Consider the following 144,179-nt stretch of genomic DNA (forward strand, 5'->3'; position numbering starts at 1 on the left):
GCACTATCCTTGTTTCCTCCCTTTTTTTTTTAATCCCTTGCCTTCAGACTGTCACCAAAGCCTGCTAGCTTTTCCTCCAGGTCATTTCCAGGATCTACTCCTTCTTCTCCATCCAAAACGACCACCTCATGGGTCCCAGGCACCTACCATAGCTCAGCCTGACTACTGCATCAGATGCTTCCAATCTCTTACCTCATCAGTCCATATTTTACCCTGATGCTTGGATTATTTTTCTTGAAATGTCATTCTACATACTTCTCCACCCCTCAAAAACCTCCAACGCTTACCTATTCCTCTCTTCATAAGCAGAAACTCCTGACCACTGGCTTTAAGGCATTCAATCAGTGCTCTCCCTCCTAGCTTGGAGAAACAGTGTGGCTCAGTGGAAAGAGCAAGGGCTTTGGAGTCAGAGGTCATGGGTTCAAATCCTGACTCCACCAATTGTCAGCTGTGTGACTTTGGGCAAGTCACTTAACTTCTCTGGGCCTCAGTTACCTCATCTGTAAAATGGAGATTAAGACTGTGAGCCCCCCCGTGGGACAAACTGATCACCTTGTAACTTCCCCAGCACTTAGAACAGTGCTTTGCATATAGTAAGCGCTTAATAAATGCCATCATTATTATTAGCCATTCATCTCCCACGGCACCCCGGCTCTCAATCTTCATTCCTCTCATACTACCCTACACAGTTCTACTAACTTTGTTGTAGTTTACCCTCCCAAGGGCTTAGTACAGTGTTCTATGTAAGTAAAGGGTTAAATATCATTGATTGATTCTCTCTCCTGCCACCATCTAATAACAACAATAATAATAATGGAATTTATCACAAGCTGTAGGCCAAGTACAGGGGTAGATACAAGACATGATACAGTAATCCCAGTCTTACACAGCGCTCACAGCCTTAAGAGGGAGGGAGAAAAGGTATTTTATCCCCATTTTGCAGCAATCTGAAGCACAGAGAAGTTAAGCAGGCAAGCCCTGGGTCAGATAGCAAGGCAAGAGATGGAGCTGCTATTTGAACCCAGGATTCCGTCAGTCAGTCAGTCAATCATATTTATTGAGCACTTACTGCATGCAGAGCACTGTACTAAGTGCTTGGGAGAGCACTCCCTGCCCACAACAACCTTACAGACAAACGAGGGAAGCAAACATTAATATAAATACATAAATTATAGATTTGTACCTAAGTGCTGAAGGGTGGGAACGGGGATAAATAAAGGCAGCAAGTCAGGGCGACTCAGAAGGGAGCTGAAGAAAAGGAAAAGAGGGTTTAGTCGGGGAAGGCCTCTTGGAGGAGATCTGCCTTCGATAAGGCTTTAAAGGCAGGGAAGTGTAATTGTCTGTCGGATATGAGGAGTGAGGGCATTCCAGACCAGAGGCAGAACGTAGGCGAGAGGTCGGCAACGAAAGAGATGAGATTCCTGACTCCTAAGCTTGTGCTCTTTCCACTAGGCCACATTCCCTCCCCATTCCCTCTTGCTCACACCCTTCCCCCTCCGGGGAACCCAGTCCTTTCAATCCTCAACAGGTTACAGCTTTCTCCATCTTCAAAGCTGTCCTGAAATCATATCTTCTCTCTTTCCCAATTAATTTCTAATTGCCCCAGATAAGGAAAAATCGATCAACGGTGTTTACTGGGCACTTATTGTGTGCCGAGCACTGTACTAAACACTTGGAAGAGTACAATACTACAGAGCCGGTAGACATTTCCCTGACCACAACAAGCTCATACTCTAGAGGACTGCATGAATCCCCTACCAACTGCCATCTCACCACTACTGAGCCACCTACACACATATGTACTAATCTCCCATGACACTTATGTACTTATATACTCATTCATTCAACCGTATTTGAGTGCTTATTGTGTGCAAAGTACTGTACAATGCACTTGGGAGAGTACACTATAACAAGAAACCAACACATTCCTGTCCACAATGAGCTCCCAGCCCAAAGGGGGAGACAGACATTAATATAGATAGATAAATAAATATACCACAGGAACCCTATAATTTAAGCATTCACCCGCTTACGCATCCCCTTTGTCTAGCATGGCATAGTGGAAAGAGGCTGGGGCTGGTAGTTAGATGATCACGCATTCTAATCCTGGCTCCACCACTTGTCTGCTATGTGACCTTAGGCAAGTCATTTCACTTCTCTGGGCCTCAGTTTCCTCGTCTGTAAAATGGGGATTGAGACTGTGAGCCTCACATGAGGAGTGTGATCCCATTGTTGGGTAGGGACCGTCTCCATATGTTGCCAATTTGTACTTCCCAAGCACTTAGTAGAGTGCGCTGTACATAGTAAGTGCTCAATAAATACGATTGAATGAAAGAATGAAGGGATTGTGTCCAACTCAATTTGCTTGTATTCACCCCAGCACTTAGAACAGTGCCTGGCATATAGCAAGCACTTAACAAATACCATAATTATTATTCCACTATTTTAATGCCCATCTCCCTCTCTCCCACTGGATTATAAACTCCTTGAGAGCAGGGATCGCTTCTCCTAACTCTGCTGTCCTCTCTCAAGCACTTAGTACAGAGGTCTGCCCACACCGAGTGCTCCTTTAATACTATTGATTGAGCTGTGGCTAGAATCTTTGCACTGGGAATAGTGGGACGGAGAAAAATGCCAAAGGATTTAGCCTTTTTCTGGGCTGCTGTTCCTCCATTCAGTCAGTCTGTGGTGTCAAGAATGTTTTATTATTTCTGGGTCTTTATTATGGAAAAAGCTCTCACACCAATTGCCTTTTATTGAAAAGCACTTCCTCACTCACAGCTTTGAGGTTACAAACCACTGTCTGGTTTTCATTTCTGTAACCATGAATACACTGAGAACTGGGCATCTAGGAAGCAAACCAGAGCATTGATTCCTACCTTACCATGAAGATGACCTGCAAATAATCCTGCACAAGTTAGGAGATCAAGTTCAGTGAGATGTCAGGAAAACGTTTTCTTCCCTTTATCCCCTTAACTTCCTCCTTCCACTAATTCCACTCTTTAATCCATTCGGAGACTTTGATTTTGAAAATACCTGACCTGACGATACTGAGTTGACATCTGGGAATCAAACCACTATGTTACTTCTGCTGAATTCCTAAATTTTCCAGACTGGTCAGAAGACAGCAGTGAAGAAAATGGCAGGGACACCTACCCACCCTGCCACCCCCAATTTCCCCCATCCCTCCCCCGACACACACCTAAGTGAAAAACAGAAGTTCCTTTCCAAAGCTTTCTCTCTCTCTTCCTGTCCTGCTCTGGAGTGTTGAGGGTTGGCCAACACAAAGGAAGCAGCCCCACAGGTTAGTGTTTTTCAACCTACTTATTTTCTCCTTCCCCACTTCAAAGGAGTTCTACTTTCTAGGACTACTTTTTGGACTTTCTACGACTACTTTTTGGAGTGTCTAATAGTCAAGGCAGGGATAATCATGGAAGAGAAATTCTGGAGAGGGGAGGTGGGGACTTCCCTTTCCATGATCTGTGGAGACCGGCAGCACAAAGATCAGAAAAGCAGAACAAATCTTTGCTGGACTGTCTTCTCGCCCCCTTATCCCCTGACTTCTTAAAATCTTTAGCTGCTCCTTCTTAGGGAGAGCGATGGAGTGAATGAGGGGCTACTGCATTTCCTTCTCTCACTCAGCCAGAAGAGCTGGCTGTTGGCAATGGGGTCGGCCCTGGCCATGCCAGCTAGCATATGGGGAGGTACCACAGTGTATGCTAGATGCCAGTGGAAGAGCAATCAACCAATCCATAGTATTTACTGAACACTTACTGTGTGCAGGGCGCTGTACAACACAACAATATAACCAACATGATCCCTGCCCACAACGAGCTTATTCTGGGGGGGAGGAGGGACCCATTCTACGATATTCCAAATGATTGACCTTAGTGTCACATAGGAAAATGCTCTCAGTTCTTAACTGGGCATGTGTCAAGGCAGCTACACACACAAGTACCAGATCAATAGTATTTTTGAGTTCATACCACGTGTACAAGCACTTGGGGCCAGATAGTGAGTTTAGCAGACAAGATCCCTGTCCTCAAGAGCCCTGCAATCTAGCAGCAGGGAGCTGGACACTAAATTACATTCCAGATAGGGAGAAGCAACAGAGTTTAGATACAGACTCATAAGTACTACCAAAGTGGGTCAGCAGGTACTTGAGGGCAGAGGTAGAGTTGACTGTACCTAATGCTGAATATCAAATCAATCAGTATTTGGTAAATGCTTATTACTGTGTCAAGCCCTGTACTAAGCGCTGGGGTTGATACAAGATAACTATAGTTGGGCAGTCTCTGTCCCACTGGGGGTTCACAGCCTAAGTAGAAAGGAGTATAACTTAATCCCCATTTTATAGATGAGGAAATTGAGGGCCCAAAGATATTAAGTGACTTGCCCAAGGTCACACAGCAGCCAAGTGGAAGAGCCGGGATTAGAACCCAGGCCCTCTGACTTCCAGTCCCAAGCAGCAAGGCCTAGTGAAAAGCACATGGGCTTGGGAGGCAGAGGTCATTCATTCATCATCATCATCATCATCAATCGTATTTACTGAGCGCTTACTGTGTGCAGAGCACTGTACTAAGCGCTTGGGAAGTACAAGTCGGCAACATATAGCGACGGTCCCTACCCAACAACGGGCTCACAGTCTAGAAGGGGGACACAGACAACAATGGTTGGGATAGGTGTGGGTGGGAGACAGGGAAGGAGTCGGGGAAGCGGGGAAGCAGTGTAGCCTGGTGGATAGAAGACGGTGAGCCCCATGTGGGACATGGCCTGTATCCAAACTGATACACTTGCAACCGCCCCAGAGCTTAGTACAGTGCCCGGCACCTACCAAGCCCTTAACAAAGACCATTAACCATAAGAACAAGGACTAATAATAATAATTGTGGTTGTGGGTTTTAATCCCAGCACTGCCACTGATCAGCTGTGTGACTTCGGGCAAGTCACTTAACTTCTCTGTACCCCAGTTATCTCATCTGTACAATGGGGATTAAGACTGTGAACCTCACGTGGGACAACCTGATTACCTTGTATCTACCCCGGTTCTTAGAACAGCGCTTGGCTCATAGTAAGTGCTTAACAAATACCATTATCATTATTATTATTATTATTATTATTATTATTATGGATGGAGGGCCATGAGCTGGAGTATTACCTGTAAAGTCAAGATACCCATAACCATTCAGGATGTTAGGAGTCCAGCTCCATCACAGGGGCAGATAAAATAGCCTTTTGGGCCAGGAACATGTCTGCTAACTCTGTTATACTGTACTCTCCCAAGTGCTTAGTACAGTGCTCTGCACAGAGTAAGCACTCAAATACAATTGATTAATTTTATTCCCTCTGTTGTAGTTCCAACTGCACAGTTACAGCCATGTTGTGGTTCTCCAAAACTAAAGGAGTTCCTGTGTTCTGAAACTGTCATCTCTATTGAGAATATTCCCCTTAACTGTTTTATTTTACTTGGCTTCTTTACCCAGGTGTGTATGTGGAATCATGTTAGTGAATCTAGTCTTCTTTTGGTTGGGTGGAATGAAAAACAAAGAGCTAGTCACTGCCAGCCAAGGAAAGAGCGCAGTCCCCTAGGAACAGGGCAGCCTACCTTCTCAAAGTGGGCAGGGAAATCCTTAGAGCTGGACAACTGGGTTCTGAAGTATTGAGGGGGACACCAGACAGGTAGGTTGCACCTACTTAAGTGCTGCCCTTTTGGGTAAAGAGTTAGTAATAATAATATAATAATGATGGAGCGGCAGTTGGTCAGCCAGCAAAAGTCAGTAAGCACCCTCTTCTAGGAGGAGTTACAAAGTATGCACAAGCTTCGGTGTAAACTCCCTGAGGAGTTTACAGTGCAGTGAGGGGGCCAGGGATAAACATGCAAGCAAACACAATACACAAGTAGCAAGAAGCCCAGAGCCATGAGCACAAACAACAGAAAAAATCTCCAAGTATGGTTTCCAGAGTTGCTGGAGTGACTAAAGTTTGGTGGCATCAATGTGGACAGAATACAAATCAGGAGAATCTGGGTTCAGTGTTCCACCAATAGGAACGGCAGTCAGGGCACAGGGATTGGGCCCCAGAGTGGGGACCCCTGAGCTTGGCCCCCACAGCCCCTCTCTCTGCAGCCCAATCACCCAAAACAGGTGAGGAAGACGATTGTAAACAAGGAAATTGGTCTAAAAATGGTTCTAGGAAATAAGAGTGAACCTCCTACACCTTCCCATTTCTTAAAAGAAGCAGAAGTGCCTTTCTAGGAGAAAGATCTTGCTAGATTTCATGAATCCACACCTCGCTTCTACAAGCTTTTAGAAAAGGGCCGGCTACTTGGAGTGGGCTGGACCCTGACTAATTTTCCATTCTTCCTTCTCCACCTGCAGCAGACTAGCTCAAATATGAACACTGAGCTCACACAAAGGAACAGAAAGGAAAGACAGAGTTTCTTCCATATCCTTAAAACCCTTGCCTAACTTCTCCCAAACCACTCAAGGTGGAGTTCTTTCAAGGGTATTTATCTTTCCATTTGTTAAATCATGAGACAGAACTCACAACAAGCCTCTGGCAGGAGCATTCGATAAGATAGGCAGATGTTGTTCAAACAACCTGCTGGCAGCTAACTTCTGTGCTTAATAATAATAATAATGGTATTTGTTAAGCGCTATGTGCCAAGCACAGTTCTAAGCGCTGGGGTAGATACAAGGTAATCAGGTTGTCCCACGTGGGGTTCACAGTCTTAATCCCCATTTTACAGATGAGGTAACTGAGGCACAGAGAAGTTAAGTGCTTGCCCAAGGTCACATAGCTGACAAGCAGCCAAGCCGGAATTAGAACCCATGACCTCTGACTCCCAAATCCGGGCTCCTTCCACTAAGCCACACTGCTTCTCAGCCTCCTCTCGTGGCTAATGTGGGGGAATGGCCCGGGCATAGAAGCAACGTGGCCTAGTGGCTAGAGTACAGGCCTCAGAGTCAGAAAGATCTGGATTCTAATCTTGGCTCCTCCACTTGTCTGCTGTGTGACCTTGGGCAAGTCACTTCACTACTCTGTGCCTTGGTTACCTCATCTGTAAAATGGGGATTGAAACTGTGAGTCCAATGTGGGACAGGTACTGTGTCCAACCTGATTTGCTTGTATCCACCCCAGTGCTTAGTATGGTGCCTGGCACAGAGTAAGCGCTTAACAAATACCACAATTATTACTATTATTACTACTGTACTATTCCAAACGCTAAGTATGATACTCTGCACAGAGTAAGAGCTCAATAAATACCCGTGGTGACTGCTTGCCAATGTGCCAGGCTCTTCCATGCTGCTTGGAGAAGCAGCGTGGCTCAGTGGAAAGAGCCCGGGCTTTGGAGTCAGAGGTCATGGGTTCGAATCCCAGCTCTGCCAATTGTCAGCTGTGTGACTTTCGGCGAATCACAACTTCTCTGTGCCTCAGTTCCCTCACCTGTAAAATGGGGATTAAGACTGTGAGCCCCCCATGGGACAACCTGATCACGTTGTAACCTCCGCAGCGCTTAGAACAGTGCTTTGTTCTAACACAAGCCACCGGCGACTTGGTGGCCATCCGGAACAACCGCCGCCATCATTTTGGTGGCCCGTACGGGGAGATCCAGTAGATGTGACTGCCGCCGTCCTGGCTGACCACAGCACAGCATGAAGCCATCGGAGTGGAGTGCTGTGCTGGTTTTCCAGTGTATGTACCATCATGTCATTTGCCTGGACTGTTTCCATTTGTACTGCGTGACAAGACTGAATGATCGTCAGTTTCTCCATGACCCGGTGCTCGGCTATTCTCTTCCCTGCGTGGGCTCGCATCTCCTCCTGCCTTCAGGACATCTCCATCTGGATGTCTGCCTGCCACCTAAAGCTCAACATGTCGAAGACTGAACTCCTTGTCTTCCCTCCCAAACCTTGCCCTCTCCCTGACTTTCCCATCTCTGTTGACGGCACTACCATCCTTCCCGTCTCACAAGCCTGCAACCTTGGTATCATCCTCGACTCCGCTCTCTCGTTCACCCCTCACATCCAAGCCGTCACCAAAACCTGCCGGTCTCAGCTCCGCAACTTTGCCAAGATCCGCCCTTTCCTCTCCATCCATACCGCTACCCTGCTCATTCAAGCTCTCATCCTATCCCGTCTGGACTACTGCATCAGCCTTCTCTCTGATCTCCCATCCTCGTGTCTCTCCCCACTTCAATCCATACTTCATGCTGCTGCCCGGATTATCTTTGTCCAGAAACGCTCTGGGCATATTACTCCCCTCCTCAAAAATCTCCAGTGGCTACCAATCAATCTGCGCATCAGGCAGAAACTCCTCACCCTGGGCTTCAAGGCTGTCCATCCCCTCGCCCCCTCCAACCTCACCTCCCTTCTCTCCTTCTACAGCCCACCCCGCACCCTCCGCTCTTCCGCCGCTAATCTCCTCACCATGCCTCGATCTCGCCTGTCCCGCCATCGACCCCCGGCCCACGTCATCCTCCGGACCTGGAATGCCCTCCCTCTGCCCATCCGCCAAGCTAGCTCTCTTCCTCCCTTCAAGGCCCTACTGAGAGCTCACCTCCTCCAGGAGGCCTTCCCAGACTGAGCCCCTTCCTTCCTCTCCCCCCCGCCCCCCCCATCCCCCCATCTTAGCTCCTTCCCTTGCCCACAGAACCTGTATATATGTATATATGTTTGTACATATTTATTACTCTATTTATTCATTTATTTATTTATTTTACTTGTAAATATCTAGTCTATTTATTTTATTTTGTTAGTATGTTTGGTTTTGTCTCCCCCTTTTAGACTGTCAGCCCACTGTTGGGTAGGGACTGTCTCTATATGTTGCCAATTTGTACTTCCCAAGCGCTTAGTACAGTGCTCTGCACACAGTAAGCGCTCAATAAATACGATTGATGATGATGATGATGATGCTTTGCACATAGTAAGCACTCTACGAATGCCATTATTATTATTATTATTATTATTTTATTATTATTATTCCAAATCCAAGAGAAAATCTCAGTGAAATCACTGGCAAATCCAACCCCGCAATCACAGCCCATTTCCCTTAACCCCAACCTTTAAATGTCCGGTAGAGTCTATTAGTCTTTAGAGTGCTTATTTAGAACTCTTTAAAAATCCTCAAATGAAACATGATAGATGTAATTTGCTATTAGTCACCCAGCTCTAAATTAATAATTAAAAGTGTTTAATTGGCAAATATGAAAATCTACAGCAGTTTCTCAGGCATCATTGCATTTTAACTGGCCACAGCCCCATAATGGATTTCATAAGTCGGCTCATGGAGCTAATTCACATTTGAAGTTAATTAGCCTAACGAAGTAAGTGTGACTTACTGAATTCCAGACAGACTTCCTGATGACTCACCCTCCGGGAGAGGAGAGGCCCAAGCAGAATGGGTGAGCCAAGACTGTATCCAGGGAATCTGCCTCCCCTTCACATCATCAGAGGAGACCTTTCAGGGGTCCTTTCTGGGAATGACATTTTGGCTCCGTAGGGGGCCTTTCGGCTGGGCTCCTGCTGACATCTCGGCCTAACCCCTTGTTGTTCTCCGTGGGGCGCGATTCCGAGAGGAATTGTGTACAGAACACTGTGGTGTACACACTCTGTACAGAGAACACTGCCACTGACACACGCCCTTCCTTGAGGGCTCAGTGGGAGTGGCAAAAGTGCCACTTCACAGCAAACTGCTTAGTCCCCATTGCACCAGACACAACCTGCTGCTGAGAATTGCTCCCTGGCCCCTCCACCTCTCTGACTGCCACATAATTTCACACAAGGTACCTCTCAAACAATTAAAGGTCTTTATTGAGCACATACTGTGTGTGGCCCACTGTACTAAGTGCTTGGAAGAGTACAGTGCTCTGCACACAGTAAGTGCTCAGTAAATACGACTGAATGAATACAGCAAAATTAGTAGACCAGATCCCTATCTTTAGGGATCTCACAATACAGGTTGGGGAGAAGAGACAGACAATTAAGTAAATTACAGGTAGGAGGAAGCAACAGAGTGCAAAGACAGGCCTATCAGTCGACCGAATTTATTGAGCGCTCGCTTTGTGCAGAACACTGCGCTAAGTGCCTGGGAGAGTGCAATAAAACAGATTTGGTAGATATGTTTCCTGCCCACAAGGAGAATATAGTCTAGAGGGGGAGAGAGATGTGAAAATAAATTACTGATACGTACACCAGAGAAGCTCAGTGGACAGAGCCCGGGCTTGGAAGTCAGAGGTCGTGAGTTCTAATCCTGGCTCCACCACTTGTCTGCTGTGTGATTTTGGGCAAGTCACTTCACTTCTCTGTGCCTCAGTTACCTCATCTGTAAAATGAGTATGAAGACTGTGAGCCCCACGTGGGACAACCTGATTACCTTGTATCTACCCCAGCGCTTAGAACAGTGCTTGGCACATAGTAAGTACTTAACAGATACCATCAGTATTATTATTATTACATAAGTGTTGTGGGGCTGAGGGTGGGGTGAATAAAGGGAACAAATCCAAGGGCAGTGCAGAAGGGAGAAGGAGTAGGGGAAATGAGGGCTTTGTCAGGGGAGGCCTCTTGGAGGAGATGTGCTTTTAACAAAGCTTGGAAGGTGGAGAGAGTGATCGACTGTCAGATATGATGGGGGAGGGAGTTACACGCCAGAGCCAGGATGTGGGCAAGAGGTCAGCAGCAAGATAGACGATATCAAGGTACAGTGAGACGGCTGGAATTAAAGAAGCGAAGTGTGTGGGTTAGGTTGTAGCTGGAAATCAGCAAGGTAAGATGGCAAGGTGATTAAGTGCTTTAAACCTGATGATAAAGAGTTTGATGCAGAGGTGGATGGGAAACGCCTTGTGAGATGGGAGGATGGCGGTGCTGTCTATAGTGATGGGAAAATCATGGGGAAGATAGGGTTTGGGTGGGAAGATGAGAAGTTGTATTTTGGTCATGTTAAGTTTGAGATGTCAGTGGGACATCCAAGTAGAGAGGTCCTGAAGGCAGGAGGAAATACAAGACTGCAGAGGAAGAGAGAGATCAGGGCTGGAGATGTAGATTTGGAAATCATCTGCAGAGGTGAGAGTTGAAACCAAAAGATAATAGTTATGAGCAAATGAGTTCTCCAAGGTAGTGAATGAGTTCTCCGAGATAGCACGTGTAGATGAAAAATAGAAGGGGATCCAAAACTGAGCCTTGAGGGACTTCCACAGTTAGGGGGTGGGAGGGAGAGGAACTGAGGAAAAACACTGAAAAAGGGGCAGCCAGAGCATTAGGAGGAGAACCAAGAGAGGACAGTGTCAGTGAAGCCAAGGTTATATCATGTTTCCAGGAGAAGAGGTTGGTCAAAAGTGTCAAAGGCAGCTTGAGAGGTTGAGGAGGATTAAGATGGACTACAGGCCACTGGATTTGGCAACAAGGAGGGCAGTTTCAACCAAGTGAAGGGGGTGGAAGTCAGATTGGAGGCGGTCAAGGAGAGAAATGGAGTATATAAATCCAAGTGGTGAGGCTGGCACTTTCAACCAATCAATTTTGCCTTCAGCATCACCATCATAAGGATACTAACTAGGTGGTCACTGTGTGCATGGCATTGTACTATGCACTTGGGAGAGCACAGTACGACTCAGTTGGTAGGCAGGTTCGCTGCCCACAGCGAGCTCACAGTCTAGAGGCTGCCCTTCTGGGATGGGGTTTTGATGTTGCTTTTTCCCCCCAGGAGTTTGGAAGTCCTTGTCTGTTCTTGGTTTTATCTAACACCTTTTTCAGTCTGCCTTGAGCTCAGTTTTAGGCACCAGGCACACAACTGACATTAAGACCTGGAAATTTAGACCCAAAAAAATGGCTTCAAAGCTACATGAGCAACAGCTCTCATCGGCCTTTCCCATCACTGCAGACAGCACTACCATCCTTCCCGTCTCACAAGCCCGCAACCTTGGTGTGATCCTCGACTCCGCTCTCTCGTTCACCCCACACATCCAATTCGTCACCAAAACCTGCCGGTCTCACCTCCGCAATATCACCAAGATCCGCCCTTTCCTCTCCATCCAAACCGCTACCCTGCTCGTTCAATCTCTCCTCCTATCCCAACTGGATTACTGTATCAGCATCCTCTCTGATCTCCCATCCTCCTGTCTCTCCTGACTTCAGTCTACACTTCACTCTGCTGCCCGGATCATCTTTGTGCAAAAACGCTCTGGGCATGTTACTCCCCTTCTCAAAAGTCTCCAGTGGCTACCAGTCAACCTACGCATCAAGCAAAGACTCCTCACTCTCGGCTGCAAGGCTCTCCATTACCTCACCTCCCTTCTCTCCTTCTACAGCCCAGCCCACACCCTCCGCTCCTCTGCCGCCAACCTCCTCACTGTACCTCGTTCTCGCCTGTCCTGCCATTGACCCCCAGCCCACATCCTTCCCCTGGCCTGGAATGCCCTCCCTCCACACATCCGCCAAGCTAGCTCTCTACCGTCCTTCTGAGCCCTACTGAGAGCTCACGTCCTCCAAGAGGCCTTCCCAGAATGAGCCCCCTTTTTCCTCTCCTCCTCCCCATCTCCCCTGCTCTACTTCCTTCCCCTCCCCACAGCACTTGTATATACATTTGTACAGATTTTTACTCTATTTATTTTACTTGTACGTATTTACTATTCTATTTATTTTGTTAATGATGTGCATCTAGCTTTAATTCTATTTGTTCTGACGACTTGACACCTGTCTACATGTTTTGTTTAGTTGTCTGTCTCCCCTTTCTAGACTGTGAGCCCGTAGTTGGGTAGGGACCAGCTCTATATGTTGCCAACTTGTACTTCCCAAGCACTTAGTACAGTGCTCTGCACACAGTAAGCGCTCAATAAATACGACTGAATGAATGAATCGGCCCACGCATAGCCATCTAGGACTCTGCTGTGCTGGATTTTCCTGCATGTGGGTACTCCTGAGTGTGTCTGCACATACCAAATATATGTGTGCCCTGATTATGAGTCCAGAAGGACCTGACATGGGCAAATGATGGCTTCCCCGCCCATGCCCCACTCCACAGCATCAAACGTGTGAAACCAACAGTTATGCTCCCTGGCAGTTTATGAGTTCAATGTGCTCCAGAATGGAAAAGCTTGGGAACTTCTGACTTTGGTCTCCTTGGAAAAATAAACATAACACTACAGGCGACATAGGCACATTAGCCATGAGACTAAAACTTAAATGGCAGGGCCTCCAAACTGGCACTGCAAATTCAACTTTTAATCAAGGTACTAATAATCATAGACATTAACTTTCCCTTAGGTTGGGAGAACTGAAAATATTACAAAAGCTGCCAGTTCCTGAATCTCCAAAATCATGGGCCGAGATATTTGAAAACTGTTAAGTACAGTACACTTCTTTGGTATTTATAGTTGTGGTCTTGTACAATTATAAAGTCTAATTATAGCAGGAAGGAAGGTAGGAAAGTGAAATTTTTTAGCAAAAACACCCATTTGGGAAATATTTGTGAAAAATTTTAAAAATCCCTTTTTTATCAAAATCCACAAATCTTCCAAAATTCTCATTTGTGGTGTTGCATTATTACGAAGTCTATTACAACAGGAAAGAAGGTCAGAAAGGGGAAATTTTCAGATGGAGAAATAAAAACACCCACTTCAAAATCCACAGATCTCCCAAAACCCTCATTTTAAACCAACAGGTTCAATCTCCACCCAGACCAAATTATCAGAATTGCCAATGAAGAGTAAAATAGACTTAAGTTTCATGTCCTTTCATTTCCCCACCCACCCTCTGGTGGAGATGTTAATGAACAGGGAAATGGCAAAAGGCAAACAGCAAGAGGAGAGCCGAGGAGAAGCCAGTCTGGGTCTGAACAACCTACACACAGAACAAGCAGCCCGTGAAAAATGGAGACGACTAGATGACTGATGATTTTTCCCCTTTCTATTTCCTCTCCCAACCCCTTTCCTGCATAACCAATTCACTGTTTACGTTATTTATTTTCTTCTTACATTCAAGTTTCAAGAGGACAACTAAACTAATTAGTTTCACTTTGCGACACAACCATTTTCTGTTTTCCTCCTTGGGATTTTCACATCTATCAGAGACCCTTTAAAGAAAGAATGTGATCTATAAATCTTCTAAGTAAAATTTTTACACAAACTAAGAAAATCCCACATTCTCCTTCTGACATATAGAGTATTACCAATGCCATGTAACTGTAAGGTTAATGAAATCTGTCATTTACTGACCGACAACCTTTCTCCTCCCCAACACCCCCTTCCCCAACACACACACATACACAGATATGTATGTACCAGGCTAGATGGGAGGCTTAATCAGATAGAATCAAAACTTGGCCTAATACCCATGTAACAATAATAATAATGGCATTTATTAAGCACTTACTATGTGCAAAGCACTGTTCTAAGCACTGGGGAGGTTACAAAATGATCAGGTTGTCCCACGGGGGGCTCACAGTCTTCATCCCCATTTTACAGATGAGGGAACTGAGACACAGAGAAGTTAAGTGACTTGCCCAAAGTCACACAGCTGACACTCGGCGGAGCCGGGATTTGAACCCATGACCTCTGACTCCAAAGCCCAGGCTCTTTCCCACTGAGCCACGCTGCTTCTCTAACAATAACAATGATCACAAGGAATTAAGTCTTTTCTCATAGAGTTACCTAGGCTGAGTACCTCTTCCAACATCTGTAAGACACCTTAAAGATACTGACATTTTCCCCCTTCCCCTGAAAAAACAAAAACGGAAAAACGACTTTCCACTGTTCTTGAACTGACTTTCCGAAACCTTAAAATCACTGAAAATAGTAAAGGATCAAAGGAAGGCAATAAAGCCACATGTGTACATAGACATTGGAGAGGTGGTTACTACAAGAGACAGGGTGCGGTGATAAGATGGTCAAAAAGGGGGGAGATTGTCGAAGCTTTTGTGTATCGATGGCAGAACGGACTGTACTGGTTTTCTAAAATATAACTAAGCAGTAATTACCATGAAGTCATGACAATACGATGAGTCATCTAGGGTTCTGGACCAAAATAGCAGCTAACCCTTTTTACTACAGTCTGGAACGTTTAAGCTCAGCAGCACACCAAACCTAGCAATTTGTCGAATATAACCCGCTACTCTAACAAAATGCATACGCACTGTCACAATAAAATATAAATTAGTGAGATCACTTATGTGCTGGGTTAATAAAAATCGTGTTCTGGACCAGTTAAATAAGCTATTTAAAAAACTGTGGTACAGGGAAATGTCACATAAAAAATACCAAGTCTTGGAAAGGCTGTGCACATCAAATTGACAGCTAAACAAGTTCGAACGCTTTCACAGTTTTTGAGATTTCTATTGTTAATGGTGTTTTAGTATTCTGTTCTACGACACATAAGACAGATCGCCTTTCAAATGGTAGTTACTAAGGCAAGAAACTCTGAAGGACTCCCACCAACCAGATGGTTAAACCATAAGAAATGTTTGGACTGTTAGCTGTACAACACTGATGAACCAAGTAAAATATGCTGCAAGCAGGAAACCCAAAATAAACGTAAAGTAATTGTTTCAAAACAGGGCGACCAAGGCCTTGTTCCAAGTCCCGCCACCTCATCCCAAAACATCTCTCTCCCCCACTTCCTCCATACTTCCTTTGCCCGGGCTCACATCTGCGCGGTTCCTAGTTGGAGTATATCTATTTTTAATTATCCAAAAGGAAAAATTCCCAAGCTGAAAAATTTAAGAATAATGAAAATCAACAGTTACAGAAAATAACTGCCAATAATAGGACGGTCATTAAGAGGGTAGAGGAGACAAATGAAACCAGCACTTTTAATTAAATGGACAAGACCCGTTCCCCAGCCATCGGTTAGACTTCCTGAAAACTGTGGACGTATGGAAAAATTTATCAGGGCATTTATTTCCACTCCCTGAAGTACATTCATTTGCTTCCACTTCCTTTGCAGGGAGACCGAACACAGAGCAGCATTCCTGGAAGAAAGCAGCCACTCGGTCTTGAGAAGAAGAGGTCTTTTCCCACTTCTGACACAGGTCATCACACGCACGACTTTAACGGCAAAGCAACAGCCAAGTCTCCAAATTAGTCAGCTATAAAGTAACCAGAATGACTTTATTTAACACACAGCTAGGGTCTATTACAGCAGCAGGGGATGCCAACACAATACTTGAATCACAGAAAAGCATACCACAGTCAGGATTCAGAGAAACACCACTAGAAACCCATTATGGGAAAAGACTGGAAGCTAAAACTCTACAAAGACTCAGCTATTAAAAGTCACCATGATTCTACTTGACCCTCAAAAACAAAGTAGGTCAGAGAAGGAAAATATAACCAATGAAGAAAAAGAAAAGTTTACCACCAGGGATGTAACTAATGAAAAAATGGTGGGGCAGGGGGGAGGGGGCAGGAGGAGAGAAAAATCTGCAGTATTAACTTGAGGTTTAGAAGAACCGTTCCCAGATTAATTTGCAAAAAAGAACTTCTAGCACAAATGAATCACTGAATTAATCATTTTTATTGAATGCTTATTGTGTGCAGAGCACTGTACTAAGCACTTGGAAGAATATAATACAGTTGGTAGACACGTGCTCTGTCCACACTGAGCTTACAGTCTAGAGAGACCTAGAAAAGAGATCTAATGGCAACAAAGATCAGGATTGGATTAGCCCATGTAGCAAGGAGGCCAGAACCAAGAGGGGCCTTCTTATAGCTCGGTGACCTGCTCCAGAGTGAAACTGACGCTAGAGTGAGGGGACTCCATTCACCTAAGTTTATCCAACATCACATCTCCATCCAAAAGCTCTCCCTGAAGGGCCTGTTTTAAAAGCAGAGACATTGTACTCCACACCATCCCTTCCTTCTCAGACTACGATCTTTCCCAGAAACATGCTCTGCACACAGTAAGCGCTCAATAAATACGATTGAATGAATAATAAGAATCATGAAGTCATGGAGGAGTTAAAGCTATTTGTAGGGATTGTGAAGAAACTGGAGTTCTAAGTAGCCAGCACACTGCTTTGGAAAACAGCAAGGACCCAAATATTAAAACCTAGGAATGCTAACACTAGTATTATTAATATTTAGTTATAAGAAAACAGTGTCTCACATTCTCAAGACAATCAATAGTGACTCTTAAAATGAAGCCCGTTAAAATTATAGTTATCAGCTCTTCCACAGGAAAAGGGTCTTTCTAACAGATGGCCTTTGAATACAGATTCTTGATGATGTAAAGTCTACACTTCACACTAAAAAATTCAGCCTTTTCAGCAGGGACTCTTCCACCAGAAAAGGTTTTATAGGCAGGTTTCACTAAGGAAACAGAGAGAAGTGTTTCAGTGAGCTAACATAGAAAATTGAGGACTGCAAGCTCTAATATCGAGCCTGTGAAAAATCTACTCTATGAACCCCAAACTCCTTACCTCCCTGTTTGTTCTCTCTCTATCTCTCTCTCTCTCAAAAACTGTTTTTGTGCACCTAGACCAAGTCTTCATAGCCAAGGAGGAGAGGCAATCCCTCTCCTCTCCCCTCCCCTCCCCTCCTCTCCTCTCCTCTCTCTCTCCTTTTGTGCACCTAGACCAAGTCTTCATAGCCAAGGAGGAGAGGCAATTCACAATCCAGGTAAAACGCATCTCATGCTCAGCAAAATTATCCTGTTTGTTCCCCTTCAATACATTACGGTGCCCTCTAAAGCCAAAGGAGATGGTCTCTACCTAATTACACATGAAGAGACAGACAGAATTGTAATCCTCTCCCCATTTACAACCTTAGAGCTCTCAACTCCCGGAAAAGGAGGAAACAGGGCAGGGGTTAGTTAGGGCTGGGAGTGGGGAGGAAGAGGGACAAAGAAGAATTGGAGCAAGCAAGTCCATCAGTGGGACTTGAGTGACTTAGCAGGAATCCAGTGCAGGCTCCCAGGGTGCTTGGTTTCTATTTTTTTTATGGAATTTGTAAGCGCTTACTATGTGTCAGACACCGTACTAAACCCTGGGGTAGGAACGAACGCCCACTCATGATGACAGTATGGACTGTGATAATGCCAAACCTGTCCTCATCTTTCCAGGCAGAAAAAGGCCTCCACAGAATTGATGAAAATGACACATTTATTGTGGGATTGATTGAGAGACATGGGCCGGGGATGGAGGACGGGGGAGAGAAATACCAACCAGAGACGCTAGTGTGTGTTGGGGGCCGTTAGCTGGTTCAGGAGAGTGAAAATAGTACAGAAGGACAGTGGGGAGGGTACAGAGCATCATCATTGTGGTATTTAAGAGTTTACTATATGCCAAGCACTAAGGTAGATACAACAAAGTCAGATCGGACACAGTCTGCTCCGCATGGAGCTGCAGGGAAAAAATAAGCTTGGGGGAGAAAAGTTGGATGAGTTTTTGAGGGGGGAGGAAAAAAAAAACAGTCACTGGTATCCTAAACGATCTTTCCTCAGTCTGACTTCTGGCAACTACTCTCAGGATTTTGATTGGTGGCAGCAGCTACACCACTACCAGCAAAAACCCACCTGGGGAGGAATTCAGAAAGTAAACCCAGAAGACGACCACGCCCCCAAACACAAAACAGAGGGGGTGTAAATAAAAGGTGTTAGACCTGTCAATCTGACACCTTAGGCTGGCAATACATTCCACACACACACACACACACACACACACACACACACACACACCCAAATAAAAAAGCCAGAGTGGGAGACAGACAGACAGGGATGGAGACAGGCAGTAAAGAGATGGGCAGAGACAAACTGTAAGCATTCCAGGAAAAGAAGTATTTGCCTGCTCTTATCAGGTCTGTGCAACACCCCATCGTCATTCCGGGAGAGTACATTGGGGTTGGAGGTCATCTACAAATCAACAAGAATCTTTTGACTAAACTGTTTCACAAGTTTTCACCACAACTGGAACCACACTGGCTGGAATTGGCATGACAGACACAGAACAGGGCAGTGACTCACCGGCACCACAGACTAATGAACTCAATTTTCATATTTTCCATATATAAGCGCATTTTTTGGTGTAGATCCCTTTTGTTTATATATGCTACCTCATATTACACTCTACTCAAGTAATGATGAGATGAAGGGAAGTAAAGCGAGGGACGGAAATAGGAATGCGCCATATACCCAGTACACAGAACTGTAAAATCCACTCAATGTGGGGGGAACCTAAGGAAATCATTTTTCATTCGTTCATTCAATCGTATTTATTGAGCGCTTACTGTGTGCACAGCACTGTACTAAGCGCTTGGGAAGTACAAGTTGGCAACATATAGAGACGGTCCCTACCCCCAACAACGGGCTCACAGTCAAGAAGGGAGAGACAGACAACAAAACAAAACATGTGGACAGGTGTCAAGTCATCAGAATAAATGGAAAAAAGCTAGATGCACATCATTTACAAAATAAATACAATTTCTGATTCAAGATTTCTCTCTCTCTCTCTCACACACACACACACACACACACAAACATATATATTCTGGGACAAAGAATGGAGAATTTTACCCTACTGGCTCTGCCTAGGATACAGGGCATGGCCCATATTCTTACCAGTGGGGATTTTTTTTTACAATAAAACATGTTTATGCAGACCGGGTAAGAACCAGAGCTCCCACCACTCAAAGCTGAACAACCACAAGTGATTTGTACTCACACAGCCTGTTCTTCACTGGTGGCATTCAACACCCCAGTCTGTTAAGACTCGGGCCTAGAACATATCATTGGCGGGGAAGGTCTGTCGCTGCAAGCGTTAAGATGGGGACTCCCCCCTACTCCCCTCGATGAGTAGGAGAAGGTGGTTGGAAGGCATGGGACACAAAGGGAAACGTTCCTATAGCTGGAATTCCCAAATGGGGATCCTGGATCTGATCGGGCTCCCGCGGCGGGTGGCTACGGATCTTCCAGCCCCCTGCCTGAAGCATCCCAGGCTCTCAGGAAGGCGACTGTTCCTTCCCAGCTCGGCTGGGAGGGGAAGACAAGGAGGGAGATGAGAAGATGGAGAGGGAATCCCGCCCTCCTGAGTCTCCCTGAAAACCATCCTCCTCCCTGCGGGGTGCCTCAGCTAACAGGGGGAGCAAGGGCTGGGGGGACTCAGGGAGGAAGAGGAGGGTAGGGGTGGGCAGCAGGTTAAGAATGGGAGAGGCAAGAGGGCTTGGGAAAAAAGAAAGGTGGAATCTTGTGGTGGGGGGGGCAAGAGCTAAAATGAGGGGCATGGTTTGGAGATCTGTCTAGCTGCTCTGTTTTGTTGTCTGTCTTCCCCTTCTATTCATTCATTCATTCAATCGTATTCATTGAGCACTTACTGTGTGCAGAGCACTGTACTAAGCGCTTGGGAAGTACAAGTTGCCAACATATAGAGACGGTCCCTACCCAACAGTGGGCTCACAGTCTAGAAGGGGGAGACAGGCAACAAAACATAGTAACAAAATAAAATAAATAGAATAAATATGTACAAGTAAAATAGAGTAACAAATCTGTACAAACATATATACAGGTGCTGTGGGGAGGGGAAGGAGCTAAGGCAGGGGATGGGGAGGGGGAGGAGGGGGAGACTTCTAGACTGTAAGCCCGTTGTTGGGTAGGGACCGTCTCTAGATGTTGCCAACTTGGACTTCCAAAGCGCTTAGTCCAGTGCTCTGCACAGAGTAACAGCTCAATAAATACGATTGAATGAATAAATGAGCTGTTTTTTCAGGGTGTTGGGGGGGGGGGGCGTCCAAAAGGCAGCCCACCCCTTGTAACCTCAGAGGGTGGATGAAGCTGCCCTTCCACAAGGCCCCCCAGGGCTGGCAGGACTGTCAGGGCCGTCGGGGGGGTCCCTCATTCATTCATTCATTCAATCAATCATATTTATTGAGCACTTACTGTGTGCAGAGCACTGTACCAAGCGCTTGGGAAATACAAGTTGGCAACATATAGAGATGGTCCCTACCCAACAGCGGGCTCACAGTCTAGAAGGGGGAGACAGACAACAAAACATATTAATGAAATAAAATAAATGGGATAAATATGTATAAGTAAAACAGAGTAATAAATATGTACAAACATATATACAAGTGCTGTGGGTGGGGGGAGAGATTTCTAGACTGTGAGCCCGTTGCTGGGTAGGGGCCGTCTCTAGATGTTGCCGACTTGGACTTCCAAAGCGCTCAGTCCAGTGCTCTGCACACAGTAATAGCTCAATAAATACGACAATGAGTAAATGAGCTGTTTTTTCTGGGTGGCTGGGGCCCAACAGGCAGCCCGCCCCTTCTAACCTCAGAGGGTGGATGAAGCTGCCCTTCCACAAGGCCCCCCGGGGCTGGCAGGACTAGCAGGGCCGTCGGGGGGGGGGGGGGGGGGGGGGGGGGGGGTCCCTCATTCATTCATTCAATCGTGTTTATTGAGCACTTACTGTGTGCAGAGCACTGTACTAGGCGCTTGGGAAATACAAGTTGGCAACATATAGAGACGGTCCCTACCCAACAGCGGGCTCACAGTCTAGAAGGGGGAGACAACAAAACATATTAACAAAATAAAATAAACAGAGTAAATATGTACAAAAGTAAAATAGAGTAATCAATATGTACAAACATATATGCAGGTGCTGTGGGGAGAGGGAGGAAGGGGAGACTTCTAGACTGTGAGCCCGCTGTTGGGTAGGGACCGTTTCTAGATGTTGCCGACTTGGACTTCCAAAGCGCTTAGCCCAGCGCTCTGCACACGGCAATAGTTCAATAAATAACTGGACTTCCAAAGCGCTTAGTCCAGTGCTCTGCACACGGTAATAGCTCAATAAATACTCGGACTTCCAAAGGGCTTAGTCCAGTGTTCTGCACACGGTAATAGCTCAATAAATACTCGGACTTCCACAGCGCTTAGTCCAGTGCTCTGCACACAGTAAGCGCTCAATAAATACTCGGACTTCCAAAGCGCTTAGTCCAGTGTTCTGCACACGGTAATAGCTCAATAAATACTCGGACTTCCACAGCGCTTAGCCCAGTGCTCTGCACACAGTAAGCGCTCAATAAATACTCGGACTTCCAAAGCGCTTAGTCCAGTGTTCTGCACACGGTAATAGCTCAATAAATACTCGGACTTCCAAAGGGCTTAGTCCCGTGTTCTGCACACGGTAATAGCTCAATAAATACTCGGACTTCCACAGCGCTTAGTCCAGTGCTCTGCACACAGTAAGCGCTCAATAAATACTCGGACTTCCAAAGCGCTTAGTCCAGTGTTCTGCACACGGTAATAGCTCAATAAATACTCGGACTTCCAAAGGGCTTAGCCCAGTGTTCTGCACACGGTAATAGCTCAATAAATACTCGGACTTCCAAAGCGCTTAGCCCAGTGCTCTGCACACAGTAAGCGCTCAATAAATACTCGGACTTCCAAAGCGCTTAGTCCAGTGTTCTGCACACGGTAATAGCTCAATAAATACTCGGACTTCCAAAGGGCTTAGCCCAGCGCTCTGCACACGGCAATAGTTCAATAAATAACTGGACTTCCAAAGCGCTTAGTCCAGTGCTCTGCACACGGTAATAGCTCAATAAATACTCGGACTTCCAAAGCGCTCAGCCCAGCGCTCTGCACACAGTAATAGCTCAATAAATACTCGGACTTCCAAAGCGCTCAGCCCAGCGCTCCGCACACGGTAATAGCTCAATAAATACTCGGACTTCCAGAGCGCTCAGTCCGGTGTTTTGCACAGGGTAACAGCTCAATAAATACGACTGAATGAATAAATGAGGTGCTTTTTCAGGGTGGCAGGCCGCCCCTTCTAACCTCAACGGGTGGGATGAGGGTGCCCTTCCACGACAAGGCCCCCCCCCGGGCTGGCAGGACGGGCAGGGCCGTCGGGGGTCCCTGGCACGGCCGTCCCGGGTGGGGGGGGGGGGGTGTCGTGCGGCCCGGTCCCTCCCCGCCGCTCCGAGCGATCACTCACCTCCGCCCCCGCCGGGCCCAGCGCGCCCGAGCCTGCAGCTGCTGCAGCTCCTCCTGCAGCTCCTCCTGCAGCTCCTCCTGCAGCTCCTCCTGCAGCTCCCCCTGCAGCCTCCCAGGGTCGCGCTAGGCTCCCGGCCGCCCCATGCTCGGGGCTCGGGCGGCTGCAGCCGCGGCGCACGTGCAGCCCCCCGCTCCGGTTCCCGCTGCCGCCTCCGCCGCTCCCTGGGCGCGGGCCCGGGCGGACGGACGGGCGGACGGGCTCCGGGCGGGCCCGGGCGGACGGGCGGCTCGTTAGGCCCCGTCCGAGCCCGTCGCCGGCGGGAGGCTCCCTCCGCGTGCCCCGGGCGGCGGCGGCGCTGGGGGCAGCATTCCCGCGCCCGGGACGCCGGAGGCGGCGGCGGCGGCGGCAACGGCGGCCGACGAAAGGCGAGCTCGCGGCGCCCCCTTGTGGCCGCACGGGGACGCGGCGGCGGCGGCGGCGGCGGAAAGGCGAGCGCCGCGGCGCCCCCCTGTGGCCTGACGGGGACGCTGCAGCGGCGACCACGGCGGACTAAAGGCGAGCACCGCGGCGCCCCCTTGTGGCCGCACGGGGACGCTGCAGTCGCGGCAGAGGAGGAAAGGCGGGCCCGCGGCGCCCCCTTGTGGCCGCCCGGTGACGCTGCAGCCGCGGCGGCGGTGGAGGAGGAAAGGCGAGCGCCGCGGCGCCCCCTTGTGGCCTGACGGGGACGCTGCAGCCGCTGCGGCGGAGGAGGAAATACGAGCACCGCGGCGCCCCCTTGTGGCCGCCCGGCGACGCTGCAGTCGCGACGGAGGAAAGGCGGGCCCACGGCGCCCCCTTGTGGCCGGACGGGGACGCTGCAGTGGCGGCGACGGCGGATTAAAGGCGAGCACCGCGGCGCCCCCTTGTGGTCGGACGGGGACGCTGCGGCGGCGGCGGCGGAGGAAAGGCGAGCGCCGCGGCGCCCCCCTGTGGCCGCACGGGGACGCTGCAGTCGCGGCGGCGGCGGCTGGGGAGGAAAGGCGAGCACCGCGGCGCCCCCTTGTGGCCGCCCGGCTACACTGCAGTCGCGGCAAAGGAGGAAAGGCGGGTCCGCGGCGCCCCCTTGTGGCCGCACGGGGACGCTGCAGTCGCGGCGGCGGCGGCGGCTGGGGAGGAAAGGCGAGCGCCGCGGCGCCCCCTTGTGGCCGCACGGGGATGCTGCAGTCGCGGCGGAGGGAAAGCGGGCCCGCGGCGCCCCCTTGTGGCCGAACGGGGACGCTGCAGCCTCGACGGCGGCGGATGAAAGGCGAGCGCCGCGGCGCCCCCTTGTGGCCGGACGGGGACGCTGCAGCCGCGGCGGAGGAAAGGCGGGCCTGCGGCGCCCCCTTGTGGCCGGGTGGGGACGCTGCAGCCGCGACGGAGGAAAGGCGGGCCCGCGGCATCCCCTTGTGGCCGGACGGGGACGCTGCAGCCGCGGCGGCGTTCGGCGGAGGAAAGGCGAGCGCCGCGGCGCCCCCCTGTGGCCGCACGGGGACGCTGCAGTCGCGGCGGCGGCGGCGGCTGGGGAGGAAAGGCGAGCGCCGCGGCGCCCCCTTGTGGCCGCACGGGGATGCTGCAGTCGCGGCGGAAGGAAAGCGGGCCCGCGGCGCCCCCTTGTGGCCGGACGGGGGACGCTGCAGCCTCGACGGCGGCGGATGAAAGGCGAGCGCCGCGGCGCCCCCTTGTGGCCGGACGGGGACGCTGCAGCCGCGGCGGAGGAAAGGCGGGCCTGCGGCGCCCCCTTGTGGCCGGGTGGGGACGCTGCAGCCGCGACGGAGGAAAGGCGGGCCCGCGGCATCCCCTTGTGGCCGGACGGGGACGCTGCAGCCGCGGCGGCGTTCGGCGGAGGAAAGGCGAGCGCCGCGGCGCCCCCCTGTGGCCGCACGGGGACGCTGCAGTCGCGGCGGCGGCGGCGGCTGGGGAGGAAAGGCGAGCGCCGCGGCGCCCCCTTGTGGCCGCACGGGGATGCTGCAGTCGCGGCGGAAGGAAAGCGGGCCCGCGGCGCCCCCTTGTGGCCGAACGGGGACGCTGCAGCCTCGACGGCGGCGGATGAAAGGCGAGCGCCGCGGCGCCCCCTTGTGGCCGGACGGGGACGCTGCAGCCGCGGCGGAGGAAAGGCGGGCCTGCGGCGCCCCCTTGTGGCCGGGTGGGGACGCTGCAGCCGCGACGGAGGAAAGGCGGGCCCGCGGCATCCCCTTGTGGCCGGACGGGGACGCTGCAGCCGCGGCGGCGTTCGGCGGAGGAAAGGCGAGCGCCGCGGCGCCCCCCTGTGGCCGCACGGGGACGCTGCAGTCGCGGCGGCGGCGGCGGCTGGGGAGGAAAGGCGAGCGCCGCGGCGCCCCCTTGTGGCCGCACGGGGATGCTGCAGTCGCGGCGGAAGGAAAGCGGGCCCGCGGCGCCCCCTTGTGGCCGGACGGGGACGCTGCAGCCTCGACGGCGGCGGATGAAAGGCGAGCGCCGCGGCGCCCCCTTGTGGCCGGACGGGGACGCTGCAGCCGCGGCGGAGGAAAGGCGAGCGCCGCGGCGCCCCCCTGTGGCCGCACGGGGACGCTGCAGCCGCGGCGGAGGAAAGGCGGGCCCGCGGCGCCCCCTTGTGGCCGCACGAGGACGCTGCAGTCGCGGCAGAGGAGGAAAGGCGGGCCCGCGGCGCCTCCTTGTGGCCGGACGGGGACGCTGCAGCCGCGGCGGAGGAAAGGCGGGTCCGCGGCGCCGCCTTGTGGCCGGACGGGGACGCTGCAGTGGCGGCGACGGCGGTGGAGTAAAGGAGAGCACCTCGGCGCCCCCTTGTGGTCGGACGGGGACGCTGCAGTCGCGGCGGCGGCGGCGGCGGAGGAAAGGCGAGCCCGCGGCGCCCCCTTGTGGCCGGACGGGGACGCTGCAGCCACGGCGGCGGCGGAGGAAAGGCGAACACCGCGGCTACCCCTTGTGGCCGTACGGGGACGCTGCAGCGGCGGCGGCGGCGGCGGCGGAAAGGCGAGCACCGCGGCGCCCCCTTGTGGCCAGACGGGGACGCTGCAGTCGCGGCGGGTGCGGCGGCGGCCCCACTCGTTTTTTGTTCTTTTTTTAATGGCATTTATTAAGCGCTTTTCATTCATTCATTCAATCGTATTTATTGAGCGCTTACTGTGTGCAGAGCCCTGTACTAAGCGCTTGGGAAGTACAAGTTGGCAACATATAGAGACGGTCCCTACTCAACAGTGGGGTATGTAATAATAATAATAATAATTGCTTTTATTAAGCGCTTACTATGTGCCAAGCACTGTTCTAAGCGCCGGGGAGGTTACAAGGTGATCAGGTTGTCCCACGTGGGGCTCACAGTCTTCATCCCCATTTTCCGGATGAGGGAACTGAGGCCCAGAGAAGTTAAGTGACTTGCCCAAAGTCACACAGCTGAAAATTGGCGGAGCTGGGATTTGAGCCCGTGACCTCTGACTCCAAAGTCCGGGCTTCAATCGTATTTATTGAGCGCTTACTGTGTGCAGAGCACTGGACTGAGCGCTTGGGAAGTACAGCTGTGTGACTTTGGGCAAGTCACTTAACTTCTCTGTTCATTCATAAAAACATATTAACAAAATAAAATAAGTAGAATAATAAATATGTACAATGATGCCCTCTGAGCATAAATCGAGCAAAATCCAACAGCCTCTCGGAAGGAATTTTTAATCATTTCAAATCAGGTACTTAAAGACTCCAAGGAAAAAAGCCAAAGGCGGAACAGGACATTAAGCTCATTCAATCGTATTTATTGAGCGCTTACTGTGTGCAGAGCATTGTACTAAGCGCTTGGGAAGTACAGCTATGTGACTTTGGGCAAGTCACTTGACTGCTCTGTGCCTCAGTGACCTCATCTGTAAAATGGGGACTAAGACTGTGAGCACCCCCCCGTGGCACAACCTGATCACCTTGTAACCTTCCCAGCGCTTAATAAACACCATTATTATTACAAGTTGGCAACATATAGGGAAGTAACGTGGCTCAGTGGAAAGAGCATGGGCTTTTGGAGTCAGTGGTCATGGGTTCAAATTTCGGCTCTGCCAATTGTCAGCTGTGTGACTCTGGGCAAGTCACTTCACTTCTCTGGGCCTCAGTTACCGCATCTGTAAAATGGGGATGAAGAATGTGAGCCCCCCAGTGGGACAACTTGATCACCTTGTAACCTCCCCAGCGCTTAGAACAGTGCTTTGCACATAGTAAGCACTTAACAAATACCAACATTATTATTATTATTATTATATAGAGACGGTCCCTACCCAACAGCAGGCTCACAGTCTAGAAAGCACTGTTCTAAGCACTGGGGTGGTTACAAGGTGATCAGGTTGTCCCACGGGGGGCTGACAGCCTTAATCCCCATTTTACAGATGAGGTAACTGAGGCCCAGAGAAGTTAAGTAATAATAATAATAATAATGATGATGGCATTTATTAAGCACTTACTATGTGCAAAGCACTGTTCTAAGCACTGGGGAGGTTACAAGGTGATCAGGTTGGCCCACGGGGGGCTCACAGTCTTAGTCCACATTTTCCAGATGAGGTGACTGAGGCCCTGAGAAGTTAAGTAATAATAATAATAATAGTGGCATTTATTAAGTGCTTACTATGTGCCAAGCACTGTTCTAAGCGCTGGGGAGCTTACAAGGTGATCAGGTTGTCCCACGGGGGGCTGACAGTCTTAATCCCCATTTTACAGATGAGGGAACTGAGGCCCAGAGAAGTGAAGTGACTTGCCCAAAGTCACACAGCTGACAATTGGCGGAGGTGGGATTTGAACCCATGACCTCTGACTCCAAATCCCGGGCTCTTTCCACTAAGCCAATCTGCTTCACTCGTTGGCCGCCCGACCGCCCGACCCCCCCCCCCCCCGGCCCCACCGCTCAATTACCTGCCTGGGGTCCTTGGCCCAGCCCAGGTCCGGCCACCGGGAGAGAGAGAGGGAGAGAGAGAGAGAAGAGGAAAGGGGATGGAGAGAGGAGTGGGAGAAGAGAAGGGAGAGAGAGAAGAGAAGGGAGAGAAGAGAAGGGAGTGAGAGAGGAGAAGGGAGAGAGAAGAGAAGGGAGTAAGAGACAAGGGAGTGAATGAAGAGAGAAGAGAAGGGAGTGAGAGAAGGGGAGAGGGAGGAGAGAAAGGGAGTGAGAAAAGGGGGAGAGAGAAGAGAAGGGAGTGAGAGAAGGGAGAGAGAGAAGAGAAGGGAGTGAGAGAAGGGGGAGAGAGAAGAGAAGGGAGTGAGAGAAGGGGGAGAGAGAAGAGAAGGGAGTGAGAGAAGGGGGAGAGAGAAGAGAAGGGAGTGAGAGAAGGGGGAGAGAGAAGAGAAGGGAGTGACAGAAGAGAAGGGAGTGAGAGAAGGGGGAGAGAGAGAAGAGAAGGGAGTGGGAGAAGAGAAGGGAGTGGGAGAAGGGGGAGAGAGAGAAGAGAAGGGAGTGGGAGAAGAAAAGAGAGAGAAGATAAGGGAGAGAAGAGGAGAGAGGAGAAAGGAGTGAGGAGAGAAGGGAGAGAGAAAAGGGAGTGAGGGAAGGGAGAGAAGAGAAGGGAGTGAGAGAAGGGAAGGGAGAGAAGAGAAGGGAGTGAGAGAAGGAAGAGAGAGATGGGGATAAAAAGGGGAGGGGGAAGGAGGAGGAGGGAGATATGTGGGAGAGGGAGATCCCTGGGAAAGAGAGAGAGCGCTAGCTGTCGGGCTAGCCGCTCTCTCTCTCCTCCCCCCCCCCCCCCCCCCCCCCCGCTCCCCGTGGGCCCCAGCTCTGAACATCCCCAATTTTTCCCCGCGGAAGGGAGAAGTTGTCTTTTGGTGGGTTTGGTTTCCCTGGGCTTCACGGTTTTACCATGCGAATTCAAGGAGTCGCCGTCCTCAGATGTAGCACAAGACCTGTTTGCTGAAAAAAAACTGCACCTTAGGTCGAACTGGTGTAACCTGCCATCAGTTTTCTCATACTAGTATGTTGGAGATGGGGGCTTGATGCCTCAGGCCGGACTGAATACCCTATTTTTCACTCAGAACTGTGCACTTGAAAAGTGAGATAGCCACACTAATGCACATATATTAATTCATTCATTCATTCAATCGTATTTATTGAGGGCTTACTGTGTGCAGAGCACTGGACTAGGCACTTGTAAAGTACAATTCAGAGTAATATGTATATTTCCTCACACTGAGACTTTCAAAATTGTTTTCCAGTGGCTTCCATGCTCCTCCCTCACCCCCTTGAAGCTGGTAAAGATAAAACGTAGCTGCTGTTCTCTCCTGGTTATCTTCCTTCTCTGGCAGTTACTTCTCAGTGTCTCTCACCAACTCTTCCTGTACCTCCCACCCGCTAACTGCGGGTGACTCTTGCCCTTCTGCCTTACCTCGGGGATCCACAAACCGGCAACCTTGGTGTCATCCTCGACTCCGCTCTCTCATTCAACCCACGCTTCCAATCCGTCACCAAAACCTGCCGGTCTCACCTTCCTAACATTGCCAAAATCCGCCCTTTCCTCTCCATCCAAACCGCTACCTTGTTAGTACAATCACTCATCCTATCCGGACTGGATTACTGCCTCAGCCTCCTTTCTGATCTCCCATCCTCCTGTCTCTCCCCGCTTTAGTCCATACTTTACTCTGCTGCCCGAATCATCTTTGTGCAGAAACGCTCTGGGCATGTTACTCCCCTCCTCAAAAATCTCCAGTGGTTGCCTATCAACCTTCCTATCAAGCAAAAACTCCCTCACTCGTTAGTTTCAAAGCTCTCCATCCCCTTGCCCCCTCTTACCTCAACTCCCTTCTCTCCTTCTCCATCCTCCGCTCCTCTGCCGCCGCTAACCTCCTCACTGGGCCTCGTTCTCGCCTGTCCCGCCTTTGACCCCCAGCCCACGTCCTTCCCCTGGCCTGCAATGCCCCCCCTCCTCACATCCGCCAAACAAACTCTCTTCTCCCTTTCAAAGCCCTACTGAAAGCTCACTTCCTCCAGGAGCCCTTCCCAGACTGAGCCCCCCTTTTTCTCTGCTCCTCCTCCTCTCCCCTCCACCCCTACTCCCTCCCTCTGCTCTACCCCTTCCCTGCCCCACAGTACTTGTGTATATTTGTACATATTTATTTCCTCTCTGATCTCCCATCCTCCTGTCTCTCCCTGCTTCAGTCTATACTTCACTCTGCCTCTTTGGATTATCTTTGTACAGAAACGCTCTGGGCATCATCACTCCCCTCCTCAAAAATCTCCAGTGGTTGCCTATCAACCTTCCTATCAAGCAAAAACTCCTCACTCTCGGCTTCAAACCTCTCCATCACCTCGGCCCCTCCTACCTCACCTCCCTTCTCTCCTTCTCCAGCCCACCCGGCACCCTCCACTCCTCTGCCCCTGCTAACCTCCTCACTGGGCCTCGTTCTCGCCCGCCCACCATCGACCCCCGGCCCACATCCTTCCCCTGGCCTGGAATGCCCTCCCTCCACACATCTGCCAAACTAGCTCTCTTCTTCCCTTCAAAGCCCTACGGAGAGCTCACCTCCTCCAGGAGGCCTTTCCAGACTGAGCCCCCTTTTTTCCTCTCCTCCTCCCCATTCCCCCCACCCTGCCTCCTTCCCCTCCCGACAGCACTTGTGTATATTTGTACAGATTTATTACTCTATTTTACTTGTGCATATTTACTATTCTATTTATTTTGTTAATGTGCATATAGCTATAATTCTATTTATTCTGACAGTTTTGACACCTGTCTACGTTTTGCTTTGTTGTCTGTCTCACCCCTTCTAGACTGTGAGCCCGTTGTTGGGTAGTGATTGTCTCTATCTGTTGCTTAATTGTACTTTCCAAGTGCTTTAGTACAGTGCTCTGCATCATCATCATCATCATCAACACAGTAAGTGCTCAATAAATATGATTGACTGAATGGATACTACAGTCCAACCTGTCCACTTGGTTCCTCTAACTCCAACTCTCTGTTCCACGATTTTGTCTATCTCCACCACCAACTCCTTGCCTACATCCTCCCTCTGGCCTGGAACTCTTCCCTCCCCCACCCCCCAAAATATCCGACAGACCAACACTCTCCCCACCTTCAAAGCCCTCATAAAATCACATTTCCTCCAGGAGATGTGACTAACCCATTTCCTGACTTACCCATTTCCTTATTCTTATTCACCCTCCCTCTTGTGTCACCCATGCACTTGGGTCTGTACCCTTTAAGCACTTTTATATTCACCCCTCTGCTATTGTGTACATATCCATCTGTAATTTATATTAATGCCTGCCACTCCTTTAATCTACAAGCTCCTATGGTCAGGAATCATGTTTAACAACTCCATTGTACTGCACTCTCCTAATGGCTTAGTTCAGTGCTCTGTTCAGAGTAAGCCCTCAAGAAAATCAGTATGGCATAGGGCATGGGCTTACTATGTGCCAGGCACTGTACTAAATGCTGGGGTGGGTACAAGCAAATTGGGTTGGACTCAGTCCCCATGCCGCACGGGACTCACAGTCTTAATCCCCATTTTACAGATGAGGTAACTGAGGCACAGAGAAGTGAAATGACTTGCCCAAGGTAACCCAGCAGGCCAATGGCTAAGTGGGAATTAGAACCTGTGACCTTCTGAACTCGCAGGCCTGTGCTCTATCCACTATGCCATGCTGCTTCTATAAACTTCTGTCCTCTCCCAAATACTCTGCACACAGCAAGCACTCAATAAATACCATTAATTGATTGATTCCTGAACCCACCTTCCTCCTGGAAGCTCTCCCAACCATATGGTCAGAAACTCCTGATGCATATGCAGGAGTTTTCAATTACAACCAATAGCCACACTAGATCGCTGGATCCTCCATTTTCACCAGAGTATAAAAGTAATGCTTCCATTTATCTGTTTTTAAATGTGTGTAAACCAAAGCTTATACTTTTCACTTAAAGAAAAACTAGGTTAAGTACATTTAGTTGAGGTCTGTGACTTTGTTGGGATAATCCAATACGAAGTTAAATAAAACTGCAAAATTCTTATGCTTAAGTGGTAGGATTTAGGAGAAGAAAGGTGTGATCAAGCCCCTTCATAATGTTTCTTAGAGAATTGAATTATTTAAATACCTCATCCAAGAAAGCATTATAAGTCAGTGATATTAACAATAGATCCTAACCCTATGGTGTATTATATAAAGTACTGTTAAGTTTTTTTTCCTGTCTTTTGGATTTCATTTCTGAGAGAACCTAAAATATAATAAACCTTAACAATGATCCTTGGTTTCCACTTAGACAAGAATCAATTATTGTTCAATGAAATATAAATCCCATACAGCTGTATCTTTGCAGTTTCTATATTTAAGTATATAATTCCATATCTCTACCTCACCATCAATCACTGCCCTTGTTCCTGAGGGGAAAAAAATTGAAATAAAAGTAGGTCTGGTTCCTGCCATCAAAGAGTTTGCAATCTATGGTTCGGGGGAGTGAGGAAGACATATAAATGTAGCCGCCCCCTGCCCCACCCGAATCTTCCACAGAGGCAGCATGACCTCAACTTGTACTTCCCTAGCGTTTAGTACAGTGCTCTGCACACAGTAAGCGCTCAATAAACATGATTGAATGAATGAATAAGAGCACAGGGTTGAGAGGCAGGAGACCCGGTGTCTGGTCCCAGCTGTGTCAATAATAATAATAATGATAGCATTTATTAAGCGCTTACTATGTGCAAAGCACTATTCTAAGCACTGGGGAGGTTACAAGGTGAACAGGTTGTCCCACAGGGGGCTCACAGTCTTTATCCCCATTTTACAGAGGAGGTAACAGGCACAGAGAAGTGACTTGCCCAAGGTCACACAGCTGGCAATTGGCAGAGCCAGCATTTGAACCCATGACCTCTGACTCCAAAGCCCGTGCTCTTTCCACTGAGCCACGCTGATTCCCTATGTCTATGTCTATTCCCTATGTCTATGTGACCTCGGGCAAAGTCACGTAACTCCTCTGAGCTTCAGTTTTCTCATCTGTAAAATGGGGATAAAATACCTGTTCTCCTTCCCGGAGACTGTGAGCCCTGCGTGGGATGGGGACTCTGTCCAATCTGATCGTCTTGTACCTACCTCAGTGCTTGGCACATAGAAAGAGCTTAATAGTGATTATTCAGCAGGACAGAGGAAGGGAGTATTGACCCAAACAGCATCATTCCTTCCTCTCCACCGCTGAGCACATTCCTCCTTGCCCCTCCTTTGTCCTCCCACTGATTTTTGCTGCAACATCCTGCTGACCACAGGCGGGTCTGTGGTCAGACCCCGGGAAGCCAGAGCCAGGGCCTCCTAGAAGGTGAGGGCCCCTTGCAGCCAAACTGTCTTGCATCTGATGGGGTAGCTTGGGTTGGGCTTCCTTGTTTCTATATATTTATTGTAACTATAAAACTATAGTAAGGCCTAGTGGATTCAGCACAGGCTTGGCGTCAGAAGGACTTGGGTTCTAATCCCAGCTTCACCATTTTTTTTATGGTATTTGTTAAACGCCTACTATGTGCCAGACACAAGCGCCGGGGTAGATACAAGGTAATCAGGATGGACACAGTCCCTGTCCCCCATGGGGCTCACAGTCTTAATCTGCATTGTACAGATGAGGTAACTGAAGCCCAGAGCAGTGATTTGCCCAAGGTTACACAGCAGACAAGTGGTGGAGCCAAGACTAGAGGACCTTCTGATACCCAGGGCCGTGCTCTATCCACTAGGACATGCTGCTTCTCTGCTGTGTGAGTCACTTCACTGCTCTGTTCCTCAGTTACCTCATCTGTAAAATGGCAATTAAGACTGTGAGCCCCACATGGGGCATGGTCTGTGTCCAACCTAATTAATATGTATATACCCCAGTGCTTAGTACAGTGCCTGGCACATAGTAAGCACTTAAATACCCATAAAAAAATCTGAGTTACATGATCCGAGTAGTGCCAACTTTCATTTTGAAAGTATGGCATGTCTTGAAATTGTGTCATTTTTGAATCATAAATTTTGCCTTGGCCACACTGCACCGTTCGGACACCCCAGTCACACTCCGGTAGAAACCCAATGCTCCATGGTCACTCCTATTGCTTGTAGGATGCTATGCTGAAAGCAGAGCCCTGGTACTTTTGGCAGAGCAGAGAGAAGGATATCAGACCCTGAGGGCATGAATTTCACACCTGTTGGAAGTCAGAGAAAATGTGCCGCAAAGAGCAGAGCCTGACCTGCCACTCTGATGATCTTCCTAATGTACAAGAGGCAGACTTCTGTTCAGGATGGCAACATGCTCTGGATCGGTGGAAAGATGGAGCCAGCCACAGTGAGCGGGATCCTGGGCTGTCATTTGGGGAGAGAATTTCACAAAGTGCCCTGCTGACAAACACAGGGAGGACTCGGGGACAGTGCCAGCTCCCCGTCCAACTCTTTGTAGCAGACTCAGAAAAATCACCAGAAGAGAGCCAAAGTGCCTCTGGAGGGCACAGAAAGAGAAGGCTGGTTGAATTCAAGTTCCCTCCCCATTCCACCGGACTACTAATTGTACTTTCCAAGTGCTTAGTACAGTGCTCTGCACACAGTAAGTGCTCAATAAATACGATTTAATGAATAAATGAAAGACTTGGTCGGGTGGCAGGCTATCTTCATATTTCTCAAACAATGCTCTTGGGATCAAATAATGTAGGACTGTATTCTTTCTGTTACTCTCTCACCAAAGAAAACTTTGGAAACAAAAGAAATCAAAGGATTCATCCATTTCAGTTTATTTTCAAATCTACCATTTCAGTTTTCTAATGTGCCAATTATTGTATTTGAAACAGAAAAGGATCATAATTTTAAAAGCCTAATGAAGAAAACTAAAAAGACAGGATACTTTGTAAAAATAAAAATGTCTACATTAAATTAAATTTCATTATATTACAGTTCTACTATTAAGCTTTATGGTACCTAATCCTAATTATTAAAAAAAATAAATCAAGATTAATGTATATTATTTACAATACAATGTAAGTCTATAAAAAGGGTGTGCAAAGTGAACTGTAAAAGGATAATGTTATTTGTTTAGAAAACAAGCTGCCTTTGTTTATACTTCCTTATTCTTCCTATAAATTGGATACATATACTATTTAAAAATAACACTTTTTAAATAGTAAAATATACAGCTAACAGATTCCTGAGAATAACAAAAATATCTTTAAAATATATGTGGCTGTTTGAAGTACAAAATATTAAATTTAAAGAATAGCATGACTGCAAAATTACTCGAGGCTTTACAAAGAGTACAAAACAGTTTGCATTTTCAGAGTGCATAATCATCCATTAGTGCAAACAAAAACGTTTCAAATTTTCATAAATGCAAATCTCAAAGATTTGCAGAGGTACGCAAAACATGAAATTTCTTCAGCGTCATACGAATTGAGCCCAGTTCTCGATTAATCTTTTCCAAGCGATCTTCCAAGGCTTCCTTAATTAAAACATGGAAAAAATATTGAGTTAGAATGGACCATGAAGTTCTGAGGTTCTCCACTGAAACTTTTGTTTCTTGTTTGGTTTTAAGTGTAACTTTCCATTAGTTCCGAAACAATTAGAAGTGGGTTCAATTTTAATTTCTGCATAAGTATGCTCTGAGTTCATCTGCATTACTCCACGGGGACATAACTTAACCTGGGAGGTAAAATTATTTTTGCTTAAAACGAAGGACCGCTCATATTTTACAAACACACAAAATTGCTATTTCCAACCCAATTTCATGACTACATAAACTTGGGAGCAGCTCCTTTAATTTCACTGCAGTGAAATTTCACTGAAACAGAACAGCACAGAATGCAACTAAATAGAGCCCCGTCTATTTTGTTATAACTGATTTCATTATAAAGGATTTCACTATGCAATTGGCCTGGACTCCACTTAATGAAGAATAATACGGCACTTACTTTTAAAAAACATTCTTGTGAGATACAGCAAATAATCGATCCCTGAAAAGTTTGGTGGTGCTCCACGCCAAAAATAATTCTAGGTTACGTACCCAAAGAAAGTGATTTAACGGCAGATTTCCCGCTGAGCCCCCAATCTCTGGGCAGACTAGCCTCTCCGTGGCAAGCAGGCCAAAAGAAACATATGCGGCCATGGGTTCTCGAGCCGCCGCCACCAGGACTCGGGGGTAACAGAGGGCTGTTTGAGGACAGACACCGATATCTTCATCCCCACTCTCCATTGCCAAGGAGAAGAATCACCTTGCTAGAGAGAGGAGTGGGTAGAAACAGATCTACCCGATTTCTAGAACCGTAAACTTTCCCTCCTGTTGCAGCTTGGACCTAGGAGAGCCCTTTTAAATAATAATAATAATGGTATTTGTTAAGCGCTTACTACGTGCAAAGCACTGTTCTAAGCGCTGGGGAGGTTGCAAGGTAATCAGGTTGTCCCACGGGGGGCTCACAGTCTTTATCCCCATTTTACAGATGAGGGAACTGAGGCCCAGAGAAGTTAAGTGACTTGCCCAAAGTCACACAGCTGACGGCGGAGCCGGGATTTGAACCCATGATCTCTGACTCCAAAAGCCCGGGCTCTTTCCATTGAGCCACACTGCTTCTTTATGGAGTGGGAAGGGGCCTTGTGGCTGCTGCATTTACTTTTTCTGCATTTTGTCCCTTTATTCTTTTTCCCCCCCTTAGGAATCTCTTCTCTCTGCCCTCACACCTGCCTTTTAATTTGTGAGCTGCCCCCCTGCAGGTTGGGAACCATGGCTAACAATATTTTTGTACCTTTCACCAGCATTTGCCACACTTCTTTGCATGTGGTATGTGCTTGAAAAATTCTAAATAACGAGTTAAATTACCATTTGCCAATCATCTTCAATTTTCATGTATATTATCTGTATCATCTGATATTTTAAATTTAGCTCCAAATATCTAACACTTAAGAACTCCAGCATTTAGTAATGCAAGTCAGCATATTAAATACAACCAAATGTAAAATGTTTCATCAGGGTTGGTCTTTCTTCTCAAGAGAATAACTAGAATTTCTCTGACAGACCAAAGAAGGAGATATTGGGATAGAAACTGTATACTACAGCTTATAATATGCTAAGAGATGAAAGATGAGCCTGAGGCCACCCAGGACTTAAGCATGTTGCTTGGCTCCACGTAGGGTGCTGGGTCTCGGCTAATTCTGTTTGTAGTGTGCTCTCCCAAGCGCTCAGAACAGTGCTCTGCACATAACAAGAGCTCAATAAATACCACTGACTGATCAAACTCCAGGATCGCCCAGTTTCCATCTGAGGGTGAATTTCAAAAAAAGATTCAAATGAACTCTTTCCATAGCCAGAAGGAACTTAAAGTGGCCCAGCAATTTTTAATAGCAGAAGTGCCAACTTAAGAGGCTAATTTTCCTGTGCAACAATATTGCAAAGTAGAATATTGAAGAAAAAATGGAAAAAGGATTTGAATTTCAATATTGAGAAAATTCCAGGAGAAGTGCCATTCAATACCCACAAGTCCCTGTTCAATTAATGGAAGAGCATTATTGTTCATCACAGAGCTACCGTAATTGGAAAATGTGTAGTAATGTCAAGTGCCTATTGAATAAGGAGGGAATTAAAAGATATACTAAACACTACAGGGTGGAGTGGGGAGGAGGGAACCTAAAGACTGGTTTGAGGCATAATTGAGTGAGAAATATTGCAACTTCCAAAGGCAAGATCTCGATTTAGCCGGCACACTTTGCTCCTCTATTGCCAACTTACTCACTGAACCTTGATCTCGCCGCCGATCTCTCACCCACGTTCTGCCTCTGGCCTGAAATGTCCTCCCCATTCATATTGGACAGACGATCACTCTCCCCACATTCAAAGCCTTACTGAAGCACACCTCCCTCAAGAGGCCTTCCCCAACTGGGCCCTCATTTCTTCTTCTCCCACTCCTACTCCCTCCTGCGTCACCCTTTATTCACCCCTCCCCCAGACCCAATATTAATAATAATAATAATATTATTATTATGTAATAATAATAATAATGATGGCATTTACTAAGCACTTACTATGTGCAAAGCACTGTTCTAAGCACTGAGGAGGTTACAAGGTGATCAGGTTGTCCCACGGGGGGCTCACAGTTTTAATCCCCATTTTACAGATGAGGTAACAGGCACAGAGAAGTGAAGTGACTTGCCCAAAGTCACAAAGCTGACAATTGGTGGAGCCAGGGCTTGAACCCATGACCTCCGACTACAAAGCCCGGGCTCTTTCCACTGAGCCACGCTGCTTCTCTACTACTGAGTACTTATGTACTACTTATGTATTACTGCGAAGCAGCACAGTGTAGTGGATAGAGCACAGAGCTGGGACTCAGAAGGACATGGGTTCTAATCCCTGCTCGGCTACATGACTGCTGTGTGACCTTGGGCAAGTCACTTCACTTCTCTACGCCTCAGTTCCCTCATCTGGGGATTGAGACTGTGAGCCCCACATGGGACAAGGGACTGTGTCTAACCCGATTTGCTTGCATCCAGCCCAGCCGGGCTTTGGAGTCAGAGGTCACAGGTTCAAATCCTGGCTCCGCGAATTGTCAGCTGTGTGACTGTGGGCAAGTTACTTAACTTCTCTGTGCCTCAGTTCCCTCATCTGTAAAATGGGGATTAAGACTGTGAGCCCCCCCATGGGACGTGATCACCTTGTAACCTCCCCAGCGCTTAGAACAGTGCTTTGCACATAGTAAGCGCTGAATAAATGCCATTATTATTATTATTACAGTGGCTGGCACATAGTAAGAGCTTAATACCACAGTTATTATTATTATGTACATATCCATAATTTATTTATTTTTATATCTATCTATATGTATGTATGTATGTATATATGTATATAAAATGGTATTTGTTAAGTGCTTACTATGTGCCAAACATTGTACTAGTTACAGGGTGGATACAAGGTTGTGAGGTTGTACAGTCCCTGTCCCACATGGGGCTCAAGTTTTAATCCCCATTTTATAAATGAGGTAACCAAGGCTCAAAGAAGAAAAGTTCATTCATTCAGTCGTATTTATTGAGTGCTTACTGTGTGCGAAGCACTGTACTAAGCACTTGGGAAGTACAAATTGGCAACATATAGAGACGGCCCCTACCCAACAATGGGCTCACGGTGACTTGCCCAAGGTCACACAGAAGACAAGTGGCAGAGTCATGATTAGAACCCAGATCCTTCTGACTCTCAGGCCTGGGCATTCAAAACTAGGCCATGCTGCTTCGCTGTCTGTCTGTCTCCAACCCTTCGGGACCGTAAACCCACTGTCGGCAGCTCTACCAACTGTACCAACTACCAACTCTATTACAGTGTAATAGTGTCTACCAACTCTATTACATTGTACTCTCCGAAGTGCTTAGTAGAGTGCTCTCTGCACACAGTAAGTGCTCAATAAATACGACTGATAGAATCTCAAAAGCTAATTTAAACATCAAAAGAGCATCAACCATTCCTCAAAGTAAAGCAGAAAATAATTATAAAAGAAAAGCATTCTTGAGGCCACAGATACCTGCCATTCCTTGAAGTCACTTTCTTTGAAGGCTGAAATAATTGGTAAATTCAGTCGTAAGCATGTAGGAAGATGACAGAGTAAACTAAACCAAAAATGTTCATTATGAAAATGAACCATGAGCCTTTTATATTAAGCCTCTAGGCAGAGTCAAACGTGGAAATTTTACCTGGTTTAATCTTGTTTGCAAAGTCATTCTTCCTCCAGTACAAGGCATTCGGCTTAGAGCTGCTTCAATCTGTTAAGACACCCACATGCAAATCTTAAGACAAGATTTTAAAATTATTTTAATCAAAGCAGTTAGACCTAAATTTAGCTGGGACTAAAAATATACACATTTGCACTCTAGTATTCTCTAGCCCAATTTGTGTCTCAGTACAATCCACTACATATTCTATTATTGCTATACGGACCTTCCTAAGAGAATTTCCAAGCAGGAATATAATAATCATTAGAAGAATTTTAAGTGAACTACCCCAGGGCAATAAGTCTGGACTCAATTCTTTGTTCAGCCTTTGGGTCACAAGAAGTAAATTCTAACAGAGAAGAAGAAAATGGGGGCTTTTTTTACCTGTTGTTTTTCTTGAATAAGCTCATCGAAAAGCCTCTCAGTTTCAGCTAGTGTCCTAATTCTTGCCGTGTACTCGAAATCATCACCATATGGTGTAACTGATAGAGATGTACATTCATCGTTGGGAACTGACGTGGTCTCCTCCCAGGCTGACCCCACAGATCCTCTTTTCATTCCACTGGAGAATGGTCCAGCACAAAAGCTATGCTTCACCTGGTTATCCTTGTTTGAAAGTTTATTTTCTATTAGAAGGAAAAAGGGCTGCTTAATTAACAATCCTTGATGAAACACTGTATATTTTATGTGGGTGTATGTAAACAAATATTCATGAGCTACCTAAAATATAACCCTAAATTACCTATTGAGGGAAAATACAATAGATAATTATCTGGGTTTACATAGCTGCTTTTCTTCCAAAGAGTTCTAAGGATTGACACTCATTTCATTAACCTTCACAATATCCTGGAGAAACTTTCATCCAGGTACTTAATAAAAGTGACAAAAAATCAGAGGAAATCTCTCCAAAATCTGAGCAATACCACACATTTTTTTCCAAACAGCAAGGAAGTATCATTAGTGTATGGCTCTTGCTTATAGGTCATATCATATCAGACTATCTAACACTAACTTACTGTTGAGAAAACACAACTTCTCTGTGGCCTGTTAGGCGGTAGACTCCTTTTATCAGGGTACATGTCTAGTGCTTCCACTTTATTTTCCCTAGCGCTTAGCACAGTGCATTGCACCCAGGGGGTGTTCAATAAATACCATTACTTCTACAGTGTTTAAATTTCGATAAGATGCTGGGAGCCTAAAATTTGCTTTACAAGAATCCACATGATGTAGCAAACATAGCCTACAGGAAAGAGTTTGGGATTAGGAGTCAGGAGACTTTGAGTTTCTAATCCCAGCTCTGCTGCTGGCTTGCTGTGTGACTTTGGCCAAGTCACTTAACTTTTCTGAGCCACAGTTGCTACGTGTGCAAAACAGGAATCCGAGATCTTCTCTGCCTACCTCTTGGATTATGAGCCCTTCTTGCGACGAGGACTGTCTCTAATCTAATTATTTTGATTCCACCCCAGTTTTCGGCACATATTAAATACCATAACTACCTAAATCACAAAAGTGTTCTTAATCAATCAATCATACTTATTGAGCGCTCACTGAGTGCAGAGCACTGTACTAAGAACTTGGGAGAGTAAGACACAACAGCAGAGTGGGTAGACACATCCCCATCCAACACAAACTCACAGTCTAGAGGGGGAGACAGACATTAATAAATTATGGATATGCACATAAGTGCTGGTGGTGCTGAGGGAGGGATGAATAAAGGGAACAAATCAGGGTGATAAAAAGTACAATATAACAAAGAAATAAAATTTTGAAATTGGAAACAATTCTAATCCACAAAGAACAGAAGCCAAAAGCATCATTCAAAAATATTTAAATACCTTCTACATCATTGAAAGAAAGGAACTGCAATCGTTTTCTTGGACTGCTCTGTTGAATTGTAGACACAGGAACACTATCCAAATCATCCAAGAGTACATCAAATCTACTGAAGGAAGAAAGTCACTTTTAAAGAAAAAAAACTAGACTTTACATATGTCCCCCCTCCTTTCTCCTCATCAAAGTAAACTGGTCCAATTCAACCAATACTATTAGTAGTTTTTCCCTAAGCATTGTTTAAAAAAAAACCCAGCAAAACATTGTATATTGTATAACAGTGAAACTCAGTACAAGATTAGTTTTCATTTACTCATACATACTCCTCTATATTAATTATAAAGTCTATATCACACATATTGCAACAAAATAACTCTAAAAAATAGAGAAATATATAAAATCCAATCTTTGACAGTAACCTCACAAAAAAGCATATGACAAGAGATAAAAGTATAGAAGGTATTCTAAATGAAAGTACAACATGTAATAGATTTTATTCAAATTTTGGAGACTCTTACCGACTTACACTGCTTTCATTTTGGCTAAGCAGATGGCTAAATCCTGGGGAGAGATTCTCTTTTGGAGATCGCTTTGGGCTATAAGTCGCGGTCACTGGTGAAAGCATTATCTCTCTTTTTGCTATAAAAGAGAAGAGGGAGAATTTTGTCTATATGCTCTAGAAATGTGGCCCAAATATTTTTCTTTGGTAAGAAAGCACCAAAATGGAGTTTCAGCAGCTTGGTTAACTGAGGAGTTAATGGGCTTCTACTATGTGAGTTTTAGCTGAAAACAGTCAATGGCAGGAGAATAAATAGCTAGGCAAGGAAAAGGTAAATGGAAAGAGATTTTTAGAGCACGCCTACTCTTGTCTCTATATGTTGCCAACTTGTACTTCCCAAGCACTTAGTACAGTGCTCTGCACACAGTAAGTGCTCAATAAATATGATTGATTGATTGATTGTCACCACTAAAAAGCAGATATGAGCCCTAGAGCTCCAAGCGGGGAACCACATTACTGAGAAATTTTTAATTCTCCCATCCCTTCAGCTTTTCAGCCAGACTCACACCCAAAAGTCAACTGTTTTGGGATCTTTTTCAGCAGGATAGAGGGAACCAATTATTCACATGATAAAATTTCACAACCCAATACGGAATTGATTTTGGAGGTTTCAGAAATCTACCATAAAAAGCTGAAACTGAATTCCCAGGAGCAGGTCTTATAACGCCACAAGTTCCTAACTGTTAAAAAATAATGATCTGAGGCTTTATGGATATGAAAAGTTGTTCTGTACTCTCCCCATGCACTTAGTATAGTGCTCTGCACATAGTAAGCACCCAATAAATACCCTTAATTGATTGATTAAAACAGCCTCTTCAATTTGCAAATCTCTTTTAAAGGCCTATGAAAACTTGTAGGAAAAATATGCCATCATTCAATTAAGCAACCACTTTTTTCTTTTTTAAAAAAATTATTAGTAGTATTGTTTCATGACAGTATGGTCATGAAAAGAAGTATGGCCTAGTGGGTAGGGCACGGTCCTGGGAGTCAGAAGGACCTGGGTTCTAATTCCCACTCTGCCACTTGTCTGCTGTGTTACCTTGGGCAAATCACTTAACTTCTCTGTGCCTTAGTTTCCTCATCTGTCAAATAATAATAATAATGATGGCATTTGTTAGGCACTTACTATGCATAAAGCACTGTTCTAAGCGCTGGGGAGGTTACAAGGGGATCAGGTTGTCCCATGGAGGACTCACAGTTTTAATCCCCATTTTACAGATGAGGGAACTGAGGCACAGAGAAGTTAAGTGACTTGCCCAAAGTCTCACAGCTGACAGTTGGTGGAGCCAGGATTTGAACCCATGACCTCTGACTCCAAAGCCCGTGCTCTTTCCACTGAGCCACGCTGCTTCTCATGGGAAAGAAATGGGGATGGAGACTGTGACCCCACATGGGACAGGAGCTGTATCCAACCCGATGTGCTTGTATCCACCCCAGCACTTAGTAAAGTGCCTGGCACATAGTAACTGCTTAAAAAATACCGCAGTTTTCATTATTATTATTATTTACTATTAACATGGTTCTTGTTGAATACCAATTTTATACCTTTTGGAGCCTGTTTAATCTTTGCTAGAAATCAAAATCTTCAAATATACCAACTCTCCAGAGTTGGCCCTAGTCTTTCTCTGGGTAAAGGGGAGAATCAACGCATCATTGTTCCACCCTGTGTCTCTGTTTTCCAAAGCACTTTGGACAATAAAGGCACTAAGCTGGGGCCAAGACCCCACTTCCCCAGCTCCGCAGGAGGCAGCAGGATAACCAGAGCTGCCCCCATCCCCTCTGGCCCAAAATAACAATGATAATAATAATAATACAAAGAAGAATGGTATTTGCTATGCATTGACTACGTGGCAGGCACTATACTAAGCACTGTGGTAGATACAAGATCTAAAATTCTATTTATCTATTTTGATGCTATTGATGCCTGCCTACTTGTTTTGTTTCGTTGTCTGTCTCCCCCTTTTATACAGTAAGCCCCTGGTTGGGTAGGGATTGTCTCTGTTGCCGAATTGTACTTTCCAAGAGCTTGGTACAGTGCTCTGCACACAGTTAAGTGCTCAATAAATATACCTGAATGCATGAAATTGGGTTGGACACAGGCCCTGTCCCACATGGGGCTCACAGTCTTAAACTTCATTTTATAGATGAGGAAACTAAGGCTCAAAGAAGTTAAGTGATTTGCCCAAGGACACACAGCAGACAAGTGGCAGAGCCGGAATTAGAACCCAGGTCCTCTGACTCGCTGGCCCGTGCTCTTTCCACTAGGCCACGCTGCTCCTAGCTCTCACATTTGTGAAGGGCCAGTGGCTTATTTTCACCACATTCACAACTCATAAAAAGGTTTTAGGCAGCTTCTATTCAAAGGCTCTTCATCTGGAGCCACGAGGTTCTCAAAGGCTGCCCCTTTCAGGCAGTGCTTAACTTCGTATTTTACCGCTGATACTTTTTACTTGAATTTTAATGTTTTAAAGAGTACTGATTGGGTTATATTCAAAATCTAAGTGGACAGAGACGCTAAACATAGGACAATAGGAATATAACTGTTCTATGTGTAGCTTCTCTTCCACTTAGATTTTGAATGTTTTGAGGGCTAAGGAATTGTCTTAATTTTGAATCATTACCCAGTGATCAGTGATTTGCACAACTCTACGCATTTAAGACACGGTAGTGGTAATAATAACTGCAGACTTCAGTTTGCTCCTGACCTCACTGTCATTTTGGGGGAGGGGCTAGGGCCAGTCCTGGGCTCACACAATGACCCACTGTACTAAGCCCTGGGATAAATTCAAGACCATCAGTTCAGACACAGTCCCAGCCCCACATGGGGCTCACTGGCTAAGCAGGAGGGAGAATAGGTAATTCCACCCCCGCATTTTACCGATGACAGAAATGAGACACCAAGAAGGTATATGACTACCTCAAAGACATAGAGAAGGCGAGTGGCATAGCCGGAATCAGAAACCAGATCCGATTCCCAGGCCCATGTGCAGAGCTTACCATGTGCAGAGCATTGTACTAAGCACTTGGGAGAATAAATACAACAGAATTAGCAGCCGTGCTCCCAGATCATAATGAGCTTACGGTCTCAAAGCACATACACTTCACACACACACTATTAGCTTCCTTGTGAATCTAAGAAGCATACACATTTTATTCTTACTTGGAGTATTAGGTTTTCTGTTTGAAGGCGGAAGAGAGGATGACCTATGTGCAGCCGATGATGTGAACCTCTTTGGCCTTTGTTGGTCTTTACCTTTCTCTGGGGACCGAGTGGAACTGAAAGGTGATTCAGCAAAGCCAACACTGTGCCGGCTACTTAATGCTTCTGTAATTTAAAAGAGAAACAATGCTTTTCTAGGTTTGCTGTGATTTCATTAATAAATGTAATGCAACTTTTCCCATGTTCTAATCCCCTTGAACCTAGTCTTCTCCGTATGTAGGTCATTCTGATTTGTTACACAGCAAAATTAACTTGTGAGAAAAGGAAATGCTGTAAGGAGAACATATTTCAAGTGAAGATATATAACAAATGCATTCAGGTCCACTGCCTAGAAATAGAAGAGAAATTTTTTCAAGAGTTGCTTAAAAAAAAAAAGGAATGTTCTGATCTGGCCTACAATAAAAGTCTGCTTCAAAGATGGACAAGAAGAGTGAAGAGTGCTTATCAAATGAGGAAGAGATTTAACTGAAAACACAGCAGGAAACAAAAGGAAATAGTGAATGGATAATTGAGCTAATATTTCTGTCTTCCATAAAGATGCTTACTACCAAAGAGAAGTAAATCATTATTACTATTAGTACCTCAAAATTATATTTACCAATATAAACTGTCTTTCATACTTCTTTAGAAATATTAAAAAATACAAGCTGAAATAGAAAGTCCTTATAAAAGTATCCAAAAGGAGGATATTCAAGGATCATTAATGATAATTAAAACTACTCTTTTTTATGGTATTTTTTAAGCACTTACGATGGGTCAAACACTCTGCTAAGTACTGCAATAGTACAAGTTAATCAGACCGGATACAGTCTCTGTCCCACATGGGGCTCACAGTCTAAGTAGGAGGGAAAACAGGTACTGAATCCCCATTTTGCAGTTGAGGAAACCAAGGCACAGAGTAGTTAAGTGACTTGCCCAAATTCATACAGCAGGCAAGTGGCAGATCCAGGTTAGAACCTAGATCATCATCATCATCATCAATCGTATTTATTGAGCGCTTACTGTGTGCAGAGCACTGTACTAAGCACTTGGGAAGTACAAATTGGCAACATATAGAGACAGTCCCTACCCAACAGTGGGCTCACAGTCTAAAACCTAGATCCTCTGGCTCCCAGCCCCATGCTCTTTCCACTAGGCCATGATGCTTCCCTTACAAGATAAAGTGCTAAAATTAATTTAATTTTCAGATCATCTCTATAAGGAGGGCAAAGTAAGTGCCTGCATGATTAGTGAACCAATTCTGGACTAGGAGACCAGAACCTGGGGGTCCAGGAAAATCCCATTATTACAAAATTCAGGCTGATGCCCAAATCATTTCCTTTTAAATGTCCTTATCTGCAATGGAAGAAGGTATTGCTTTCCCTGACATCCTTCTTTCATGCTCTAGGGATCATATGAGCAGGAAATGCACCCCTGCTCTGCCTGGATCCCAGGACCCACTGAGCTGGAAGTTCTTTTGAGCCAGAGCAGAGCCTCTTGAGTTCATGCAGGATCAGATAGCTTTAGTCTCTGCAGCTCTGTTATTTATGACCACGTGGTCTTGGAGCATTCTAAATTGGACGACAGGGGAAAGAGAGCGGAGTAATAGTCAAGCCCTAGGTGACTGCCCTTAACTACAACCATGAAATTCAATAAAATCTGTGTTATTCTGAGTTTGACTGTTGATAACAATGGGACTGAAAATACACTATGGACAAGGAGAGTTAGCCAGGATTTTGAAAATAAAACTCAGACCTTTTTTAAAATGGAAGCAGTCATAATGGAATTGCACTTGTTTTACCCTCAGCTTTTTTAATGATTTCCCATGTGCCTTTGGGCAAATCATTTTACCTAACTTTCATTAATGAGGCACAATGTTGGATATATTATATTAGACCCAGAGAAGAAAATAAAAGCTTCCCCTTCCATCACCACCACGGAAACAGTTTGTGAAAGGGGGTTTCAGTTTCCCCTATTCGAAAAATATACCTGTTCACTGTGGTACCATGATTTAATCTCACTTTATGCATGTACTGGGACAGGTAAACAGTACAGCAGGTTAAAAAAAAAAGCAGGCACAAGTAGATACCATCTGTTGCTTAACATCTGTTGAATTTCCAGCCTTATTTTCAACTAAGGAAAGAGGCATTGGGGACTTGTGTTACTACTTGTAATTTAGCGTGGTTTGCCTTGAAACCATCAACTTGGAATTGGTCTGGATGCGCTCGTTGTGGGTAGGGAATGACTGTTACATTGTACTCTCCCAAGCCCTTAGTACAGTGCTCTCCACACCCAATTGACTGACTGATTGATTCCTTGTGAGTATGCCTAGGAGTCAGCACAACAGACTAGATTGTAAGCTCGTTGTGGGCAGGGAATGTGTCTGTTTATTGTCGTATTGTACTCTCCCAAGCGCTTAATACAGTGCTCTGCACACAGTAAGCGCTCAATAAATATGACTGAATGAATGAATAGTAGATAGAGCACTGGCCTGGGAATCAGAGGACAACGATTCTAATCCCGGCTCTGCCACTTGTCAGCTGTGTGACCTTGGGCAAGTCACTTCACTTCTCTGTGCCTTAGTTATCTCATCTTTAAAATGGGGATTAAGACTGTGAGCCCCACGTGGGACAGGGATTGTGTCCAACCTGAATAGCTTGTGTCTACCGCAATGCTTCGTACAGTGCCTGGAACATAGTAAGTACTTAAATACCATTAAAGAGAAGCAGCGTGGCTCAGTGGAAAGAGCACGGGCTTGGGAGTCAGAGGTCATGGGTGCTAATCCCTTCTCCCCCCACATGTCTGCTGTGCGACCTGGGGCAAGTCACTTAACTTCTCTGAGCCTCAGTTACCTCATCTGTAAAATGGGGATTAAGACCGTGAGCCCCACGTGGGATAACGTGATCACCTTGTATCCCCTCCAAGTGCTTAGAACAGTGCTTTGCACATAGCAAGTGCTTAACAAATGCCATTATTATTATTATTATTATTTTAAAAAATGTTGATGTGCAGGAGTGTTGATAGGCATCTCCCTCACCCTCTCTCCACCCCTTCAACAAAGAACTGCCCGGTCACTGGAATCACCTAGACCAACAACAGGGATAGGAAGCAGGAAATACTCTCAGTTGATGAGGCCTGGAGTAGCCATGGCAATGGATTCCTGAGAAGTACCCAGTTTTAATTCAACTCTATTGTAGAACTGGGTATTCATTCATTCATTCATTCAATCATATTTATTGAGCGCTTACTGTGTGCACAGCACTGTACTAAGCGCTTGGGAAGTACAAGTTGGCAACATATAGAGACGGTCCCTACCCAACAGTGGGCTCACAGTCTAGAAAGGAGAGACAGACAACAAAACAAAACATATTAACAAAATAAAATAAATAGAATAAATAAATAAATAGAATATAAATATTCAGGACTCAAACACCCAGATTAGGGGCAGTTGTGCCTAAAATCCAAATTTCCCAGGAGAAATTTCATTGGAAATATATATCACTTGTCAAGAATTTTAATTATGAATGAAAAAAAAACCAGTAAATCAAAGAAAAAAAAAAAATCCAAGTTAGTACTGAGTTTAAAATACAGTTACTTACTAATTGATTGGTCCTCTTTTTCAGTCTGCGTGCCCCAATTTTTAAATGCTTTTCCTTCGTCAAATTCTTTCAAAGCTTTCATAATTGGTGTATCTAAAGTCTCCTTTTCTTTCTCTGCCATTAAAGTTGTGCGGTCACCTTCACATGAGAAATCCTTTTCCGGAGGAGAATGGTACCTTCAATGTTATTTGTGAAGCATGTGACAAAACTAAAATCATTACTATGACAATAACACAGTGGGGGTCAATCAACAATTACATTCGAACAGAACTTATTTTACAATCTGTTGACATTGATAAGATTCAACTCAAATCTGAAAGGTATAAATGTTAAAACTGCCATAGAACCAACATTAATATACATGTGGGGGGGAGAGACAGAAAACACTGAAGCACAACTGACATTCCCTTTCACATCTTGGACATGCAAGGATAGTTGCTTACGGTGTTCATGTTCTGCCCTGTAGACGGCCTGTCTTGGTTTACAAAGCTGGCCTCTTGGGAACCTGATTTTCACAATGCCTCCACCCTCCTTTCTCCCGAATGCTGCTCACCAGGGCAGTCCAATCTGCTGCAACGGTCTCTTCCAACAGTTCGCTGCTCTCAAGCTGATGGAGACTGTGCTTCATTAAGTGTATGAAATCATCACCAACAATATTGAGTGTCTGTGCTTGCAGACACTCCCCCTGCTTCAGTTCCCCGGAATTCCACTATGACCCATTCTCTTCACGTCTTGCCCAGTGAATGTGGAAACTGCCTCAGTGCTGGTGAGCTGCAAGCATCCTAAGACCTTGTTTTGGTATTTTAGTATTCTTGTTTTTCCATTTGATGTTGGATATGGTTCTTGGGTGTCATGGGTGAAATCACTCAAGAAGATGGATGCATTCAGCTCCCTACCATCACCAAGCTCCCAAAGTTGTGCTGACCTTTTTTAATTCTTTTCTACTGCTTTGTGTATCTATGTAAATGGAAGGCTGCACTGCTTATGTAGCAGAATCTGGTGACTTCACTGAGTTCCATTTCGCTCATGAAAATTCTTGGTTGCAGACTGGTTCAAAATTATGGTTTTCTTCAGGCTTATTGTTAGTCCAAATGATTTATCGTCATGCACAAGTCTTCTTGTGTATGCACTTCAAGAATACAGCAGTCAGCATACAGTAGTTCCTGAAGCATTGCCTTAAAGATTTTTGGATGATGTTCATAACTTTTCAAACAGGAAGAATTTCCTGGTGGATTCTTACTCCCTCATGTCATCTTCAGACATGCTACAGAATATAGGGACTAGGATTGGACCTATCATTGATTCCTGCTATGCTCAAAATACGACAAAGAAAGGGTCAGACCCTGAATCGACCAACTGTCCACACTACACTTCTTGTGGGCAGGGATCACTTCTACCTGCTCTACTGTACGGTACTTCCCCAAGTGCTTAGGTCAGTGCTCTGCACACAGTTAGTGCTCAATAAATACCACTGATTGACTGACCAATCGTGGAGTAGACAAGAGACCTCTTTTCGAAAGACACCTTAGAAAGAGGGGAAAAAAGGAAACAGGGGGCTGAATAATAATGAGAAGACCAAAAGTGGTCCTGCCAGTTGTCCTCCAGCCTCCATCCTGCTGCATTTCTTAATTTTTTCCCCCATGGCAGCAGCAACAATCCATGCCCCTCTTTTCTTCCCTCCTTTCAGAACGCTCTGCACACATTGGCACTCAGTGTTGATGGTGATGATTTTGAGAGCATAATGAAGTGCAATCTCCATCACTTGGACAGCAGTGGACTGTTGAAAGATCACTGCAGCAGACGGGGCTGCCCTGGTGGGCAGCATTCGGAAGAAAGGAGGGGTTGCCCTTCACATGTGGAGGCATCAAGAAAACTAGGCTCCCTAGAGGGCAGCTTTAAAAACCGAGACAGGCTGTATATAAGGCAAAACATAAGCAAAATATGGACCTACTCTTGTCTATCCTTCCCTTCCTCCTTTGTTTCCCCTTCCACTTAGGCAGGAGGGAAACAGACTTTCAGAGATGCTCCCTTGAGTGATGGCGATAACAACAGATACTTCCCTCCTATTCCTTAGGTTCCTCAGGTTTCTAGACTGTGAGCCCACTTCTAGACAGCGAGCCCACTGTTGGGTAGGGACTACCTCTATATGTTGCCAACTTGTACTTCCCAAGTGCTTAGTACAGTGCTCTGCACACAGTAAGTGCTCAATAAATACGATTGATTGATTGATTGATTTCCCTTCCTTCCCACTCTGTAGACAGTGGGTTTGAGGCAGGTAGGAGGAGGTCCAACAAAGAGGACTCCTGTTGTATTCCTGGTGGAGTCTTACTCCCAGATACCACTTCTCCCACAGAAACATATTTACAAAATTGTTCGTGCACATTTGTGACCACATAAAATTTGGTATAGTTTACATACACATAAAGAAATATATTAAAAAATAGAAATAAATGCATAAAGTTGACTTGTTTCCTAAAGACTTTGATTAAAGTATTTACAAAATATTTGTAGAATAATTCACCAAAAAGTCAGCATCCCCAGCAGATTTACATTTTTGAGTAAACAACCACCATGAAAAACTCCTGGAACTGAATTCTCCAGATGCCAAAGTTTACGCCCATGTAGTGAGTTAAGAACTCTGGGATGGGTATTAATTACTCCAGACTAGTAGAAGACCACTTCATAGACTCCTGCGAGCACTGTGCATTCACTGATGCAATGCTCTAAACCATCCCAAAGTGAGTCCAAAAAATTAATACTCCTCCCAGACTAGCTACTAGATTAAATTTTGACTTGGGGAGAATTGGGCTATATAAAAAACAATTTCAGTATTAGCGCTACAGCTTTCTTGAATTCATTGGAGAAAACAGGATATAGACTGCAAATTATAAACGATTTATTGTTGCTATAGCACCTATTATAGTTATTTTAAATCTCATTAAAATTAAGGTATACTACATCCAAGATTTACTCAAATTTCAATTTATATTAAACCCAATTTTCTTCTCCTTTCATTAAAAAAAAATTAACAACACTAGAAGACGGTAAGTGTTGATTTACAGAGAATGCTGTTTCCACTGAATCAATCAATGGTATTTATTGAGCAATTGCTGTGTGCAGAACATTTTATGTCCCCCTTTAGACGGTTGTCTCTCCCCTTTGACTGTGAGCTCGTTGTGGGCAGGGAATGTGTCTATTGCTACACAGTACTCTCCCAAGCTCTTAGTAAAATGATTTGCACACAGTAAATGCTTAATAAATACAGTTGACTGAATAAATATACTAGATTAAAATTTTACAAATAGAATATCAGAGTTAATACAACACTGATTATTTTAATCCAAAAAAAATATCAAATTGAACCAGTCTGTAGGCATACTAATACTATCCAATTTTTCATGAGGCATAGAACTGTTTCAAAGTAGCTTTTCATACCATGTATAGTGAAGAATAAATCCTGTTCTCCTTGCAGAAGCCTAAATTTTAAGCAGATGATCTACTAGATGTACTGTAACTTCATTATTACAGTCCTCTCAGACAAAAACAGAAATCTCATTTCAATAACGTTAGGTAATTATCCCATTTAAACAGCATTTAGCATCTTCAATTTTATATCACCTGACCTTTTAAAATTTAGTGGTACTACCAAATTTTTGCCAAACATAATTTTATTTGATCTTTTAATTACCGCTGAAATCTAACAAAAATGCTAACAGACAAGACCAATCAATAGCCTATAATCAAAATACTTTTATCAAGATGATCAATGGTATCATCCACTTGCTTGACAAAAATGAAATATATTAACTTACTTGAAATTTGATGTTCTCAAATGACCTCTGGTATTTCGGAGTTTGGACATACTTTCGTGTTCGACTTGCTTGATTTGGACTTCAAGTTTTGAAATTGTTCTAATTCAAAAGTAATAATATATTAAAAGTACATCTCCAATGGACACTCATTCCTTGAATTAACTGATCTCAAAAATGTACCCATAGATAAGGGAATAGGGAGTATTTCAATACATCTGGTCATCCACTGATCTTTTCCCTTACTATTAAACTGAAAATGAGAAACTGTGAGTAAAAGAGGAAGAAGAATACAAAATCAAATAAAGTTATTAATTTCTTAAAAGAACCCTTCAAAAGGCTCAATTTTGGGTGAAATGTATCATTAGTAAAGTTTCTGAGAATGCTGAATCTATTTAAAAATATTATTTCAGAATTTTACATTTTAAATAGTACTTCAATGCCTGGGCATCCTAAGACTAAATGCCTTAGACTCAGAGAAAAACAAAAAAAATTATTTAAAAAAAAATTATAGATTCTCAAAACCTCTACTACACAAAATTTTGATAAGAACAAACTGATCTCTGGTTTCATTTAGCCTCACTGGAGGGAGTGAGAGGAGACTTAATAGCAATGTATTATGAATGACAGTGAAAAACGTTTTTCCAGTGAGGAGAGGCAACAGGCGATGGACTTAATTTGCAACAGAAAATATTTAGATCTGCTATCGGGAGACCCTCCTGATCAGTAAAATGGGTAGATAGCTAACCCTCTGGAACAGTCTGACTGCAGTGCTAATTGGAAGTAGGAAGGTGGATTCAGTGATCTCCCAGTGATTCTTTCAGGACTAGCATTTTCTGACACCAGGATCGGGATACCTTGGGAGTGGGAGTGAATCCCCAGCACTTGCTGGTGAGCAGAGGATGGGCAGACTCCACCATCTCAAAGTTTAGAACACTGGCATGGCTGTGGTGATTTCTCCCTGGGGTCTGTTTATCTGGAATCTTCAAGTACCCAGAGACTATATCCCCCCCAACCCCCATCACCAAGTAATTTGTATAAATTTTAACTGGCTTTCACTGTTGATGGAATTACATTCCTCATCTTCTACTCATCTGCCCTCCCCAACTTAAATCATGAATGCTTTGTGGGCCAGGGACTGACTCTGAATATATTTTGTACAATTACTCCCAGCCTTTTGTAGAGTGTTTTGCATACTGCAAACATGCATAATAATTTTGTTAGTAATAATAACAACAAACTGCATCCATACTGATGGGAACCCTAATCCTAACCTGTTAATATGGTACATTTCATTAACATCTGTCTACATGTTTTGTTTTGTTGTTTATCTCCCCTTTCACGACTGTGAGCCCGCTGTTGGGTAGTGACCATTTCTATATGTTGCTGACTTGTACTTCCCAAGTGCTTAGTACAGTGCTCTGCACACAGTAAGCGCTCAATAAATATGATTGAATGAATGAATCATTATGGGCTAAGGGGCATGGTTCAGTCTATTGTAGAATTTTTTAGTTTTTTTTTTTAACATAGGTGTTCTGTGAGTGTTTGTCTCCTTTTGGATTCATATGTGCGCTAAACTTAAACTTAGGTTCCTGGAGCTAGTACCTATCTACCTGTTCTGACTGTATCTTTAAATCTACCAATAGGGTGGATGAAGATTCAGGTGTTCTAACTCAGTTACACAGCTTCAAAACTGAATTCCAGGGTCGATCAAACACTCCCTTCTTTAGGGCAAAACCCGTGTTTCTTTGGCAGAAGTGGAAGAACAGAGAAACTAAGGGATAAGTAAGGGGGCAAGTTATCACAAATTTTGGATTATGGGTCCTAATTAATGAGGCTTAACTGTAACTGGAAAGAGAAGAAAAATACTGCTGTAATTAGTCCCATTAACATATAAGTAAAACCAAAGCCATCTTTGATAAACTTGAAAAATCTCAGGGCAACATTCTGCACAAACATTTAATATATGACTATACAACTGTGGTACGGTTCCGCTGAGTAAAACAGGATAAGAAGTTAGTTTTGTATTTTACCTTTTCAAATCAGAAATTTGAGTATGTGCGTCAAACAATTTATTCTCAGTTGCACTGAGAGTATCCTATAAAAAACAAGAAGTCAGGTTACCATGGAGGAACAAAATGGTAAACATTACAATACTAATTTAAAATACTACAGCACATAAACTGAGGGAACTTCAATTTACCCAAGTAAAGCACAGATTTGCACAATTATTGTGTTAATTTAGGTCAATCAGAAAGTTAAATTAGATCATTTAGGCTCCCCCAAATTATTACTCTGCCTGAATTATGAAATTGGCTGTATGTTTGGCTCCAAATTCACATCATTTTACAACCCTCAGCTTTGCTTTGGTTGGTTTGAAACAATTTAACTTGGAAATAAGTACATTAAACATAACCTTGAATAAACCTAGGAGCCTGGACTTTCCTTTATATTACCCCCATAAAGCATACTAAAATCTGTACTTCAAACTTGAATTAGCAAATCTGAGGTGAGATTATAAACCCATGAAATGACTGGTATACTTTATACGTATACATTTTTTTTTCAAAATTACTTCAGATTTTTATACAAAATGTAAAGGGATAGCTACCTTCACTCTTTCATGTTCTCTTCCAAGGGATTCGTATTCTCCAAGGAGCTTAAAAAAATTACACTGTACCATAAATGTGATTATAAAACACTGGGGAAAATGCATTTTAAACTTCTCTTTAAAACTGATATATAAAATTCAAATTCATTTATGACAAATAGATCAGTTAGCACAACTTTTCCTCTTCACATTAAACTTCACATACTAATTTTTGCAAAATGTATTCATTATAAGTGATAGAATAAGTTAATAGGATAAGTAATCCTTAGTAACCTAAGAATCTGAAATTAACCAAACTTTAGGGTAAATTTCTTGATGGATTTTCTGGGAGATAGTAGAAAGAACATGAACATGGGAAGCAGTGTGACCTACTATAAAGAGCATGGGCCTGAGAGTCTGCTGTGAGACCTTGGGAAAGTTGCTTGACTTCTCTTTGCCTCAATTTCCTTATCTGGAAAATGGGGGTTCGATACCTGTTCTCTCTCCCTCCTGGACTGTGAACCCCATGTGGGACACAGACTGGATCCAACCTGATTATCTTGTATCTATGTAGTAATGCTTAACATAGTAAGTACTTAACAATTATAAGGATTATTATTGTAATTATATATTTAATTCTTATTTATCATTTTATTCTAAATTGTTTTATTCACCAAATTGTATCTACTTTCACCTCCATTAGATTGCAAACTCCCTGAGGGCAGAGATCATGTCTTTTATTTCTTTTATATGCTCCTCAAGTGCCCAATACAGTGTTTTGCGGTAGTATTAATGTACTAGTTGAGCTCCCACTGAGGTGCAATGCATTGGTAGTGTTGGGAAAAGCGCAACGGAAGAGACTCATTCCTTGCTTACAAGGAGTTTACACTCTAAGAGGGGAGCCATGCATACCAATATTTACAAAGAAAGTAATCAGAATAGTCAATGATATTTATTGAGTACTTACTATGCGCAGAGCACTATACTAAGCTGTTGCGAGAATACGATACAACGGAGTTGGCAAACACATTCCCTGCCCACAGTGAACTAGGATACTTGAATGTACAAATAAAATATATTTATACATGAGGGTTGGGGATGGGAATAAATACATACATGAGTGCTAGAGGCAGCTGCTGGGTTGATAAAACTTGTGTTGGGAATTAACTGGGACAGGCTTGGTAGAGGTGGTGGGATTTTGTGAGGGCTTTGACCAACTGTGGTCTGCTGGATTTGGGAAAGGAGAGAGTGGCATTCAGCTAGTGTTCAATAAATAGCTGACACTAATACTGATAAATACGGGCTAGTCACCTTTTCAAATTTTAGGAACAAACGAGCCAGACAACACCAAAAAATTTTTAAGCTCTCCACACAAGACTAACATTCTCCATAATAATGCAAATATTCTTGTTTTTATTTTACTTTAGTAGATGATCAATAAAAGATGGTAAAACTACCAAGAGTTTAAAATGAAAAATTATTTGCAAGACCCATGGCTCAACAGGACGACTGTCTTGGAATCTAGCTTTACATTGGAGAGGAACTATTAGAGCAGAATTAGAATCCACAAATTTAAGGCAAAAGGCTATGCTTTAGAGAAATCAAATTCAATTCAGCAGACAGGGTTATCAAAAAAGTGAATTTCAGATAAACGTAAATAGCTTTAAATAATATACCCTGCTGTAAAAGTGAATGTTTGAATAATTGCCAATTAATTATAGAAAGAGCAAGATAAGAGAGCCTTCAATCTGTCTCGACTAAACCTTAAAATCTGAACAAAACCAAGAATAAATTAAAATGGGATTATCATCGATCTCAAGGAAAAGGTAGAAAGAGTGGAGAAACCACAAAGGACGACTAAAACTGTTCTAAATCTGGTTCATAACATTTTACCTTACCAGACACCCAGATGGTGATTTAAGATAGCCCCCAGTTAATTGCTGGAGACAGAAAGCAACTGAGTAGGCGAGGGTGACACCATAGTCTTTCAATCTCTGTCTCCCTGCTGTTTGCAAGATGATAAAACCCAGCTGTCTGGGTTGGTACAATGTAAATGCAGCTATAGAGAAGTTATATTCACTAAAATGAAATGTGAAAAAGTAATAATAAAGGCACATGAATTTGAAAGAGTTCTGTTATCAAAATACAGTACTTCTAAACCCTTAGGCAAAAGTGTGTCAAGAATTCCTTGTTTTTTCACTTACATTTTGAAATACTCTGTTTTCCTGCTTTATCCTAGCATCTTTATCATCTGCTAGTTTGTATGCCTTTTCAAAAGCTTCTTCTAGGTCCTTCAGCCTAGATTTTAGTCGGCTGATGCTGTTATCCTTTTCCTTATTACTTATTCGCATTTCTTCTACTCGTTCCTGCAAAACTTTGGAGGCACTACTGACTGCATTAAAGCGTTCTCTCCAATCAGCCTACATAAAAACCAATAATTGTAAATTATTTTGCATGTCAAATTTTTTATCACAAACTGTAATTAAATAAATCACGAGCATTAAGAATATTAAGAAAAAGTTAATCACTGTGGACACACAAATGAGAAAAACAAGCTAAAGTGGTATACAGGGGTAAAAGCCAAGAACGGGTTACTTGATTAAATCATCCTTGCTCTTTCTCTCTCTCTCTCTCTCTCTCTCTCTCTCTCGTTTCTTCCACTTCAAAGATAATCTATATGTTGGGTCAAATGAGATGGTCAGATTCTTTTTTTAAGCTACTGAATCAATCAAATTTATTGAGTACTCGCTGAATGGAGAGCACTGTACTAAGTGCTTGGGAGAGTACAATATAACAGAGTTGGTAGACATGTTCCCTGCCCACAACAAGCTTACAGTCTAGAGGAAAAACAGTCATGGCAGTTGAGAAAAATCCTCTATAGGAGTGGCTGCAATCTGCCACCTTTTCACATTATCTTCAGTACAAACTGATGGATTTTCCATTTAGAGTTTTCTACTAATTTTTTTTCAAATGGAATTTTATGTTACATCCCTAGTGAAACAGAATGTGAAGGAGAAACCCTAAAGAAGAGAACAAAAATTGGGTGAGGAGTTTAACCAAAACCTTAGTACAAAGTCAGAGATGTAGACGGAGGGTAAAGGAGAGTCAGCAAGGAATGAATTGGGGAGTTTCGTAAGATACTTGAAAAATTACTTGAAGAGTTTATTTCTGAGTGGGAAGTGACCACTATATATTGAAATTGCAACTCAAATGAGTTCTCTAGAGGTTAAAACATGGAGTATTTGCAAAAAAAATAACTACATTTGGACCTCATTATGAGGTAGCTCACTATCATCACGGCACCAGGTTTAGGGCTGAATTCTTAAGGACTCAATTTTTTTTTTAAGCCGCCATGGAGTCTGGGGGGTGTTGAACCTAAGAACAACTCTAAAGGGAATCCTAAATAGGAAGGAGGTTTCCAGCTTTCAGGACTGGACTCACCCGGATCCAGCCCAGAATCTACAAAAGGAAGAAGCAAGGAGTTGCTACCTTCAGTTCCTGGGATACTGGTAGTGGAGAGGGGAGGGAGTTAAAAGTCCCGTGAAAAGTATCTTCTTCGCTCCCACTGGCTGGGGATTTTTTGGATGTCGGGTCTTTTGGGGCTTAGGACCCTATTTACACCACAATTCACTTGCAAAACAGTTGTGTGTTTTGGGGGGCCACCAGCCCCAAGTTACAAAATTAATTTTTGTTCCATTTGACAGAGGAGTTTTCCCTGCAAACTACATTATTTGTAAAGGGTGCTTACCGCTTCCATTTCCAGCAAATTGTTCTTATTTTCAAGGGTTCTCACATAAGTATTAGCTTCATTCAAAGCACTCTCTAATTGGTCACATCTAGAATCACAGGTGAAAACAAACATGAACATGAATCAAAAGAACCTGAAATTAGCAGAAATAAAATATTTTCCTTTGACAAAACTGATCAGTTGGAAATTGTTTGCCGAGTCTTGGCCAGTAAGATACCACCTATTCATCATCATCGTCAACATCATCAATGGTATTTATTGAGCACTATCCCAGAGCACTATACTAAATCCTTGGGAGAGTACAATATGACAGAGTTGGCAGACATTTTTCCTACCCTCAATGAGTACGATACCATTCAATGGTACCTTAGTAGCCCAGGAGGAGTCTTCCATTAGGAACGACAGATAAACCTCTATCCTGAAACTTCAAGACGGAGGCCTTGCATGGAGATCATGCTTCTTCTGCCTTAAGTGGTGCCATTTATTCTCTTGCCCTGCCAGTGCAAACACAAGGCAGACAGAGGTGTAGCCCATTGTGAAGCGCATACGCGGTCTTCGCCTGCATAACCAGAATTAGAATCCATTTCCTTTGATTTCCAGATGGTACTCTTTCCATTGGACCAATAGCAAAGCTTCCTAAAATACTGAATGAAAAGTTGGACTGTGTTCAACGTAGTTATTTTTTATCTATTCCAGCACTTAGTACAAATGCTTGGCACATATGGCCTAACAAATACCGCAATTATTATTTTTATTATTGTCATTATTAACGAATCCCTAGTGGAAAGAGCACAAGACAGAGAGTAAGCAGACCCAGGTCTTGCCTGGTGTGTGACATTGGGTAAGTCACAACTTCTCTGTGCCTCAATCAATCAATCATATTTATTGAGCGCTTGTGTGCAGAGCACTGTACTAAGTGCTTGGGAAGTACAAGTTGGCAATACACAGAGACGGTCCCTACCCAACAGTGGGCTCACAGTCTAGAAGGGGGAGACAGAGAACCAAACAAAACATATTAACAAAATAAAATAAATAGAAGAGATATCTAAAATGGGGATAAAATACATTTTCTACCTCCCTCTATGACTGCAAGCCCCATGTGATTCAAGGACCGTGCAAAATCTGATCATCCTACATCTACCCACCATTACACACAGTGCTTGGCACAGAGTCAGTGCTTAATAAACGCCATCATTATTTATATAAAGTGTGGCTAGTTCTGCCAAAATGCAATGATTTCACTGTTTCAGATAGAATTTGACAGCAGAATTAAGGAACACTCTTCTGGCAATGCACCCCTTCTATCTGAATAGCACCTCTACATCGAACAAAAACTCCTTACCATCATCCCCTCCTATTTTACCTCATCTAATTCCTACTATAATGTAGTCCATACATTTCACTCTTACAATGCCAACTTACTCACTGTACTTCGATCTCGTCTATCTCACTGCCAACACCTTGCCCAGGTCGTCCCTCTAGTCTGGAACTCCCTCCCTCTTCAGAACCGACAGTCCACGGCTCTTCCCACTTTCAAAGCCTTATTAGAAATCACATCTCTTCCAAAACACCTTCCCCATTAAGCCCTCTTTTCCCTTACTCCCTCTCCCTTTTGTGTCACCTAGGCACCTAAACAACCCCACAGCACTTACGCACATATCTGTAATTTATTTTAATGTCTATCTCCCCCTCTAGAGTTTAAGCTCCATGTGGGCAGCCAACATGTCTACCAACTATGCTATATTGTACTCTCCCCAGCACTTAGTATGGTGATCTGCACAAAGCAAGTACTCAATAAATATGATTGACTGATAGATCTATCTTTACACTCTTTTGCTTCCTCCCACCTATAATTTATTTATATGTCTGTATCTTCTTCCCCACCCCCAGACCCATATTGTGAGATCCCTGAGGACAGAGATCATGTCCACTAATTTTACTGTACTCTCTCATGCCCTCAGTACAATAATCCGCACACAATAACTGCTCAACACAAACCTTTAATTGTTTGAGAGGTGCTTTATATGAAATTATCTGATTTTAAATGGGTTGTCCTTTCTGTGTATGTATGGGTGCATATGGACTGGATACACTTTTAGCCTAAAGAGGGTGATCCCCTCTTTTGACTTATTTTCTTGAAAAAAATATTTGAAACTGAGATGCTAATTCAGATGTGCCCAGGGCCCACTCCCAGTTCCTCGTCCCATCTTCTGACAGCTCTCTACTTTGGCATTCAACCACTGAATTAGTTAAAAGGTGAAAAGGTTTGGTGGGCCAGGCTTTAAATGACAGAATTTAAGTGCTTATTTTGTGTCAAGCACCATTCGAACTGAGGGCTGGGGTAAATAGCAGTGTGGCTCAGTGGAAAGAGTCCAGACTTGGGAGTCAGAGGTCACGGGTTCAAATCCTGGCTCAGCCACTTGTCAGCTGTGTGACTTTGGGCAAATCACTTAACTTCTCTGTGCCTCATTTACCTCATATGTAAAATGGGGATTAAGACTGTGAACCCCACATGAGACAACCTGATCACCTTGTATCCTCCCCAGCGCTTAGAACAGTGCTTTGCACATAGTAAGCATTTAACAAATGCCATCATTATTATTATTACTATACAAGCTAATCAGGTTGGATGTAGTTCCTGTGGCACATGGGGCTCACAATCTAAGCAGGAGGGAGAACAGGTAGTGAATCCCCATTTTCCAGAGGAGGAAACTGAAGTCCAGAGAATCAATCCTGGCATTAATATGAATAATCAGAATTCTTTCGTTTCATAGATCAATATAGGAAGAAAAATATGAGCACAAACCTATGGGAGGTTAAATTTTACTGTGCTAAAACATGATCATAGTCATCTTCAAGCATTTTGAAGTGCATTATGATGTGCACAGAATGGCCAGAGGCAATTAGAAAAATGTAATTAATACTATAGTTCGCCCCATTCTTACTCTCAAGATGCTGACAAACTAAGGGAAGGAGAAAAACAGAAAAATATAAGGCAACCCCCTGCCCCTCAAAGTCTTATAATAGAGCATTTCAACATTAGATATAATGTTGAAATGGTCTCAAAGAAACAAAACAAATGGTCTAAAACAAAACAAAAAAAAAATCACTTCGGGGCCAAGTTCATTCATTCATTCATTCATTCAGTTGTATTTATTGAGCGCTTACTGTGTGCAGGGCACTGTACTAAGCGCTTGGGAAGTACAATTTGGCAACATATAGAGATGGTCCCTACCCAACAGAGGGCTCACAGTCTAGAAGATTATTACCCAGGTCCTCTGATTCCCAGGTGCCGTGCTCTTTCCACTAAGCCACCGTAGTTCTCTTACTCCCAAGATCCGCTCCCTGAGGGAAGGTTAACTGAAGCACGTACCAGACCTTTTAAGCAAGTCACCTGGAATGCAGCCAATTAGAGGGAAAGACTGGAAAAGGACATGGCAGGCCAGGTAGTTAGGGAAGGAATGCCTCGGCCATTTTGGGGGCAGATAGTTTGAGCTGCAACCCTGGAAATACACAGGTTAAGATACACTCCCGGTTAAGATATTCAGAAGTTTTAGGATCCTGAAGTCAGAACTCCAGAGAAGCAAGGTTTCTATGAGAAAAAATTGGGAAGATCGGCAGCAGAACTATCCTGGCAACCGGAAATCTTAAGGGAAGGGCTCAGAGAGAAGGAGCCTGGAACCTGGGACATTGGCAATCCTAATACAGAAATCCTCTCTGAGGGATTCCCCATCATATCTTCAGCATGGAAGACTTGGGAAGAGAGAGTGGGAAGGAAATGACAATTCCCCATCCCAATCCCTAAGACATGTGCCGCTTTCTCTTCTTCCTCCATCTCCCCATTGTTCAGCTAGCCAATATCTCTTACACACACACACACACACCAAAAAAAAAATTTCTTCCCACATGGAAGCACATAGGGATCCATGACTCTTTGTTTCCAATGCATGGAGTGAAGCTGAACCAGCTATGCGTTTGGGTTTTTTTTTTTGTCTTCTTTTAATGGTATTTGTTAGCACTTACTATATGTCAGGCACTGTAATAAGCATGAGGGTAGATATAAGCTAATCAGGTTGGACACAGTCCATGTCCCACATGGGGCTCACAGTCTTAATCCTAGACTCTTCTAGACTGTGAGCCCACTGTTGGGTAGGGACTGTCTCTATATGTTGCCAACTTGTACTTCCCAAGCGCTTAGTACAGTGCTCTGCACACAGTAAGTGCTCAGTAAATATGATTGATTGACTGATTAATCCTCACTTTACAGATGAGATAAGTGAGGTCCATAGAAGTGAAGTGACTTGCCCAAGGTCACATGGCAGGCAAGTAAAAGAGCCAGGATTAGAACCTAGGTCTTTCTGTCAGGCCCATGCTCTCTCCAAGAGGCCATGCTGCTTCTTGCTTCACCTTCTGGAGTTAGCTAAATAGGTGGCCTCAGACATCTGGGTACTTCTTTGTAGTACCCGATAACTAGGGTGAAATGCCTAGTTAAAAGCATGGGGTAGTTTTTTCCTTCTCCCGCTTCTCAATCCTGAAAATGCAACAGATTCAGGAGCACGGTGCCCTAGTAGAAATGCCCTACCATTTCTAGCAATTTCTAGCAATGCCCTAGCACGGTGCCGGGTTCAAATCCCAGCTCTGCCACTTGTCAGCTGTGTGACTTTGGGCAGGTCACTTAACTTCTCTGTCCCTCAGTTACCTCATCTGGAAAATGGGGATTAAGACTGTGAGCCCCACGTGGGACAACCTGATCACCTTGTAAACTCCCCAGTGCTTGGAACAGTGCTTTGCACATAGTAAGCGCTTAATAAATGCCATCATTATTATTACAGAAAGATTGTCAAAGGACCCGGATTTTAATCTTGGCTCCACCACTTGCTTGTTGCGTGATCTTAGGCAAATCACTTAGCTTCTCTATACCTTAGCTTCCTCATCTGTAAAATCAATCAATCAGTGGTATTTATTGAGCACTTACTTTGTACAGAGCACTATGTTAAGCGTTTGGGAGAATACAATGTAATAAATCGGTAGACATGTTCCCGGCCCACAGTGTGTTTACAGTCTAGTGGGGTAGTCTACAGTCGAAAATGAGGATTAGATTCCTACTCTCCTTCCTACTCAGACTACGAAGCTCCTTGTAGAACAGGGAATGGTGTCCAACCTGATCAACCTGTATCTACTCCAGTGCTTAAAACAGTGCTTGACACAAAGGAAGCACTTAAGTACCACAATTATTAATTTTCAGACTCTCTTCCTCTAGGAGACCAGGACAACCAGTGATGGGGGAAATAGCACGTTACATCGGGCAGTTTTAATCTTTTCCTCATTTGCTGCAAGCTCTCGCCCTTGTAAATACATATTTCTGGTCTTTTTCTAATACAGCCAGATATTAATCTCGCATGCTACCAGAAACATTCACTTCTGACTTTCTGTTTTCTCAAAATAAAAATCTGGCTATGTGGTTATAAAATTGAGCTAAATAACTGACCAAAATTCAGCTATTAAACAGGATGAAATGCCTAGTTAAATGCATCGGTGTAACATTGAAAGCACAGATTTTCCAACTACACTTCATTTTAGGGAAAATATGTAAAATGATTATAAATTGTCAGACGTCTGATAAAATACATTTGAAGTGACTAAGTGAGTTTTCTGTTTGTTTTACTTGAATGTGATTAAGAGAACTGCCAGAGTGTAATAATAGCAGCCACCTACCAGAACAAATGTATAATATGGTTCAGATGCCAAAATTAAAGTTCCCATCACACTTACAAAATAACATTTCTGACTTTTCAGCTCTTAATTCTAAGGAAAGTGGATTACATAATTCCTACAAATCTTAAAAAATATATCCAAGCTCTTGCTTTATTTAAAGAGATAGGAAATAAGTTGAGAAACTATGTGATGTTTTAAATTCTGATATATCATTTTATACTAACTAAAGTCTCTCAAGATTGGCTTGGATAACCATCTAGAGTTCAGAAAAAAATTATACTATTTGCACTTAAAACAGTGCTTGGCACATAGTAAGCACTTAGCAAATACCATAATTATAATTATTAAGTAAACTTCTGAAAACATTATTTCCTGGGAAGTTCTTAAAATAACCAACCATTCTATGTGTAAAAAAAAAAAAAAAAATCAAATACTCTTTGGGTTATATGGCGTTTTTCTCCAAAATGGTTTTGAATCTTTAGAGGTATATTAATTTGAAATTGTATATAAAACTTCTCACTCATTTTCTACCAACCTACATGTTCACTTTTCTTTCTTAAATTCCACATACTGCGTGGGGTATGTCCAAACCTTTAAAAATACTTCCATTAGGGGAAATACTCTTTTTGAATGTTTTCTTTTCTCTGAGTTAACATGTTCGTATTTCCTATCATTCTACGAATTGCACTTAAGGGGAAGGTACACAATTTCAAGATGGAAAAACCATGTCATTACAAATAGTAATTCGGAACACTCCACCTGTCTATAAGATTCTGGTTGGTTTTCTTCAAATCTTCAGACGCAGATGCCACATTATTTGCCTCCAGTTGTTGTTTCAAGTTATGTATCTCTGCATCGTAATAAGCCCGTAGATCAGCTATGTGTCGTTCATGTTTTTTCCTCAGGTTCTGCCTAATCCTGTGCATAAAAAAAAACAAAAAAACACTGAGTGAAAAAAAGCTCTCTTCAATTCTCTCTAACCTGTTCCAGAAATAAAAAAAATTCACCATTGAGACAATACCGTGTATCTATTTTTCTCATTTATGAGCAATGGTTGATGCACTAGTGGTTCTCAATCGATGAGGCACAGCACTCTGTGAACTGGCTAGCACTTCTGGATGATGTCACCTTGGTTTTATTGCATTCTGTAAGCCCAAGGAAGGACCTTTTCCAGCCTGAGGCAGATGAGCAGCTTATAGGTACCCACTCTTCCACTTACCATGGATTCCACCTGGATCTCAGAACTAAAAAGGATAGTAAGCAGTGCCCTAGCAGGCCTACTGATAAACTGTCAGCTTCAATGCACAAATATTTTCAAAATATTAAAAAGAAAATTCTAAGTCACGCTTGATCTTGATAAGTGTAAAATTCAATACCTTAGGTCTTTTTTTTAAAAAAAAAAAGATCTCTAAAACTCATACCCTCAAATCCCTTACTTTCCTTTCTGTGAAACTGAGTTAATCAAATATAATAAATAATACACTGGATACTGTATTTAAAAAAAAAACCATACTTAGATAACATCACTGGGTCGTCAAAGGAGGCCACAGAAACACTGCCTTCTGGTAAGCTGTTGTCTGCACTTGGAAATGGTGATTGAATGGCTGATGACGGAGTTAACATTAGGGTATTTTCTTCATCTTCGGGGTTGATTAGGAGGTCATTACCGGCAAGAGTATATGCTAAGGGAAAAGTAGGGCTGGTATTCCTTTCATTTTGGAATGCATGATTTTTCCAAGAATCCATGCGTGAAGCTTGAATACTAGAAGGATATTTTGGGGAACCACCCAGCTGAGAGGAAGTGATATTACTTGCTTGGGAAAACGTATCACTCTCAGAGTGACTAGACATACTGGGTTCTAACACAGAGTCTGGAGAAAATGAGATTCTGTCATCGAGAGTACTTAAAAGGCTTTGGGATGGAATCCCTGGATTCTGTTGACTTGGCTTCATGTGTAGCGTTGGATCCAGTGTTAAAACCTAGAAAGAAAGAAATATTAGGTAGCTGTGACTTCTACCATTCCATTTTTAGGGGAGAAATAATCTTTACTTCTGAGGCACCTCTTTTAGCAGAGAGGTTACATTCCACCGTGGTACATTTTCTTACTACCATTCTCTTCTGAACACTAGTAGAAGGGTTATAAGATAAAGGGAGGGAGGGGAGAGAATTGGAAGGCATTGTTACAGTATCAATGGTGGGAACTGAGAAACAGCAATCATGGTGTGTGTTGGGGCAGGGGGACCTGTTGGGGGGAGAAGGAAAGGTGGCCCAAGGAAGAGCTTTGTTTCTCTCCTACTCCTTTCTGAAGTTCCTCATGCTCTGAGCTCTGAATGTGCACTGGAATTGCTGATAACCAAACCACATCCTCGCTGAATTATTACCGAAGCCTCTCAGACATCAGTAGGCTGGAATCAGTATACAGATAATTTTACCTCTGGAGGATGACTTAAATGAGAAGCAGAAGAGAGATTCCATTCAGGGAGCTGCTTGTTTTCCTTTTGCTTTTTATGATAAATTTCTTTCAGTGATGGCAGCTTCACTTCAATTCCAGAACTAGACTACGAGATACAAAATGTAAATGGTACTATTACCTAATGCCAAAAAGTGTTTAATGGCAATTAAATCAAAATGGAATAATCAAACTGTTTGGCAGTAGATTGACGAAGATGGTGCAACACTCCACCATTAACTAGGGTAATGCTTCTAATAAAGAAAATTATGAATGGCTCTTGTTCAAGTAAAATAAGCAAAACTTTTAAATGGAAAACAACTGTGGGACACCTATGGGTTAATACGTTCCTCATAGTGCTCATCTTCAAGGTGGATTAGCATCTCCAGCAAAGTCTCCCCAGAAATGTATGGGGACATCAAGATAGTTATGATATTTATTAAACACTTACTATATGCCAGGCACTGTACTAAGCACTGAGGTGGATACAAGCAAATCGGGTGGTACACAGTGCCTGTTCCCCAATTTACAAGTAAAGTAACTGAGACACAGAGAAATTAAGCGACTTTCTCCAAGGTCACATAACAGACAAGAGGCAGAGCCAGGATTAAAACCCAGGTCCTTCTGACTTCAAGGCCTGAGCTTAATCCACTAGGCCTCGCTACTTCTCAAAAGACCCACTGAATTCACTACCTTATTTGCTTCTCCTTCAAAACAAGACATAAACAATGAGGGAAGGAAAAAAAAAGATTCTGCAGGGAGTAACCAAAGAATAGTATTGATGGACAACTATTTCTGAGATTTAAACAGCCTTTAATTTCATCACTAAAGAACTCATTTTCTTCTCAAATCCCCTCATCCACCCCAATTTCTCATCACAGTAGACAATGCAACCATCGTCCCGTCATCTTTCTAAAGTTAAACCCTACCAGTTCCTCTTTCAAAATATTTCCAGAATTGGCCTTTTCTTCTCCATCCAAATGCCACCATACCAATTCATGCATTTCTTACAATAATCCATTCAGTGATTCAGTATGGCTTTATGTGCCCATTTGTATTCCAATCATACTTTAAAATGAAACAATAAAGTCAAGTTGACAAAATGGAAAAAAATAATTAATCAATGAGTCACATAATAGTGGGTTTTAGGAAATCAAAAATTTCACTTGCTAAATTAACTAGTATTAAATTTACACAACTACTTACTAACTACAAAAAAAATCAACTACAGGGAATATTTCTCTTTAATTTAAAAACATACCTGATTTGGGAAGACATTTGAGGGGAAAATACTTGAAAGTGTATTTTCCGAAGTCTCTGGCAATGAATGATACAGTTCTTTCTCTTCTAGCTTCCAGTAAGTCAAACCTAATTAGTAAAAAAAGAGAAAGAAAATAAGGGGAAAGAGTGGTGAAGGTACTGAAAAAGAGAAAAGAGAAGTGAGAAGAGGGCAAAAAAGGGGGAAAAAATCAGATTAACCTGTATCTACCCCAGTGCTTAAACCAGTGCTTGGCACATAGTAAATCAATCAATCAATCGTATTTATTGAGCGCTTACTGTGCGCAGAGCACTGTACTAAGCGCTTGGGAAGTACAAGTTGGCAACATATACAGTCCCTACCCAGCAGTGGGCTCACAGTCTAGAAAGGGGAGACAGAGAACAAAACCAAACATACTAACAAAATAAAATAAATAGAATAGATATGTACAAGTAAAATAAATAGAGTAATAAATACCTACAAACATATATACATATATACAGGTGCTGTGGGGAAGGGAAGGAGGTAAGGTGGGGGGGATAGAGGGGGGAGAGGAAGGAGGGGGCTTAGTCTGGGAAGGCTTCCTGGAGGAGGTAAACTCTCAGTAGGGCCTTGAAGGGAGGAAGAGAGCTAGCTTGGCGGATGTGGGGAGGGAGGGCATTTCAGGCCCGGGTGGGACGTGGGCCGGGGGTCGATGGTGGGACAGGCGAGAACGAGGTACAGTGAGGAGATTAGCGGCAGAGGAGTGGAGGGTGCGGGCTGGGCTGGAGAAGGAGAGAAGGGAGGTGAGGTAGGAGGGGGCGAGGGGATGGACAGCCTCGAAGCTGAGAATGAGGAGTTTCTGCCTGATGCGCAGATTGATTGGTAGCCACTGGAGATTTTTGAGGAGGGGAGTAACATGCCCAGAGCGTTTCTGGACAAAGACAATCCAGACAGCGGCGAGAAGTATAGATTGAAGTGGTGAGAGACAAGAGGATGGGAGATCGGAGAGGAGGCTGATACAGTAGTCCAGACAGGATAGGATAAGAGCTTGAACGAGCAGGGTAGCGGCTTAAATAGAGAGGAAAGGGCGGATCTTGGCAATGTTGCGGAGCTGAGACCGGCAGGTTTAGGTGACGGCTTGGATGTGAGGGGTGAACGAGAGAGCGGAGTCGAGGATGACACCAAGGTTGCGGGCTTGTGAGACGGGAAAGATGGTAGTGCCGTCAACAGTGATGGGAAAGTCAGGGAGAGGACAGGGTTTGGGAGGGAAGACAAGGAGTTCAGTCTTGGACATGTTGAGTTTTAGGTGGCGGGCAGACATCCAGATGGAGATGTCCTGAAGGCAGGAGGAGATGCAAGCCTGGAGGGAGGGGGAGAGAGCAGGGGCAGAGATGTAGATTTGGGTGTCATCAGTGTAGAGATGATAGTTGAAGCCGTGGGAGCGAATGAGGTCAACAAGGGAGTGAGTGTAGATCGAGAACAGAATTAACTGAACCCCAGGACTTGGTCCTTATTTACTATCCATGAGGCCCACCCATCCCAACTTCTCTTCAGGAAAAGACTTGCTCAGTTTCTGTCACCCACCGCCCCCTTGGCCTTTAACAATCCTCTTTCTTCATGGGGGACTGGAAAGGGCCCTCCTGCCCAGGCTGCTCTTTATCAGTTCTTGAGAAGCCAGCAGCAGCCACAGCACAACCAACTGAGGGCAGTTTGATTAGGCCCAGCTGTCCAATCATGCTGCCTCAGGCAGGGAGCCTAGGAAAAGGAGAGGGAAGGAGAAAGACTAAAAAAAGATTAAAAAGATTAGATAGTAGGAAAGAAATCCACTAGGAAAGAAAAACCTTTCGATGTGGAAGTATCTGTTTTGTAAGTTCCCTGCTAGCTCTTTCCAAGGATAAGGAAAAGAGGGCGAAACTTCTTGAAGGTGAGGATCATGTCTATTAGCTACTGTGCAGTGCTTAGAACAGTGCTTTGCACATAGTAAGCGCTTAACAAATACCAACATTATTATAGCACAGTGCTGTGCACAGAGTAATCACTCCCTAAGTAATAGAGAGTGACTGATAGAAAACATCAGAAAGTAGAATCAGAGCTAGGAGGGCTCTGGGGAAGACAGAACAATAATAATAATAATAATGATGGTATTTGTTAAGTGTTTACTACATGCCAAGCACTGTTCTAAGCACTGGGATAGATACAAGGTAATCAGGTTGTCCCACATGCTCACAGCCTTAATCCTCATTTTACAGATGAGGTAAGTGAGGCACAGAGAAGTTAAGTGGCTTGCTCAAGGTCACACAGCAGACAAGTGTCTGCTGACTCCCATGTCCTCTGACTCCCAAGCCCGTGCTCTTTCCACTAAGCCAAGCTGCTTCTCAAAACCACATGGAGCAAGAGGAATAGGCAATTGGTCCTGGAGAGCACTGAGAAGAAAAGAAGAGGTTAATGGGGGCTCTGGGAAGAAAGGAGAAGAACCTAAGAAAAAAAATTGGGACTGTGTGCATTGGAATGGAGTGTCCACCCAAGCACTCTCCCATGTCCTCTTTCACTGAAGTCCCCTACATAATCCTCCTTCTTGCCTTGGCTCTGGTCAAGCCTGTGAAACCTCTAAGTGGGGGCAGAGGGAAAAAGAAAAAGACAACCTGTGCGCTGACATATGTCCGTATGTGTGTGCTGGAACACAACAGAAATGGTCTCTGCACAAAGTTAGTTTAAAATCTAAAGCTACAACCAGAGCAGATAGGTCTGGGTCAGACAAAGAAATACAGGAAACAGCTCGATTGTTGTTTGGTTTGGGAGGTATAATTGGGCATGAATTCGGACTGCATCATCTATGGTAATAGAAATTCATTACTTCGGGTTTCAGAGCATTCAAAATTCCCTGCCAATGGGCTTCCAGTTTTCTTTGTGTTCACTCATTAATTTGAATGCAGAGGTAGGAGACAGAACTTTCTGTAAATTCCCTGAGGTCAGGGATCATGTCTTAACTCAAATGTAAGTTCTTAATATAGTGCTCTGCACACAGCACACACACAATAAATGCTGCTAATTGAATCACTGACTTTTTAAAATGGGAGGGAACACAGTCCAGTGGACAGAGCACAGAACTAGAAATTAGGAAAGCCAAGTTCTAGCCCCGGCTCTGTGGCTAGCCTGCTGGGTGACCCTGGGCAAACCATTTAACCTCTCTGTGCCTCAGTGTCCTCATTTGTAAAGTGGGGATAAGATACCTGCTCTACCCAACTCTGAAATTATGAGTCCCATGTGGACCAGGGACTGTATCTGATCCAATCAATATTCAAAACAGATTACAGTTTTTCAGAATGGATTTTCAGGAGCCTTATTCCTCAAGAGCCCACCCATTTCAATACTTGCCTAGGTATCTAGCACCAGGCTAATCTGCCTGGCCTGTTTCAAATGGGTAAGAGGGAAAAGGAGGACAGGAAAAGATGAGAGGAGAGAAGCAGGAAAAGGAGGGTGAGAAAGAGGGAGGAACAAAGAGAAGGAGAGGGGAAAGGGAGAAAGAGAGAAAGAAGAAAGAACAATAAGTGAGAAAATAAAGGGGAAACAAGGTTTTACCTTGTTCTGGGGGTCAAAATAGTAAACTAAAGTATCATTATCTGTGATGATTTGCCATAAAAATCCCTCCCTTTAGTTTCTAGCATTTTAAGAGTTCTTTTAAGATGTACTGTCCATTTTCTTTGTACTCAGTGTTAATTTTTTTTGTATTCACGACCAACTGTGCCTAAGTCTTGAGTTATTTATGATGCTTTAATAGTAATAATAACAAATTATGGCATTTGTTAAGCGCTTACTGTGTGTAAAGCACTTTTCTAAGTGCTGGGGGGGATACAAAGTGATCAGGTTGTCCCACGTGGGGCTCACAGTCTTAATCCTCATTTTACAGATGAGGTAACTGAGGCACAGAGAAGTTAAGTGACTTGCCCAAAGTCACACAGCTGACAAGTGGTGGAGCCAGGATTAGAACCCATGACCTCAGACTCCCAAGCCCGGGCTCTTTCCACTGAGCCACACTGTTTCTCAATGATGGTATTTGTTAAGCGCTATGTGTGAAGCACTGTTCTAAGTGCTGGAGGGGATACAAGGTGTGATTAGGTTGTCCCACTGGGGCTCACAGTCTTAATCCCCATTTTACAGATGAAGTAACTACAGACAAGTGGCAGAGTCAGGATTAAAACCCATGACCTCTGTCTCCCAAGCCCGGGCTCTTTCCACTGAGCCATGCCGCTTCTCACAATAATTATGGCATTTGTTAAGTGCTTACTATGGGCCAAGCACTGCTATAAGCGCTGGGGTAGATACAAGGGAATCAGGTTGTCCCACGTGGGACCAATGGCTTCCAAAACCTACTGCTTTATACTAAAGTGGGATCCCATTTACAGAACACGTCAATCTGACTTTAGTATAATACTGAGAGCTCACCTCCTCCAGGAGGCCTTCCCAGACTGAGCCCCTTCCTTCCTCTCCCCCTCGTCCCCCTCTCCATCCCCATCTTACCTCCTTCCCTTCCCCACAGCACCTGTATATATGTATATATGTTTGTACATATTTATTACTCTATTTATTTTACTTGTACATATCTATTTTATTTTGTTAGTATGTTTGGTTTTGTTCTCTGTCTCCCCCTTTTAGACTGTGAGCCCACTGTTGGGTAGGGACTGTCTCTATATGTTGCCAGCTTGTACTTCCCAAGCACTTAGTACAGTACTCTGCACACAGTAAGCGCTCAATAAATATGATCGATGATGATGATGAATTATGGTACTTGTTAAGTGCTTACTATGCACAATGCACTGTTCTAAGCGCTGGGGTAGCTACAAGTTAAACAGGTTGCACACAGCCCCTGTTCCACATGGGGCTCACACTCTTACTCCCCATTTTACAGATGAAGTAACCGAGGCCCAGAGAATTGAAGTAACTTGCCCAAGGTCACCCAGCAGACAAGTAGCAGAGCCAGAATTAGAACCCAGGTCCTTCTTACTACCAGGCCTCTGCTCTATCCACTAAGTATATCGGGTCATTGCCTCTGCAGGCCAACTCCTTTGAAGTTGCTAATGGAATCTGTAAGAACTTCCTCTGTGCCAAGCACTGCATAGAAACTGGGATAGATACAGATAATCAGGACAGAAGGTCCCTCTCCCAAACAGGGCTCACAGTCTACGTAGCATGGAGAACAGCTATTGAATCCCCATTTTACAGATAGGAAAACTGAGGCAGACCAAGGTTAAGTGAGTTGCTCAAGATCATATAGCAGTTAAGTGGAAGAGTTGAGATTAGAACTCAAGTCCTCCGACTCTCAGGCCCATGCTCTTTTCACTAGGCCATGCTGCTTTTCATCATTAATATCGTAATGGTTTGCTCATGATGAGCATATTGATGGTCTAGTCATCATATATATTCTTTAAATATCTATGAACATCCTCTGGAGAAACCTCTCCCACAGTAAGAAATTCAACAATTATTGTCTGCTTTGTATGTCCACTAGAAGCTGTTATTTTTAATATACCATATAATGCTGCCCCTTGACTAAACTTGACACACCTAAATTAAAATGGGCGGGAAATATATTCTTTTCATCTTGATCCTACATATCTTTCTTAGGCCACTTAGATTATGGGATAAAAAAGAAAAAAACACTCATATGCAATATTTTTGTATTTGCCAGAACTTCTCTCTTTCAAAGGTTTCCAGGCAGATTGCAAAATTTGGCTCTTTATCTCTCACAGCATAATTACAAGTACCCGAGATTGTTAATCTTAGGACCTTTTGAACTACCCAAGTGTCAGCAAAATGCATCTTTGAACTCAAAAATATTTGTGTTCGGCATAACCCTACAAGAAAACAAGAGCTCTAATTTTTTCCTCACTTTCAGTAGACTTTCTGGTGATATGGTGAGAAAGAACCAATATGATGCTGAGGGAACAAATTTAAGCAGAGGCTCAGCAGCTGAAGACTGACATTTATAGGGAATTACTCAGCTACAAAAAATAGGACAAAATTTTATGTTGAGGATTACAGGAAAGAATTTCAATAAAGGATCGAGTACAGAAGTTTAAATGTAATAAGTTAGAAATGTACTATACCTGACGCTTCAGACATCAGAGAATTTGGACTTTCATCTCGTTTACTGAGGTAAAAGGCAGGAGGATGTGTATCAGCAGTGATATCGGGCTATAGTTCAAGAAAGAAAAGTAGAATTACATCAGCTAAAAATTATAGTTAAAATCTTAACCAATTTTAGTTTTTTGGGTATAAAATATGAGTTATCCTAGAATGCAACCCAAGGCTTGGCACATGGTAAGTACTTAAACAAAACACAAAAAAATGCAAGGCTTTGGTATTTAAAAACCTCACATTATGAAGAAATAAAGTTACAGCATTCATGTTATGTCCAAAACCTGTGCATACACAAACCATCTCATTCAACATTCAGAAAGACTCACAGTCGGAAGAATGTTTCCTAATTCCAAAAAAGCATTCTACACAAGACACACAATGAAAAACACATATTATGGCAGAATTGACTACATAGGCATTAGCATGAAACATCTCAAATATTATTAATATTCAATTAACTCAGCGATCAGTGAAGTCAAACCAGTAGGACGAATTTGCTTCCTTAAAAAAGATAATTACGAAACTTAGTAAAGCTCAATACTGAATCCTACTGAATCCAATAAAATCAAAATTTTCATTAAATTTTCACATATGAATTCACAGCACCTATTAATAATAAATTCAAAGCAGAATGACTTCAAAACTTTCCATTCTGTGCAACTCTAAATATGGATAACTTACTGTTCTTTCTTGCATCTTAAGCATGGAATTTCTTACATGTTGTACAGTGCTTAGCATTAGTAAGTGCTTATTATTATTATTATCAATAATTGTTAATAATAATAATAATAATAATAATAAAAGACGGCCTACCATGAGGAAGGATCGAGGCACTTAGCCCTTTTCTCACTAACCAAGAAACCAGATTAGCAATCACTTGCCTTTTTAGAAGCCAAATGGTTATATAGTCAACCAATATCCCAAAAGGAGAGGAAAGTATTATAAGGGATGAATAAGCTAAATAATCAGTATTACCGTATGTTACCTTCTTTATTATAAGGTGAAAAAGTTAGGGAAGTTGGCTGCCATATGAAAGCAGTGAATTAAAAGGTGAACTTACCTTAAGTAGCTGCCTGCTGTACACTTCTGAGAAAACAAGGCATCTACTTAAGAAAGAAGGCCTAGCTTTTATTGAGAAATAGAAGACTGGATGAATTCATTCATAATGATCTGCACTTCTGAAGTGTCAACCCTTCCTGGCCAAGAATCAATACGTTTATGGTCTTTATTGGGCACTTACTGGATACAGAGCACTGTACTATTCGCTTAGGAGACTACAACAGAGTGGATAGAATGAGCTGGCAGTCTAGGAGAGACATTATAACTGTAATACAGTGGCTTTAATTTGCTTCACCAGGCTCCCCGGATAATTAGGAAGACAATCATGGAATAAATTATATAGCTATTATGATAAACACCTGAGACTTGCTAATGTTTCAACAGTCACAAAACAATTAAAGCCTTGGGATTTCTAAAACAAAGCCAAGCTAGCTGAAACCTCATAATATATTTCCCAAATGAAACATTATGAATTAAGGAAATATGATCCAAAAGAGAATTTTGGAAAAAGGACTAGGTGATTAAATGAAGAGAGAGGAAATTAACAGAAAAAGGGGGAAGTTTCCCAGAAATGCAAGGGTGTCCTATTTTCCTCTGCTACTTCAAAGACTCTTTATATGGCATTATACAGAACGAATGTTCCCAAAATAGAAAGCCTGTGATACACCAACCTCAACAATACCAAAACCATCAAAACCATTTTTAAGATTATAAAGCACTGTGGGACTCTCCCGCAAAATTCAAATACAAAATTTACAACAACATCATTAACACTAAAGGAAAAATCAAGCCATAGTCTACGAGATAATCTTTGAAAACAGAAAGCACCAAACAATTTCAAAGACGAGTATCAATCTTCCTTTCATCCAAGTTTTCCTTTGACTACCTAAACCTATAATATTTTACTGATGGGTGCTGCACTCTACTGAAACCAAGAAAACATCAGATTTCAGTTAAGTCTGCAACCACCAAAATGAAACAGTTATTCAAATATAGCCACAAAACTGAAGATGTAGGTTTTAAGTTGTTCACCAGAAGAGGAAAACTCCCCTCAATTAAAAGGTTTTGGTTAGGAAAAACTTAGAAAGCAAGAAATCGCTATTGGAGGGATGTCTACCCAAGCTTGAGAACTGTTTGCTGGTATAAAGTCATTCAAATGAGAAAAGCTCTTCTTTCCTTGCCCCAAGACACCTTTAAATCATCATGCCAAAGCAGAAGTTTGCTGCTATTAATGGTAGACTTGGTTCAAATGGAAGGAACCACCACTATTTAGAACCCAAAAAGAAAGAGATAAGAAACAGACCAAAGAAGCACAAACACTAAATGGCTTCCAGGCCTAACAACCCTCTTTCCCTACTTCTGATGAATAGCTAGCACTGTTTCCTTCATTTTCATTCTTTCTCCTTTCTTATCTGAGAAGGGGACTGGAAAGTCCTGAGCTATGTTCTCAGAGAGCTGAAGGGAGAGAATAGACTGAAGGAACAGAGAATAAATAGTGCCTTTAAAAAAACCCTTTTGGAGGGTCCTTTTGAATTAAGTGATGAAAATCAGGTAAGAAATTTCTTTCTTAGGATTAGAGAGTTTTTTTATATATGGCATTTGTTAAGCACATATTATGTGTCAAACATTTTTTTTAAGTACTAGGGTAGATATGAATGAATCAGGTTAGACACAGTCCCCGTCCCACATGGGACTCAAAGCCTAAGCAGGAGGGAGGACACGTATTGAGTCCCTATTTTACAGATAAGGAAACTGAGGCACAGAGAAGTGAAGTGACTTGCCCAAGGTCTTACAACAGGCAAGTGGCAGAGCCAGGGACTAGAACCCAGGTCCTCTGACTCCTAGGCCTGGGCTCTTTCCACTAGACCATGCTGCTTCTCAGCTATGTTCATAAATACTGCTACAGCAATTTTTTAATGATACAGTGTCCCGGGTGTATAGGAAGGCCAGATTTTGTTATTTACCTGTAATTGCCGATCCATGTCTTTTCAGGACAACTCTGGCCTACATTAATTTGATTTTTGATATTTAAAAGCCTCACCCACACAGAATGCAATAAGGGCAGCCTGGAAATAACACAAAGTAACATAAAAGAAAGAACAGCTTAAAACTCCTAAGCATGGCTCCGTGGAAAGAGCCGGGGCTTTGGAGTCAGAGGTCATGGGTTCAAATCCCAGCTCTGCCAATTGTCAGCTGTGTGACTTTGGGCAAGTCACTTCACTTCTCTGTGCTTCAGTTACCTTATCTGTAAAATGGAGATTAAGACTGTGAGCACCCTGTGGGAAAACCTGATCACCTTGTAACCTCCCCAGCGCTTAGAACAGTGCTTTGCACATAGTAAGCACTTAATAAATGCCATTATTATTATTATTAAGTGCCCTTGACTCGTAACCTGGTAATTGGCAGGATACAAAGTTTGAAATTACGTCAATACCGCCTGGCTTTAAACTTGTCAGCATATCCCTTCAGTTTTCAGAGTGGGCGATCGGGATGGGGATGGGGATGAAAGGAGGTTGCAGAAAGCTGGTAATAGAGATCTTGGAAGATGAGAGGCTAGGGGGCTGCAGAGAACCCCAGCTTAGGTGAATCCTCTTCTGCCAGCCTCTCTAAATCTTTCTGCCAAGCTCAGGTGACTAATGACTGCATTAGTGAGCAGTCATTCTTCCCCAAGCTGGGCCTCTTCTCCTTATGCCCATCAGCTTCTCCTGCAAACTTTTCTGTGTAGGTCCTCCCCTCAGTTTTTTCAGAAAGCAAATACTATTTGCTGAACAACTCTCATTATTATTAATATTATTATTATTATTATTATATGACATGGATGCTGTACTAACCCAGCAGATTTTGGAACTCTAGATTAGTATTTACAACTGTAATGATGTAAACTGTGGGTAGATTTGTTTCAGAGGCTTTTTAAAACATTTCAGTTTTTGCTGGGTAAGGGTAAAAATCTCCTGGAGTTGAATTTTTTTAAAGGAGAGTTAAATGTAAAAATGTGCAATGTATCAAATGATAGAACATTTAAAAAATGAGTTATTCCTTAGGGAAAACTAACCATGATTAGCTCTGATTGACAACTTCCTACAAAATGAATGCTTACAGCAGGTCCATATCTTTCAGTCAATACAGACTCCAGAAGGGGAAACTAATCTATCAGGGGGAAAAATGAGCAATAAAATACATGGATAAAAACCAATCAATGGCATTTATTAAGCACCTGCTGAATACAAAGTACTGTAGTATGTGCTTGGAGCACTTACTGTGTGCAGAGCGCTGTACTAAGCTCTGTGAGAGAGTACATGTAACAGAGTTGGTAGACATTTCCTGCCCACAATGAGTTTACAGTCTAGAGGGGTAGACAGATACTAATATAAATAAATTACAGATGATAATGATGGTATTTGTTAAGCACTTTCTATGTGCCAAACACTGTTCTAAGTGCTGGGTAGATATAAGGTAATCTGGTGGTCCCACATGAGACTCACAGTCTCAATCTCCATTTTATAGATGAGGTAACAGGCACAGAGACGTACAGTGACTCGCCCAAGGTCACACAACAAACAAGTGACGGAGCCAGGATTAGAACCCACAACCTCTGACTCCCAAGTTCATGCTCTCGCCACTAGGCCACGCTGCTTCTATATACATATGTACACAACTGCTGTGCAACTGAGGGAGGAGTGCAAATCCAAGGGCAACACAAAAGGACGTGGAAGAAGGGAAAATGAGGGCCTAGTTGAGGAAGGCCTCTTGGAGGAGATGTGCCTTCAATAAGGTTTTGAAGGTGGAGAGAGTGACTGTCTGTTGTATTACGAGGGAGGGTGTTCCAGGCTAGAGGCAGGACATGGGCAGGAGGTCAGCAGTGAGACAGATGAGAGTGAGGTACACTGAGCTGGTTGGCATGAGAGAAGCAAAGCTTGTGGACTGGGCTTTGTTAATTTGTTAAGCACACACTATTGTTCTCATATTACTTGCAGGAAATCAAGGAGGTAAGGTAGGAGGGGACAAGCCGCTGGTAGGCCGCCTCTGATGCGGAGGTAGATGGGCAACCACTGTAGGCTGGAGGAGTGGGGAAACATGGAGTGAACATTTATCTAGAAAAATGATCTGGGCAGCAGGATGATGTACGGACTGAAGTGGGGAGAGACAGGAGGTACGGAGGTCAGCAAGGAGGCTGATACTGTAATCAAGAAAATATAGGAAAAGTCCTTGGATTAATGTGGTAACAGTTCGGATGAAGAGGAAAGGGTGGATTTTAGTGATGTTGTGAGGGTTGAACTGAGAGGATTTGGTGACCAATTGAATATGTCGCCAAACTAGCTCTCTTGTCCCCTTCAAAGCCCTACTGAGAGTTCACCTCCTCCAGGAGGCCTTCCCCCCTTTTCCTCTGCTCCTCCTCCCCTCTCCATCGCCCCACAGCCTTTACTCCCTCCCTCTGCTCTACCCCCTTCCCTGCCCCACAGAACTTGTACATATTCATTATTCCATTTATTTTATTACTGATGTGTATATATATATATATATATATAATTCTATTTATCTATTTTGATGCTATTGATGTCTGTCTAGTCGTTTTGTTTTGTTGTCTGTCACCCCTTTTAGACTGTGAGCCCATTGTTGGGTAGGGATTGTCTCTATCTGTTGCCAAACTGTACTTTCCAAGTGCTTAGTATAGTGCTCTGCACATAGTAAGTGCTCAATAAATACGACTGAATAAGTGAATGAATATGTGGATTGAATGAGATGAGTCGGGGATAGTCAAGGTTATGGGCTTGTGAGAAACCGAGGGTGATGGTGCTGTCTACAGTGGCAGAAAAGTTAGGGGGAGAATGGTGTTTGGATAGGAAGATAGGAATTCTCTTTCGGACAAATTTGAGTTGTCAGTAGGACATTCAAATAGGGATGTCCTGAAGGAAGGAAGAAATGTGAGACTGTACAGATATGGATTTGGGAATCATCTGCAAAGAGATGGTAGTTGAAGCCATGGGAGCGAATGAGTTCTCCAAGGGAGTGGGTGTGGATAGAAGGGGACCCAGAACTGAGCCTTGCGGGACCCCCACAGTTAGGGGGTGGGAGGTAGAGGAGGAAACTTGTGAAAGACTGAGCATGAAACAGGAGAGGACAGTGTCACTGAAACCAAGGTTGGATAATACTTCCAGGAGAAGGGGATGGTCAACAGTATCGAACGCAGCTGAGAGGTCGAGGATTATTAGGATGGAGTAGAGGCTGCTAGGTTTGGCAAGAAGGAGATCACTGGTGATCTTTGAGAGGGCAGTGTCTGTGGAGCGAAGAGGGTGGAATCCAGATTGGAGGGGGTCGAAAAGAGAAATGGACGAGAGGAACTGCAGATAGCTGGTGTAGATAACTTGCCCAAGGAGTTTGGAGTGGAATGGTAGGATGGAGATGGGGAGAAAACCGGAGGGAGCTGAGTGCTTACTATGTGCAGAGCAGTCAGTCAATCATATTTATTGAGTGCTTACTGTGTGTGTACAGAGCACTGTACTAAGTGTTTGGGAGAGTACAACAGAGACTAGACTGTGAGTCCACTGTTGGGTAGGGACCGTCTCTATATGTTGCCAACTTGTACTTCCCAAGCGCTTAGTACAGTGCTCTGCACACAGTAAGCACTCAATAAATACGATTGAATGAATGAATGAATGAATGAACAGAGTTAGCATAAACAAGACATTCTCTAACCTCAAGAAGCTCACAATCTAATGCGGAAGGCAAATAGACAAAAACTGCTTACAAATAATGGGAACAAGAGGAAGAACAAGGATATAAAGGTAGTATTTGGGAAGCAGCATGACCTAGTGGAAAGAAAGAACACAGGCCTGGAGTCAAAGGATCTGGGTTCTAACTCTGGCTTCACCACTTCTCTGCTGTGTGACCCTGGGCATGTCAATTAACTTCTCTGTGGCTCCATTTCCTCATCTGTAAAATGGGAATTAACTCCTATTCCCTCCTACTTGGACTGTGAGCCCTGTATGGGACCGGGACTGTGTCCAACCTGATTATCTTGTATCTACCCCAGGGCTTAGTGCTCAGCACATAGTAAGTGCCTAACAAGAATAACAACAATAATAATAATATCAGGATGAAATAGCTGATGAATAATTGAATAGACGTGGGCATAAAATATGAGTACTGAGAGTGACTTTGATGAAAGTGATTTAGGGCATTGTAAATTAATTGAAGGCCGCATGGACGTGGGATTTTAGGAGGGCTTTGAAGAAGGGGAGAGTTGGGGTCTAGCAAATATATGGAGAGAAGGGAATTCCAGATCCGAGGAACTGTGAAACCTAGGGATTGGAGACGGGAGAGTCTAGAGTGTTTGGGAGGAGTGAAGACAGTGGGCTGATGAGTCATGGGTGAAGTAATGGTAGTAGTAATAGTATTTATCTAGTGCTCGGTATGTGCTAAGGACTGAACTAAGAGCTTGCAAAGAGAACACAGGTGGGAATTTGACCAAGTCCCAGACCCTTCAAGGGGCTCCAATCTAAATATAAAAAGGGGGAGAGGGGATTGATGGGGCACATAAAAAGAGATGAAACAATAATAACCCTAAAACACGATGAGGACAGATACAAAGTAAAAACAAATACAACAAAAGCGGTAGGGTTCTGCACCTAGAGGAGCAGAGGTATGGGGCTCGTCGTGAGGCTCAAAGTCCAAAAAGAGAGCCGATATGTACGATGAGGAGAACGTTACACTACAGTATAATGATCGCTGGACAGTACACCCAACATATATAGCAATAACAAAACATGACCGTCAATTATGAGTTATTACCTACATTCTCAATTGTTGCTTTCTTGGCTTGTTCGTTTCCTTGCGTAGAGTAGGAACCTCCCTCTTCCACGTGTGCTTTTTTTGGCTGGTTTTGTTTCAACTTTTGTGCCCATGATGTTAAAGACTTACTACTATAAAAATGCAAAGAAATATTTTTCACTTTCGAAAAATTCTATAATAAATTCTCTGAATCCAGAAATACATTTGTAATGATTAAAAAACTAGCGATTCCTTTTGGAGTTAGAGAGGATGATTTTTTTTCAAAATAATGTATTCTCAAAACGTATGGGCTTTTTTCTTACTTGAGTTAGTTCAACGCTACGGCTCTTTCATTGTTCATCATTTAAATACTTGATGAATATTTACATTGTTAATATACAATTTTTGAGTCTTGTTCTCACCTATTGGCTCCCCAGGACCCTTCCAGAGTAGGGAGAGAATAAATGCCTCCTTCCCATGGAAAGAACCCTTGCCTGGGAGCTTGCAGATTCTGTGACCACTCCAACCCAGCTCCCATCTGTACCTTGGGAGGTAAGCATAAAGGAAGCCTAACTAGTTGCTACTCCTGCCCTTAACGCAACTGCCGGACAAATGAATTTGTCATCTCAGTCCCATATGGCACACACCTTTGCTCCATGTGTTTCATGATCATGCTCAGGGATATCATGTAATAGCCTTGTGTCCAAAGTTAGGAGTTGGGTGTGTAAAACTGACATGCTCTCTTTCCTTCCAGAGCTGGTTTTTAAGTACGCATGAAGGGGGCCACCGGCTGGGAGAAAACCCCCACGGAGAACCACTGGAAGAAGTCCGGATTTTGGTTGGAGGATATGGGAGAAAAGAGGGAGAGGAGGAAAGAGGGAGAGAACTGAAAAGTGGCACTCTTTGAGGCCCTGAACAGAAATCCCTTGGATGTATATCCAGAATTGAGGCTGCAAAGTCAAATGATCTTCCTCAAATTGCCAAATGCCTAGTGACAGCCATGGTTCTCCACACATAAGCCCAAAGAGGTATCTATTTCCCTCCCTACTTGGAAGTACTATAACCTGATCTCCCTTTTACAGGGAGTTAAATTGAGCTTAATAATTGGAAGGTAAATTTCACAAATAAACTGACATTAGCTCAAAAAGTCACACACATAACTGTTCATATTCATCCTCCTCTTGCAAGCATTAACATTTACTCTTCCAGACTCAGCAGAAAAAAACACAGTAAAACACTTCCAAGTTAGATAAGCTTTTATCCATTACCTGTTGGTTTTTCCTAGTTGCTCTTCAAAATTCTTAGCTTCGTCAGCAACACTATGCTCAAGTTCATTAGGACACACAGAAATATCTTCTTTTAAAGATGAACCAAACTCTTCAATGGTTTGTATACATACGCTCTGGTTTTTTATATTATCTTTCGATGGGTCCTTCGATGCCACAGCTGCTTCATCTTGTCCTTTGGAAACTTCTTTTCGCTCCATGAACTCTTTCGTGTTTTTCGGTGGGTTGGGATTTAGCTCTGCGGCACAAAAGGTACCATATCCGCTGCTCATTGAAATACTATCCACGGTACAATCTTGATGTGAAGCAGAAGTTTTTGGCTTAATTTTAGGTTGGCTAATAGTGTGCTCATTTCCCTCACAGATTTCGGAACACAATACCATTTGGCTTTCTAATGTAGAAAAGGCATTTGCAAGTTTGTTGGGAGAGTTTTCATTGCAGGGGTTCCACAAACTACTGTTGATCTGCAGTTTTACTAAATTGTTGATCTCCTCTTGTATACGCTGAAAAAGGGATATAGGTAAAATGTCTTACTGTACATTTGCTAGAGAAAACATATAAAGAGAACCTACAAGTATTGAAAATTCAATATTAATCTCTTTTTGAAGTTTGATGGACTGTACTACGATCCACACCCCGGGTTACAATTGCCCCATGACAAAAACACCTCAGTGAAACAGTCAGCGTTGCTTGGTGTCTTCTTCTATTCATGCATCGCACTAGCCTGACACTACAATTAAGCGCCAAAGGCACATAAATCCCTCCCTGACCTCTCCCCACCTGTGTAGAGATTAAGCAAATATCAATGAATGGATCTTAAAGGAAGCCCTGGACAAATTTTCAAGGGGTTGAAGAAGCCCCCAAGCAAATGCAGTTGAAGTGGGGTGGCAACTTAATTTAGAAATGGATGATGCAGACGGCAATGAATTAACTGCAACTCGTTCAGAAGAGCCACTGCCCATTGAGGGCCTCAGTAGTTTTCAGGGAAGCAGCAGAGCCATGTGAAAAAAAAACCCACAAGACCGGGAGTACGGGAACTGGGTTCTAATTTCAGCCCTGCCACTTACCTGCTGGGTGACCGTGGGTAAGTCTCAACTTCTTTGTGCCTCAGTTTCCTCATCTTTAAAATGGGAAGTAATAATTATAATAATAATTGTGCCCTTTATTAAATGCTTACTATGTGCCAGGCATTGTTCGAAGCGCTGTGGTAGATACAAGCTACTCAGGTTGGACATGGTCCCCGTCCCACATAGGCCTCACAGTCTTCATCCCCATTTGACAGATGAGGTAGCTGAGGCACGGAGAAATTAGATGACGTCCAAGATCACACAGCAGAAAGGTTGGAGCTGGGATTCCGTTTTCCTTCCTAGTTAGACTGTGAGCCCCGTCTGGGACAGGGGCTGTATCCCACCTAACATATCTATCCTAACACTTAGAATAGTAGTTGACAAATAGTAAGTGCTAAAAAAAAAATACAATAATAATGATAATAATAATACTTGGACTGTGAACCCCATGTGGGACAGGGATGTGTCTGTCCCGAGTATTGTGCACTTAGTGTAGTGCTCAACCCATAGTAAGCATTTAACAAATATTACATTATAATTATTATTCAACAATCCAATGCACCATTGCAAGTTGCAAAAAGCACACAAAAAGTAGTTGTGCCCCGCCACCAAATAAAATTTTGGGATTAAAATATCTTGCATCAATTTTCAAGAGAGTCCAAGCATTTATGAATATGACTGAAGTTAAGTTAATGGGGTGAAGTTAATGGAGTGAGGCATTTGAAGATGAATGAAGTTGTTCAAAAGAAATCAGTCCACTACAAAGTGCTTTAAAAAGAAAGCTGTTATTCATTTTAAATTGGACAAATTATTCAATAAAATTGAAAACCCACTACCCCAAGTCAGAAAAATGCTTCTATTTCTGCAACCCAAATGACGAAACTCATAGTCACATTACAACTCCTCATTTATTATAAACGCTTTGAATTTAAGATTAAATAATAATTTTCTGACACGTACCATTACAGCAAAGTGCAGGTAAAAGAATTTCATCAATCAATGGAATTAAATTGAGCTCTTACTGTGTGCACAGCACTGTCCTAAGCACTTGGGAGAGCACAATACAGTTGGTAAATATGTTTCATGCCCACTACCACCTGTCTACTTGTTCTGTTTTGCCGTCTGCCTCCCAATTCTAGACTGTGAGCCTGTTGTTGGGTACGGACTGTCTCTATATGTTGCTGTATTGTACTTTCCAAGCGCTTAGTACAGTGCTCTGCACACAGTAAGCGCTCAATAAATACAACTGAATGAATGAATGAATAAGTCTAGAGGGGGAATTTCATATTACTTTTCCAAAGGTTTTGGAACAGATTCTAATTTGTATGACTTGCTTATCTACAGTAACCCCATGGTATGACCACTCAAAATGCACCTATATTTCCACAAAACATATCCTGACTGCATCATAGGCTATGCCTGTTGTGAAATACACTAATAAATAGGTACGCTGTGGTAATGGTCCTTCTGTAAATTTTGAAAATATGAATAAAAGTCAGAAATCATGCAATTTAAGATTATTGTGAATAAAATTACTCACTTGGATTTGACTGTTGAATTGCTGTTGCTGGGCAGCAATCTGCTCTTGACACTGTTTCTCTACCAAGCTGAATAATTGCAACCACCTGATCTATTAAATCAAATTAAAATGATTCAGTCACCACCATTTTCATTCTAGTAAGAAAGGCAGTTTTTGAACAAAATATGACAACCATAAGAGGAAATAAAAAAGTTAACCACATCTAAAATGCAGGAAGATGCTTGTTCAATGAAGGAATGCAGGCGATTCGAGCAAGGGGACGAAATTAAGTACTCCACCAGTGGTCAAGGGAACTTTGGCTTTTAGATGTTCAACGTTCCACTTAACAGCCCCTAGACTTTAGAAAGGCATTTGGCTCCTGGCTAGGGCTTTTTAAAAAAAATGTAAAGGAAAAAAAATAAAATATAAAATCGTTCCTCTGCCCGCAACTTCTTCACAAGTGAATGGAAATTACATGATTCAACAATGCCTAATCCTCCTGAAGCCACAAGCAAATAATTGTAAACAATTGCATAGTTTTATTCGCTGTGTACTTCTGTTTTTTAAATGAGGGGTAAAATAGTCTTTTTGCCACTATTTACTTATAAGTTAAAAGATGTGACATGACTGAAGAGGAGGGAAAAAAGCAAGGTGAATCTTTAAATGTTCTTGGCAGAAAACATCCATCCTATATCTAGTCATGCTTGAAAACATGAACTCAACTCTGCCAGTGCTCAAAATGATTCCAGACAGTCAATCAATATCATTTATTGAGCACCTCACATGTGCTGAGCACTGTGCAAGGTACTTGTGAAAACAGAATGGAATTTATTACACATAACCCTAAAAATTAGTTTGGAATTTGGAGAGGAGCATTAACCCTCACACACCTAGGGGACCATTCACTGCTTTGTTCGTAGCAATGTAAAAGATCCCCTTCTGCTTCTCCAAAGGGCCCAATTTATTTCCAGGGAGTAAATTTGGACCCTGAGAGAACTGGGTTCATTAGATCCATTTTTTATTTTTTGGTTGGTTTTTTTTTTTTGGTCTTTACCCCCACAAAAGAAAACATGTTTAATATTGAAAAAAATTAGGAAGAGAAATGTCATCTTCTTATCAAAAGACTACGCTGACACTGGGTTGTGTATTTTAGAGATTATTTTTAATCTGGAAGTCAAAATAATTGTTCCCATAAAGTGCTATGCTACATGATAGACAAATACTAATTTAGAGGCAAAAATGCAGCATATCCAAATCAATATGCTTTGGAAAGATTTTTGGCATAACAGGCAGCACTATAGCATATCCTCAGTTTTTCTTTGCTTTTTACAGGCTCTTTCTGTATTTACCCATTTTTAATACCAAAAGCAACTCAATAATATACTTTAATTTTAGTATATTTGGATAAAAGGCACATCTAATTAGTACTCAATTATGTCCAATTTTTCAGGGGATTTACCTGGAGCTGGACTTCAGCATCATACTATGACAGTATCTTTTATCTTGTTAATATGTTTTGTTGTCTGTCTCCCCATTCTAGACTGTGAACCCGCTGCTGCGTAGGGACCGTCTCTATACGTTGCCAACTTGTACTTCCCAAGCACTTAGTACAGTGCTCTGCACACAGTAAGCGCTCAATAAATATGATTGAATGAATGAATCTTTGTATTTTCATACTGCTGAGATGAAAAAGGACCGCATTACTAATTAACAATACTCTCTGAAGAACTTTTTTCAATCATACAGATATGATAATACCAAGGAATTAAAGGAACCTTTGAATTATTGATTCCCTAGAGGGAAGGAGCCTAACTGAATTCTACAAAATTCTATCATTCAATTGATGAAAATAATTTTAAGTTTTGTTAGAAGTTGTAAAATATTCTACCTCTAACTGCTTTGTGGATGCCACATCCTGTTACTGAACTTAAGTTTTAACTTCAAAAACGGAAAAGCAGCAGGCAAAAGCCAGGATTTACTTATTAATAAATGCATGCTGTGCATTATTTTAAATGGCACCACTTTATGCTATAAAATACTAAATGCAAACCTGAAATTACAAAGAAAACATGTTAAAAGGCTTGCATAATCTATTTCATTTTAAATTGCTTCATTAAGTGACACCCTGCAAACATTTTCCTTAGCATAAAAATCAATTATATCATCATCAATCGTATTTATTGAGCACTTACTGTGTGCAGAGCACTGTACTAAGCGCTTGGGAAGTCTATTGAGTGCTGACCGTGTGCAGAACACAGCACTCAGCACTTGGGAGAATACAACAGAACAGAGTTGGTAGGCATGTTCCCTGCCCACAAGGAACTAGTATAAACTATTGCTTAATGGGGAAAACATTTTATATCTAAAAATTGAGTTCATGAATAGCTTATTATCATAACTCAAAAAACTATATAAAGTAAATCTAATAAAAGAACTCCATGAGAAAGTTGCCATTATGCTATAAATTCAGACTGACCCTCATTTGATTTACCTTTATTGGATTAGTAACTTACAGTTTTGCAACAAACGTTACTTGGATTTTGTTCAACAGATCGAAACACAAAGTGAATTGTAGAAATCCAAAAATACTAATCAATCAAACCTAAACTCCTTGTTTTTTCATTCATACTGTACTGTGAAATTCACTATAATGAAAAATCTAATCAAGGGCAGTCAGAACTTGGAATATTTTTAGTTGTTCAGAATTTCACACTATAGAAATAACCTGGGCTCCCTAACATTAAAGTCCTAAATCTGTAGACTGAGGTAAAATACTGACTAGAGAAGTAAGGTGATCAGGAAACAAGGAGAATCTAAATTCATTCTGATGTTTGGAAGGCTTAAAAGGAAAACAGGGTTACTTTGAAGCAGCTTTTTAAACTTTTTTTTTAAAACAAAATGCATATATGTGGTCACCAAATTTAAAAATTATGATTAATTAACTTATTAACTGTTGCAAAACACTTTGAACTCTATTTCATAAAAGAATCATAGGAATGTAATAGACTATTAATACTACAATAACATGTAGTCACTGTGAATCTGAAGTCTATGCTTAGACACTTTTGCCATCTTCTTCAATAGACATAATCATTCCCTAATCATCCAACAAGTTATTTACACTTTTGATCATTATACCTCAATATTAATTATTTTAGTTCTACCCTCCAACGTAGGAGGGGCTACCATTTTTAGAAGTCAGTAAAGGTAGTCTAACAATTGTTTAGATTTCATTATTTCAAAAATAAGATTTTGCATTAGATACCTCACAGTTCCTCCAAATTTCTGAATCAGTCCTTCCACTGTTTTGTAGATCTTGCATAAAAGAGGTTAGGACTTCAACTGCACCTTGAATTACAGATGTCTTCCCTGAGAAAGAGGATACCCCATTTGTACTAAGGAGGGGACTACTTCTGTTGAAACATAAATAATTGAAATGCTTTTCTTCAATTAACCAAAATGTTGAATAATGCAGTAGTTAAACGATTCATATGAGCAGTACAAAAGCTTTTGGTATTTAGTTCTACCTAGTGTAACCTCATACCTTGAAAATTTGATCACAGATACTCTCAGCAATAAAGAGACAGAAGGGACAATCTATTTATTGTTAAAAATAGTCACACAAAAAATTCCTGAAAGGACTTTTAGCCCTCCTGAAAATGCAAAAATACCACTTCAAGTAATTGCAATGCAATTTACATAAGTACATAGTACACAGACAGATGTATACCTAAAGGTACTGTGCTCTGTAGCTCCTCTGTTGATAAGCATGCCTGCATACCACAGAGACACTCTAGAATTCACCTCAAGTTAAAAGATACCTACACCAATCTGGGAAAATCTTCTAATTTAATGTGAATTTAAGAAACACATCTGAAGGGGCCAAAAGTCACAAAATTCAACAGTTAAGAAGTTTTAATTCAGAATGAAAGGCAACATTCTCCACACTTTTAAAAAAACAGCTTAGAAAAGCGGTTGAATCAACATTTTATAAATATTTTTCAATGACACTTTGAGTCAGTTTCATAACACTTTAGAGAAGGAAAAATATACCAAAAGATACTAAATCCCAAATACAGGCAAAATATCTTAATGTCTTAAATATAAATTACAGTGCTAATGAGCAATCCTCAGGGGGGAAAAAAATCATGAATTGTCCATAAAGAGCAGTTGAATATAACTAGAGTGGGTGAAGAGGGGAACTATTTAAATGCATAACTAAGACATCGATTAATAGCCTCAAGGTCTGGGCCTTAACTGCCTCATACTGCTCTCTGTTCCAATGTTACCTGCTATTATTTAAGTTACATCCAACAGAATGATGAGTACTTCTGACATCAGATTCTACAGACGATGGAGAGGCTTCGTGTATAGTTTTCACCAAGTCCAAATCTTCCATAATGTATGTCCATTAGGGATGTTGCTATCATTTAAAATGAAGAATTGTCACATATTTCAAAAGGTAGCTTCATTGTCTGAAGAAACTGAATCTGATTCATCCTCAGATGCTTCATCGTCTAGGAGCATTTTCCGTTCCTAACATCCAGAAACATGAATGTTCTAAACTTCGGACACATTCTGGAAAAAAATGAGATGACAAAAATGAAAAGCTACCAAATTAAATATTTCCACAACTTGGGAGAGTTTCATTTCTCTTTCACAAATCCACCCAGTGCATATTGGGATCAATTTAAGGTGTTTATTGTGTGTGTACTGTGTGCAAGAGCATTATACTAAGTGCTTGGGAAAGTACAACAGGGTTGGTGGACACAATCACAGCCCACAAGGCGCTTAAAACGTACTGGGGAGGGAACAGACAATAAAACAGGTAGGAGAAATAGAACACAGGTTAGCAGGTAGTGGGAAGAAAGACTGAAAAGGCAAGAAGGAAAGAGAAGACGGAGAGTCCTGAGGCACCAATTCCGTATGTAGAGAGAGAGAGATACAAGCACACACATACTGATCCTTCCAAAGTACCAAAATCCATTTTTGTGATATTCCAGATTTTTCAAATAACCTGAACTTGTAAAATCTGACAGATAACTACTTCACTAATAAATTATTCCAAAGTTAATCAGTTGCAAAAATGTACATCCAAAAACTATCTAATTGAATCGGGGTCACCTGAAATTTTATTCTGTTGTGTCTACAAAGACAAATCATTCGCTGATACACTAGGCCTCCTTTAGAAAGGCACCTCAAAATATCCTAAACACTTCAGGAAACGCCTAACCAAGATCAGACGTATCTGGATCTGGTATAAGAGGGTTGAGCCCCACGAGGAACAGAACTATGTGTGATCCGATTATCTTGCCCCCACCCCAGCACTTGGCACAATGCTTGCCACATAGTAAGCACTTCATAGTGTACTAAAAATAATATTAGTCAACCCTCAGACTAATGGCACTATTGGTTTCTGAACGCTATGCTGTGAGAGCCAGTGTTAGCATAGGAACAGTATTATCATCAATGGCATTCACTGAGTGCTTACCGTGTGCAAAACACTGTACTAAGCTCTTGGGAGAGTACAGTGGGGAACTATAAATGGGGGATTGGGTCCTGAAAGAAGATTGGATACCCTATTTTTATCAAAAGTACCCAGAATTGGGTTCTCAATCATAGATGAGCAATACAGGGGAAGCAGCATGGCTCAGTGGAAAGAGCACGGGCTTTGGAGTCAGAGGTCGTGGGTTCAAATCCCGGCTCTGCCACTTGTCAGCTGTGTGACGTTGGGCAAGTCACTTCACTTCTCTGGGCCTCAGTTCCCTCATCTGTAAAATGGGGGTGAAGACTGTGAGCCCCTCATGGGGCAACCTGATTACCTTGTACCTACCCCAGCGCTTAGAACAGTGCTTTGCACATAGTAAGCGCTTAACAAATACCATTATTATTATTATTATTATAGCCATATTACTATATTTGTATTGAGTCAGGTCAATGAGCTGCTTGGCAATCTAAATTGTACTTTCCCAGCACTTAGTACAACGCTCTGCATACAGCAAGTGCTCAATAAATACAATTGAATGAATGATAGGCTAACCACAACTCTCTCCTCAGCCCCCCTGCTCCTGAGCCTTTCACATGCCACCCTAACTCCCTCCCTCTTTAAACTTTCCTCCCCTTTCCCCCATTGCGACTTTCAAAATTGTTTCCCTATTCTCCCATTTCTCCCATTCGCCCCATTCCACAACGGCCAGTGCGATGAAGTCTAGTGCATTCCGGGCTAGTGCAATTAAAGAGGACAGTACTGTTAAAGTTGAAACCGTTGGGCTGGTAAAGCTGAAGTATCCGGCTGGCCAACCAGCTGCCATATAAATCAATCAATCGTATTTACTGAGCGCTTACTGTGTACAGAGCACTGTACTAAGCGCTTGGGAAGTACAAGTTGGCAACATATGGAGACAGTCCCTACCCAACAGTGGGCTCACAGTCTAAAAGATAAATAAATCAATCACTCGGATTTATTGAGTGCTTAAACTATGTGCAGGGGACTGTACTAAATTCTTGTACAACACAATATAAGAGACACATTCCCTGCCCACAATGATCTTAGAGTCTAGGGGGAAGAACAGTCTAGAAACCATGCTGAGGGCTAGGAAAAAGGAAACCCCACCTCCAGAATGTGCTTCAATCAATTAATCATATTTACTGAGTGCTTAAATGATCATTATAATAATAATAATTGTGGTATTTGTTAAGCGCTTACTATGTGCCAGGCACTGTACTAAGTGCTGGGGTGGACAGGAATAAATCAGGTTGGACGCAGTCCCTGTCCCACATGGGGCTCACAGTCTCAATCCCCATTTTGCAGATGAGGTGACTGAGGCTCAGAGAAGTGAAGTGACTAGCCCAGGGTCACACAGCAGACAAGGGACGCAGCCGGGATTAGAACCCATGACCTTCTGACTCCCGGTTTTGGGTAGGGATTGGCTCTGTTGCCAAATTGTACTTTCCAAGCGCTTAGTCCAGTGCTCTGCACACAGTAAGTGCTCAATAAATTCGACTGAATGAAGGCTGGTACTCTATCCACTAAGCCATGCTGCTATCTATAGCAGCAGCGGTGAGAATCAATCAATCAATCATATTTATTGAGTGCTTACTGTGTGCAGGCTCGTTGTTGGGTAGGGACCGTCTCTATGTGTTGCCAACTTGGACTTCCCAAGCACTTAGTACAGTGCTCCGCACACAGTAAGCGCTCAATAAATATGACAATGAATGACTCCCCACAGCACATATGTATCTGTATATATCTGTAATTGATTGTTTTATCTATTTGCATTAATGTCTGTCTCCCCCTCTAGACCGTGAGCTCGTTGTTGGGTAGGGACCGTCTCTATATGTTTCCAACTTGTACTTCCCAAGCGCTTAGTACAGTGCTCCGCACACAGTAAGCGCTCAATAAATACGATTAAATGAATGAATGCAGAGCACTGTACAAAACGCTTGGGAAGTACAAGTTGGCAACATATAGAGACGGTCCCTACCCAACAGCGGGCTCACAGTATAGAAGGGGGAGACAGACAACAAAACCAAACATATTAACAAAATAAAATAAATAGAATAGATATGTACAAGTAAAATAAATAGAGTAATAAATACGTACAAACATATATCCATATATACAGGTGCTGTGGGGAAGGGAAGGAGGTAAGATGGGGGGGATGGAGAGGGGGACGAGGGGGAGAGGAAGGAAGAGGCTCAGTCTGGGAAGGCCTCCTGGAGGCGGTGAGCTCTCAGAGAAATTCATAAAAATTAGGGGGGCATTCACCTGATTTTCAGCTGGTCTGTACCCTGCCCAATATGGACCAAGCATCCGCCACCTTTATGATGGGTATTGGCATTTCAAGCATCTGGCCTCTATTCTCCCGCACCTCGTCCTGCAGCAGTCAGGAAGAGGTATTTTTGTTCCCACAAAGTAAGCGCTTTATTAATACCATCAAAAAAAAAAATCCTGAATCCACCGTCAGCTGTGTGACCTTGGGCAAATCACTTAACTTCTCTGTGCCTGTTACCTCATCTGTAAAATGGTGCTTAAGATTGTACTTGTGATTAACTTGTACTTCCCAAGCGCTTTTTAGTACAGTGCTCTGCACACAGTAAGCACTCAGTAAATACGATTGAATGAATGAATTGTGAGCCCCACGTGGGACAACCTGATCACCTTGTAACCTCCCCCGTGCTTAGAACAGTGCTTTGCACATAGTAAGTGCTTAATAAATGCCACCATTATTATTACTATTATTATTAACACTGTCACAACATAGTTTTCCTCAGGAACACTTTGTCCATATGGTCATTCAAAAACCTACTGGGGCTGAGATATACAGCTCTCCGACATGTCCTTGCAATTGAAGGCTTTTATTAATGCGGTCAAACCAGGGCTCTCGACAAAGAGCGCTTCGATATTGCATGGCGAAGCCCACCTCGGACAAGGGGTCAGGGGGAGGGAGGAATTTCATCTACAAAAGGTAGCCACCACAGGCACCGTTGTGGACACGGCATGTGCCTGTCTACTGCTCATTCGTCCATATTAAGCGCTTACTGTGTGCAAAGCACTCCACAAAGCGCTCGAGAAGCAGCATGGCATTGTGGATAGAGACCAGGCTGGAAGTCAGGAAGTTGCGGGTTCTAATCCTGGCCCTGCCACGTGTCTGCTGTGTGACCTTGGACGAGTCACTTCACTTCTCTGGGCCTCAGTTCCCTCCTTTGTAAAATGGGGACTGAGACTGATCGCCATATGACTTTGGGCAAGTCACAACTTCTCTGTGCCTCAGTTCACTCATCTGTAAATGGGGATTACGACTGGGCGCCCCCCGTGGGACAAACTGATCACCTTGTAACCTTCGCAGCGCTTAGAAGAGTGCTTGGCACATAATAAGCGCTTAATACCATTACTATTATTATTATTATTATGTGGGACAGGGATTAGGTCTAACCTGATGACCTTGTATCTACCCCAGCGTTTAGAACAGTGTTTGGCACAAGTCACTTCACTAACCCCGGCTCTGCCACGTTTCTGCTGTGTGACCTTGGGCAAATCATTTCACTTCTCTGTGCCTCAGTTCCCTCATTTGTAAAATGGGGATTGAGACTGTGAGCCCCACATGGGACAGGGACAGGGACTGGGTCTAACCTGATGATCTTGTATCTACCCCAGCGCTAAGAACAGGTTTTGGCAGATAGGAAGCAGCAAATACCATCATTATTATTATTATACTGCAATGACAGACACATTCCACGCCCACAACGAGCTACTTTATATAAGAAGAATAATGATGGTATTTGTTAAGCGCTTACTACATGCAAAGCACTGTTCTAAGTGCTGGGGAGGTTACAAGGTGATCAGGTTGTCCCATGGGAGGCTCAGTTTTAATCCCCATTTTACAGATGAGGTAACAGGCACAGAAGTGAAGTGACTTACCCAAACTCACACAGCTGACAGTTGGCGAAGTCATTCATTCATTCAATCGTATGTCTTGAGTGCTTACTGTGTGCAGGGCACTGTACTAAGCGCTTGGGAAGTCCAAGTTGGCAACATATAGAGACGGTCCCTACCCAACAGCGGGCTCACAGTCTAGAAGGGGGAGACAGAGAACAAAACATATTAACAAAATAAAATAAATAGAATAAATATGCACAAATAAAATAAAAAATAGAGTAATAAAAAGAGTCGGGATTTGAACCCATGACCTCTGGCTCCAAAGCCCGTGCTCTTTCCAAGCGCTTAGTATAGTGCTCTGCAGGGATTAAACATTCAATAAATGCGTGGCCCTGTGGCTCCCGACTGTGAGCCCGCTGTTGGGTAGGGACCGTCTCTGTATGTTCATTCATTCACTCAATCGTATTTATTGAGCGCTTATTGTGTGCAGAGCACTGTACTAAGAGCTTGGGAAGTACAAGTTGGTAACATATAGAGACGGTCCCTACCCAACAGCGGGCTCACAGTCTAGAAAGGGGAGACAGACAAAAAAAAATCAATCAATCGTATTTATTGAGCGCTTACTGTGTGCAGAGCACTGTACTAAGCACTTCGGAAGTACAAGTTGGCAACATATAGAGACAGCCCCAGTGGGCTCACAGTCTAAAAGACAAAACATATTAACAAAATAAAATAAATAGAATAAATATGTACAAGTAAAATAGAGTAATAACTCTGTACAAACATATATACAGGTGCTGTGGGAAGGAGGTAAGGCGGGGGGGATGGGGAGGGGGAGAGGAAGGAGGGGGCTCAGTCTGGGAAGGCCTCCTGGAGGAGACCTTCTAGAGTCCCTCCTTCTAGACTGTGAGCCCACTGCTGGGTAGGGACCGTCTCTATATGTAGCCAACTTGTACTTCCCAAGCGCTTAGTACAGTGCTCTGCACACAGTAAGCGCTCAATACGATTGAATGAATGAATGAATGAGGAGGTGAGCTCTCAGGGCTTTGAAGCGCTTTGCCAACTTGTACTTCCTCGTCCCCCTCTCCATCCCCGCCGCCTTACCTCCTTCCCTTCCCCACAGCACCTGTATATATGTATATATGTTTGTACATATTTATTACTCTACTTATTTATTTATTTATTTTACTTGTGCATATCTATTCTATTCATTTTGTGAGTATGTTTGGTTTTGTTCTCTGTCTCCCCCTTTTAGACTGTGAGCCCAATGTTGGGTACGGACTGTCTCTATATGTTGCCAATTTGTACTTCCCAAGCGCTTAGTACAGTGCTCTGCACATAGTAAGCGCTCAATAAATATGATTGATTGATTCCCAAGCGCTTACTACAGTGCTCTGCACACAGTAAGCGCTCAATAAATACGATTGAATGAATGAATGAGGAGGTGAGCTCTCAGTAGAGCTTTGAAGGGCTTTGCCAACTTCTACTCCCCAAGCGTTTAGTACAGTGCTCTGCACACAGTAAGCGCTCAATAAATACGATTGAATGAATGAATGAATGAGGAGGTGAGCTCTCAGTAGGGCTTTGAAGGGCTTTGCCAACTTCTACCTCCCAAGCGTTTAGTACAGTGCTCTGCACACAGTAAGCGCTCAATAAATACGATTGAATGAATGAATGAATGAGGAGGTGAGCTCTCAGTAGGGCTTTGAAGGGCTTTGCCAACTTGTACTTCCCAAGCGCTTAGTACAGGGCTCTGCACACAGTAAGCGCTCAATAAATACGATTGAATGAATGAATGAGTGAAGAGGACTGAAGTCAAGGATGGGGAGGAGAAAAGGGGTGTTTAAGAAACCAAAGTAATCGCCCTGGCGACCACCCCCACGGTAGGACTGAGGAAAAATAACAGCAGGCCGAAAACTCCGCCAAGAAAGCCCTGGGCCGAGGGGGCGGGCGGAAGGCCGAACCCCTCAGCCAAAAGCCGCACTGCGATTGGTCCGCGGGCCTGTCAATTACGAACCGGAAGCTAGAAAAGCAGCCCGGACGCGCTCTAGCGCCCCCAACAGGCGAGGCTCCCTTTCCAAACGGGGCTACATTGCCACCTCCGGCCCGCGCCTTCTCCCCCGGGAGGGACACAGTGGTTGCACAGCATTGCATCCGTTTACAGGCCCCGGGGATTCAGCGCTGTCCCCTCATCCACCCGGCAGGTCCCCCTTACCTGCAGATCTGTCCCGCGGTTGATCTCTAATAGCCGGGTGGGGGGAGGGGCTGGCTCTCGCGACCGTTAAACCCTAGCGCATGCCCCAAGCGGCTCACACGATTGGCTGTCCGCCCCTTCATTCACCAGGGGACCGACAGCGATTGGTCTGTAGGGATGAAGGGGCGGGACCTCAAGCGGGAGAAGGGGGTGCCCCAAGTGGCTCATGCGATTGGCTGTCGTCCCCTTCATTCACCAGGGGGCCGACAGCGATTGGTCTGTAGGGACGTAGGGGGCGGGACCTCAAGCGGGAGAACTGTTGCCCCAGGAGGCTCGCGCGATTGGCTATTGTCCCCTTCATTCACCAGGGAGCCGACAGCGATTGGTCTGTAGGGACGCAGGGGGCGGGACCTCAGGCGGGAGAACTGTCCGTTGGCTTTATTGGCTTTTTCTGCGGCAGGAAAGAAGGGTGGGACAAAGTCATCATCAATCGTATTGATTGAGCGCTTACTGTGTGCAGAGCACTGTACTAAGCGTTTGGGAAGTACAAATTGGCAACATATAGAGACAGTCCTTACCCAACAGTGGGCTCACAGTCTAAAAGGGGGAGACGGAGAACAAAACCAAACATACTAACAAAATAAAATAAATAGAATAGATATGGACAAGTAAAATAAATAAATAAATAAATAGAGTAATAAATATGTACAAACATATATACATATATACAGGTGCTGTGGGGAAGGGAAGGAGGTAAGGGGGGGATGGAGAGGGGGGCGAGGGGGAGAGGAAGGAAGGGGCTCAGTCTGGGAAGGCCCCCAGACAACAGCGTCTAGAATACGTGATTGACAAGAGACACCCCCGGAAAAAAAAATATATATATATAATATATATATATATATGCAGTACTCTGTATATATGCACTCTCAAAAAATATATACAGTATATATTCTACACTCTCAAACTGGAAGTAAGATTTTATGAAAGAAAGAGCCCGGGCTTGGGAGTCAGAGGTCGTGGGTTCAAATTCCGACTCCACTGCTTCATTCATTCATTCAATCGTATTTATTGAGCGCTTAATGTGTGCCGAGCACTGTACTAAGCGCTTGGGAAGTCCAAGTTGGCAACATATAGAGACGGTCCCTACCCAACAGCGGTCCCTACCCACAGTCTAGAAGGTGGAGACAGACAAGACTGTTATCGACAAGTAGGGTGCAAAATAGGTTAACTCGGTGTAAATCGGCCGCAGGGTTCTTGTACCAAGGGTGGTGACGCAGATAGGAAAAATGATTCGGAGACATGAGTTCAGATAGAGCAGTAAAGAAAGAAAGTGGCTACCTGCCCGTTCACCTCCCGGGAGAGGGACGAGTGCCGAGCAGCCCCGATCCCATTCTCACTGTGTCTTTTATTGAGTTACAGCAACATGGGAGCAGGGCATTTAGGAATTTCAGGAATCCGATTAGGACCGACAGGATGTTACAAATTCTCATTATTCTCTGTTCTCACTGCTTTGTGCAGGTTGTTGTTATCTGCCCTGTGGCCTTGCGTAGATACTTGTTACTGGCCTTGAAGACATCTGTTGCTGAACCTTGCATAAAATACAAAAAGGAGTTGTTCTCTCGACCTGCGCAAAATGGAGGGTTACAGTCAGCATAAACAAAATGGAGTCAGTCATGTCAAGTCCGCTAGTGATGATGATGATGATGATGGCATTTGTTAAGCGCTTACTATGTGCAAAGCACTGTTCTAAGCGCTGGGGGGGGATACAAGGTGATCAGGTTGTCCCACGTGGGGCTTACAGTCATCATCCCCATTTTACAGATGAGGTAACTGAGGCTCCGAGAAGTTAAGTGACTTGCCCAAGGTCACACAGCAGACATACGGCAGAGCCGGGACTTGAACCCATGACCTCTGACTCCAAAGCCCGGGCTCTTTCCACTGAGCCATGCTGAACAAGATAAAATATATTAACCAAATAAAATAAATAGAAAGTAAATATGTACAAGTAAAATAAATAGAGTAATAAATCTGTACAAACATATATACAGGTGCTTGGGGAGGGGAAGGAGGGAGCTCAGTCTGGAAGGATGGGGCTCAGTCTGTCAGCTGTGTGACTTCGGGCAAGTCACTTCACTTCTCCGGGCCTCAGTTACCTCATCTGGAAAATGGGGTTTAAGATTGTGAGCCCCACATGAGACAACCTGATCACCTTGTACCCTCCCCAGCACTTAGAACAGTGCTTGGCACATAGTAATCGCTTAACAAATACCAAAATTATTATTATTATTTCCTTGAGACCACAAACAAGAAAATATAATTGAGTATCTTTATTGAATATATATTAATATGTATATTATATATTATACATGTATATTATACATATGTGTGCATATATAAATACATATATATGTATATTAGAGAAGCTGCATGGCTCAGTGGTAAGAGCCCAGGCTTGGGGTCAGAGGTCATGGGTTCGAATTCCACCTCCACCACTTGTCAGCTGTCATGGGTTCAAATCCCAGCTCCACCAATTGTCAGCTCTGTGACTTTGGGCAAATCACTTAACTTCTCTGTGCCTCAGTTCCCTCATCTGTAAAATGGAGATTAAGACTGTCAGCCCCCCATGGGACAACCTGATCACCTTGTAACCTCCACAGCGCTTAGAACAGTGCTTTGCACATAGTAAGCGCTTAATAAATGCCATTATTATTATTATTATTATTTAACTTCTCTGTGCCTCAGTTACCTCATCTGTAAAATGGGGATTAAGACTGAGCCCCACGTGGGACAACCTGATTACCCTGTATTCCCCCCCCCAGCGCTTAGAACAGTGCTTGGCACATAGTAAGCGCTTAACAAATACCAGCATTATTATTATATTGAATATATATAATTAATAATTTTGCACTTAACAAATATCATCATTATTATATTGAATATATAATAATAATTAATAATTTTCGTATTTGTTAAGTGCTTACTATGTGCCAAGCACTGTTCTAAGCACTGAGGGAGATACAAGGTAATCAGGTTGTCCCACATGGGGCTCACAGTCTTCACCCCCATTTTCCAGATGAAGTAACTGGGGCACAGAGAAGTTAAGTGACTTGCCCAAATTATTTATATATGCCATTACTATAATTATTATTATTAAATATATTTTTCATATATATAAATATCTACGATTGAATGTGTTCAAAGCACTGTTCTAAACCCTTGGGAAAGTACAGTGCAGTAGGTAGACACGATTCCCGCTTCCAAGGGTTTTTCAGTCTAGCAGGGAAGACATACATAAAAATAAATTGCAGATAGAGTGTGAGCCTGTTGTTGGGTAGGGGCCGTCTCTATATGGAAGCAGCATAACTCAATGGAAAGAGCGCGGGCTTGGGACTCAGAGGTCATGGTTTCAAAATCTGACTCTTCCACTTAATAATAATAATACTAATAATGGCATTCATTAAGCACTTACTATGTGCAAAGCACTGTCCTAAGCGCTGGGAGATTACAAGTGATCAGGTTGTCCCATGGGGGGCTCACAGTCTTAATCCCCATTTTACAGATGAGGGAACTGAAGCACAGAGAAGTGACTTGCTTAAAGTCACATAGCTGACAATTGGCAAAGCTAGAATTTGAACCCATGACCTCTGACTCCAAAGCCCTTTCTTTCCACTGAGCCACACTGCTTCTCACACTGCTTCTCACACAGCTTCTCACTTGTCAGTTGTGTGACCTTGGGTAAGCCACTTAACTTCTCTGTGCCTAAACTACCTCATCTCTAAAATGGGGATTAAGACTGTGAGCCCCAATGTGGGATAACCTGATCACCTTGTGTGTCCCCCAGCGCTTAGAACAGTGCTTTGCACATAGTAAGTGCTTAATAAATAGCACTATTATTATTATTATATGTTGCCGATTTGTACTTCCCAAGCTCTTAGTACGGTGCTCTGCACACAGTAAGCGCTCAATAAATACGATTGAAGGAACATAAACCCAGACTGAGCCCCCCACCACTTTCCTCTGCTTCGCCTCCCCTCTCCATCGCCCTGACTTGCTCCCTTGACTCTACCTCCCACCCCCTCCCGCAACAGCTCTTGTGTATATATGTACATAATTATAATTCTATTTATTTCTTTTAATGATGTGCATATACCTATAATTCTATTTACTTATACTGATGCTACTGATAATAATAATAATGATGGCACTTGTTAAGCACTTACTATGTGCCAAGCACTGTTCTAAGCGCTGGGAGGATACAAGGTAATCAGGTTGTCCCACATGGGGCTCACAGTCTCAATCCCCATTTTCCGGATGAGGGAACTGAGGCCCAGAGAAGTGAAGTGACTTGCCCAAAGTCACACAGCTGACAGCCCACTCTTGGGTAGGGACTGTCCCTATATGTTGCCATCTTGTACTTCCCAAGCGCTTAGTCCAGTGCTCTGAACACAGTAAGCGCTCAATAAATACGATTGATTGAAGTGGCGGGGCTGGGATCCGAACCCATGACCTCTGACACCCAAACCTGGGCTCTTTCCTCTGAGCCAGGCTGCTTCTCCATCATCAATCGTATTTATTGAGCGCTTACTATGTGCAGAGCACTGTACTAAGCGCTTGGGAAGTGCAAATTGGCAAAATATAGAGACAGTCCCTACCCAACAGTGGGCTGTACGCTACTGATGCCTGTTTACTTGTTTTGTTGTCTGTCTCCCCCTTCTAGACTGTGAGCCCGTTGTGGGCAGGGATGGTCTCTATCTGTTGCTGAATTGTACTTTCCAAGCGCTTAGTATAGTGCTCTGTACACAGTAAGCGCTCAATAAATGCGATTGAGTGAATGAATGAATGAATGAATGAATGAATGAATGGGGGTTGCGCATGCGCAGTGGTGGAACAGAGGCCTACTGTGTTTTGGCATCTTTTGGTTTTTTGCAGTGTGCTGGGCTTGCCGGGATTTCCTGTATCTCAGGTAAGGGACCTTGGACCCCCAATTCCAGAGTGAAAAATCCTGTTCTTCTGGTTATCCCGATCGTAGGGAAAATGGAGGAAAGGGAACTGGGACTCCTGGAGCCCCCCCTTCTAGACTGTGAGCCCACTATTGAGTAGGGACCGTCTCTATATGTTGCCATCTTGTACTTCCCAAGCGCTTAGTACATTCTGCACACAGTAAGCGCTAAATAAATGCAATTGATTGATTCACCCGGCCCCGCCGGTTCGCCCTAGGGCTCCCTGGCCAGCCGGCTCAGGGCTAGGAGGAAGAGGAGGAGGGTTAATCATGAACCAGTCAATGGGATTTGATAAGCTCTTATTATTAATAATAATAATGGTATTTGTTAAATGCTTACTAGGTGCCAAGCACTGTTCTAAGCGCTGGGGAGGATACCAGGTGATCAGGTTGTCCCACGTGGGGCTCACAGTCTTAATCCCCATTTTACAGACGAGGGAACTGAGGCCCAGAGAAGGTAAGTGGCTTGCCCAAAGTCACGCAGCTGTCAAGGGGAGGAGGCGGAATTAGAACCCATGATCTCTGACTCCCCAGCCCGAGCTCTTTCCATTGAGCCACGCTGCTTATTCAGCGCAAAACACTGTATTAAGCACTTGGGAGAGGGAACAGAATTGGGAGATAGGACAGACAATAAAATGAATTACAGATGGAGAAGTAACCCAGTGTAAAGGGATGCACTTCAGCATGGTGAGGGTTAAAAGTATAAATGCTTAAAAAAAGGTCTCTAAATGACTTAAGGAAGAAGCAGCATGTCATAGAGGAAGGAGCACAGGCTTGGGAGTCAGAGGTCATTCATTCATTCAATCGTATTTATTGAGCGCTTACCGTGTGCAGAGCACTGTACTAAGCGCTTGGGAAGTACAAGTTGGCAACATATAGAGACGGCCCCGACCCAACAGTGGGCTCACAGTCTAGAAGGTCGTGGGATCTAATCCCACTGATCAACTGTGTGACCTTGGGCAAGTCACTTGACTTCCCTATGCCTCAGTTCCCTCATCTGTAAAATGGGGATTCATTCATTCAATCATATTTATTGAGTGCTTATTGTGTGCAGAACACTGTATTAAGTGCTTGGGAAGTACAAGTTGGCAACATATAGAGACGGTCCCTACCCAACAGCGGGCTCACGGTCTAGAAGGGGGGGACAGGCTACAAAACAAAACATATTAACAAAATAAAATAAATAGAATAAATATGTACAAGTTAAATAAATAGAGTAATAAATCTGTACAAACATACTGGCACATATGCATGGCACGTAGTAAGCGCTTAACAAATACCATCATTACTATTATTATTATTATCAAATTAATCTCCCTGCTTCTAGGTCGACATCTAGACTGGTGGGGGTCCGTCTTGTTCCATCAGGCCTTTAGGGAAGATTTCCCCAGATGCTTTCTAGCATAATAATAATGAAAATGGTATTTGTTAAGTGCTTACTATGTGCCAAGCACTGTTTTAAACGCTGGGGCAGAGACAAGATAATCAGGTTGTCTCACGTGGGGCTCACAGTCTTAATCCCCATTTTACAGATGAGGTAACAGGCACAGAGAAGTGGTGTGACTTGCCCAAAGTCACACAGCTGACAAGTAGCAGAGTCAGAATTAGAACCCGCAACCTCTGACTCCCAAGCCTGGGCTCTTTCCACTAAGCCACGCTGCTTCTCATAATTGTGATATTTGTTAAGTGCTTACTGTGTGCCAGACATGGTGCTAAGCGCTGGGATGGATACAAGGAAATCCAGTTCATTCATTCATTCAATCGTATTTGAGTGCTTACTGTGTGCAGAGCACTGTACTAAGCGCTTGGGAAGTACAAGTTGGCAACATATAGAGACGGTCCCTACCCAACAATGGGCTCATAGTCTAGAAGGGGGAGACAGACAACAAAACAAAACATGTAGACAGGTGTCCAATCAATCAATCAATCGTATTTGTTGAGCGCTTACTGTGTGCAGAGCACTGTACTAAGCGCTTGGGAAGTACAAGTTGGCAACATATAGAGACAGTCCCTACCCAACAGTGGGCTCACAGTCTAAAAGGGGGAGATGGAGAACAAAACCAAACATACTAACAAAATAAAATAAATAGAATAGATAGGTACAAGTAAAATAAATAGAGTAATAAATATGTACAAACATATATACATATATACAGGTGCTGTGGGGAAGGGAAGGAGGTAAGATGGGGGGATTGAGAGGGGGATGAGGGGGAGAGGAAGGAAGGGGCTCAGTCTGGGAAGGCCTCCTGGAGGAGGTGAACTCTCAGTAGGGCCTTGAAGGGAGGAAGAGACCTAGCCAAAGTCGTCAGAACAAATAGAATTAAAGTTATATGCACATCATTAACAAAATAAATAGAATAGTAAATATGTACAAGTAAAATAGAATAATAAATCTGTACAAATATATATACAAGTGCTGTGGGGAGGGGAAGGAGTTAGGGCGGGGGGGATGGGGAGGAGGAGAGGATAAGGGGGCTTAGTCTGTAACATCAATTACAGGAGTAGGGGGATGAATAAAGGGAGCAAAACGAGATGAAGCACAGACGGTGGGAGAAAAGGAAATGAGGACTGAATTGGGGAAGTCCTCCTGTTGGAAGACATGTGCCTTCAATGAGGCTTTGAAGTAGGGGGGTGAATAAAGGGAGCAAAACAAGATGAAGCAGAGACGGTGGGAGAAAAGGAAATGAGGAGTGAGTTGGGGAAGTCCTCCTGCTGGAAGAGATGTGCCTCCAATGAGGCTTTGAAGATGAGGAGAGAGATTGCCGGGTATGGAGACGGAGGGTGTTCCAATCAATCGATCGTATTTATTGAGCGCTTACTGTGTGCAGAGCTCTGTACTAAGTGCTTGGGAAGTACAAGTTAACAACGTATAGAGACGGTCCCTACCCAACAGTGGGCTCACAGTCTAAAAGGGGGAGACGGAGAACAAAACCAAACATACTAACAAAATAAAATAAATAGAATAGATATGTACAAGTAAAATAAATAAATAGAGTAATAAATATGTACAAACATATATACATATATACAGGTGCTGTGGGGAAGGGAAGGAGGTAAGATGTGGGGGGGATGGAGAGGGGGACGAGGGGGAGAGGAAGGAAGGGGCTCAGTCTGGGAAGGCCTCCTGGAGGAGGGGAAGGCCTTCCAGGCCAGAGGCAGGACATGGACAAAGAGGTCAGAGGAGAAACAGATGAGATAGAGGTACAGTGAAAAGGTTGTCATTTAAGGAGCAAAGTGTATGGGCTGGGTGGCTCAGTGGAAAGAGCTCGGGCTTGGAGTTAGAGGTCAGTTGGACCCAGTCCCCATCCCACATGGGGTTCATAGCCTTAATCCCTATTTTACAGGTGATGGAACTGAGGCACAGAGAAGTTGTGACTTGCCCAAAGTCACACAGCTGACAAGTGGCAGAGCTGGGATTAGAACTCGTGACCTCTGACTTCCAAGCCTGTGCTTTTTCCACTAAGCCACGCTGCTTCTCTGCCTTAATACAGTGCTCTGCCCACAGGAAGCACTCAATAAATACCATTGATTCCATTTGCGATGATGTAAGGTGTGTAGGTTAATCAAATAGTATCCCCACCCCAGTTTCACCCTTTGAATAATAGGAGAATCGTTTGTTTGTGGAGTTCTCTGAAAACCTGAGCAGGAAGGAGATGATATGTGAATTTATTTATTACAGATGATATGAGAATTATTGGTATTTATAGCTCCTTTAAAATAGTGCTTCTGGAATTTGTGGAATTTTGGTCAGTAAGTCATAGAGCTATAAATAGGGCAAAATCACCTTCTGACTTTGGGAAGGATAATCATTTTCTGAAGCATTTTAGAGAAGCAGCGTGGCTCAGTGGAAAGAGCCCGGGCTTTGGAGTCAGAGGTCAGGGGTTCAAATCCCGGCTCCACCAGTTGTCAGCTGTGTGACTTTGGGCGAGTCACTTAACTTCTCTGGGCCTCAGTTACCTCATCTGTAAAATGAGGATTAAGACTGTGAGCCCCCCGTGGGACAACCTGATCACCTTGTAACCTCCCCAGCGCTTAGAACAGTGCTTTGCACATAGTAAGTGCTTAATAAATGCCATTATTATTATTATTAGAAGAAGAAGAAGAATCTTACCTTTCTGAAAATATTTTGAGAACAGGATATTGGCCCGCTTTTGGGTAGGGACCGTCTCTATATGTTGCCAACTTGTACTTCCCAAGCGCTTAGTACAGTGCTCTGCACACAGTAAGTGCTCAATAAATACGATTGAATGAATGTTGCTCTCTAAAACATGGTGCTTTTTCCTTGTGCTTCATTAGCACTGCCTCATTACCGCCCCTTCCCCTCCCACCCAAGGGTTTTCCAAAGCACCTGTAATATGCTGTAAATTGAGTTTTTGCTCTTTCACTTGTAAACTAGAGCTAGTTGTTCTCATGATGAAGAGCTCAACTTTCTGTTGTACTTCTTCCCCTTTAAATGGTCTGTGTATTCTTGGAGAGGGTGAAAATGTGAGCCCATTGTGGGCAGGGATTGTCTCTGTTGCTGAATTATAATAATCATAATAATGATGGCGTTTGTTAAGCACTTACTATGTGCCAAGCACTGTTCTAAGCACGCGGGGGGCGGAGGGGGAGATACAAGGTAATCAGGTTGTCCCACATGGGGCTCACAGTCTTAATCCCCATTTTACAGATGAGGTAACTGAGGCCCAGAGAAGTCTTCTAGACTGTGAGCCCACTGTTGGGTAGGGACTGTCTCTATATGTTGCCAACTTGTACTTCCCAAGCGCTTAGCACAGTGCTCTGCACACAGTAAGCGCTCAATAAATACGATTGATTGATTGATTAAATGATATGCCCAAAGTCACACAGCTGACAAGTGGTGGAGCTGGGATTAGAACCCCTGACCTCTGTTTCCCAAACCCGTACTCTTTTCAGTGAGCAATGCTGCTTCTCTTGTACTTCTCAAGCGCTTAGTACAGTGCTCTGCACACAGTAAGCACTCCATAAATACGATTAAATGAGGGAATGAATGAAAATGTGTTTTTCTGAGTTGAGGCCAGAATTTCGTGCTGAGCAAAAAATAAGTCAGATGTGCCTGAAGCCCGGCCACAGCACCCACCTCTAGAGAGAAGACTGCCAAGAATCCCAACCAAGGGGGTGGTTTGATTTGGGGATTGAGGACTGTGTATGTTCAGCCAATTTTGAAATATGGGAATGCCCCTCTAAAATCCTGTTGGAAGTAGCTGCCATTCCCCCATCTTTGGGAAGAAAATTGTCCCTTTGCTTTCACTTAGCTTTTGGTGCCATCAGGTGGCCATTTTATTTTGCTCATTTAAAAGTGCCACGTTGCCCACATCTTCTGTTTTACGGAGCTAATATTTTTGTTAGATGTATTGTTGTTTGAACACAAAAAGTATAAACACTTCCCCAAGTTTAGTGTTGTTTTTTCTTCCAGTTCCCTTGACCCTCCTAAAGTATACTTTTAAGCTTTAAAGTACAGTAAAAATAAGTAACGGCCACAATACACTGTAAAAATGGACAGTCTCAGCAACAATCACAATTCCCTCAGAACAGCCGAGTGTTAATATTGATTTCCTGGGTTTAAAATGGGTGGTAACTGGAAGAAAAATTAGCTAGTTCTTTCTTAATTTAATGGAGCCCACCTCTTAGACTGTGAGCCCACTATTGGGTAGGGACTGTCTCTATATGTTGCCAACTTGTACTTCCCAAGCGCTTAGTACAGTGCTCTGCACACAGTAAGCGCTCAATAAATATGATTGATGATGATGGAGGAAGGTAAGCCCTCAGGGAGCTGACACACAAAGTTCTGATCACAAGCACTTTTGGTTTTCAGTTGTATGGCAGAGGAATATTTTTTCCCATAAAGAACCATCAAGACTGAGCAGCTACGTGAATAAACCTTGAAGACAGGTACTGTCCAAAAAAAAAATTACAAGCCTACTCTCTTCAGGAAGTTTGCAAATATAAGAGAAATCTAAATTCCTCACTGAAGATCCAATATGAAATGTTACTGGCCCCAGGTAATTGAGCAAGTGGCTGATTATCTGTAAATTTGACTGCTGGAAGGGAGAAAGAAAGTGAGAAAACCGAACTCAGTCTTGAAGCCTATTTAGCACGGAAGCATTTATCTGAGGAAAGAAAGAGTTAAAAAGATTCAGGAGTGGAGCATCAGCTCACATGCACATCAAAAAAAAAATTAGGTCAAAGCTGTCATCACTCCTGGTTTCCTCTTACTGAAGCTCCGTTTTCTTTTTTTCCCCCTTTTCCTTTTTTTTAAACTGTCACAAGAAGGTATAATTTGAGATGCTTTCATTGTTCCCAAAGGGCTTTTGGACCGCCTCTGTGGGTATCACAAAAAACCAAGATCCAATCAGGCTCCTGCTCTGGGGTTTGGGGAAGTGGGACCATGGGTGTTTTTGTGATTTTTAAGCCACCGTTGGAGTAAAGCCAAAGCTCCAGGAGATAGTTGGAATGCCCAGCCTGTCCGGATTGGTTCCTGGAATTAGCTGCCAGATCAACAGCCAGTCACCACAACTAAAGGCCTTCTTGAACGCCAGTTGGAGGGGAGGCCTTTCAGTGCATCTGAAAGCACTGAATTGGGACAAAAAGGTAGAGACTTTAAGAACCACAGAGGGTTGGATTCATAACGGTTGATTAAAAACACTCTGCTCTCCTTTGTGTGGAAGTTTCGCCTCTAGTATCAGATTTGCTTCTATCCTTTGTCGATGTACCACAGCGGTGACTGCCTTGCCTGATCAAATGTGCTGAACTGCGGAAGAGATGCCTCAGAGAAACCAATTGTCCTTGTGTCCCACATTAGATCTACATCAGAAACTAGCGACCGGCATGAAGGAAACTTTGTTTCCTAGATATTGAGAGGTGAAGGGCAAGTTTTTCAGCATTTATTTAAGGAGAAGGAAATCCTAGATTCTAAGTTCATCAATCAATCCATCAGTGGTATTGAACTCTTACTATGGTTGGTACTACAATGCAGTAGATACACAATCCCTGTCCTCAAAGAAGTTCATATACTATATTTGTAAATAAGCAGAGTTTCTTCTGCAAAAGAAAGTAGTGGGGCAACCACCGTCCACAGTACAGCATCTTCCCTGACACCCAAGAGAGCTTCTGAAATTTATTGTTAAAGATAAAAAATTAAAACCAGTTCTGGACCATTCATATAGGTCACTTGATTTTAATTGCCATCCAGATGGGTTACTTTGAGCTTCAAAAAAATCCATTCTCACAATTATGAAATAGTCTCTCAAAGTGCCCAAGCTGTAACTCGATGAATTGGCACCATATTTAAAAACAAAAATGAAAAGCCTGGTTCAAGGAGGAGAGGCAACACTGGATAGAACCCTGGCTCTCTCAGGGACCCAGGATAATCCCGCTGCAGTCCTAATCCCGCTACTAAAGACCCATTTTCTAGTCATCATGAAGTCAAAACAAGTAAAAAAATAGAACTGAGTAGTACTTCCCCCACCCACCCAAAAAAAAGTCTGGAGACAGAGGCTATTTGAAAGCTACCTTTAATCCTCTTTGTGTTGAAATGTCTGTAACCTAGAAGGGAAGGTGATTGAAGTCACCCCTACTTGGATATGGAAAATAATTTTCCTCTGTTAAGAAGGAAGTCTTAGAGACTATCTGACCAGCTCCACTTTTTTCTCCAAGTTAGTGGGTGCTGTTAATGTGATTATGATAATAATAATAATAATAATAATGGCATTTGTTAAGCACTTACTATGTGCAGAGCACTGTTCTAAGCGCTGGGGGGATACAAGGTGATCAAGTTGTCCCACGTGGGGCTCACAGTCTTAATCCCCATTTTACAGATGAGGTAACTGAGGCTCAGAGAAGTTAAGTGACTTGCCCAAGGTCCCACAACAGACATGTGATGGAGTCGGGATTCGAACCCATGACCTCTGACTCCAAAGCCCGGGCTCTTTCCACTGAGCCACACTGCCTCTCCATCTAGGTGTGAGAATGTTAAACAGGACTTTTTTCTCAGTGCTCCTTGGATTTAAATTGTTTATTACCTGACAGGGTACTTACTATTCTGTTAGAAACCACTGATGGTTTGAAATTATTTTCATTTCGTTGGTTCTAATGAGAGGTTATATTAGTAGGATTATTTACTCTATTATTTATTATTATTATTATTTATAACTCTATTTTACTTGTGCATATTTACTATTCTATTTATTTTATTTTGTTAACATGTTTTGTTTTGTTGTCTGTCTCCCCCTTCTAGACTGTGAGCCCTCTGTTGGGTAGGGACCGTCTCTATCTGTGTGGACTTGTACTTCCCAAGCGCTTAGTACAGTGCTCTGCACACAGTAAGCACTCAATAAATACGATTGAATGAATGAATGATACAAATAGAATGGGAAAAAAAATACAAGGACCGATTTATTTAAACAGTCACGTAAAAATCAAACTTCCCAGCCTCTTCAACCTCTCACCCAGCTCACTGTAAAAAGATGGGTTGGTGGTGATGAAGCTCTCAGGTCTCCTAGAAGGTTCCTGCTTGAACTGAAATCCACCCTAACCCTGTAGGCCCAGCTTGACCCCAAGAGGCCTGATCTCACTTCTGGTGAGCTGGTGCTGCAAGATTACTCATGGGCATGTCTGCCTCAGTGAGCTGCCTCAGTGGGCTTTTCATCCCATGGGAACAATGGTACCTGCAGGAATGAACCACATTAGCATAGAGCCCAGACTTGTCAGGCTTGGTTTGGATCCACCTAAGAGCCTGGGGCAGACGTCTGCCCCATGTAGGGTTCTAGCATACGGCAGTAATGGAGAAAAATGCCAACATTTCATTTTGACTGTGGGGTGAAAGGGGGCCATTTTGATTGTGGGAAATGAATGAATCAATCAATCATATTTATTGAGCGCTTACTGTGTGCAGAGCACTGTACTAAGCACTTGGGAAGTACAAGTTGGCAACATATAGAGACAGTCCCTACCCAGCAGTGGGCTCACAGTCTAAAAGGGGAAGACAGAGAACAAAACCAAACATACTAACAAAATAAATAGAATAGATATGTACAAGTAAAATAAATAAATAAATAAATAGAGTAATAAATATGTACAAACATATATCCATATATACAGGTGCTGTGGGGAAGGGAAGGAGGTAAGATGGGGGGGATGGAGAGGGGGATGAGGGATTTTTTTTTTTTTTGTTAAGGCTGTGTTAGCTCTGTCTTGCGGGGAGGGAGAGGGGGGGTGATGCAGAAGGATTTACCTAAAGAACACGCGATGTTTCTCCTGCTTACGGTTTCGAAGAAAGTGCTCCAGTTGATTGAATTTCTCATCTGCCTTGCAGATCTGGAAAACAAATGAAGACTGGGAGGCGGGGCAGATTTTGAAAAACTAATAATAATAATGATGATGGCATTTATTAAGCGCTTACTATGTGCAAAGCACTGTTCTAAGCGCTGGGGAGCTTACAAGGTGATCAGGTTGTCCCACGGGGGGCTCACAGTCTTCATCCCCATTTTACAGATGAGGTAACAGGCCCAGAGAAGTTGTGACTTGCCCAGAGTCACACAGCTGACTGGGATTTGAACTAATGACCTCTGACTCCAAAGCCTGAGCTCTTCCCACTGAGCCACGCTGCTTATCTTATTATTAATATTGAGCACTTAATACCGCATTTATAATTATAGTAGTGGTGATATAATGTGATAATAAAGTACCATAATAATAATAGTGATGGTATTTGTTAAGCGCTTACTATGTGCAAAGCACTGTTCTAAGTGCTGGGGGGATACAGGTGATCAGGTTGTGCCACGTGGGGCTCACAATCTTAATCACCATTTTACAGATGAGGTAACTGCAGCACAGAGAGGTTAAGTGACTTGCCCAAAGTCACACAGCTGGTAAGCGGTGGAGCCAGGATTAGAACCCATGACCTCTGACTCCCAAGCCCGAGCTCTTCCCACTGAGCCACGCTGCTTCTCTTATAAGTGCTTAGTACAGTGTTGTGCACACAGTAAGTGCTCAATAAATATGAATGAATGAATGATAATAAGTACTATTATTATTATTATATTTGATAAGTGCTTACTACGTGCCAGCCATAGGGAAGTGGTGTGTCCTAGTGGATAGAGCACAGGCCTGGAAATCAGAAGGACCTGGACTCTAACCCTGGTTTTGCCACTTGTCTGCTGTATGACCTTGGGCAAGTCACTTCACTTCTCTTTGGCCTAGTTACCTCATCTGTAAAATGGAGATCAATCAATCAATCAATCGTATTTATTGAGCGCTTACTGTGTGCAGAGCACTGTACTAAGCGCTTGGGAAGTACAAGTCGGCAACACATAGAAACAGTTCCTACCCAACAGCGGGCTCACAGTCTAGAAGGGGGAGACAGAGAACAAAACTAAACATACTAACAAAATAAAATAAGCAGAATAGATATGTACAAGTAAGATAAATAAATAAATAGAGTAATAAATATGTACAAACATATATACATATATACAGGTGAAGATTAAGACTGCAAGTCCCATGTGGGACATGGACTGCATCCAAATTCATTAGCTTGTCTCTACCCCAGCACTTAGAACAGTGCCTGGCACATAGTAAGTGCTTAACGAATGCCATTCAAAAAAAAAAATGGTGCTAAAAGCTGTGATAAGTACAATTTAGATCAGATACAGTCTCTGTCCCACACAGAGCTCAGTCTTTTTAGTCTTGAGTGGGAAACTCAGGTCTTGTCAGAACCCTGGGATGAGCCCGTCTGACAGTCCAGCTCAAACAGCTTGGGGGGTGGTTTTTCCCATCACCCTTATGCAATAGGTACCTGTAGCAGGGGTGTGTGGGGGGGTTCCCTATTTTCATTAAATCTGCTTGGAGATTCACCTTGGTAACATGCCTTTATTTTCATAACAATGGCCATCATGTGACTTGAACATTCGTAAGAGAAAAGAAATGTCCAGATTTGGTTCTGTAATGTTAGCCATAAGCAGCTGGAACAGCAAGATGGCTTGAGTCACTGATTAAAAGTTGGCACCCACTACATTAGCTACAAAATAAACATAGAGCCTTCAACTGTGTGACTGTGATTGGCCATCCAATGCAGCAAGCGATTGAATGACATTTGAACAGTAAGTATGTGTCATCTGAACTCACTCTTAAAACCTTCCTGAAGTGGGTGTGGTTTTTTTCTTGATTTTTTCCCCTGAATTTTAAATTTTTCTCTAGGAAATTGCATTAGCCTTCTTTGTTTCAAAATGGGGTGGCTTTCCCTCTTAAAAAAGAAAAAAAAAAAAAAAACCCTGGTCACCCTGAGAATGAGTTTATTCTCTTCCAATAAAGGATCACCATTTAAACCGTTTAATATCTTATCTAGGTTTCATTTTCTTCAAATTTTTAACATAACTATAAAATGTAAGCCTGTAAGAGTTTTGAGAGAGAGCAGCTGATATGTGTGGAATAAGATGGGTCTATATTATTTGACAAACTCTGTCTGAATTGTTCTCTACCGAATCTGTCACCAGTTTTTTTAACCATCCCAGAGGCCAGGGGAGCAAACGTTTTCATTTTTAAAAATGAAAAATCATATCTACAGTAACTGAATACATAATTAAGAAGATTTAGAACCCCTATGTTGGGAACTAGAAGTTTAGATCAGAGAGCAAACTGAAATTTGTTAAAAATCCCCCCCCCCCCTTTTTTTTTTCAGATTCCATGGGAGCTACTTGCTAAATGGGTGCTTCGGGTTTGTTTCATTTTCCAGTCTCCCTGACCAAAAGTAATTTAGTGCCCTGGGGACTCTGGTTTTGGAGGAAGACAAACTTTCTATCACCCTGCATCATTGTGCCTTCAAACCAGCTAGCAGGCAAGAAAGATTCCCATCATCTCCTTGTGCTGAATGAAAGTGAACTAGAAGAACAGTTTGTGAAGGGCCACGGCCCTGGTGGCCAAGCCACCAATAAAACAAGCAACTGCGTGGTCCTGAAGCATATCCCTTCTGGGATTGTGGTCAAGGTAATTCCGTTTAAATGATCGGGTTAATAGTACACAACTGCCATTAATTTCTCCACTGTATGGCTAACGTACCAGACACATGAGGGTGCTCTGTCGCCCTATAGACTGTAAGCTTGTTGTGGGCAGGGAACATGTGCCCTCCCTCTGTACATCCGCCAAGCTAGCTCTCTTCCTCCCTTCAAAGCCCTACTGAGAGCTCACCTCCTTCAGGAGGCCTTCCCGGACTCTTCCCTTCCCCTTTATCCTCTCCTCCTTCCCATCCCCCCCACCCTACTTCCTTCCCCTCCCCACAGCCCCTGTATATATGTTTGTACAGATTTATTACTCTATTTATTTTACTTGTACATATTTACTATTCTATTTATTTTGTTAATGATGTGCATCTAGCTTTACTTCTATTTATTCTGATGATTTGACACCTGTCCACATGTTTTGTTTTGTTGTCTGTCTCCCCCTTCTAGACTGTGAGCCCATTGTTGGGTAGGGACCGTCTCGATATGTTGCCAACTTGTACTTCCCACGTTCTTAGTACAGTGCTCTGCACACAGTAAGCGCTCAATAAATACGATTGAATGAATGAATGAATGTGCACCAACTGTGTTATATTGTACTCTCCCCAGTGCTTACTACAGTGTAATTCACATAGTAAGCGCTCAATAAATACCTTTGACTGATGACTGATTGATTGCTCGAACACCTCACCCTATCCCTTGGGAATTTTCTACCATACAGATTTGCCATTCACATTTAAGGCAGTGAGGTGACAGCACACGATACCAACTAGGATGTCTGTATAAGGTTTTTTTGTTATTGTTTAGCAGTAGCAAAATTTTACTGCTGCTATTCAGCAAACAACACTAAGGTTTCGCTGTTGTCTGGAAAGCTGCATTTACAGAAACTCAGCTATTTAAAAATCCATTGCTTCATCCTATCTTTGTAAAAATAGCCAAAGTGGAATTCTTTAGGGTGGTCTAGGCTCCCTCACTGATATAAAATTGAATGGTTTTGAACAGGTCACGTAACCTGCCATGAACTAATGAAGTTACATATATGTAGCCCTTCACATCTGTAAATTCAGGCCATGCTACACAATTTTCCTTATGAACGCTTGCTGTTGCTTTCTACAGGTAGCATTTTTTTTTATGGTATTAAGAGCTTTCTGTGTGTCAGACACCATTCTAAGAACTGGAGTAGGCACAAGTTAATTAGGTTGGACAGAGTCTCTGTTCCTGTATATATGTTCGTATGTATTTATTACTCTATTTTATTTGGACATATTTATTTTATTTTGTTAATATGTTTTGTTTTGTTCTCTGTCTCCCCCTTCTAGACTGTGAGCCCACTGTTGGGTAGGGACTGTCTCTATATGTTGCCAACTTGTACTTCCCAAGCGCTTAGTACAGTGCTCTGCACACAGTAAGTGCTCAATAAATACGATTGAATGAATGATTGAATGAATGAATGAACTTGCCATGAACTAATGAAGTTACATATATGTAGCCCTTCACATCTGTAAATTCAGGCCATGCTACACAGTTTTCCTTATGAATGCTTTCTGTTGCTTTCTACAGGTAGCATTTTTTTTTATGGTATTAAGAGCTTTCTATGTGTCAAGCACCATTCTAAGAACTGGAGTAGGCACAAGTTAATTAGGTTGGACAGAGTCTCTGTTCCACAAGGGACTCATAGCCTAAGTAGGAGGGAGAACAGGTATTTGATCCCCATTTTAGAGTTGAGGAAACTGAGGCACAGAGCAGTTGTGACTTGCCCAAGGTCATAAAGCAAGCTATAGGTCCTCTGACCCCCAGGTTCTTGCTCCTTCCACTGGGGTGTTCAATGAATTCCCAGTTCTCTTTTAACATGGAGTTGTGTTCTTGCAAATTCCTGCATTAAAATTAATGTTAGAAGACTCATGGTGTCCAGAGCTGTGTGTACGAGCACAAACCATTTATTTGGACTCCACTCCACCTCACATCCATACAGACTTGCATTGAGAGATGGATGTCCCCTGGTTTAGTGGAGGTGAGAACAGGAACCCAATGTACCTTGAATCTTAATCTTTGGAGAGTTGTAGAAGATGATCTGATGCTCTCTGCATTCATTTTTTTTTAATGGTATTTGTTAAGCTTTTACTTTGTGCCAGTCACTGTACTAAGCGCTGAGGTAGATACAAGATAATCAGGTTAGACACAATCCAAATCCCACAAGGGCTCCTATCTTAATCCCCATTTACAGATGTAAGAATTGAGGCACAGAGGAAGGCAAAATGACTTGCCCAAGGTGACTCAGCAGACAAGTGGCAGAGCAGGGTTTAAAGCCCAGGTCCTTCTGTCTCCCAGGCCCATCATTTTGTATGATGGTTCTTGCTTTATTTCCCCCAATCCCTTTTTGAAGCAGACAAGTCCATTTAAAATTTCAAACAACTCAACCTCATACGTCCAGATTGACACCAGGCATAATCTCCTATAACACATGTTTTCACAGTGTTGCGAAATGAGGGAGAGAAGACTGTGGGGGAATAAAGGAATGTTCCTCTGACAACATTCATCGATATGGATAGAATGTGATGTGAGATGGGAAGAAAATATAGGATTGCAGGAATGTGGCATCGAGGCAAACATACTGTCATGTGCATTTTTCTTTACATGAGGCTCTTCAAGAACATAACCCCCAAGTCTTGGAACTAACTTCTGTTGTCTGGAGAAACAAGTTAAATGGGGCATGCAAATTCAGGGAAATGGTTTATTTAACACCCATTGTTGCAGGTAATTTTTAGGAACTTTGGAATGCAACCCAGCCATGAAAATGACCGAAAATGATGCACACACAATCACATAACATAACTAAGTAATGAAACCAAAAAGACAGGCAGGGTCCAGGTAAACAAGGTTGAACTATATTAAACTGAATGATGATCAGTTCAGTCCCAGGAAACCTGTTTCACTTTATTTGTTCCCAAAGGAGGTATGACCTTTACTGATACAGCAGGAAGGGAGGTGGCAGGGGCAGGTTTTTGGCAAAGGGAAATTTGTGGGAGTTTGCAAGCCAGAGTGAATCAGAGTAATCTCAGTCACTTCTTTTCCATTCACCATGAAAAAGCAACACTCAGACTTATTGCTCATGGGAAGGAAGTGTCTTCTGGAACCTGGCGTCTTCAATCTTCGTGTTTAACTTGCTGAGTGTGTGCAGTTCTCTTTACATTTCAGCAACACCACCTACTTTTGGCTGAAAATTGGTGGTTTTGGATTTCTTGAGACGGCCCTAGAGTGGAACTAAATTAAGCACGCGCGGTAGCTGTAAACTCAGGGACCTCAAGCATCTAAATACGGAAATGCGTACTGGGCAGAATGATGATCCCTTGTATTCTGCAGCAGTATGGTGTGTCTTTGGGAGGAGGGGATAGGTAATGTTTGCTCTATTTTTTTTTATGTGCTACAGTTTCTACTAGGGAGACTATTACCATAACTCTTGGTGTCCCAAGGAATGGGATGGAGTGTAATAATAATAATAATAATAATGGCACTTGTTAAGCGCTTACTATGTGCGCTTCTCAGGAGGCCTTCCTGGGAAGCCTTCCCAGCCTTCTGGAGGCCTTCCCAGACTGAGCCCCCTTTTTCCTCTCCTCCTCCCCATCCCCCCAGCCTACCTCCTTCCTCTCCCCACAGCACTTGTGTGTGTGTGTGTGTGTATATATATATATATTTGTACAAATTTATTACTCTATTTTAGTTGTACATATTTACTATTCTATTTATTTTGTTAATGATGTGCATATAGCTTTAATTCTATTTGTCCTGATGATTTTGACACCTGTCTACATGTTTTGTTTTGTTGTCTGTCTCCCCCTTCTAGACCGTGAGCCTGTTGTTGGGTAGGGACCGTCTCTACATGTTGCCGACTTATACTTCCCCAGCGCTTAGTCCAGTGCTCTGCACACAGTAAGCGCTCAATAAATGCGATTGAATGAATGAATGAATGTGCCAAGCACTGTTCTAAGCACTGGGATAGATACAAGGTTATCAGGTTGTCCCACTTGGTGCTCACAGTCTTGATCCCCATTTTACAGATGAGGTAACTGAGGCCCAGAGAAGTGAAGTGACTTGCCCAAAGTCACACAGCTGACAAGTGGCGGAGTCAGGATTACAGCCCACTTTCCACTAAGCCTGGGCTCTCTCCACTAAGCCACGCTGCTTCTCCTGATGTTAGATGTTAAATGATGTTAGTTGTGGATGCAGAGGATGAGTGATATTTCTGTGGAGTGGTAGGTTTCTCCAAATTCTGAAGGCTGCTGAATAAACCACTTGGCCAATAAAACATTATTTAAGTCGCAAAAGACCGTCTAAGGAGGATGAACCTGTTCTAAAATATGAACATTTTTTTCAGTGTCATCAAACAAGATCAGTCGACCAAAACCGAAAAAAAGCTAGGGAAATACTACGAGAAAAGGTGGACATTTTCTACAAAGGTGAAAACAGTTACATTTTCAAAGCAAAACGTGAAGCAGAAAAGAACAAACGAGAAAAGAAGAGAAAAGCAAAGGAAACCCTAGAAAAAAAGAAACTTTTAAAGGAACTGCAGAAATCAAGTCAAGAAGATGTTGGTCACATAACTGTGAAGGAATAATATTGTTGGTTTTAATCTATTGTATAACTTTTAAAATAAATACATTTTGGGAAAAACATGGATTTAAGGAGCTACTCTGCAAAATCGTAGACCTGAGCCAAATGTTAATAGGAGTCGCAGTATCAACTCTTCATCTGTTGGGAGAAGATTACGCACTGGTATTTAGACATTGCTGCAGTTGTGCCAAGATAAATTTTGGTAAGAAACAAGATGGTGACTTGAAAAGCTAATGGATAAATCACTTGCCCCTTTATTCCATTAGCTAATGGACGACAAGGGCAAGAGAAGCAGTCTTGAGCTTAGAAAATTCTCTACTATAGAATTCATGATGATGTATATGTGCAGGTCCCTTTATGTGCAGTTTCCAGTTTAAATCACGATCAGTAAATATCAGATTAGTTCTATCTAGAATATTGTTAATTTATTTGGTGCTATTTGCCTGGATGGATTAGACACAAACTCCAACTCTGTACTTACGGATACCCCTTTCGGCAGGGTTAGTGGTTTGCTTGTGTTGACACGACTTTAATGCTCAAAGAGTGGAAGAGGATATTGTGAACTGAGAATGACATCTAGCAGGCAGCTTAAATACTGGGACTTGCACTGCTTTCCGAGGGAGAAATGTGTCAATTACCTCTTTCTGATGATATTACTCACAAAGCAAAAGAAACAGCGTGGCTGTGGTGGACAGAGTACGGACTTGGGAGTCAGAAGACCTAGGTGCTAATACTGCCTCTGCCACTTGACTGCTGTGTGACCGTGGGCAAGTCACTTCACTTCAGTGACTCAGTTATCGCAGCTCTAAAATGGGAATTGACTGTGAGGCCTGTATGGGAGAGGGATTATGTCCAACCTGATTAACTTGTATCTACCCCAGTGCCTGGCCCAGAGAAAGTGCTTAGCAAATACTGTTTAAAAAAAAAACAAAAAAAACCTCTACGTAATTAGGCTTATGATATTTTTCTGTCTGGGCTCAACTTCCAAAATGTGCACCGCAACTGTTTCCCATCTTCCCAGTTGTTGCCTGTGGTAGAGGTTTAAGTGTTCTTTGCAAAAAAAAAACCTTACTTCTTGCTTTCCCTGGTACAACTAAAGTCAGGCAAGTGAAAGACGGTCAAATTCTGATCTGGCTCTTGTATCAAGCCCCTATCTAGAAAGGGGTTGGGGAGACTTTGAATCCCTTTGAGAATTTGATGAGATACAAGAGTATAAGAGGGGGATTAAGCACTTTATCGCCTTCTTGCAAAAGTGATCTCATCAGCCCTGAGAATACCTTTCCAAACCATAAGAATTTCTCACTTTTTGGCCCGAGGTTCCTGGCAACTGGCCTTTCTGCAATGTGCCTTTGGACATTAGATACTCCCCCCCCTCCCCCAACCCCACAGCACTTACGAACATAGCTTTAAATTACATATTTTAAGTTATTTATATCAATGTCTGTCTCCCCCTCTAAACTGTAAGCTTGTGTCTGTTAATTCTGTTCTCTTCCATGCACTGAGTGCACATAGTAAGCACTCAGTAAACACGACTGATTGATGCTCTCCAAATTAAAGTGAATCCACATTTGTTTTTAGTACAAATTGTTAATGAAAATAAGCTTTATTACATCAAGTAATAAATACATACAAAGATGCAAATAACAGTTTTAGTCATTTATCCAGATTTTTGTTCATTTTGTGGCAAACTTACAACTGAAATCTACAGTCTTAGTATGAAAATTAATTTTCTGGGGTCTTGTTATGTTTAGTAGGTTGATCTGTCTTCGGTATTTATAACTCATGCATTTTAAATTGACTCCAAAGCACTAACAATCATGCAAATTCTTACGCCAACAAAACAAGGTTATTTTTAAGCAGGGTCTACGTTGTATGGCAAACTGGGACATACCAGACTACTGGGTAAAACGTGCTGTCAGCATTTACTTATTAAAAACAAAGTCCTAGAGCTGTTGTAACTTATGGTAAAAGGTGTAGAGAGCAACAATTTGAGTAACACAAAGATATTCAAAGAAAGAAACATAAAAGGCTTGGCAGGCTAGCAGAAAACAAACTATAGTTTGCAAAAAGGTAAGCATATCTTTCTACATGCAGTTTTTGTCTCAGAATGCTTTAAGAAAATCTGGGTTGTTTCTAACTACTTAAAACTAGGCCCTAATGAACTGCAAAAATCTTTCTTTCTCATATAATTAATTGTAGACTGTATTTCAGGTGGGGTGGGGGAGGTGGGGGGAAGAGAAGAAATAACCTAAAATGTTAAAACACTCCAAATAAAAGATCCATCTGAATGTTTCCAAAAGTCACCGGAGGAATAAGTATTATTTTTTCTTCATAAAGAGATGGAAAACCTTCAAAGTCAAATGGGAGGCTAGGATCTTGCATTCCGTTCCGTTTCTGCCAAGCATTCCCGAACTAATCCCCTAGCATGAATGATGCCTGGAAAAGAAAGGCAGACGTTAGGAATAAGCTAATTCACGTGACAGCCAGGAGAACTCATTCAGAAAGATATTATTTCAGGGATCTAGACTGTAAGGTCTTTGTGGGTAGGCCTGGTCCCTGCCCAGGCCTATCCACTCTGTTATACTGTATTCTCCCAAACACTTAGAATAGCGCTCTGCACACAGTAAGTGCTCAATAAATACCACTGACTGATTGATGGCAGGAGTTCATCTGGGTCTACCCCCTCCCCCCAGGCAAATAGGAACCATTCCAGGCCAGATGGCCAATGGTGAAATTAGAGAGGAGCAAGGGGTGTAGCTGGGATTTTTGAGGTTTTGAGATTTAGGTTTTTTTTCCCCTTTCAGAGGTTTTTTTGTTTTAAATCCCATTAAGCAGGCTAGCCGGGGAGGGGATGTGTTGAGTTGAATTCCCATCTTAACATGCTGAAGTCAATCAATCAATCAATCGTATTTATTGAGCGCTTACTGTGTGCAGAGCACTGTACTAAGCGCTTGGGAAGTACAAGTTGGCAACAACTGAAAAAGACAGTTGGGTTGCAAAGGGCCACATGCTGTTGTCCATCTCAACATTCCTGTCCCTGGCCCTCTACCCCTCCTTTCCCCGCCACAGCTGGTGGGACTCATTCCTATTTGGAAAGATCTCCAGGGATCTAGCTTCCTTGGGGACCTGTTCAGTGTTTAATCAACCCAGTTTTCTGGGAATTCTTCCACTCTCTAGTCAGATTCATTTTCCAATTCCCAGAAAACTGGTAAGCATTTTTCTTGTAATAACCATTTCTTCTGTCTTTTCCCCAAAAAGCCTACTTCCTGTTTCCCAACCTTTTGGTCATTTACATAGACTGCTTTTGGGTCCTCTCTATCTTCTCCACCTCTCTCATAAGGACCAAACCAAGCTTGATAGTCTAATATGGACCTAGCCAATCTCAAGCGGAGCCTAAACCTATCCTATTCCTGATAATACATCCCAGAATCTGGTTATTTTTTAATAGCAGCAATACGCTGACCACTTGTTCAATACAATCTCCAAGTTTTTTTTCCTCTCTAGCTAGTCTTTTCACCCTCTGGAATCTGATTTGGTTTTTACTCCTAAATGGGATACCCATTTCTTAAAAAAAAAAAAAAAAAACCAACCAAAAAACCCACTAAAAGACCGCCTTTTTGCATCTGATATTAGTTTTCTTTTCCCTATTGTTTGAAGGATGACATTTTCTTTTGTCCTTTTTTTGCCTTATATAATTGAAATGTTTTTCTGTGTCCTTTTTTTTTTTGCAAGTTGCATCTCCTTACTGTAGAGAAGAGCCTTGGGGAAGGCAGATTGGTTGAAAGTCTGCACCCTCCTCAGAAGATCCAGCTGAAATTAACACACAGGCTTGTGCTCCTCTGAAGTGCCACCTTTTAAATTAGAAACTTTCCTTTGAGGCGGCAGCCTATTTAGTTGACTCTTAAATCAGCCAGTCACGCCTTTGTATGAGTCACCTTTTTTCTTTAATAGAGTCCTGCTGCGAGAGAGCATATTTTATCTGGATTTCTCAACCAAAGGGCTCTGACCAGCCCAACAAAATGAATTTCTGGTAAAAAGTGTCCCTTGGTTCAGAAAGATTTCCCCAGACTTGAAATTTACAGAGGAGAAGAACTGTTTCAGACAAAAACAATGTCTGGGTCTAGAGTGAACCTGGGGAGTAACACTTCTGGAGTTGTTGAAGAGGTAATAAATTACCTCTTCGTATTACAAGACCAAGTGAACAATCCACACCCAGAGGTCAGTTTACCTGATTTGGCCCTATAATATGCTTTTGCAAGATAATGAAGTAAGCTGGGATGTTTCCTTTCCATTTGAAAGCCAAATCGTTCTTAGAGAATAAAATCCAATTTCTCAAATCACTGGGGGAACCTTTCTATGAAGTATTTTAGTAGCCCGAGTTAATCCACTTCTCCCCACTAAAAAATAAAAAGAAGCCCACTTCTTACCTCGTTTTAGCCTCTCCATGGCACTTTTACTCCCTGCGTAGGTGGGTCTGATCTCCTTCCCTAGTTCTTCAATTATTGCTAGAAGCTCTGCGTATTTGCTTTGGGGCACCTGGCTGCTCCCCGTCCCCTGAAATCAGAACGAGAAGGTCATTAAAACGTCATCGGTGAATGTAAAAGCCAGGGAACCGTTCGGGGCCACCCCAGGCCTCACGATAGATACCACTATTCTTCTTTCATCCATCACGACACTATTGTCCACAGAAGCCTAAGTGACGTGCAGGTACAACTGGAAGATGTATTAAAAGAAATAATTTAAAAAAACCTCCTGAGAGGCCCCTGAGGTTTGAGGTTTCTCAAAGATAAGTCAAACTGGTCTTAAGGGCGGAAAGATACGAGAGTGGGAGGACTGGATCTCCAGTCTTAGCTTGCGGTTGACTGTTCGGTAAGCTTGAGCAGGTCAGGGAACTTCTCTGTGTCTGTTTCCCAACCTTTAAAGTAGGAAGACTAACACTTCATGTGTCACCTGTCTGCTACTCTAGGAGGGCCCCCCACCCCTCCTCCAGCAAAGTCCTACTCACGACTCATTGCGGATGAGGTGGGTGCTTTCTGGGGCTCTGCCACCAGAAGTCAAGGTTCTCACCAAAGAAACACCTGGGATAACTCAAGTGCTGGAAAGACTCAGCAGAAATTCAGAAAATAGTTGGCTAACATGGGTGGCAGAGACCGCAGCAGCTACTGAGCTGGTCCATGATCCCATGGCACTGGGCTGCCATCACTTCAGCCATATGTGGGTTTTGCATATAAAATTCTTGCACGCCTACCCGTTGGGAACATGACTGTCAGAGACAGCACTGCGGGTGATGCCGCACAAACCACTAGCACTGTAATCAGCACCATCACCCAGGTTCTCATCCCCAAAGTCTTTGGGACTGAAGCTGCTCAGCTGTGATTTATGACTCAAGACTCCATCCCCATCACTCCAGGAGGAATAAGGCGATGTCAGTGAGTGCTTTAGCTACTCACATGAAAGGGTCCAGGTAATGACCATCTTATAGTATTAGGTACTGGGCTAAGGACAGTCAGGGTTAGGAAACTGTGTGGCCCAGTGGATAGAGCCCAGGCCTGAAAGCCAGAGGATCTGGGCTCTAATCCTGGCTCCTTCTGCTGTGTTACTCTGGTCAAGTCACAACTTCTCTGTGCCTCTGTTCGCTCCTCTGAACAATGTACAATACCTGTTCTCCCTCCTTCTTAGACTGTGAACCCCATGTGGGACCTGATTACCTTGTCTCTTAGTACAGTATTTGGTACTTAGTAAGAACTTGACAAATACCACAATTATTATTATTATTAGGACATGTATTTATACCTGTTCCCCTCCTTCTTAGACTGAGCCCCATGTGGGATAGGGACTGCGTCCAGCCTGATTATCTTGAATCTACCCCTGTACTTAGCACAGTCCGTGGCACATTGTAAAAACTTAAATACCACAAATATCATCAATTATTATTATTACTCTCCTCTCTCACATGATATCTCGATTGCTAAAATCCACGGGATAAATACGATTGATTGGCAAAGATGCAGGAAAAGGGCCTCTTTCAGACCAGCTTTGAGGCTATAAAATGCAACAGACCCTGTTTTATTCAGCCAATTTCACCTCAGAAGACACCTGAACTCATGACTAACTGATCAAGAAATAATTTCTAAGACTTGATGACGGCAGGTGGCAAAAGCACCCAAATGAGTGAAGCTAAGTTTCCTGAGAGAACTCACTTCCACCTCTTCCTTTCTGCACTCTTTCTCTTCCTCCTCCCAGGGCTTTACCAGAGCAGACACATTTATGAGCAGTGCCTTAGTCTTCTCCTTTTTCTCTCTCCGCTGCTTCCTCGTGGCCTCCCTGACTCTCCTCTGCTCCTTCGCCCTCTCCTTGACAATCTCCCTGGGCCTCACGGTGACTTCCCCGTCCTTCCTCTTCTCCTCCCTCTCATCCTCCTGGCTCTGCTTCTTGGCCTCCCCAGTCTTCTCCTGCTCCAGGCTTCTCTCCAGGCATTCTTTCTGGTTTCTCTGCTTTTTGAGCGGGACTCTCTCCTTGGTTCTAGCCAGAGTCTCCTCTTGGGGCAGAAAAGCTTGGCCAGGCAAGGCAAGATTATCCCAGTCCGTACAGGGCATCGTTAGGTCTGCTCCTTGAAATGAAAGACATCTCGGAATGGCTGGCTTCTCCGGCTGATCGGGTAACAATGGTCCATTCTTTGGAGTTGCGTTCTCCCCCTGTTGCCAAGCGGCATTTCCTGTTCCCATTCCGGGATCCAACTGTGGCTAAATGAACATGAGGTTGAAAAGCTTCTTGATCATGTTGCTCGCCGTTTAGTCACGAAATATTTGCACAGGTTGGGGCAATTAGGCTGACTCTAGACTCCCTCTACACTGTAAACTCGTTGGAAGCAGGGAATTCATTCAATCGTATTTATTGAGCGCTTACTGTGTGCAGAGCACTGTACTAAGCGCTTGGGAAGTACAAGTCGGCAACATATAGAGATGGTACCTACCCAACAACAGGCTCACAGTATAGAAGATGGGCTCACAGTCTAGAAGATGTGTCTACCATCTCCTTTATATTGTACTCCCCCAAGTGCTTAGTACAGTGCTCTGCGCACAGTACACGCTCAATATGATGATGATGATGACTCTCCTGTTCTTATACACCTCTTAGGGGGGAGATCTGCAGAACTCAGCTTGGTCTCTGGTCTCTCCACCCTTCTACCCAGTTGCCATGAAATGAGTCTAGAGGGTTACAAAACAGATACACATATCCCATTCGTGCACCCCTTAAACCCTCTTTCCCTAATAAAAATGGCTGAAAAACAAAAACTAAGGGGCCCCGGGTTCTAAAAGAAGGAGCCCCAGAGAAAGTACTCTGCACTGGTTCTTCCTGCTGGTACCAATCTTCCTGATCAAACCCAATTTTTTCCAAACTTCCTGCTCACAGCTTGAAACCAGAGTTGGATTTGGGGCATCTGGTCAGGGAACTCTGCTGAGAAGTGGAAAATGGCTTTTCTAGAGGCCTGGAATCCTGGTCTTGGGTTTGAAGCCATATTTCTCCTAAAGCTCCTTTTGACCTGTCTCACTTCTCTTCCTCCCATCCATGTCTATTGGACTGCTATACTCTTCTCAATCAATCCAACCTCTAGGCAGTACACTTGGGAACCCAGAAAACAAGGACTCCCCATGATATATATTACCTGAAATGCCTCTATTTCCTGTTTTTATGACGGACAATAGAAATGGACAATAGATTAAAAAAAAGGGAAATACCTGTATTACCTGTGTGTAGCCTAGAGACGGGGGACCATAGTCATTGATAAGTTGCCGGTATTGGGTGGATGAAGCCATGCTGGTTGAAGGAGAATGGACACTACCTGCTGTCATGAAAAGACAAGAGAATTATTAGTTGACATGAATTTTACACCTCTTGGACTATTGCCTCTTCATTGCCAGGGACCCCCAGGGAAGATTAGCACATCACTTTTGCTACCAACTCCTTTTTACATATTATATAACCTTGTTATATTAACTTATAATATTAAGTAATATTATATTATATTATTGTATTATATGATATATAATAATATATTTTATTATTAGATTATAATAACATTATAATATTAAGTTATATTGACGTTACAGCCCTCTAGGTTTGAAGTCACATCCCAATAGTAATTGTCACTGATAATCCTAACAGTAAACTTAAATCCCATAGGGTACACAGATCTCTTCATCCTAAGAATTCAAAGCACTTTCATATGTGCTATCATTAATTAAAAAGGATAGCTCTCCTGGAGCAGAAGTTCTGAAAAGACAGTGAAACATGGAGGAAAAAAAGGAGCGAACAGAGCTATAAGCTACAAACAACACACACACAAACCCCACGAGAGGCTTACACAATAAGGCCGGCATTGTTGGCCTGCACCCAAGAGTTAATTTCACCATCAATAGCATCTTCGTCCAGTAGGAAGGAAAACAGTTCATATGTACCACGTCCAGGAGGGCAGGGAGGGGTAAAGTTTATTCTCCCCGGTTTTCAGATGGAGAATCTGAAGGCTACAACAGTTAAGTCCCAAAGTCACCTGGTGACTTAGTGGCAGACCTGACTTTAGAGTCCAGGCTTTTTATCCGCCCCCCCCACCCCCACCCCCGCCACCCCTCTATGCTTTACTCACAACACGTCATCCTATGGAAGAGAAACATATCCTTCGATTGAAAGATGGCATGTTTTGCTGAGCGTGAGGTAGCTTACCCATTTGTTGTCCTCCTGCTGACTGGTCTTAAATCTGGGACCAATTTCCCTTTTATTGCCTGACCCATGGCACCTCAGACCCCAATCTCCTCCCTCCCGGGTGAGAACTTATCAACGAAACCAATGTGAACACAGATACTTCACACTCTACTCCCCCTCTAGACTGTAAACTTGTTGTGGGCAGGGAAGGTGTCTACTAACTCTCTTATAGTGAACTCTCCCAAGCGCTTAGTACAGTGCTCTGCACATAGTAAGTGCTCAATAAATACTATTTACCGATTGACTGATTGTTCCATGTTGGCCAGAAGCCCCTCTTTCCCAAGACTGAAGTGCTGGAAGAAGACTGTGGTTGAAGAACAACACAATGACTAAGTGAGAGGCAGCGTGTCCTGGGTCTTTGGGGTTAATGGATTTTTTTTTTCCTATGGCTACCATTAGAGCCACCATATCACTTTTATGGCAGAATCTTTTTAAAACTGGGTTGATGGTGATCTAGTCGAGGGCATCTCAGCAAATACAAATTTAACAAAAGCCATGAAAAACTATTTTTCCATTTTATTTGGTTGGGGGGGGGCGTGGTCACATTAACATTATTGAATAGCCACCCTTGAAAAGGCCTTCCCAGACTGAGCCCCTTCCTTCCTCTCCCCCTCGTCCCCCTCTCCATCCCCCCATCTTACCTCCTTCCCTTCCCCACAGCACCTGTATATATGTATATATGGTTGTACATATTTATTACTCTGTTTATTTATTTATTTATTTATTTTACTTGTACATTTCTATCCTATTTATTTTATTTTGTTGGTATGTTTGGTTCTGTTCTCTGTCTCCCCCTTTTAGACTGTGAGCCCACTGTTGGGTAGGGACTGTCTCTATGTGTTGCCAATTTGTACTTCCCAAGCGCTTAGTACAGTGCTCTGCACATAGTAAGCGCTCAATAAATACGATTGATTGATTGATTGATTGCACAAGACTACAGTCTCTCTTTTCTTAGTACCAGTCTGCCACAGATCAGAACGGCTGGAAAAAAATCATGTGCCTGTCCCCTGAAGCAAGAAAGCAAGAGAGATTCCAGCTCCTCTTCCTCTGGCATAGCTCCTCTCTGAAGTCATCCAATTAATCATTCAATCAATCAATCAATGGTTACTTTGTATCTACCCCAGCGCTTAGAACAGTGCTCGGCACATAGCAAGTGCTTAATACCATTATTATCATTATTATTATTAACATCACCCAGGAGAGGTAGCTTGGCCTAGTGGAAAGAGCACAGGCCCAGGAGATTCGGGTTCTAACTCCAGCTCAAACACTTGTCTGCTGTGACAACCTAGGAAAGTCATTTAACTTCTCCTTGCTTCAGTTTCCGCATCTGTAAAATGGTGATGAAATACTTGTTCCCTCTAGACTGCTCACCCCATTTGGGACGGGGACTGTCTCTCACCTGATTGCATCATATCTACCCCAGTGCTTAGCACTGGGTTTGGCACATGGGAAACAGAGGCCTTCTCTAAACCCTCCTCCCCTATTCTCCCACTCCCTTCTGTGTCGCCCTGACTCGCTCTCTTTATTCAACACCCCTCCCAGCCCGACAGCACTTACGTCCATATCTATCCTTAATTGGTTTATTTATGTTACTGTCTCCCCCTCTAGACTGTAAACTCGTTGTGGGCAGGGAATGTGTCTGTTTATTGTCATACCGTACCCTCCCCAGCGCTTAGTACAGTGCTCTGCACACAGTAAGCACTCAATGAAAACAACTGAAAGTTTATTATTATTATCACCCCACAACCAGCACATAAATACCACTGCTTGATTGATCTAGTTATCGCACATTTAATCTAATGTTAACACCTGGTAAGCACTTCATAGTTAATAATGATAGCATTTGTTAAGCGCTTACTATGTGCTAAGCACTGCTCTAAGCGCTGGGGGGGTACAAGGTAGTCAGACTGTCCCACGTGAGGCTCACACTCTTAATCCCCATTTTACAGATGAGGTCACTGAGGCCCAGAGAAGTGAATTGACTTGCCCAAAGTCACACAGTTGACATGGGAAGCAGCGTGGCTCAGTGGAAAGAGCACGGGCTTTGGCGTCAGAGATCATGGGTTCAAACCCCGACTCCGCCAATTGTCAGCTGTGTGACTTTGGGCAAGTCACTTCACTGGGCCTCAGTTACCACATCTGTAAAATGGGGATTAAGACTGTGAGCCCCCCGTGGGACAACCTGATCACCTTGTAACCTCCCCAGCGCTTAGAACAGTGCTTTGCACATAGTAAGTGCTTAATAAATGCCATTATTATCATTATTATTATTATTATTTGCACATAGTAAGCGCAAGCAGCGTGGCTCAGTGGAAAGAGCCCAGGCTTTGGAATCAGGGGTCATGGGTTCGAATCCTGGCTCTGCCAATTGCCAGCTGTGTTGACTTTGGGCAAGTCACTTCACTTCTCTGGGCCTCAGTTCCCTCATCTGGAAAACGGGAATGAAGACTGTGAGCCCCCCCCCCGCCGTGGGACAAGCTGATCTCCTTGTAACCTCCCCAGCACTTAGAACAGTGCTTTGCACATAGTAAGCATTTAATAAATGCCATTATTATTATTATTATTATTATTATTTGCACATAGTAAGTGCTTAATAAATGCCATCATTATTATTATTATTTAAATGGTGGAGCCGGGATTAGAACCCATGACCTCTGATTCCCAAGCCCATGCTTTTCTCACTGAGCCACGCTGCTTCTCTATGCCATTACTACAAATGCCATTACTCCTCCTCCTCCTGTGTCTGTGAGGAGCAGTTTGGCCTCCTCCAGGCGAGGCAAGCCCCCTCATCATCATCATCAATCGTATTTATTGAGCGCTTACTGTGTGCAGAGCACTGTACTAAGCGCTTGGGAAGTACAAGTTGACAACATATAGAGACAGTCCCTACCCAACAGTGGGCTCACAGTCTAAAAGGGGGAGAATTTCCCTCATTCCCCAACCGCACAGATCTTGTCCCAACTCCTGGCAACGTTGAGCCCTAAAGCAAGGAGGGCCTGGCCGGGGCCTGGGAGCTCAGAAACTGCATAAAAGGGCAACGGACTGCGGCTAACTAGAACCACCACGGGAATTTTCATCTGGCTCTGGACAGAGCAACTGAGGTGCCGCCCCTTTGCCCAGCTCAGGCTGCAAGCTGCAGACAGCTCAAAGATTGGAGAAGCAGCGTGGCTTAGTGGAAAGAGCATGGGCTTGGAAGACCGAGGTCATGGGTTCTAACCCCACCTCTGCCACTTGTCAGCTCTGTGACTTTGGACAAGTCACTTCACTTCTCTGTGCCTCAGTTACCTCATCTGTAAAATGGGGATGAAAACTGTGAGCCCCAAGTGGGACAACCTGATGACCTTGTATCTACCCCAGCATTTGGAACAGTGCTTGGCACATAGTAAGCGCTTAAATACCATTATTATTATTATGTGGCAGAGTCAAAGCAGCCAGGTCAGTTGACCACTGGATCCCCTCTGCCCCCTCCGTGGCATCTCACCTGCAAAGGTTTGAGGTTCAGGGCAACCCAACCATGCCCTGCTGACCTCCTGACTACCCCCCAAACCAAAACCCCAGCGCTTTCCCCTGCTTATCAATCAATCAATTGTATTTATTGAGCGCTTACTGTGTGCAGAGCACTGTACTAAGCGCTTGGGGAGTACAATTTGGCAACATATAGAGACAGTCCCTACCCAACAGTGGGCTCACAGTCTAGAAGTGGGCTCACAGTCTAGAAGGCTTATCCACTGCCTTCAACCTGAAGCCCCGTGGCCAAGCTGGCTGACAGAAGCAGCGTGGCCTAGCAGAAACAGCACGGGCCCAGGGGTCAGAAAACCTGGGTTCTAATAATAATAATGTTGGCATTTGTTAAGTGCTTACTATGTGCAGAGCACTGTTCTAAGCAATGGGGGGGGATACAAGGTGATCAAGTTGTCCCACGTAGGGCTCACAGTCTCAATCCTCATTTTACAGATGAGGTAACTGAGGCTCAGAGAATAATAATAATAATTGGCATTTATTAAGCACTTACTATGTGCAAAGCACTGTTCTAAGCGCTGGGGGGCTACAGGGTGATCAGGTTGTCCCACGTGGGGCTCACAGTCTTAATCCCCATTTTACAGATGAGGTAACTGAGGCTCAGAGAAGTTAAGTGACTTGCCCAAGATCACACAGCAGACATGTGGCGGATCCGGGATTCAAACCCATGACCTCTGACTCCAAAGCCCGGGCTCTTTCCACTGAGCCACGCTGCTTCTCGAAGTTAAGTGACTTGCCCAAGGTCACACAGCAGACATGCGGCGGATCTGGGATTCGAACCCATGACCTCTGACTCCAAAGCCCGTGCTCTTTCCACTGAGCCACGCTGCTTCTAATCCCTGCTCTGCCGTACGTCTGCTGTATGATCTTGGGCAAATCGCTTTGCTTCTCTGTGCCTCAGTTACCTCATCTGTAAAATGAGGATTAAGTCTTTGAGCCCCACATGGGACATGGACCTGATGGTCTTTCACCTACCCCAGCCCTTTGTACATTGCCTAGCACACAGTAAGCGCTTAACAAATACCATTTTTTAAAAAAAAGCTAAGCAAAGCCGAGCACACCGCTCGGAATTTATTTTTGACTGGATCGATGGAATCCTGTCACTGGAGCAGCCGTGGAATTTTATCGTCTACTTTACCCAGAGCATATGCAAGCCTGTAATGGAGACACGAGGGGCCATTAGCAAGTGAAGGATGTCCTGCAGAATTACAAACAGCGGTAACCATGGAGAATTTACCTATTCCTCTGCAGCCTGCATCACGCGCACACACATCCCAAATGGAAAGGGAGATAATATTCTCCACTCTGGCTGTCACCTGCAGGGAGCAGGATGGTAACACACAGACAACACAAGTGCACACACACATTCGCACAACAGACTTTCTTTCTTCAGGGCCTGGGCTTAGCCCAGCTGCGGAGGTTTGTGCCAATGCAGCCCTCCCACACTGCCAGCGCTGGACAAACTGGACCGCCCGCTCTCCAAAGAGGAAAGAAGGACGGAAAGAGAGGAAACGGGTCCATTCATTTTTTACTGAATAACTGAGACTCTATAACCCTTGTGAGTTAATTGCTGGTAGTTTCTACGACAGTTCTACTTACTCCCATTTCCAGATTCAAGCAAGGCATTGGAGGCTGCATCCTGCCATTCCAGGGGTGTCTGTGGTATCATACAAAAGCTCCTTTGAGGAGTGATTGATTGTCCCGTCACCTTCCATTCGTTCTTTCAGGCAATCGTATTTATTGAGCACAAAGCACTGCACTAAGCACTTGGGAGAGTACATCATAGCAATTAACAGACACGTTCCCGCCTCAGAGGTGGCAGAGGCCAGACTTTGGCAGAGCAACACGGAGAGCTTGCTGATGCCCAGATCCAGCCGGATGAGTGTGGCAAGGACCCCGTTCTCGACTGTGAGCCTGTTGTTCGGTAGGGACCGTCTCTATATGTTACCGACTTGTACTTCCCAAGCACTCAGTACAGTGCTCTGCACACAGTAAGCGCTCAATAAATACGATTGAATGAATGATGGACGGACGAACACACACACACACACTCTCTCTCTCTCTCTCTGAAAACCCTGCCATCGGTTCATTCTATTCTCTCTATCCCCACTCTATTCCTTCCAGGTCCTAACCAATCAATCAGTGGTATTTACTGGAGACTCACTGTGAACCCAGCACTGTACTAAGCACTGGGGAGAATACAACAGAATGAGTAGACACACTAAACCTATCATCAAGGAGCCTTCAATCTAGCAAAGGAGGCAGGCATTAAGATCCTCACGAGAAGGGTAAACAACTCCTCAACAGCCTGGGTTCTCCTTTCAGTTCTTTCCCTCTCCCAAGTCTATTCTGGTGCTGAACTCTGGGCTGTGAGTGGCTTTCCCCAGTGGAGTACAACTGTTACGTTATTTTCATGGTATTTGTTAAGTGCTTATTATGTGCCAGGCACTGTACTAAGCACCGAGGTAGGTACAAGCTAATCAGATTGGACACAGTCCATGTTCCACATGGGGCTCGCATTCTTAATCCCCATTTTACAGGTGAGGTAATTGAGGCCCGGAGAAGTGAGATGACTGGCCCAAGATCACACAGCAGACAAGTAGCGGAGCCGGGATTAGAACCCAGGTGCTTCTGACCCCCCCAGCCCATGCTCTAGCCACAAGGCCACACTGCTTCTGTAAAATGCTCTGCACACAGTAAGCGCTCAATAAATACGATTGAATGAATGAACCCTTCCCCGCTGGTGTGGGACCGGAGAGTTGTTGAGTTTGGGCTGCCTGGGGAATTGTCCAAGGGGCCAGATAAAGGTGCACTACTGTATTTTCATGAACAAATCATCAGTGGTCAAAGAATGTGTCTCCTAATTCTCTTATCATACTCTCCCAAGTTCTTAACACAGGGCTCTGCACATAGTAAATGCTCATTAAATACCAATCAATCAATCAATCGTATTTATTGAGTGCTTACTGTGTGCAGAGCATTGTACTAAGCGTTTGGGAAGTACAAGATGGCAACATATAGACAGTCCCTACCCAACAGTGGGCTCACAGTCTAAAAGACTGATTGAATGATTGAATACCACTGATTGAATGGGACTTATTGAGCACTGTAAATGTAGAAAACTGTACGCAGCAGTGGGAGACACAATCTCTGCCCTCAAAGATTTTACAGTCAAGTTAGGGGAGTTGACAAAACAATGACACATGGGGGAAGCAAGAGAATATAAGGATACGTACATAAATGCTATAGGGGTGTGAGTGGAGTAACTATCAAACTGCTTGGGAGGGTGACGATGAAAGCAAGTGCTTAGGGTATACCCAGAATGAGGCCTTCCAAAACTAAACCCCCTTTTTCCTCTATTCCTCCCCATCCCCCCCCACCTTACCTCCTTCCCCTCCCCACAGCACCTGTATATATATTTGTATAGATTTATCACCATGTATTTTACTTGTACATATTCACTATTCTCTCTTTTGTTAATGATGTGCATATAGTTTTAATTCTATTTGTTCTAATGATTTTGACACCTGTCTACATGTTTTGTTTGGTTGTCTGTCTCCCCCTTCTAGACTGAGAGCCCGCTGTTGGGTAGGGACCGTCTCTACATGTTGCCGACTTGTACTTCCCAAGCGCTTAGTACAGTGCTCTACACACAGTAAGCGCTCAATAAATATGATTGAATGAATGAATGAATGAAATACAGTGGGGGAGATGAGTTTTTTTGTTTTGGCTTGTTTTTTTTTAAATTTTTTTGGAAAGCACTTCATGCCGAAAACTGTACTAAGCACTTGGGTAGATACAAGCAAACCAGGTTGGAGACAGTCCATGTCCCACATTGGGCTCACAGTCCATTATACAGATGAGGTAATTGAGGCAGAAAGAAGTTACGTGACTTGCCTAAAGTCACAGATCCACCAGATAATAATAATTCTGGTATTTGTAAAGCACTTACTGTGTGCCAGACACTGTAATAGGCGCTGCGGTGGATACAAGCAAATAGTGTTGGATGCAGTCCCTGTCCCACGTGAGGCTCACAGTCTCAATGCCCATTGTTCAGATGAAGAAAGTGAGGCACGGAGAAGTGGCAGACAATTGGCTGAGCCGTGATTACAACCCACAACCTTCTGACTCTCAGGCCGATGCTCTATCCATTAGGCCATGCTGCTTCACCAGATCTTCCCAGATTCACCATGTGGCTGGCAGAAACTGCAGAATCACTCAGACTCAGCCCTCAGCTATAAATCAATCATTCAATAGTATTTATTGAGCACTTATTGTATGCAGAACACAGTACTAGCGCTTGGGAGGATCCAAGACAACAGAGTTATAACAGAGCCAGAGATCCATCCCCAGTTCCCCAGACTTCAGCCTCCCCAGCAGAATTTTTCCCAAGTTCTAAATTTTCCAATCAACCAATCAATCAATAAATGGTATTTATTGAACACTTACTATGTGCAGAGCACTGTACTAAGTGCTTGGGAGCATACAATACAGCAGAGGTAGCAGACATGCTCCAGGGGAGACAGACATTAATATAAGTAATTTATAATAGATCATTTAAAGATATGTACCTAAGTGCCATGGGGCTAATATCAAATGCCCCAAGGTCATAGGTCATAGGTCACAGGTCCAAGTGCAGGTTTGGGCCACTGGCTGGACCTAGCAGCCCGGAAAAAGAAACAAACCAAGAGCCTCCAGGGACCTGGCCAAACTAATTCTTTTCTATGGTATTTGTTATTATAATAATGGTCATTAATAAGTATTAATCACTAATGTTAATATTATTGATAATCATTATCATAAGTGCTTAACAAGTACCACTGTTGTTATGTGCCAAGCACTGTTACAAACACTGGGATAGATGCAAGGTAATCAGGTTGGACATAGGCCAAGTCCCACATGGGGCTCACACTCTTAATCCCCATTTTACAGATGAGGTAATTGAGGCATGGACAAGTCAGTGATTTGCCCTTGGTTACCAGCAGACAAGGGGCAGAGCCGGGATTAGAACCCAGGTCCTTCTGATTCCCAGACTCTTTCCACTAGGCCACGCTGCTCCTTGATTCTCTCTCTCCAAAAAACCCAACAAGGAATGAAAACATTTCCTTTGTACTTGAGATGGAGGCAGCAGGTCCTCCCAAAATGTTAGATGGTGAAAAAACATCCTCTTGGGTCCGGCTCAGTTGAGTAGATAATGAATGAATTATTAAACGGAATCTAATTTGGGCTTCTAACGCTTAGGAACGGCTACCCGTCTCTGTGACCACGCAGGAGGGAGAGAGGTGAGACAAGCCGGCAAAACAGTTTGACAGCTAGGACAGGGCCCCAGGTGGTCGGGGACTGGGGTAAGAAAACATCTCCAGGCTGGCAGGATCCCTGGGGTTCCTGAAGCAGAGGCTGGGGCTGTGGTCATAAGACACCTGAGCAGCCGACGCAGCTTCACTGGCAGAAGAACTTCTCTGCTGTCGGCAACTCCATTCGGAGCCCATCGGCAACCCGGACGTAAAGTGAGGGCCAGAAGTGCGGCAGACAGGTGCAGGAGGGTTTAAAAAGAAGTAAGATTGTGAACTGAAGTTTGCTATGCCCAAGATCCTCTACTGCAGGGAAAATTCGACGTTTCTCCCCACTCCTTCCACACCACCTATAAAGCCCACCTTCTTCGGCAAGCCTGGCGGGGCAGGGCAATCTGGATCATTACTGGGCACTGTTTCCTCCATTTCCAGCATCGGGGCAGAGGGTGAACAGAGAGCAAGGAGGGAGGAGGACAGCAATGGTGACCAAAGCCTCCCACTCTCCCTCTTTCCCAGCTCTCAGTCCTGGGGCAAAGACTATTATTTGGTCTCAGACTTTGAACCCTTTCCTTCTTTCCTGCAGGTACAACTCGTGATTCTGCCCGTGCCCTCCGGTCTCCAGAGTGGATTTCAGAATGATTGAAACAGTGTAGCCCAGGGGATGGGGCAGAAGCCTGGGTGACAAAGCTAAGTCACTTAACTTCTCTGTCTCAGTTTCCTCATCTGTTAAGTAGGGAATCAATACCTGGTCTACCACCTCCTAAGACCATGAGCCCAGTGAAGGGGAGGTGCAGTGTCTGACCTGATGACCTTGTATCTACCCTACTGCCTGGCACATAGCAACTGTCCCAGGAGCCGGGGGGACCACTCCCCTCCCTAAAATCTTGAGGGGTCTAGAACCCCAAAAGGCAGATCTGCCCCCAAGGTGGTGGGAAGCGAGGACAGAACACCATCCTGAAAGTCAAATACCACAATTATTATTATTGGGCCCAACTCAGACAGGAAAAGGTGGACAAGTGTGGAGTCCTCTAGACTGTAAACTCAGTGTGAGCAGGGAATGTGTCTACCAACTCTGTAATGTTGTACTAATCGTGGTACTTGTTAAACACTTAGTATGTGCTGGGCACTGTACTAAGCACTGGGGTAGAGACCAGATGATCAGGTTGGACACAGTCCCTGTAGGGCTCACAGTCTTAATCCATCATTTTGCAGATGAGGTAACTGAGGCAGAGAGAAGTAACTTGACCTACAAGCGGCAGAGCCTCAAGTACTTCTGACCCCCGGCCCGTGCTCTATCCAGTAGACCACGCTGCTTCTTTCGTACTCTCCCAAGCGCTTAGTACAGCACTCTGCACACAGTAAGGGCTTAATAAGTATGATTGACTGATTCGAGTTTAGGGGCAACAAACCTGGGAAGTTAGGAGGCTTAAGCACTGTGGAGTTGCAATGATATTCTGCGGTCTGTGGAAATTGGTATCCACACCTGATGGAATAAACGGGCTTGCCTCAAGTTTGTTGTTCACCTGATGTAGATTAGCATTCCCTCTCTTGGAGGATCACTGTGAATCCTAAAGCCGATGGCAAGCAGAGCTTCCAGACCCTACTGCCGTCTCGAGTTCTCCAAGGGTTCAAGCTCAAGCTGAAGTCCGCCAAAAGTTGCAGGGGGGGGAAAAGAGGGAAAATTAAAACTGGGCTGTAAGCAGCAACAAATCAACTGCAGATTTCCCAGCCACGCTTTCTGGAAAACATCAGACAATGCGCACTGTGCAAGGCAGACACAGAATTCCCTGGGAGGGCTGCAGTGAACCAAAAGGGTTGGCAAAGAAAAGGCATTTCAGGGCAGAAGAGGAGAGCTCTGGTTCCTTCCCTCCTACCTTCCTGAACTGTCCCGGGGGCAGGGGGGGTGGGGGAGACTGCTCCTCTCCCTCAAATCTTGAGGGGTCTAGAACCCCAAATGGCAGGTCTGCCCCCAAGGTGGTGGGAAGCGAGGACAAAACACCATCCTGAATGTCAAGCTCAGGCTGTGAAGGGAGGAAGGGGGCAGAGCTGCAGTCACGTCACTGGGAATGCGAGATGTGCAAGGCGAGGACGGCTTTGTCTAACTCTCTTGGCCTTAGGCCATGGGCTGGCATTCCCACTAGCGGGAGGAAGGGCTGCTGTGTGAGGGATAATGACAGGAGAGGGAGAGAGGAAAGAGAAAGGGAGAGAGAGTCCATCTTGGATGCAGATGGCAGGGAAGAACAGATTTCCACAAAAGGGACCCCGGGGAAGGAGGAGATAGTGGACGCCCCGAAAATGCCAGCGACTTTTGGCCATGGCAACCTGAATGCCGCAAACACACTGTTCCTGGAAAACCACCCTGAAAGGCCAGGAAGACGTTAGGGAAACGTTTCGGAACATGAGATGTTGCCTCTGCAGTTTGGCACCAAAAAACACTGAACTGGCCCGAGAACCCAGCGCCCCTCCCCGGGGCCTGATTTGTTCTGCTGGGGTCTTCACCCAAAGGCCTTGCCCTCTCCCGGCACCCCCCCCAACCCCTGACCTATGATCTCCTAATTCAGGGAAAAATGAGAGAGCAAGAGGTGGATGAGCTGCAATAGAGAGACCACCAATCTTGTGGGGGTCTCTAGAGTGATTTTGGGCCCCAAAGATTTGAGAGGTGGCAGGACTTTAGAGATGAGAACACTTGACGGAGGGGGGGAAGCTGTTGCTTTTTGGTCTGTTCCTGGGGGAAAGACTTTGGTAGCCCCTTAAAAGAGAGGCAAACAAAACCCAGGCAGGCTAGGCTGCTGCTGGGTTTACCCCTGGGTCTCACCTGCAACCAGCAAAATCCCAACGGCAAAGTCCCTTGCTCTCTGCCCTGTCCTTTCTCGGGTTCCTCGGACTGATGCACTTCTGGAGCCTTCTTCCCCCCGTCCCCCGCCAACCCCCTGCTCCTCAGAAAGGTCCCAACTTCATCAGGCCGCGGCCATCCCGGCCTCTTCGCTCTCCTTTAACCTGAGAACAATAAAATGAGCCATTTTTCTCAACCCCAGGAGCTGGCACAATTCTTCCATCCACCTCACGTTCAATGGGGGAGGATCTTTAAGGAATCCAGCTGGGGTTCACATCAGTCTTTCGGCCGATGCACCGGGCAGTCGCCTTTCTGGAAGATGTTTTTAGTTTGCTCTCTAGAGGTGCTCGGTGAAGTCGTTGAGGTAGAAAAAGTGGACTGTACAGAGCATTTCCCCAGACACTCAGGCCCTCGCCCAAATCATTACTACCCGGTAGTGCTGAAAGGCCCCACCCTGAAAGGACTTGCAATCAGGCAGTTCATTCATTCATTCATTCAATCGTATTTATTGAGCGCTTACTGTGTGCAGAGCACTGTACTATCAATCAATCAATTGTATTTACTGAGCGCTTACTGTGTGCAGAGCACTGTACTAAGCACTTGGGAAGTACAAGTCGGCAACACACAGAGACAGTCCCTACCCAACAGCGGGCTCACAGTCTAGAAGGGGGACACAGAGAACAAAACCAAACATACTAACAAAATAAAATAAATAGAATAGATATGTACAAGATAAATAAAGTAATAAATATGTACAAACATATATACCTATACATCATCCATGATGATGATGGTATTTGGTAAGTGCTTACTATGTGCCAACCACTGTTCTAAGCGCCGGGGGAGATACAAGGCCATCAGGTTGTCCCACTGTGAGCCCCACAAGGGACAACCTGCTTACCCTGTATTTACCCTAGCGCTTAAAACAGTGCTTGGCACATAGTCAACGCTTAATCAATCAATCAATCAATCGTATTTTTGAGCGCTTAATGTGTGCAGAGCACTGTACTAAGCACTTGGGAAGTACAAGTTGGCAACATAACTGCTTAACAAATCCATAATTATCATTATCCCATGCGCGGCTCACAGTCATCACCCCCATTTTCCAGATAAGCGCTTGGGAAGTACAAGTCGGCAACGTATAGAGACGGTCCCTACCCAACAACGGGCTCACAGTCTAGAAGGGGGAGACAGACAACAAAACAAAACATGTGGACAGGTGTCCAGTCATCAGAATAAATAGAAGTAAAGCGAGATGCACATCATTAACAAAATAAATAGAATAGTAAATATGTACAAGTAAAATAGAGTAATAAATCTGTACAAACATATATATAGGGGTTGCAGGGAGGGGAACGCTTTGGGCACGTTACTCCCCTCCAAACACACACCTACACAGGCAAGAAAATACTGCAACAACTTTCGGGATCTGCTTGCATATGTCCTCTCAAACCATATACACAACACAACACACACACACACACACAAACCACTCCCCAAACCTTTAAGCGCCCCCACTGCGGCCCAGCCCTCGGGTCAAGAGTCTGTCTTCTCCCCTGGCATCACCTCCACCTGGTTGGCAGGGAAGCCCAAGGGTACGGAAGCGTAAACCCTACTGCCAAGACCCCCTCGCCCGGCTTTTAGTCATTCAAATCCTGGCTCCGCCACTTGTCAGCTGTGTGATTTAGGGCAAGTCACTTAAATTCTCTGGGCCTCAGTTACCTCATCTGTAAAATGGGGATAAAGACTGTGAGTCCCACGTGGGACAACCTCCCCAGCGCTTAGAACAGTGCTTTGCACATAGTAAGCGCTTAATAAATGGCATCGTTATTATTATTATTGCCCACCATCCCACCTTCCCTGCCCCTCAGGGGCCCTTGCCCATTCTCGCCCGCAGTGCTCTGCACACAGTAAGCGTTCAATAAATACTTCCCCTCGTCCCCCTCTCCGTCCCCCCATCTTACCTCCTTCCCTTCCCCACAGCACCTGTATATATGTATATGTTTGTACATATTTATTACTCTATTTATTTTACTTGTACATATCTATTCTATTTTATTTTGTTAGTATGTTTGGTTTTGTTCTCTGTCTCCCCCTTTTAGACTGTGAGCCCACTGTTGGGTAGGGACTGTCTCCATATGTTGCCAATTTGTACTTCCCAAGCGCTTAGTACAGTGCTCTGCACATAGTAAGCGCTCAATAAATACGATTGATGATGATTGATGATGATAAATACGATTGAATACAGTAAGCGCTCAATAAATCCGATTGAATGAACTCAGTGTTCATTCAATCGGATTTATTGAGCGCTTACTGTGTGCAGAGCACTGCACTAAGCGCTTGGGAAGTACAAGTCGGCAACAGATAGGGATGGTCCCTGCCCAACAACGGGCTCACAGTCTAGAAGGGGAAGACAGACAACGAAACAGGTAGACGGGTGTCAAAACCGTCAGAATAAATAGAATTTTAACTATATGCACATCATTAACAGCGAGGCTCGGTGGAAAGAGCCCGGGCTTGGGAGCCAGAGGTCTTGGGTTCTAATCCTGGCTCTGCCACTTGTCAGCAGTGAGACTTTGGGCCAGTCACTTAACTTCTCTGTGCCTCAGTTCCCTCATCTGGAAAATGGGGATGAAGACTGTGAGCCCCAGGTGGGACAATCTGATCACCTTGTATCCTCCCCAGCGCTTAGAACAGTGCTTGGCACATAATAAGCGCTTAAGAAATACCAACATTATTATTATTATTCTCTGGGCTTCAGTTCCCTCATCTGGAAAATGGGGATGACGACTTGTGAGCCCCACGTGGGACAACCTGCTGACCTTGTATCCCCCCCAGCGCTTAGAACAGTGCTTGGCACATAATAAGCGCTTAAGAAATACCAACATTATTATTATTATTCTCTGGGCTTCAGTTCCCTCATCTGGAAAATGGGAATGACGGCTTGTGAGCCCCACGTGGGACAACCTGCTGACCTTGTATCCCCCCCCCCAGCGCTTAGAACAGTGCTCGGCACATAGTAAGCGCTTAACAAAGACTGTCATTTAAAAAAATAAATAGAGTATTATTAACAAAATAAATAGAGTAGGAAACTCGCGCTCACGCAGCCCCCCACCACTTGTCCAGCCTCCGGGGATGGGCACCACTCTGGGCAGGCCCGCGGCCACTTTTTCCACCCTTTCTGCGTCTTGTGCCACACACCTTCTGTATCATCCTTACTTGCTCCCTTTATTAGAGAAGCAGCGTGGCTCAGTGGAAAGAGCCCGGGCTTGGGAGTCAGAGGCCACTGGGTTCGAATCCCGGCTCCACCACTTGTCAGCTGTGCGACCTTGGGCAAGCCACTTCACTTCTCTGTGCCCCAGTTCCCTCATCTGGAAAATGGGGATTAAGACTGTGAGCCCCACATGGGACAACCTGATAATAATAATGATGGTATTCGTTAAGTGCTTACTATGTGCAAGGCACTGTTCTAAGCGCTGGGGAGGTTAGAAGCTGATCAGGTTGTCCCACAGGGGGCTCACAGTTTTAATCCCCATTTTACAGATGAGGGAACTGAGGCACAGAGAAGTAAAGTTTTATTGTCTGTCTCCCCCTTCTAGACTGTGAGCCCGTTGTTGGTTAGGGACCGTCTATATGTTACCAACCTGTACTTAGTTCATTCATTCATTCAGTCGGATTTATTGAGCGCTTATTTACTAAGCACTCAAGTGCTTAGTCCGGTGCTCTGCACACAGGAAGTGCTCAATAAATACGATTGAATCAACGAATAAATGAAGTGACTTGCCCCAAGTCACACAGCTGATAGTTGGAGGAGCCGGGATTTGAACCCATGACCTCTGACTCTAAAGCCCATGCTCTTTCATTCATTCACTGAATCGTATTTATTGAGCGCTTACTGTGTGCAGAGCACTGTACTAAGCGCTTGGGAAGTACAAGTTGGCAATATATAGAGACGGTCCCTAACCAACAACGGGCTCACAGTCTAGACGGCTCACAGTCTAGAGGGCTCACAGTCTAGACGGGAGAGACAGACAACAAAACATGTGGACAGGTGTCAAGTCGTCAGAACAAATAGAATTAAAGCTAAATGCACATCATTAACGACCCCCTCCAGCGCTTAGAACAGTGCTTTGCATATAGTAAGCGCTTCACAAATGCCATCATTATTATTTCTAAAATAAATCGTCATCATCATCATCATCAATCGTATTTATTGAGCGCTTACTATGTGCACAGCACTGTACTAAGCGCTTGGGAAGTACAAATTGGCAACATATAGAGACAGTCCCTACCCAACAGTGGGCTCACAGTCTAAAAGGGGGAGACAGAGAACAAAACCAAACATACTAACAAAATAAAATAGAATAGATATGTACAAGTAAAATAGAGTAATAAATATGTACAAACATAAATACATATATACAGGTGGAATAGTAAATATGTGCAAGTAAAA

The 144,179-nt window shown here is 43.8% G+C and overlaps 3 protein-coding genes across 15 annotated transcripts in view; 1 reads left to right on the plus strand and 2 right to left on the minus strand.

The window, feature by feature from the left end:
• Positions 1-34,852: 34,852 nt before the first annotated feature.
• Positions 34,853-97,805, minus strand: MPHOSPH9 (M-phase phosphoprotein 9). 8 transcript variants are annotated; one of them, XM_038763180.1, is made up of 24 exons: positions 97,727-97,805; positions 90,422-90,710; positions 89,398-89,545; positions 86,154-86,243; positions 83,529-84,049; positions 82,286-82,409; positions 74,400-74,487; positions 68,317-68,423; positions 67,039-67,164; positions 66,119-66,585; positions 65,365-65,523; positions 58,891-58,978; positions 57,347-57,562; positions 56,259-56,369; positions 55,164-55,211; positions 54,586-54,650; positions 52,556-52,654; positions 48,744-48,919; positions 45,106-45,270; positions 41,905-42,025; positions 41,392-41,498; positions 39,941-40,182; positions 39,539-39,607; positions 34,853-35,312 (listed from the first exon to the last, which is right to left on the minus strand). In XM_038763180.1, the coding sequence occupies exons 2-24, from the start codon at positions 90,529-90,531 to the stop codon at positions 35,211-35,213; spliced, it is 3,549 nt and encodes a 1,182-aa protein (XP_038619108.1). In that variant the 5' UTR covers positions 90,532-90,710; positions 97,727-97,805; the 3' UTR covers positions 34,853-35,210. The 8 variants fall into 8 exon arrangements, with proteins under 8 accessions (XP_038619108.1, XP_038619107.1, XP_038619104.1 ...); XM_038763179.1 differs by having other exon boundaries at positions 41,392-41,495; positions 82,286-82,412; XM_038763176.1 differs by having other exon boundaries at positions 82,286-82,412.
• A 4,768-nt stretch (positions 97,806-102,573) lies between these two features.
• On the plus strand, positions 102,574-119,733 carry C21H12orf65 (chromosome 21 C12orf65 homolog). Of its 4 annotated transcripts, XM_038763090.1 has the most exons (4): positions 102,649-102,668; positions 109,135-109,313; positions 114,400-114,704; positions 119,088-119,733. In XM_038763090.1, the coding sequence occupies exons 3-4, from the start codon at positions 114,423-114,425 to the stop codon at positions 119,325-119,327; spliced, it is 522 nt and encodes a 173-aa protein (XP_038619018.1). In that variant the 5' UTR covers positions 102,649-102,668; positions 109,135-109,313; positions 114,400-114,422; the 3' UTR covers positions 119,328-119,733. The 4 variants fall into 4 exon arrangements, with proteins under 4 accessions (XP_038619016.1, XP_038619018.1, XP_038619019.1 ...); XM_038763088.1 differs by lacking the exon at positions 109,135-109,313 and having other exon boundaries at positions 102,574-102,668; XM_038763091.1 differs by lacking the exons at positions 102,649-102,668; positions 109,135-109,313 and adding an exon at positions 108,587-108,614.
• A 1,174-nt stretch (positions 119,734-120,907) lies between these two features.
• Positions 120,908-144,179, minus strand: part of CDK2AP1 (cyclin dependent kinase 2 associated protein 1) — a 30,687-nt gene continuing 7,415 nt past the window's right edge. Inside the window, exons 2-4 of one of the 3 annotated variants that reach the window (XM_038763086.1) lie at positions 127,063-127,166; positions 123,751-123,877; positions 120,908-121,759 (exon numbers count right to left, since the gene is read on the minus strand). In XM_038763086.1, coding sequence (XP_038619014.1) covers positions 121,692-121,759; positions 123,751-123,877; positions 127,063-127,166 — 299 coding nt within the window. In that variant the 3' untranslated portion in view covers positions 120,908-121,691. Of the gene's footprint in view, positions 121,760-123,750; positions 123,878-125,523; positions 125,995-127,062; positions 127,170-144,179 lie in introns of those variants that run through there. The other 2 variants (XM_038763087.1, XM_038763085.1) reach the window with 2 other exon arrangements.

The sequence above is a fragment of the Tachyglossus aculeatus genome, chromosome 21 (genome assembly GCF_015852505.1).
Source record: "Tachyglossus aculeatus isolate mTacAcu1 chromosome 21, mTacAcu1.pri, whole genome shotgun sequence".
Taxonomy (NCBI): Eukaryota; Metazoa; Chordata; class Mammalia; order Monotremata; family Tachyglossidae; genus Tachyglossus; species Tachyglossus aculeatus.

Coding starts and splice junctions, on each gene's coding strand:
- C21H12orf65 (XM_038763088.1), top strand. CDS start 114,423: ATGGGTGCTTCGGGTTTGTTTCATTTTCCAGTCTCCCTGACCAAAAGT. Junction 114,705..119,087: donor CTTCTGGGATTGTGGTCAAG/GTAATTCCGTTT, acceptor CATTTTTTTCAG/TGTCATCAAACAAGATCAGT.
- MPHOSPH9 (XM_038763176.1), bottom strand. CDS start 90,531: ATGGAAGATTTGGACTTGGTGAAAACTATACACGAAGCCTCTCCATCG. Junction 74,488..82,285: donor AGAAAGCAACAATTGAGAAT/GTAGGTAATAAC, acceptor CTTGAACTATAG/CCCGATATCACTGCTGATAC. Junction 58,979..65,364: donor AACCAGAATCTTATAGACAG/GTGGAGTGTTCC, acceptor CTGTGATTCTAG/ATGTGACCAATTAGAGAGTG.